This window comes from Atractosteus spatula, assembly GCF_055471065.1.
Source record: "Atractosteus spatula isolate fAtrSpa1 chromosome 10 unlocalized genomic scaffold, fAtrSpa1.hap1 SUPER_10_unloc_2, whole genome shotgun sequence".
NCBI lineage: Eukaryota > Metazoa > Chordata > Actinopteri > Semionotiformes > Lepisosteidae > Atractosteus > Atractosteus spatula.
In genome coordinates, this window is record NW_028296622.1 from 2,099,187 (window position 1) to 2,200,347 (window position 101,161).

General features: G+C 49.7%; 4 protein-coding genes and 1 long non-coding RNA gene across 8 annotated transcripts in view; 2 read left to right on the plus strand and 3 right to left on the minus strand.

Annotated features, from left to right (window-relative positions):
* Nucleotides 1-5,532: 5,532 nt before the first annotated feature.
* LOC148812634 (uncharacterized) lies at nucleotides 5,533-30,943 on the minus strand. The gene is made up of 17 exons (XM_088908529.1): nucleotides 30,303-30,943; nucleotides 29,417-30,217; nucleotides 28,911-29,051; nucleotides 27,636-28,341; nucleotides 27,380-27,502; nucleotides 26,488-26,610; nucleotides 25,616-25,620; nucleotides 24,339-24,421; nucleotides 24,249-24,273; nucleotides 23,877-24,023; nucleotides 20,231-21,010; nucleotides 19,368-19,580; nucleotides 18,414-18,984; nucleotides 9,414-9,499; nucleotides 7,898-8,044; nucleotides 7,057-7,764; nucleotides 5,533-6,948 (listed from the first exon to the last, which is right to left on the minus strand). Exons 1-17 carry the CDS (start codon nucleotides 30,694-30,696, stop codon nucleotides 6,458-6,460), a joined length of 5,544 nt encoding a protein of 1,847 aa, XP_088764655.1. The 5' UTR covers nucleotides 30,697-30,943; the 3' UTR covers nucleotides 5,533-6,457.
* Nucleotides 30,944-33,718: 2,775 nt separating this feature from the next.
* On the minus strand, nucleotides 33,719-48,845 carry LOC148812635 (uncharacterized). The gene is made up of 10 exons (XM_088908601.1): nucleotides 48,778-48,845; nucleotides 47,057-47,603; nucleotides 45,178-45,233; nucleotides 44,372-44,392; nucleotides 43,828-44,100; nucleotides 41,085-41,369; nucleotides 39,489-39,767; nucleotides 38,163-38,341; nucleotides 37,955-38,065; nucleotides 33,719-36,765 (listed from the first exon to the last, which is right to left on the minus strand). Exons 3-10 carry the CDS (start codon nucleotides 45,224-45,226, stop codon nucleotides 36,556-36,558), a joined length of 1,407 nt encoding a protein of 468 aa, XP_088764727.1. The 5' UTR covers nucleotides 45,227-45,233; nucleotides 47,057-47,603; nucleotides 48,778-48,845; the 3' UTR covers nucleotides 33,719-36,555.
* Nucleotides 48,846-57,368: 8,523 nt separating this feature from the next.
* Nucleotides 57,369-62,656, minus strand: LOC148812636 (uncharacterized). Its single transcript, XR_016086322.1, has 5 exons — nucleotides 62,567-62,656; nucleotides 60,600-60,717; nucleotides 58,100-58,151; nucleotides 57,762-57,913; nucleotides 57,369-57,434 (listed from the first exon to the last, which is right to left on the minus strand). It is a non-coding gene; the product is annotated as an uncharacterized LOC148812636 (long non-coding RNA).
* On the plus strand, nucleotides 59,421-81,858 carry LOC148812637 (uncharacterized). 4 transcript variants are annotated; one of them, XM_088908545.1, is made up of 16 exons: nucleotides 59,421-59,654; nucleotides 67,471-68,256; nucleotides 69,099-69,881; nucleotides 72,137-72,886; nucleotides 73,995-74,744; nucleotides 75,827-75,870; nucleotides 76,029-76,104; nucleotides 76,242-76,535; nucleotides 77,627-77,748; nucleotides 77,865-77,929; nucleotides 78,084-78,298; nucleotides 79,220-79,467; nucleotides 79,736-79,858; nucleotides 80,181-80,334; nucleotides 80,757-80,801; nucleotides 80,894-81,858. In XM_088908545.1, exons 2-16 carry the CDS (start codon nucleotides 68,106-68,108, stop codon nucleotides 81,175-81,177), a joined length of 4,104 nt encoding a protein of 1,367 aa, XP_088764671.1. In that variant the 5' UTR covers nucleotides 59,421-59,654; nucleotides 67,471-68,105; the 3' UTR covers nucleotides 81,178-81,858. The 4 variants fall into 4 exon arrangements, with proteins under 4 accessions (XP_088764671.1, XP_088764668.1, XP_088764670.1 ...); XM_088908542.1 differs by lacking the exon at nucleotides 59,421-59,654 and adding an exon at nucleotides 65,186-65,335; XM_088908544.1 differs by lacking the exons at nucleotides 59,421-59,654; nucleotides 80,757-80,801; nucleotides 80,894-81,858 and adding exons at nucleotides 65,186-65,335; nucleotides 80,636-80,677.
* Nucleotides 81,859-101,059: 19,201 nt separating this feature from the next.
* The window catches only part of LOC148812638 (interferon-induced very large GTPase 1-like), a 5,098-nt gene continuing 4,996 nt past the window's right edge, over nucleotides 101,060-101,161 (plus strand). The window contains exon 1 of the mRNA XM_088908548.1: nucleotides 101,060-101,161. This exon is cut by the window's right edge and continues 4,996 nt beyond it. Within this exon, the coding sequence (XP_088764674.1) occupies nucleotides 101,123-101,161 (39 nt within the window). The 5' untranslated portion in view covers nucleotides 101,060-101,122.

The window sequence follows — 101,161 nt, forward strand, 5'->3', positions numbered from 1 at the left end:
TCATTCTGCACCAGTAACCCCTCCTGGGAGACGCACAACAGTCATTCTGCACCAGTAACCCCTTCTGGGAGACGCACAACAGTCATTCTGCACCAGTAACCCCTCCTGGGAGACGCACAGCGATCATTCTGCACCAGTAACCCCTCCTGGGAGACGCACAGCGATCATCCTGCACCAGTCACCCCTCCTGGGAGACGCACAGCGGTCATTCTGCACCAGTCACCCCTCCTGGGAGATGCACAGCGATCATCCTGCACCAGTCACCCCTCCTGGGAGACGCACAGCGATCATTCTGCACCAGTCACCCCTTCTGGGAGACGCACACCGGTCATTCTGCACCAGTTACGCCTCCTGGGAGGCGCACAGTGATCATTCTGCACCAGTAACCCCTCCTGGGAGATGCACAGCGATCATCCTGCACCAGTCACCCCTCCTGGGAGATGCACAGCGATCATCCTGCACCAGTCACCCCTCCTGGGAGACGCACAGCAATCATTCTGCACCAGTAACCCCTCCTGGGAGACGCACAACAGTCATTCTGCACCAGTAACCCCTCCTGGGAGACGCACAACAGTCATTCTGCACCAGTAACCCCTCCTGGGAGACGCACAGCGGTCATTCTGCACCAGTAACCCCTCCTGGGAGACGCACAGCGGGAAAAACGGAGGTGCTTCAGCAAAGCCCGACAGGAGCCAAGCTGGAGAATTCCTGCCGAATTTCCCAAGCAAGGTTTCGGAAATATCTCAGCCCGGGTCGTATCCGTGTTGAGGACGACAGGTTCCACGTTTCCTCCCCCCAGAACTACGTGCTGCGGAAGGCCCCCCTGAAACCCCCAGGTGACAGGAGAGAGTTATGGGTAGGCCTGTAAATCAAGGGGGACATTAAAACTCCGGACACAAGCGACGTGGTTTGATAAAACTTTTACTGAAATCAACTCGCCCAAGAGTCCCGGTTGGGCGCTGAAACAATTCGCCACCAGCCCCCAACGCCAGGGGGGTCTCGCCCCCCCCCAGTGGAGCAGACGTTTTAATTTAAAACAAAATCACTTTCGTCCCCCCCCTCCCCACCCCCCACCAATTAGACTGAAACACCCCAAGGACGCAGGAAGATCCGCGCCGCAGTTTCCACCACCCGAGACCAGCTCAGGGGTCACACAGAGACTCGAGGAGACAGGACGGGGCACCAGAGACACCCCGATAGTCCCTTTATCTGCTCCCCACGCTGCAGGGGTCACACAGAGACTAGAGGTGACAGGACGGGGCACCAGAGACACCCCGATAGTCCCTTTATCTGCTCCCCACGCTGCAGGGGTCACACGGAGACTAGAGGAGACAGGACGGGGCACCAGAGACACCCCGATAGTCCCTTTATCTGCTCCCCACGCTGCAGGGGTCACACGGAGACTAGAGGAGACAGGACGGGGCACCAGAGACACCCCGATAGTCCCTTTATCTGCTCCCCACGCTGCAGGGGTCACACGGAGACTAGAGGAGACAGGACGGGGCACCAGAGACACCCCGATAGTCCCTTTATCTGCTCCCCACGCTGCAGGGGTCACACGGAGACTAGAGGAGACAGGACGGGGCACCAGAGACACCCCGATAGTCCCTTTATCTGCTCCCCACGCTGCAGGGGTCACACAGAGACTAGAGGAGACAGGACGGGGCACCAGAGACACCCCGATAGTCCCTTTATCTGCTCCCCACGCTGCAGGGGTCACACAGAGACTAGAGGAGACAGGACGGGGCACCAGAGACACCCCGATAGTCCCTTTATCTGCTCCCCACGCTGCAGGGGTCACACGGAGACTAGAGGAGACAGGACGGGGCACCAGAGACACCCCGATAGTCCCTTTATCTGCTCCCCACGCTGCAGGGGTCACACGGAGACTAGAGGAGACAGGACGGGGCACCAGAGACACCCCGATAGTCCCTTTATCTGCTCCCCACGCTGCAGGGGTCACACAGAGACTAGAGGAGACAGGACGGGGCACCAGAGACACCCCGATAGTCCCTTTATCTGCTCCCCACGCTGCAGGGGTCACACGGAGACTAGAGGAGACAGGACGGGGCACCAGAGACACCCCGATAGTCCCTTTATCTGCTCCCCACGCTGCAGGGGTCACACGGAGACTAGAGGAGACAGGACGGGGCACCAGAGACACCCCGATAGTCCCTTTATCTGCTCCCCACGCTGCAGGGGTCACACGGAGACTAGAGGAGACAGGACGGGGCACCAGAGACACCCCGATAGTCCCTTTATCTGCTCCCCACGCTGCAGGGGTCACACGGAGACTAGAGGAGACAGGACGGGGCACCAGAGACACCCCGATAGTCCCTTTATCTGCTCCCCACGCTGCAGGGGTCACACGGAGACTAGAGGAGACAGGACGGGGCACCAGAGACACCCCGATAGTCCCTTTATCTGCTCCCCACGCTGCAGGGGTCACACGGAGACTAGAGGAGACAGGACGGGGCACCAGAGACACCCCGATAGTCCCTTTATCTGCTCCCCACGCTGCAGGGGTCACACGGAGACTAGAGGAGACAGGACGGGGCACCAGAGACACCCCGATAGTCCCTTTATCTGCTCCCCACGCTGCAGGGGTCACACGGAGACTAGAGGAGACAGGACGGGGCACCAGAGACACCCCGATAGTCCCTTTATCTGCTCCCCACGCTGCAGGGGTCACACGGAGACTAGAGGAGACAGGACGGGGCACCAGAGACACCCCGATAGTCCCTTTATCTGCTCCCCACGCTGCAGGGGTCACACGGAGACTAGAGGAGACAGGACGGGGCACCAGAGACACCCCGATAGTCCCTTTATCTGCTCCCCACGCTGCAGGGGTCACACGGAGACTAGAGGAGACAGGACGGGGCACCAGAGACACCCCGATAGTCCCTTTATCTGCTCCCCACGCTGCAGGGGTCACACGGAGACTAGAGGAGACAGGACGGGGCACCAGAGACACCCCGATAGTCCCTTTATCTGCTCCCCACGCTGCAGGGGTCACACGGAGACTAGAGGAGACAGGACGGGGCACCAGAGACACCCCGATAGTCCCTTTATCTGCTCCCCACGCTGCAGGGGTCACACGGAGACTAGAGGAGACAGGACGGGGCACCAGAGACACCCCGATAGTCCCTTTATCTGCTCCCCACGCTGCAGGGGTCACACGGAGACTAGAGGAGACAGGACGGGGCACCAGAGACACCCCGATAGTCCCTTTATCTGCTCCCCACGCTGCAGGGGTCACACAGAGACTAGAGGAGACAGGACGGGGCACCAGAGACACCCCGATAGTCCCTTTATCTGCTCCCCACGCTGCAGGGGTCACACGGAGACTAGAGGAGACAGGACGGGGCACCAGAGACACCCCGATAGTCCCTTTATCTGCTCCCCACGCTGCAGGGGTCACACGGAGACTAGAGGAGACAGGACGGGGCACCAGAGACACCCCGATAGTCCCTTTATCTGCTCCCCACGCTGCAGGGGTCACACAGAGACTAGAGGAGACAGGACGGGGCACCAGAGACACCCCGATAGTCCCTTTATCTGCTCCCCACGCTGCAGGGGTCACACGGAGACTAGAGGAGACAGGACGGGGCACCAGAGACACCCCGATAGTCCCTTTATCTGCTCCCCATGCTGCAGGGGTCACACAGAGACTAGAGGAGACAGGACGGGGCACCAGAGGCACCCCGATAGTCCCTTTATCTGCTCCCCACGCTGCAGGGGTCACACGGAGACTAGAGGAGACAGGACGGGGCACCAGAGGCACCCCGATAGTCCCTCTATAGCCCTGCTGGTCCGCAAGGTCGCCACACAGCAGGAGGACGTAGGTCATGCCCTCGGAGTCCCGGCTCTCTCCCGTGTGCGGCGACGCGCTCCTCTGCTCTTCGGTGTGGAACTGAGGCTCCATGTCCTGATCTGACCTCCCGATTGATTTCGAATCTTGGAATTTAAAAAAAAATGAAACCTGGGAACCCTGAATAAGGGGATAACATCGGGCGATACCGTTTGATATCGTGTGATGGCCCCCCTACACATGAATTCGCCCAGTACTCCCCGCTGAAAGGAGAATTAAATTCACACCCGAAGAAGGCTCCCCAGCTGAACGAGGGGTCTCTCGCCTCGTCCTTCAAGCAGGAATAAACCTGTTCCTGTTCCTGTGCAGCCTCCCTGCCTGCACTGTATGACATCTGTACTGGACTCTACCTGTGTTTGCCCCACCTTTTTTCTTACAGCCCAGTGTCCCCCGTCACTATACTGGGGCATCAGGACCCACACAGACCGCAGGGTGAGAGCGCCCCCTGCCGGCCCCACTCACACCTCTTCCAGCAGCAGCCTCAGTGTTTTCCCAGCAGTCTCCCCTCCAGGTACTGGCCAGGCTCACACCTGCTGGGCTCCAGTGGGGGGGCCGGCTGGGAGCTGCAGGGTGACAGGGCTGCAGGCGATGCAGATTTATTCCACACAGGACCAAACCACAACAGTCGATTCTACTCCAGGAATAACCCACTGAAGATTTATTCCACACAGGACCAAACCACAGCAGTCTATTCTACTCCAGGAATAACCCACAGAAGTCCTTTCTATTCCAGGATTAACTTTTAATTTACTATATACCTCCGTGTACTATATACTGTACACCTCTGTGTAATATATACTATATACCCCTGTGAACTATATACTGTATATATATATACACCTCTGTGTACTAGATACCCCTGTGAACTATATACAGTATACACTGTACACCTCTGTGTACTATATACTATATACCCCTGTGAACTATATATATACATACTCCTCTGTTTCCTATATACTATATACCCCTGTGAACTATATATAGTATATACTGTACACCTCTGTGTAATATATACTATATACCCCTGTGAACTATATACAGTATATACTGTACACCTCTGTGTACTATATACTATATACCCCTGTGAACTATATATATACATACTCCTCTGTTTCCTATATACTATATACCCCTGTGAACTATATATAGTATATACTGTACACCTCTGTGTACTATATACTATATACCCCTGTGAACTATATACTGTATATATATATACACCTCTGTGTACTAGATACCCCTGTGAACTATATACATCTCTGTGTATATAGTATATATAGTGTGTCTCTGTATATAGTACAACTACACAGAGGTGTATATGTATAATTCACAGGGGTATATAGTATATAGGACACAGAGGTGTACTTTTCTCAAGAGACACCCTGGGATTGTTAATGACCACAGAGAGTCAGGACCTCGGTTTGACGTCTCATCCGCAGGACGGCGCCTGTTTACAGTCCAGTGTCCCCGTCACTATACTGGGGCATCAGGACCCACACAGAGCACAGGGTGAGAGCGCCCCCTGCTGGCCCCACTCACACCTCTCCCAGCAGCAGCCTCAGTGTTTTCCCAGCAGTCTCCCCTCCAGGTACTGGCCAGGCTCACCCCTGCTGGGCTCCTGTGGGGGGGGCTGGAGACTGGAGAAAGACAGAGGCGTTTGATCTGGGGAAAAAGCAACCTTTTATTCAATCAATCAAGGTTTATTGATCAATGCACAACAATACAGCACTCAGCGGTGGTTGTCAGCTTTTCTCGCCAAGAAGAGACGGGACAGCACATCGAGAGAATCGAAAAAATTAAGATATATTGAAATAGAGTCAAGGTTGCAGAGTAGGATGTGATAAACGCCAATTTCCAAGCTTTAGATCAACCATTAAGCTCCCACGCCCTCTCCCAGAGGACTGCTGGGGTTTCCAGGAGAACTCTCGCCTGACCCCCGACCCCTGACCCTTGACCCAGGCCCCCTCGCCTGCTCCCGCCCTGCAGAGTCGCCGTAGACACATCATTGGCCGCCTCGCAGTCTCCGCAGCAACGCCTTGGACAGGACCGCCCCTCAGCCCCGACATGCAACCAGGTTCCTGCTGGAAGTGTCACTGCTGGGCCAGCAGGCGGCGCTGCTGCACTGTCGATGACCAGCAGGGGCGCTGACCTGCGGATGACCTGTGGACGGCCTCCAGCCTGCCCCCTTGGACAACAGCGGGGATCGCTGGGAGATTGAGTCTGTCAGGAAGACTGCTGGGCCAGTGGGCGGCGCTGTTCTGCCTCTGAGCCTCCGTTTCCCAGCCGGTCCCCCCAGGACGGCGGCCCCCGTGTGAGCCATGTGGGGTATGCGGGTCCGTGACACTCAGGGACCGACCGCTTGGCCACTGACGCTCCAGGACACTGTCCCAGGGGGGCGTGTCTCGTCACAGGAAGGGACAGCGCAGAGACGCACAGACTGGGGCCTGGACGAGCCCCTCGCTGCGGGGCTGGGTGACGTCGTATCGAGGCTGAACGCTGACCTGCACCCCCCCTGCCCCTCGCAGGGCGCAGGTGCCACCACAGGAACGGACGAGGGAGGGTCTCTCACAGCTCTGTCCCCCACAGCTAGAGGATCTCTCTGGAGGGGCCCCATCTCTGGGGCTCCGAAGGACCCCCGTTCCTCGCCGGGAGCAGCCGGAGTTTCTCCACCTCTCGCTCCAGCCTCTCCAGGTCTCGCTCCAGCCCGGCTCGCTGGTCTCTCTCTCTCCTCAGCTGCTCCTCCAGCGCTCTGCTCCTCTTCCTCTCCCTCGCCTCTCCTTCTCTCCTCTCCAGCTCCCTCTCCAGCCCCTGCTTCTCCTCCCTCAGTGTCTCCAGCTCCCTCCCCAGCCCCTGCTTCTCCTCCCTCAGTGTCTCCAGCTCCCTCTCCAGCCCCTGCTTCTCCTCCCTCAGTGTCTCCAGCTCCCTCTCCAGCCTCTCCCTCTCCTCTCTCGGTGTCTCCAGCTCCCTCTCCAGCCTCTCCCTCTCCTCTCTCGGTGCCTCCAGCTCCCTCTCTCTCCTCGGCTCCTCCGGCAGTTCAGACAGTCCCGGGCTGCTCTCTGGAGCTCCTCCTTCGCTCACTGCAAGACAGCACATCGTCACCATCACCGTCACTGGACAGCACTCACCTTCCCCTTGACTGCCACATCAGTGTCTCGGCGATCCATTACTACTGCCTGGCGACTCACTATTAGGAGGGAGTCCCGTCATGCTCTGGCATCTCCTGAATTCCTTGAGGGCCTCCAGCTCCTGTTCCAGCTGCTGGTAGGATTTGGGCGTGAAATGCTGGCCACGATTTCCTCTCACCAGCTGCTCGACCTTCTCCAGCAGCTCTCTGACCTGAGTGCGGTCGCCCCTGTACCTGTTGTTGAGAACATGATACCTGTTCCCACACTTCTCCACCAGCCACTGGAGCTCCTCTCCTCCTCTCTCGATGTGCTGCTCGATGGTCGTGTCTCTCAGAGCATGTGCCTGGGTGAAGAGCACCATCGTGTGTCTCCAGACCCTCTCCGTGAGGAGCTCCAGATGCTCCTCCACGGATCTCCTGTGGTTCTCCGTGAACGGCGAGTCTACAGGGATCACCAGGAGGAAGGCGTGGGGGCCGGGGGGACACAGGGACACGCTGTACACAACCTCCTGTCTGATGTGCTCTGGGGTGGCCTGCGCGGGAGCCCACCACCTCCACGTCCAGCCCGGGGTGTAGACCGCCGTCACCTGCCTCCCGGCCACCTCCCCCTGCCTCCTCACGCAGTACGTTTTCCTGCCCGGCCTGAACTCCTCTCTGCCCAGGATGGTGTTTCCCGATGAGCATTTCCCGATTTTCCTTCCTCCCAGCAGCACGATCCTGATCTCCGAGAGACGCTGTGGTGCCTCATGGGAATCCACCTGTCCCTCCCCTGTCAGAGAGATGGGTTTCGGTTTATAATTCAGAAGTCTTGCTGTCTCACTCTCTCTGTCGGTACACAAGGACAGTGTCTCTGAGGACAGTTTGACTGTAGACAGGGACAGAGAAACAGACCAGAAACTCACCCCCAGCTGTGGCCATTTCTCTCTGTCTCCTCCAGTCCCTCCTCTGTTCCCCTGGAGATCGAGACTCTCTTCCCGTCTCTGTCCCCCTCAGCCTCAGGGGTCTCTCTCCTCTCTCTGGGCTCCAGACCTCCGGAGACTCAGATGTTTCAGATGTTCAGTCCAGCCGCACAATGTCCACTGTGTGTTTCTGTGTTTCTGTGAGAGAAAGCGGATTATTGTGGACCGAGAGGGTGATTAGTTTAATTCTGGGAGCCACAGGACTCAGACAAGCAGTACTGGGTGACCTCAGATACAAACTGTTGCACTGAAGAGGCAATACACCCCCCCACAGCAGTTAAATTGACACCAGGAACAAACCACAACAGTCTACTCTACTCCAGGAATAACCCACTGAAGATTTATTCCACACAGGAACAAACCACAACAGCCTACTCTACTCCAGGAATAACCCACTGAAGGTTTATTCCACACAGGACCAAACCACAACAGCCTATTCTATTCAAGGAATAACCCACTGAAGTCCTTTCTATTCCAGGATTAATGCACTCCAGTTGTCTTCCGGGAGACAGCTAGCAGGCGTACGACTAAGATGGTACCAGGTAGATAAAGAAGGAATGAGGTCGAGCAGGAAACGGAGATTGTTTCGCAACCCGTTTACCTGGTTGAAAACCCCTTACTGGAAAAATGTCTATTAATACACCTTTTACTCACCCGATACTCGGAAAATCACCTGTCCTGAGAGCCTGTGTGTTTTTTCATGAGAAGAAATCGCTACTTTCATCCTTTAACTGCACAACCATGAAGGAGAGAGCTCAACACAAACAGATTTTAGAGAAATTACAACTGGGACTTGAATCGGGGGACATCAGGACATCAGGAATGAACTACCACCCCTGTCTGTGAATGACAGTCCCCGTCAGGGTGGTAGTGATTTCTGTGGAGATACTAGAACCGCACACAGAGGTGAGGAGAGAGGACGTCTTCAGTTCCAGACGCTGTAGTTAATAACCCATTACAGCACCTCTGAGTGTCTGACCATTTTTGACAACTGTGCTCTCTGTGCTGAGAAAATATTCATGTTTCTCTCTCCAGTCCACATCTTTCTGAGGAAATCTCTGGATCTGCACGAGAGGAACTGAGATCAGACTCTGTATTTATATCGATATATTCCTATAGTTATTAACCCATTCCTGTACCTCTGATGATCTGATCTCTTTACTGAGCAGTTAGTCTCCGTGCTGCTGAGGATTTACTGTCTCTCTCTTCAGTCCCCAGTCTCTCTGAGGAAATCTCTAGATCTGCACTAGAGGAACTGAGATCAGACTCTGTATTTATATCGATATATTCCTATAGTTATTTACCCATTCCTGTACCTCTGATGATCTGATCTCTTCACTGAGCAGTTAGTCTCCGTGCTGCTGAGGATTTACTGTCTCTCTCTTCAGTCCCCAGTCTCTCTGAGGAAATCTCTAGATCTGCACTAGAGGAACTGAGATCAGTCTCTGAATTGACTCACCAACTCCAGCAACGCCGAGAGACTCCCATCCCGAGAGCCCCGAGTCTTCAATCACACAAACTGTGACTTTATCGGCTCGTCCCTGACTCGACTCACGGGGACGAACTCAGAGGAGACGCTGTCAGACACAGGCGAAGGCTCGTCCTGCGAGTCTCCTCAGGCACGACGAGGTGAAAGAGGACGCCTGTCACTCGATAACTCCACGGAGCACTGTGAAGCTCTTCGCAAGAGGAACTGGTCGGGCTGCATTCCTCATCAGGAGGCATGTCGTTAAGGTTGAAGTCATGAGGAATAACAGCTTGTCAAAAGACAACACAGCCGAAGGCCTGTGGCACCTCTGGAAAAACTGAACCTTTACTACAACCTTAAAACAACATGGGTATAAGTGATTGATTTCTAAAGACTGTAAACACTAAGGGAAATCTGAATCTGTATACTATATACCTCCGTGTACTATATACTGTACACCTCTGTGTACTATATACTATATACCCCTGTGAACTATATATAGTATATACTGTACACCTCTGTGTACTATATACTATATACCCCTGTGAACTATATATAGTATATACTGTACACCTCTGTGTACTATATTCTATATACCCCTGTGAACTATATACAGTATATACTGTACACCTCTGTGTACTATATTCTATATACCCCTGTGAACTATATACAGTATACACTGTACACCTCTGTGTACTATATACTATATACCCCTGTGAACTATATATATACATACTCCTCTGTTTCCTATATACTATATACCCCTGTGAACTATATACAGTATATACTATACACCTCTGTGAACTATATTCTATATACCCCTGTGAACTATATACAGTATATACTGTACACCTCTGTGAACTATATTCTATATACCCCTGTGAACTATATACAGTATATACTGTACACCTCTGTGTACTAGATACCCCTGTGAACTATATACATCTCTGTGTATATAGTATATATAATGTGTCTGTGTATATAGTACAACTACACACTCCAAGCTCTTGAATTGTTTGCAGTGAACACAGGGTTCAGGAAGAATTGTGAGCAAAAGGTGACATACAGGAGTGGAGGCCATACCCAAATAGACTACATTTCACGAGGAATGACAGCAGCCGAAAGCTTGGGAGAAATTAGAATCGTTTATTGTGATGTGGAGATTTGGCGTAACCCGCTTGGCTGAGGGCCAACCTCCCGGCCGTTGGACGGGGAGGATAGGACCCCCAAAAGAACCAAGCGGGACCCCCAGTCACCAGTGCAGAAAAACAAAAACAAAAGATTATTGGGCCGATTCAGCTGAGGAGAGAAAGTGCCTGCTTGAGGATACCGGGGTTAGTTTTGATGTATGCATGGTAAGCCTCAGAGGATCAACGGCCGAGTTGCTTGATGAGATACTCGGGTATGCCCTGGCGAGCGGCGGAGGATGCGGCCCCTGATCTAAAGGAGTGCCCGGAGAATTGTTTAGGAGGGTATCATGATGCGGCCCGTCTCGTTTGCGAACAGAGGGGCAGTAGGCGAAGCTCCGGCAGAGGTGCGAAGATGTGCGTAATGGGATAGAGGCTCGTAAGGGCTTATGTAGGAACAGAGTTTGGAATAATAGGTGAGAGTGGCGGATCTGAGTTGGTTGGTTTTGCTTTTCTTGAGATAGAAGGTCAGCGTCTCGGAAGGTAAGATGGAGATGTTGGATAAGCAGGGTTGAGGAGAAGGATCGAAGGATGTGGAATTAGAGGTAATTTCGGAGCACCTTAAGAAGATAAAGAAGGCTAACAAGAATAAAGATTCAAGAGGGCGGTCGACCCAGGGTGAGTGGTAACCTGACCTGACAACGTTGAGGCAGGATTCAAGGATGTCTGAGGTAAGTGGTGCGCGTAGGTTCGGAAGTGGTTTTCAAGCCACTGAAAGCCTTTAAGGAGAGTAATTTGAGGGTGGATAAGGGATGGACAGATCGTGCCGAAAAGGAGTGGATGCCGCACAGGTATACTTTGGTGGTGGATGCTCGTAGCTTGAGTGAGTTTCTACGATGGCAAACGAAGGATGATACGGTGAAAATGTCGAAAGAACGGAATTTTATGTTCGTGGAGAGGTGGAAGGATTGGAAGCCCTTCCAGGCAGTGCAGTAAGAATTGAGAGTTCGAGGGGCGATCCCTCAGAGGATAGTTTGCTGGGCCAGCTGGAGATCGCGATGGAAAGGATGATTCAGAGGAACGCGAGTTCCGAATAGGGAGGTACTGTGCACGGGTTCAGTCTCGCATCTGGTGCCAAGTTCCTGAATTGAAAGCGAGAGAGAGAGTCAGCTATCTCATTAAGGTGGCCTGGAATGTGAGCAGCTACGCGGATGAATTGATGTGTGAGAGAAATCCATTTAAGGCAGCAGAGGAATTTCATGATAGATTGGGATGAAGACCTTCCTTTGTTGGTTATATGAACTACTGCATGGATGGCCGAATGGATGAGGACGGTTTTTTGTTTTCAATTGTGGCCCCAAAGAGAAGCAGCAACGACAATCGGAAATATTTCTAACAGGGCCGATGACTGGTTGGCGAGAGGGATTGGAAAGAAATCAGGAGGCCAAGGGGCTGCGAACCATTGGCCTTTGTAATAGCCTCCGAAACCGACTGAGGGGGCTGCGTCTGTGAAAAGCTGGATATCCTCGGTGTCAGAGAGGAGGTCATCGTAGAAAAGAGATATGCTATTCAAGTTGGCCAAGAGAAGCTGCCGAAGCCTGAGCTCGGATTTGCAGTTGGCTGAAGGGCTTACGTGGCGGTAAAGAGAGGGCGCGGAAGAGGCGAGGTCGAGAAGGTAGACCGTCCTTGAGGGATGATACGCATGGCGTAATTGAGGTGGCCGAGCGGAAAGAGAAGTTCCCTCTTTGTGCGAAATTTGGCGGAAGAATAGATAGAGATATACATCTGGATCCTGTCGATTTTGTCGCGAGGCAGGGAAGCGGAGAAATTGATGGGATTGAGGGTGATCCCGAGGAATTGGATTATATGAGAGGAGCCAGTTGTTTTGTCCATGGCAAGGGGTACCCCTAGTTTCCTAAAAACGGAAAGTGTGGAGGAGGCTCTTGCAGGTGGGGTGTGAGGAAGTCTATGGTAAGGAATCGTTGAGAAGGTGGACGAGAAAAGGAAGCTTATAGTTATTCGAGGGGATCCGGCCGAGAGCTTCGGCTAAGGTACCGAAAATGTTTTGGGCTACTCCTACGTCCGAAGGTAAGGCGGACTGCGAAGAACTTGTTCCACCAATGAACTCCGAAGAGGTGCCAGAGGTCTGGGTCAGGAGGCATAACTTTAACGGCGCTGGAGATGTTGGCCTTAGTGAGCCAGGCGCCCAGACGGACCGCTATGCCGATGGGATTGATGTGGTATGCGGGGAATGGGGAAGAGTCAAGTGGGCCAATCATGAAATCATTCTCGACTTTGGATGCTAGCAAGGAATCAATGGACTGGGGATCGGCGGTGGCAGATTGCAAATTTTTGCAAAAGACGAAGGAAGAAGGAAGTGTGCACGGGCCTGGTGAGAATCCGAAGGAAAGGCCGTCGAGTAAGATGTGGGTGGAAGAGGGGTCGGGGTGACGGAGCAGGCCGAAAGCAAGAGCGGGGATGTCGATTGGGGTAGACGGAAAAGCCAGTAGTCTTTTGGGAACGCTGAAGGTGGAGCGAGCATGGAAGGGCCGGCAGGGGCAGGCAGAGTGAGCATGAGCTTTGCCACGGAAGCTGCAAATGTGAAGGAAGCGACGAAGGGGAGAGGTACGTGTAGAGGAATTGAAGATGTTGGAAATTTGTTGGCCTCTGATCGTCATGATGGGGCGACCGCGAACATCTTTGGACCGGGAAGGTTTGAAGAAGACCTGGTGGGAGAATAGATGCTGTGGGGGAGAAGGGGCGGAGTCGGGGTTGGGCTTGCGGATGGTATCTGGGCAAAGATTTGATGAATGTGTCCGAGAGGAACAGAAGTCGAAGGAAATGGCTTGGACATCGGTGAAAGTGCGGCAGTAAAGCTCAATGTCGAGGGCTCCCCAGTAGGTGCGCTGGTTCCGTTGGAGTAGGCGGGCAGCGGCCTCGGCCAAGAACTGCTTATGGTAATCGTAGAACAGGGAGCCCTCGAAAAGGACAGATAGATCGGGGATGCTGTGCATGTAATCGTCGAGTTCCTGACGACGTTGGGGAAAGGCGGAGCACGTGGTGTCGCAGAAAATGCTGAAAGCCAAGCAGAAATCGGAAATTCGAAGGACTGAAGCAGAGTGAGGGTCGGAAGATTTGAGAGTAACGGAAATCGAGCCGCAGTCGACTGTTCTAGAATCAGAGTTGTAAGTGGAGGAAGAGAGAAGGTGAGCTAGATTGACGTCCGCACCTCAGAATTTGCTGCCGGAGTGAAAAGGGAATGGGAGGAGGACTAAACGTTAGTGTGTTAGGAGGAGCTGGGAGAGGAACAGCTGTTCGGAGAGGAAAGTCCTTAGTAAAGGGGAGATTGGAATCCAGGGCCGAAGGCATGGGATGACGGATGCCGTGTTGGACACCGGGGAAGGGAGAAGATGAGGAGAGAAGAAGAGCGGAAAGCAGGTTGTGGTAGGAGGGGTTTGACGGATCTGGGGCCTGAAGCTCAGTGGCTTGGGATATGGAAGCCGAAGACTGCTGACGAATTGAAGCGGGGGCGAAGGCTGCGTTAGGGACTGAGGAGGCTGCCGAGTCGTCTTGGACGCCAGGGGGTGGGGGAGGGTAAGGGCCGCCTGCCGGCTGAGCTGGGGGTCGTTTACTAGCTGGCCTTCGGGCCGTGGAGACAGCAGCGGGGCCGAAAGAAAGGAAACCGGGGCCGAAGGCACCAAGCTGGCGGAGCTTGAGCCGTGTTGGACGCCGGAGGTAGAGACAGAGGAGAGTGCAGAAATTAGATTAAGCGGAGAAGGGGGGGGGGGGGCGTGAGCCTGGGGCCTTAGACTCGGCAGCAAGGGGGCAGGAGGCTGGGTGGAAGAGGCTAGGTGCAGTTGTTCAGCAGAGGAATCGATTGCTTGGAAGAAGAGACAGACACGGATATATCAGGACAAGACAAGACAGAAGATGCGACAGGCAGAGGCGTGGGCGGCCTCGGGGTCCTCACGTTGGGATGAGTGGCGGCGGCGCGGGTGATGTCATCAGAGGGCGCCGGGGGAAGCTGGGGAGTTGATGTTTCCTTGTGTAGACTGCGGTTAAGTACAGGGAAAACGGAGCTTTTTTTTTTTTTGGAACCGTTTCTTTTAAAATGGACGCCATGTTTTCGAAGTATCCTCTGGAGGCTTGCTACGGTCCGGTTGGAAATCGCGAGAGATGATCCAGGAGAAGGGGGGGCCGATGTGCATGAAGCCCGGCAGCAGGGACATCCTCAAGAGAAGCCGGGGTTGTCTGGAGATTTTGCCGTGGAGGAACGGGAAGGCTGGGTTTGTAATGAGAGAGGGACTAAGACGGCGGAACGCAGTCTTCGGCGAGGAGTTGGATCTTGTGAGGACTGGCTGGGAGATGAGCGGCGCTGATGTGGCACGGCGGCTGAAGGAGGCGATGAGACGGAGGTGAGGGGAGCTGTGGGGGGTGGACTGGACGAGAAGGGTAGGAGAGTCTCCTGCGCTGCAGAAAAGGTCTTCATCGGAGCGGCGGATTTGTAGATCCATGAGAAGGGAGCACGGATTTGAGCTAGGCGAAAACAAACCATGCAGAAAACGAACGAGGAAGAGGAGAGGGTGACGTTTGATATTTATGGAGACCGGTTGCTTACGTCAGGATTAGTGAGAATTGCAGCAGCTGTGTCGAATGAGCGCGGCTGCCTTCATTCCTCCCGAACTTTCATTAAAAACTCCATATTAGTGAGAAGAACTGATAGAGCGAAAGTCCAAGATGCTAAAGTCCTGCCCTATGATGAGGCTGTTACCAGACAACACAGGCTACTGGTGATGGACATCACAATATTGAAGGAGCGAAGAATAAGGCAGAGGAAACACCCAGCACGAACTTAAGTGTGGAAACTGAGAGAAAACAAAGTAGATTTCAACAGGCTGGTGAGAGAAATGAAAAACAACACAGAGGAAACAGGGGAGCCTTCAGTTGAAGAAGAATGGACTGAGATGACCCACATCCTAGAAGAGGCTGCTACCAGTGTTTGTGGAAAGACAAGAGGAGGCAGACCGAGGGAAAATGAAGAGTGGTGGTGGGATATGGAAGTTCAGGAAACACTGAAGGAAAAGAAAAAAGCATACAAGGCACTGAAAGATGGCACTGGAGAATTACAAGAATATAAGAGACTAAAGAAGGTAGCAAAAAGAAGTGTAGCAAGAGCAAAGGAAAGAGCCTGGAAAGAATGGTATGAGAAACTTGAAACAAAGGAAGGAGAGGACCAAATCTACAAGACTGCTAAACATAGAGCGAGACAGAAAAAAGATATTATCCGGGTGGCAGTACTCAAGGGTGGAGAAGGCAGAGTCTTGATTAAAGAAGAAAAGATCAAGCAAAGATGGCTGGAGTACTTCAAAAATCTGTTAAATGTAGAAAATGAGAGGGAGAACCTAGTGGAGGCAGACGTAGTGTGTGGACCAATCCAAGAAATTTCAGTAAAGGAAGTGACAGAAGCTATCAAAGAGATGAAAGTGGGCAAAGCAACTGGACCATCAGGAATAGCAGCAGAACACTTTAAGAACCTCGATGAAGAGGGGATTCAGTGGCTGACGAGATTGCTAAACAATATTGCAAAGGAAGAGAGAATTCCAGAAGAATGGACAAAAAGCAGTATGGTTACCATCTACAAAGAGAAAGGAGACCCAATGGAGTGTAAAAACTATAGAGGAATAAAACTTCTGGAACATGGATTGAAAATCCTGGAAAAAATTCTGGACAAGAGACTCAGAAAGATAGTCAGGATCCACAACTCACAATTTGGATTCTCAGCGGGGAAAAGCACAACAGATGCCATTTTTGTGATGAGACAGTTACAGGAGAAGACACTAGAGGAAGGGAAACAGCTGTATGTGGCCTTTCTGGACTTGGAGAAGGCATATGACCGTGTGCCCAGAGAGGTGGTGTATTGGTGCTTGAGGAAGAAAGGAGTACCAGAAAGCATGGTGAAGTTAGTTCAAGCAGCCTATAGAGATGCAACTACGAAGATGAGAACACAACGGGGCGAGACAAAAGAGTTTGAAATCACAGTTGGAGTACACCAAGGATCAGCACTAAGTCCTTTCCTTTTTATAAACATTATTGACACACTGACAGAGGAGGTAAGAACAGAAGTGCCTTGGGAACTCATCTTTGCTGATGATGTGGCACTGATGGCAGATTCAGAAGTAGAACTACAGGAGAAAGTGTTCAAATGGCAGGGGAGTCTGGAAAAGGGTGGACTGAAAATGAATGCAGAAAAATCTGAAATAATGGTAATGGAGAGAAGAGGAGATACTATGACCAATGTTGAGGAGACAAATGGAGGAAAACTGAAACAGGTTGATGGCTTTAAATACCTTGGATCAAAACTGGTAAAGGGAGGAGAAACACTGGAGGCAGTAAAACAAAGAGTGAAAGCTGGATGGAACAAGTGGAGGGAAATAACTGGAATAATCTGTGACAGGAAAATTCCTAGAAAGTTAAAGTGCAAAATGTACAAGACTGTGATTAGACCTGTACTACTATATGGAGCTGAATGCTTGGCAGTTGGAAAGAGGGAAGAGAACTTGATGAGAAGAACTGAAATGAGGACGTTGAGATGGATTCTGCAGATTTCAATGAAGGATAAGATCAGAAATGAAGAAATCCGTAGACGATGTAGGGTGGTGGATGTGGTGGAGAAGATGCGAGAGGCGAGGTTACGGTGGTATGGACATATCATGAGGAGGGACGTTGAGGAAGTAACAAAGAGGGTAATGGAATTTGAGGTGGAAGGTAACAGGGGAAGAGGCAGGCCTAGAAAGAGATGGATAGATAGTGTGAGAAAAGATATGGAGGTATGTGAAGTGAGTGAGGAAGTGGAGTCACCTGGAGTCACACAGAAGGGGTTGGAGCTCAGTCAGCAGTCTTGGCATCAAACCCAACACAAGAAGCAGAAACAAACCTCTAGTTCAACAATCCTTTATTAGACATATTCAGTGTTGATTTGGATATTTTCTTTTCCTCATTATTTAGACCTTTATGTATTTGGATCCTGGAGAGTGTCTGCATGCCTCCCCCCAGTTCTTGCAGGTGTTTCTGGGTAACGTAGTTTCCTCCGCCACGCAGAGGCATGCTGGGTAAATGGTCCACGGATGCCTAAATGGTCAGGAACTGCTCCGCGTGCTCTGCGTGTTTGTGCCGCAGGGCGCTCCAGCTGCTCTACATGCAGGAAGATGGATGTCAGCTGCACGTCTGCCCCAGCCGTGCTCCCCAGTCAAATGTTGTCACGAGTGGGAAGGATAATGACAAAACAACAGAGATCAGGACATGACCGGGTAGGTAAATCAATCCCTAAAGCTAAATCATCCGAACCCCCACCCAGTAAATGATCTCGTCTTCGTTCTCTGGCACAGCTTCGGGGAGAGGAGTAATGATTCAGACACATAACTACCGAGGAAATCCAAAGACTGTTTTACAAAGGATTCAGACTCTTAAATAATGCCGACAGTGGCCCAGAGTAAGAGCTAAGATACGTTCTAAACTAACCCGAATACAACCTGCGGTGAAACCAACCCAGACACCACCAGACGAAAGGGATCCCGTCTCCTCGCTCGAAAACTGCATCGGCCAACAAGTAGAGGCCTGCTTTTAACCAAGGGACGCTTTTCGAGGGAAATCAGTTTCCTAAAACTGACAAAAGAGCAAGGTCTCTTAACGAGGTCCGAATGCGCAGCTGCAGTCTGGCCTCGTTAGGTGATCCGGAATAAAGAGCTCTCCTCCCTTTGTCCCGTGATCTCGACTCCTGCATCTGCCTGTTCCACCCTGTCTGCCTGGACGGTTGATCGAGACACGTAATCACCTACCCTGCACTTCATTAACCAGGGCTGGTTACAGGAGGGCTTCGACCACACTGGGCTGTTTCTCACTGCCCTCTGCCTGCTGTCTCGCCTGTGTCTCGCACCCCTGTCCGAGCTTCACAGTCTCCCTCCGGTACCTCTCCATTGTCTCCCTCAGCTCCTCGATCTCCCTCTTGCAGCTCCTGTGCTCCTGTCCTGCTGGAGTGAACTGTGTTGTCGACACACTGACCTGCTGGAGAGTCTCTCTGTGTCTCTCTGCCTCCTCTCTGGCCTTTTCCTCATAGTGCTGCCTGAGCTCCTCCATCTCCCTCCTGTGTGTCTCCTCCCTCTGTCTCCTCTCCCTCTCTTGCTCCTCTCCCAGTGCCTCCTTTTCCCTCTCCAGCCTCTCTTTCTCCTCTCTCTGTGCCTCCTTCTCCCTCTCCAGCCTCTCTTTCTCCTCTCTCAGTGCCTCCTTCTCCCTCTCCAGCCTCTCTCGCTCCTCTCTCAGTGTCTCCAGGTCTGTGTTCAGTTTCTGCTGCTGCTGCTCCAGGACGCCCCTCAGTTTGGACAGCGTGGAAGGAGGCGGGGTCTCTGCGGGGCTCGTCTCTGGGGCGGCACCTCCGCCCGCTGGAGAACAGGAACACAAGAGCACTGTGAGCCCCCCTGGGCGTGTCTGAGACTAACCCTGAAGCTGCACTGGTGTGGAGTGGAGATACGAGGGGGGAGGGTACCACCCTTATATATCCACCAGTCAACTCTGGGCAAACATCCTTTTGGCCTTAATAAACTGTGGCCTGCTGGGATATGTAGTTTTTTTTGTGTGACTATCTTTGCACGTTAGGGTTGACTTTGTGACTATAAAATCTGAATAGGGCAGTTACAGGGGGGTGGACCTGTACGCGACGCACAGTAGATGATTTTGCCCCCAAATCCGTTTCTGGTCTCAATAATCCACGCTGCTCTCTGCACAGCCTGAGAGGGTACTGTAAGGTGTAGGGGTCCAGACTTACAGCTGGGGGGCTGAACTACGCTCTGCGCTCTGCTCCGGTTCCGAGTGAATTCCTTCATTGCTCTGTGTAGCTCTGCTTCCAACCTCTCCTGGATCTCTCTCTCCTTCCTCTGCAGCCTCTCCTCGTACTCCTGGGTCCTCCTGAGCAGCTTCTCCTCCCACTCCTGCCGCAGCGCCGCGATCTCCGGTCTCTCCTGCCTCCCCCCCGGCGCCACTGAAACAGGAGGCAGGAAGCGGTTCCCCTGGTGTCGCTGGAACAGGCAGAGTCCCAGTCGATGGACCGCTGGGTCCAGCTGCTGACTATTAGCTTAGTTCCCCTGAGTAAAGTTGTGCTTTCAGAACCAGTGGGGATGGACAACTCCCTCCTGAACTGTCACAGCTCACAACTCCCTCCTGAACTCTCCCTGCGCCCTCCTGAACTCTCACAGCTCACACCTCCCTCCTGAACTCTCCCTGCTCCCTCCTGAACTCTCACAGCTCACACCTCCCTCCTGAACTCTCCCTGCTCCCTCCTGAACTGTCACAGCTCACAACTCCCTCCTGAACTCTCCCTGCTTCCTCCTGAACTCTCCCAAGCTGCAGAGTGTGTGTGTGTCTGAGACTGTCACTGTGTGTGTGAGAGTGACTGTCACTATGTGTGCAAGTCTGAGTGTCTGTGTGTGTGTGAGTCTGTGTGACTCTGCTTCCCCGTCGTTGAGCGCCATTTTTGCCGCGGCCCTCTCTCTCTCTATCTCTATCTCTCTCTCTCGTTCTCTCTCTCTTTCTCGCTCTCTCTCTCTCGTTCTCTCTCTCTCTATCTCTCTCTCTCGCTCGCTCTCTCTCCCCCTCTTCGAGACAGGGTGCTGCCGTGTCGATCAGACTCACTGTTGGGAGGGTGGACCAGGCTATTTCTCATGTTGCTCTTGACAAACTGCTGCTTCGCCGTTTCGGCCGTCGGCTCTTTCCTCCTGCTGCCCTTGGGCTCCTTGTCCCTCCAGCCGTGTTTCTCCATCTCATCCGAGAAATAACAGGCACTCGTCCCCGCAGCCATGTCCTCTATCTTCTCCAGCAGCTCTGTGACCTGAGTGCGGTCGCCCCTGTACCTGTTGTTGAGAACATGATACCTGTTCCCACACTTCTCCACCAGCCACTGGAGCTCCTCTCCTCCTCTCTCGATGTGCTGCTCGATGGTCGTGTCTCTCAGAGCGTGTGCCTGGGTGAAGAGCACCATCGTGTGTCTCCAGACCCTCTCCGTGAGGAGCTCCAGATGCTCCTCCACGGATCTCCTGTGGTTCTCCGTGAACGGCGAGCCTACAGGGATCACCAGGAGGAAGGCGTGGGGTCCAGGGGCACACAGGGACACGCTGCAGCGTATGTCCTGTCTGATGTGCTCTGGGGTGGCCTGCGCGGGAGCCCACCACTTCCACCTCCAGCCAGGGGTGTAGACCACCGTCACCTGCCTCCCGGCCACCTCCCCCTGCCTCCTCACGCAGTACGTTTTCCTGCCCGTCTTGAACTCCTCTCTGCCCAGGATGGTGTTTCCCGATGAGCATTTCCCGACCTGCCTTCCTCCCAGCAGGATGATCCTGATCTCTGAGAGACGCTGTGGTGCCCCATGGGAATCAGCCGGTCCCTCCTGTGTTCCTGCAGCTGGGACTCTCACCCCTGTCAGAGAGGAAGAGCACAGTTAGAGCTGGGACACTCCTGACAGCTCAGCTGCACAGATCAATTCCACTCAATCAGAAAGTACCGCCCAGTCCCTCACCTCCACAAGGGGGCAGTATGACTGTATAGAGACTTGAGTCCTTTCACATCCTTGACCCAATCAATTCAATCAAAACACAAAACCATCATTCTTAAAAGTTAAAACAATGAGAAACAGTTTGCAGTGAATTTTAATGTCAATAAAATTGTAACGTGTCTAAAATATCCATATACCACCGCCAGCTTCATTTTCTTAATAATAATAATAATTCCTCACACTTATATAGCTCTTTCCTGGACACTCCACTCTAAGCTCTTTACAGGTCCTGGGGATCCCACTACCGCCACCAGTGTGCAGCTCTTTACAGGTCATGGGGATCCCACTGCCGCCACCAGTGTGCAGCTCTTTACAGGTCATGGGGATCCCACTACCGCCACCAGTGTGCAGCTCTTTACAGGTCATGGGGATCCCACTACCGCCACCAGTGTGCAGCCCCACCTGGATGATGCTCCAGTCCTCTCCCCACACACCAGCTCTCAGTGGGGAGGAGAGCAGAGTGATGGAGCCAGTTCAGAGAGGGGGGTTATTAGGAGGCCATGATGGGTAAAGACCAGGGGGGAAATTTACCTGCTGAGCTTCAGTGGTGAACTGCTTGGTAATATGGCTTCTGGCTTATAAACCTTATTGTACTGGCTTAGACCTTTGTATTAAAGGTCACTGCAGCAAATTCAGGGACACTGAGAGAAGAGGGCTCCTCTTCGGTGAGCTCTTAGGAACAGCTTTTGATTAATAGTCAATACCGACCCCCTCGTCAAATCCATTCCAGGAACCGAGAGTGGGTGTCTCTGTACCTCTGTAGTTGATGGGGACACCCTAACATCTCTCCTACCGGTGGAAAGGGGAGACCCGCGAGATCGAGGTCCAGCCCGGGAGGACGAAACCGGGCTGAAGAGCTGGCAGTGGAGGCGGGCTCAGAGTGTCACAGTGTGAGAGCTCATTGGCCCGTGAGGTTCAATGACGTGCTCGAGGTTCAGAGACTCCGCGACACATCGGGTTACTGAGAACAGGGGAGCGCTCACATAGCGGGCGCCTCGGGCTGGTCCGTTAATAAAGCAGAAGATGGCTTTGGGGCAGGAAAGACCGAAAGTACAGCTGGAGGGCGCTCCTGCTCTGTCCTGTCCCTAGTTTCCCTGTGCTTTGCATGTCCTTCCGGTGTCTCTCTGTCTGGGGGTATATATTTCCGGGTCTCCCTTTCCCCCTTGCTCAGCGTTGAGGGTCCGGATGTCCCGAGTTTGGCCCAGGTTCGGTTTCTCTGTGCAGCGCGTCCACTGTGCGTCTGGGCAGGGGCGCCATTGACAGGGACCTGTTTCTGGACTGAACAGCAAACTGCTACATCTTTTTGTTTTACAACCGTTTTTGTGCAATATATGCCAGGGACCTGTGCAACAAAATACATTTATATTCATATTTATTTATTTAGATTTAGATTTAGATTGTGCAATACAACTTTTTGTGTACTGTTCTGGTTTGTTCTTTGTGTGTTCTGGACTGTGAGTAAGGTACGAAAAGTGTCTCATGGGAGAATTAAGTCGAGCGATTTGTTTCGTTTCAGATTTAATTGGGAAATTGGCCCTGTTGTGCGTCACACCCGTGAGAGCTTAGGGGAGGAGCTCGGGGTCTTCAAAGGGAGGAGAGAGGGAGCAATCAGAAGTAATCAGCTCGCCAGAGAAACCTGGACAGCGGCCTGAGCCACAGCCACGCCTGCCCAGTGGTCCAGTTGGTGTCAGAGCAGGAGAACTGGGAAGGTGACGTCGCTGTTTTTAATTTGCAAAGGGAGGGATTTTCACAAAGGAGGAGGGGGGGATGTCTGAGGCTTCTAAGGGGACCCAGGATTCCCAAGCCCTTCCAGGACAGTCGAAGTATAGTCGGGTTTCGTCTGCTGCAGAGACCGACCTGTTCTCATTGTTCTGGGGGGGGGGGGAGGAGGAAGACGGCTCTTGCCTTACTCGTTTGGATGATGCTGTGCTGCTGTTGTGCCGAATTCATCCTGCCAAAAGTCCCGCATTTAAAGAGGTACTTTTTTATCAACCTGCGTCCCTGCCGAAATCCTTCTGCGCTGTGAGCCGATTTGGGCAGTAGTTATCGGTTATAGATCGGTTACTAGGTATGGATAGAGAGAGACTTTATTGATCCCGTGAGGGAAATTGCAGTGCAGCAGCAGCTTAACACAGACAACACAGCCACAGTGTGACGAATGATACAATAATAATAATACAATACATAGAATACAATCAGTACAGTGAGGGGTGCACTAAGAAGAGTTACTCACAGTCCACACAGAACAAGCCAGAACAGAACAGTACGCAGAAAATCGTATTGTACCTATGAATATAAATATAGATATTAATATAAATATAAATGTATTGCTCATACATAAATGTATTGCACGGGTCCCTGGCATATATTGCACCAAAAACATCAGTAAACAGAAAAAACAGATGAGTCAGTTTACTGCTCAGTCCAGAAACGGGTCCCTGTCAGTGCTGCCTCTGCCCAGACGCAAGGTGGGTGCGTTGTACAGTCTGATGGCAGAAGGGAAGAATGACCTTCATACAGTAAGTTATCAAGTAGGATCGTTGCAGGATCGTAGAACTCTGGCTCTGTAAGTCGTCCCTCGGCCCCAGTTTTAAAGACGTGAGCTGCTCCCTCCTGATTCTGACTGCCTGCGCGGTGAAGGCTTACTTGGGGACAGAAGGAGGGTATTTCCCGGGGCAGAAGAACTGTCTCAGGGCAACAGAAGGACAGAGAAACAGACCAGAAACTCACCCCCAGCTGTGGCCATCTCTCTCTCTCTCTCTCTGTCTCCTCCTGTCCCTCCTCTCTCCCCCCTGGAGAGCAAGAGTCTCTTCCCGTCTCTGTCCCCCTCAGCCTCGGGGGTCTCCCTCCTCTCTCTGGGCTCCAGACCTCCAGGGACTCAGTCACGAACCCCCGCAGAACCCCGGGCAGCTGGGGGTACCGATCCAGATGTGTCACCGGCTCCTCCAGATGTTCAGTCCAGCCGCACGTTGTCCACTGTGTGTTTCTGTGAAAGAAAGCGGATTATTGTGGACGGAGAGGGTGATTCAGTCACATTAGGGAGCCCCGAGACACAGAGTCGCACTGAAGAGGCAGTGGACCCTCCACAGCAGCTTACTGTACTCCAGGAGACCCCCAGTCCTGGCGCCTGTGAGCGGGAGGGGCAGAGGAGAGCGTTAAGCTGGGTGACGCAGGACAGAGAAAGGCACTCACCTGCTGCACACTGGTTCCCTTCGGCCTCAGGGACTGCGTGTTAACTCCCAGCAGGTCAGGATGAGTCCACAGGCGTTGAGGGTCTATTCCACAGCAGGGTTGTTAAACAACAGGCTGATGGAAGGTCAGGGTTCGTCCTCAGTGATCAGTTCTTCTCCAGGAGTAGATCACAACAGTTGATCCTACCCCAGGACTAAACCACAGCAGGGTTATTCCACAGTGGAATTAACCCCCCCAGCCGTGAGATCAAGGTCGGGATCCGTCCAGGACTGCACCACAGCAGGGTCACCCTCTCCGGAGGGCGAGAGCGGCCGTCTGTGTTGGGCGTCCTGAGGTGGAGCGGCTGTTCCTGTCTGCGAGAGGAATGTGGAGAAGCGAGAACATTCTCCTCGCGCTTCTGCTGCGAACTCTTCCTGTAACCCCTTCACGCCGGTGAGTGGAATGGGCTGTAATGGACGCTGTTCTTCCGTATAGTTTTCACCGGGATGTTATTGTGTTCAGTCTTTCTATCTGTTCTCTACCCGTAGAGTCTACAGTTTTAATCGATAATCTACTGTTTATGTCTGTGAAACACAGCGAGAGGGGGTTCCCGCTGCCTTTCCTCATTCGCATGAAAGCCACTGATGAGGAAACAAGGAGCTGATTTTTTAAATCATTTCCCTCTTCAGGGGCGCTACATGAGCAACCACTCAACATGCAGAGGGGCATGTGAAAAGAAAGCTGGATCTCATTAACTCATTTTCTCCTCTTGTGTCTCACGGAAAGACCCGTGGAACAAACTGGCCCGGGAGAGGGAGCTCTTTTCAAGTCAGTGTATTTTTATATAGCGCCTTCCACAACAAGGCTGCCCCAAGGCCCTTAACAATGCAATTGACCAGACATTGTGTCAATACAGAACCGAAGACAACGGAGGAGAGGAACCAAAAACTCCTCAGTAAGGAGAAAAGAAACCTCTGGGGGGGTCCAAGGTCAGCTGGCAGCCCAACCCCTTTGGGCATGCTCACATTCCATAATTTCAAAAGAAGGGAAAGAAATGAATGTTTAACGCAGTGTCGAAGAAAGCTCTTCATGCAGAGTCCCTTCTTCACGCGCATGAGGAGGATACAATCGCGCAGATCTGAGAGCAGCCTCTCCTCAGAGACAGTCACTGCAGTGAGGTCTATACAGCACATTCACTCCGGACAGCTCGTTCGCAATTTCCAGAGGAGGAGCTGTTTTTCCTCTCTGCGAAACACTCCCTTGCGATTGACCGCGTTCTTGTCAAGCAGCGATCTGACCTTGTCTGCAGACAGAAGGGAGTACGTAAACAGAAGGTGGGGAATGACCTAGACGTTCTGTGGTATTTACGTCATATAACGGGCTTGAATGAGCCTTTTATACTGTTGCTAAGCAGAAAAGGCACATGGGCAAAGGCAGATAGTCACTTTATTACTTCATGAAAGGTCAATGCTAAAATCCTTCCTCGGTAGTTAATATGAGACTTCGTACAAATACATAATGAATATACTGAATATATTAATAATATACTGTGTAATATAATAATATAATATAATTCTAATATACACTGTATATAATGAATATATACGTTTATAAGAGATGAAGGACACATTCAAAAGGACTGTACTTTACTCTTCCTATTCTTAAATGTACTCAATCAAAATAAACCCGAACCTCTGTGTAGAATAAGGTAGATTTACACACTTTGCACAGTACAGGACAGGCGGAGCACCACCTATGGGGGAGTTCGCATGTTCTCTCTGCGTCCCAGGACAGGATGGGGGCTGGATTCTCTCCGGGATTATATTTGCCCTCATTTGTCAGCGGCTTTCTGATTCACTAGAACCTCATCCACGCTGGAGCGCCCACTTGAGGTTACAACACCATCCCCCGACTGTTAGTCCCACCCCAGACTGGAAGCCAAGGGCAAGAGAAAACCAGGCCAGCTCAGCAAATCCCATAACTGTTGTCCGAAGTCTTAGACCGGAACGAAAGACTCTAACGCATGACACGACAGACACAGAGAAATGGCATGAGTTTATTTCGCCGGGCGAAGAGACTGTGATTCACAGGGAGACGTGGGGGCCGAGTTACACAAACAGGTTTTACAGGAGAGACGGGCTGATTCGAGCTCCTGGGCCGGAGTCCGGACCGCAGCACGTTCCGCGGGGGAGTTTGCGTGTTTCCTCTGGTCTTGCAATCGTGAAACTCCACCAGCCGGGATCTGACATCCCTCCCCCCTTCCCCCCCAAAACCCTTCTGGGCTGGAGTCCAACTGAAACACAGAGGCCAAAGACGTGAGCTGTTCACCCCTCCCTCTGTGCCCAGAATGCAACACTGCAATCGTGAGTAATAAGCAGAAGGTCACAGGTCACAGGTCACAATGTATAAAGGCAGCAGTTTTCTGCAATAAGTAGACTGCGGACAATTTTAATAAGTCTGTGGCAATTGGTTTTAAGTGAAAAGTATATAACCGAGCGCCTTTGATTAAGCGCATTCCGAACATTTTTAAGAAATCAGCGAATTGTGAGTAACAAGTGTGTGGCGAGAGGTTTTGAGTAGCTTTGAGTCACCTGAAACCTTTAAGCACAACTGTAACACACCACAGACACACACACACACACTGCGAGGGTCCTACACTCCAGATCGGCTCTGTCCCCACAGACAGGTAGACGAGTGGCTCTCGGGGGGCAGACGAGAGTTTTGCTGTTTCGCGTTTTTCCCAAGAGGAGCCGCTTTCCTTCCCAGCATTCCCTGCTCGGCTTCCCTCCTCACATCTGATTGGCCGGTCTCATGGAGGGGGCTGGGGGGGGCTGTCATTCCCCAAGTGCCCAGAGTCCCCCCCCCACCTTAAATCGCCCCATAATCAGAAACAAGCCGGCAGAGAAACTCATTAGCCAATCAGACCCCTCGATCACCATCACACGTCCCGGTTCCAAGAATACTTAAGGGGCTCAGTATTGGGTATCCCAGCGGAGCCCCTAGCCGATGTCCTCACGTCTACCTGATTGCTGTCCGACTCCTGAATCCTCTGGCTTCCTGACCTGGGCTTCCCTTTGACTACGATTCCAAGTCCCTCAGGCCCCGTGCCTGATATCCAACCTGCTACCGCGTAGGGGTCCAGTTTTACAGCAGTTTTCGCCGGTACAGGGGGACAGTGATCCCCACTTCGTGCCCCAAGCAATATCGTTAGCGACTCTAACTGCTAAGCAATTGTCATTGGTTAATTGGTTAATTGGTTAATTGAAGGGGATTCATCCATCGACTGTCTTCCAGCTGTTCTCTCCCCGAGCTGCTCACGGGAGCTCGTCCGCCCTGCTGGGCTGCTCCGCAAGAGCTCGGATCTGCCGGAGGACGTTCCTGTGAGCGGCTTCTTCCGCCCTGGCCCTCTCCTCATAGCGCCGCCTGAGCTCCTCCCTCTCGCTCCTCTCCCTCTCCCGCGCCTCCCTCAGGTCCGCGATCTCCCGCTCCAGCCTCTCTCTCCCCTCCCTCTCGCTCCTCAGCTCCTCCTCCAGTGCCCTCCTCCTCTCCTCTCCCTCGCTCCTCTCCCTCTCCAGCCTCTCTCTCCCCTCCCTCTCGCTCCTCAGCTCCTCCTCCAGTGCCCTCCTCCTCTCCTCTCCCTCGCTCCTCTCCCGCTCCTGCTCCTCTCTCGTTCCCTCCATCTCCCGCTCCAGCCTCTGTCTCTGGTCTCTCTCCTCCCTCAGCGCCTCCCGCTCCCTGCTCCTCTCCTCCCGAAGCGCCTCCAGCTCCCTCTCCAGCCTCTGCCTCTCCTCTCTCTCTCTCTGCAGCTCCTCCTCCAGCCCTCCCCTCCACTCCCGATCCCTCTCCTCCTTCTCCCTCCGCTCCCTCTCCCACTCCTCCCGCAGGGACGCCACGTCTCTCTCCAGCTTCTCGCGCTGCTCCAGGTCTCTCTGCACCATCTCCTCCAGGACGCCCCTCAGCTTGGACAGCATGGAAGGAGGCGGGGTCTCTGCGGGGCTCGTCTCTGGGGCGGCACCTTCGCCCGCTGGAGAACAGGAACACAAGAGCACTGTGAGCCCCCCTGGGCGTGTCTGAGACCAACCCTGAAGATGCACCGGCGCGGAGTGGAGATACAAGGGGGGAGGGTACCACCCTTATGTACCCCCAATGACCACGCCTTGGTCAACTCTGGGCAAACATCCTTTTGGCCTTAGTAAACGGTGGCCTGCTGGGATAGGGTTAGGGTTTGACCCTCGTGGGTCGCCCGAGGGCAGGTCTCCTTCCCCGGCGTCCTGACCCTCTGGGTCCGGGGCTCGGAGCAGCCGGATTTCAACTCCCGTGCTCCTGATTCCTCGGCCCCGGTCTCTGTGCGGGGATGGATCACCCAGGGTATGGAGTTTTGGACCGCTTCCTGGTTTCCCCCAACCGGATCGTTTTGGACCCCCCCCGTCAGTCACCCGGTAGCTCGCGCGGCTGGTTCCCTGTGGCATCACACTGGAGCCCCGCGTTTCACGCCCAGGGGCGTCGCGGGACGAACCGGTAGGGGGGTGGAGCGGCTCGGGCTCGGTCACACACGCGTGGGATCGTACCGGGAGAACCGGGATCTGGACTCACTGAGTGGGGGTGGTGTTTGGCTGTCTCCACCCGGAGTCTGGGAGCGTTCCTTCGGCGTTGCCTGGCTCTCTCGCTCCTGCCGCAGCTCCGCGATCTCCCGTCTCTTCTGCCTCCCCCCCGGGGCCAGGGGGACTCCGCTCACTGAAACGGGAAACGGGATGTCACTGCGGCAGGCAGGGGTCCCGGTCGGAGGGACGACTCGCTGCGGTCTCCAGAGAACCGAGCACGCTGCAGAACATTGAACTGGCATTTTCGGACCGGGCGCAGGGCGGAATACGCCCTGGTGCCGGTCCGGCACACACAGGGGGATGAGGGACACTCGCACTGAGGTCCGACCACTCCAGAAGCCAAATAACCGCCCCCGCACGTCTGTGGACTGTGGGAGGACACGGGGGGGGGGACGTGCAGGCTCCACACAGACAGCATCATAGGAAGAGATCTGATCTCGGTGGGGCCAACTAGATTTATGATAATGTTTTCGCATAAACAGCCGATTTCCGACTCACCGTTGGGTGGCGGGTCGAGACTCTTCCTCAGCCAGCCCCTGACGAAGTGCTGCAGCTCCGCCTGCAGCTCGGGCCCCCTGGGCGCCAGCCCCTCCTCCACCTTCCTCCGCTGCTCCGCGTCCGCGGCCCCGAGCTCCCGCTCCCACTGGCCGCACCGCCCCTCCAGCTCTCTCGTGAAGTAGCGGGCGCTCGTCCCCGCCCCCGCCGCCGCCGCCATGTCCTCGATCTTCGCCAGCAGCCCCTCCACCTGCGCGCGGTCGCCCCGGTTCTTGCCGTCCAGGACGTGGTACCTACGCCCGCACTTCTCCACCAGCCACTGCAGCTCCCTCCCGCCTCTCGCCACGTGCTGCTCGATGGTCGTGTGCCTCAGGGCGTCCCCCCAGGTGAACAGCACCAGCGTGTGCCGCCAGACCCCCTCGGTGAGGGGCTCCAGGTGGTCCAGGACAGACCTCCTGTGCCAGGGAGTGAATGGCGAGTCCACCGGCACCACCAGCAGGAGGGCGTGGAGGCTCGGCAGGCACAGGGACACCCCGAACGCCACCTCCTGCCTGACGTGCTCCGGGCTGAGCGTGCCCGGGGCCCGGCTCCTCCTCCGCCAGCCGGGTGTGTTGACCACGGTGACCCGCCGCCCGGCCTCCTCCCGCTGCCTCTTCACCGCGTAGTGCTTCCTCCCCTTGAGGAACTCCTCGCTGCCCAGGATGGCGTTGGCGGCCGAGCGCTTCCCGCTTCCCGTCTCTCCCATCAGCACCATCCTGATCTCCGGGAGCCGCCGTGGTGCCTTCTGGGAAGGCTTCCTCCACCCTGTGGGAGAGAGAGAGAGAGAGGGGGGTGCAGGGTTTCTACAGGGAGTTTCCTCGGGTCACTGGCCACCCAGAAAGATGCCCACCTGTCGTCATCTCTCCCTCTCTCCTCTCGAGATCGAGCGGCTCTTCTCCCTGTCTGCGATCTTGTCCAGAGCCGCTCAGGGTCAGGTGCTGATGATCGATGATGATCAGCCCACGAGTCTCTGTTAGCGAGAGCAGAGCGCGTTGTTGAGTGAGACTGAAGGGCTTGCTTGATTTGCCTTGAGGGTACAGCTTCTTGGGGTTTTCTGGGGTGTCTCTGAGGATCTCCAAGGATATGAAGGGATGTGACGCTTGGTTGGCCAAATTTTCCCCCTGAATTCCTGTCAAGAGCTCTTGACAGGTCATGGGGATCCCACTACCACCACCAGTGTGCAGCTCTTTACAGGTCCTGGGGATCCCACTACCGCCACCAGTGTGCAGCTCTTTATAGGTCATGGGGATCCCACTACCGCCACCAGTGTGCAGCCCCACCTGGGTGATGCTCCAGTCCTCTCCCCACACACCAGCTCTCAGTGGGGAGGAGAGCAGAGGGATGAAGCCAGTTCAGAGAGGGGGGTTACTAGGAGGCCATGATGGGTAAAGACCAGGGGGGTAATTTGGCCAGGACACCGGGGTAACACCCCTACTCTTTTTGGAGGAACACCCTGTTGATGTTGTTGTTAATTTTGAGGTTATTGATCCTCGATCGTACCGCTCGGGACCGGAGAGCGCGGTTTCTGAGCTCGTAAATATTCAATCTCTGAGTCTGGATCTGCGCCGGAGTCGTTTTCTTACCCGTCTGCTCCTCCTCCTCCTGTGTGAGAGGAAGAATCGGCACATCTCTGGAGCTGCCCAGGAGCAGTTGAATTCATATTTATCCCGACAGTTATTAACCCATTCCTGTACCCCTGACGATCCAATCACTGTACTGAGCAGTTAGTCTCCGTGCTGCTGAGAATTTACTGTGTCTCTCTCCAGTCCCCAGTTTCTCTGAGGAAATCTCTGGATCTGCACGAGAGAGTCTAAAACCGCTGTACTTTCTTCCTTTAACTGCACAAGCATGAAGAGAGAGCTCAACACAAACAGATTTTAGAGAAAATACAACCGGGACTTGAATCGGGGGACATCAGGACATCAGGAATGAACTACCACCCCTGTCTGTGAATGACAGTCCCCGTCAGGGTGGTAGTGATTTCTGTGGAGATATTAGAACCGCACACAGAGGTGAGGAGAGGGGACGTCTTCAGTTCCAGACGCTGTAGTTAATAACCCATTACAGCACCTCTGAGTGTCTGCTCGTTTTTGACAACTGTGCTCTCTGTGCTGAGAAAATATTCACGCATCTCTCTCCAGTCCCCAGTCTCTCTGAGGACTAGAAAAATTGAGATCAGACTCTGTATTTACTCACCTAAGAATCCCGTCCCGAGAGCTCCGAGTCTCAGACTGCAGCTGGATCTCTGTCTCACTGACGCCGCTGAGGACTGTGTGTGTGTGTGAGGACGCACTCTCGTCTCCTGGTGTCTTCGGAAAACCGGTCGTGCTCGTTTTTGTAGATCAAAGGGGAATTTCCTGCAGTTCGACACTGACGGAACAGTGACGTCTGGGTTTTCATCTCCCAGCTGGCAGCCCCCCTCACTGGAACCCAGCAGGTGTGGGGCTGGCCAGTACCTGGAGGGGAGACTGCTGGGAAAACACTGAGGCTGCTGCTGGGAGAGGTGTGAGTGGGGCCAGCAGGGGGCGCTCTCACCCTGCAGTCTGTGTGGGTCCTGATGCCCCAGTATAGTGACGGGGACACTGGACTGTAAACAGGCGCCGTCCTGCGGATGAGACGTCAAACCGAGGTCCTGACTCTCTGTGGTCATGAACAATCCCAGGGTGTCTCTCGAGAAGAGTAGGGGTGTTACCCCAGTGTCCTGGCCAAATCTCCCCCTGGTCTTTACTCTTCACGGCCTCCTAATAACCCCCTCTCTCTGGACTGGCTTCATCACTCTGCTCTCCTCCCCACTGAGAGCTGGTGTATAAATACACCCCTGTGCACTATACTGTACACTATATACTTCTGACAATTGTTTTTTTGTTTGCATTGTGTTATTGCTTGTATTAAAAAAAAAACAGTTTGAAAACAGCCGGGGTTATCTGCTTCAACAACAGGGCTGGGCAGCTTGTTCCCCCCTCCCAGCCCCCTCTGTGTACAGTAGAGCCTCCTGTCCTGACTGGAGGAGCTCACCCAGCTGTGTCTGGAGAGAAGCCAGGGTATCGGCTTGTTCCCCCCTCCCACCCCTCTCTGTGTACAGCAGAGCCTCCTGTCCTGACTGGAGGAGCTCACCCAGCTGTGTCTGGAGAGAAGCCAGGGTCTCAGCTTGTTCCCCTCTCCCACTGCCTTTGGTGAAAAGAAAGTTTAAACCCATTTGTCTACCTTCTATAGTTCTAAATGATCTCTGAGGATCCAGACGTATGTCAACTTCCTTCATTCTTTCTCTGGCAGTTCTCCAAATCTGTGTATTTCATATTTATTTCCTCCTGTGCGACGACTTTGCATTCTCTTACAGTAAGACAGTGGAAAGTCCCATCAAGAAAATATTCATCATCACTGTCTGGAAGCTGTGACTTTGCTGTTTCTTACAGAAAGGAAAAATTCCAGGTAAAGGTGTCACCTGACATTTGTTCACTGATCAGCTGTGACCTTGTTTATACATAAGTCTGTCAGTGTGGGACCCTCCCTTCAGACTGAAGAGACTCAGTTCCTCCAGCCTGTCAGTGTGGGATGCTCCCTTCAGACTGAAGAGACTCAGTTCCTCCAGCCTGTCAGTGCGAGACGCTCCCTTCAGACTGAAGAGACTCGGTTCCTCCAGCCTGTCAGTGTGGGACTCTCCCTTCAGACTGAAGAGACTCAGTTCCTCCAGCCTGTCAGTGTGGGACTCTCTTAAACTGAAGAGACTCAGTTCCTCCAGCCTGTCAGTGTGGGATGCTCCCTTCAGACTGAAGAGACTCAGTTCCTCCAGCCTGTCAGTGTGACACGCTCCCTTCAGACTAAAGAGACTCAGTTCCCTCAGCCTGTCAGTGTGGGACACTCCCTTCAGACTAAAGAGACTCAGTTCCTCAGCCTGTCAGTGCGAGACGCTCCCTTCAGACTGAAGAGACTCAGTTCCTCCAGCCTGTCAGTGCGGGACACTCCCTTCGGACTGAAGAGACTCAGTTCCACCAGCCTGTCAGTGTGGGACACTCCCTTCAGACTAAAGAGACTCAGTTCCTTCAGCCTGTCAGTGCAGGACGCTCCCTTCAGACCAAAGAGACTCAGCTCCCTGTGCTTGTCCGTGAGAGTTTCTGTATCCGTGATGGACTGGCGTCCCATCCGGGACGTATCCCGCCTTGCTCCCGTTGCTTGCTGGGATAGGCTCCGGCTGCCCCCTGTGTGCTGTGGGGTCCAGAGTCCTGGTACCAGTTCACCCCCACCCCAAGACACTGTCGCCAAGTTGGTTTCCTCAGGGTTTTTTTTATTGGAAAACGTTCAGACGTGACAGGCGCGTGTGCGTGTGTGTGTGTGGACTATCGCATTCCTGGGCATTCTCAAAAGTGCACGGTCTCGGGGTACAGGACTAAGGAGGCATGCTGTCCTTCTCTACACGGGTAAAACCCCTTCTTTTCACCCAGTGCTACCGGAGTACTAAGGAATAATATGGGATCTAAATACGTCGGACGCTGCAGTACCGAGACGCCGTCGGCCACGTGCATTGTGGGATACATGCCCCCGGGGGGGGGGGGTGGAGAGGCTGTGCTCTAGCAGAGATGAGTGGAATCAGGCGTTGGGGGTCCCCTCTAGCATCCCCCTGCCCCCCCGATTCCCACCCTACCTCCTCTCGGGCCGTGACCTCGCTCGCTCGCGACCAGAATCGCGGCGGATTATTCTCGCTCTGAAAGGCCCTCATCCTCGGCCCCGCCCCGCCGCCAATCCCTCGCTCAGATTGACTCGGGATCGGGGTCGGGTGTCCCCGGGGGGGGGGGGGGCTGATCCGATCCGCGACGACGCTATGGGCGTTCCCTCTGCCCAGTGACGGACCATCGCTGGAGTCGATCCACGTCGGGGATCACCACTCACGTCGGCTGGAACTCGTCCTGGTCACAGTCACAGTCGGCTCGAACTGGTCCCCGATCACAGTCACAGTCGGCTGGAACTGGTCCCCGGTCACAGTCGGCTGGAACTGGTCCCCGATCACAGTCACAGTCGGCTGGAACTGGTCCCCGGTCACAGTCACAGTCGGCTGGAACTGGTCCCCGGTCACCAGTCACAGTCGGCTGGAACTGGTCCCCGGTCACAGTCACAGTCAGCTGGAACTGGTCCCCGGTCACCAGTCACAGTCGGCTCGAACTGGTCACAGTCACAGTCGGCTCGAACTGGTCCCCGATCACAGTCACAGTCGGCTGGAACTGGTCCTGGTCACAGTCACAGACGGCTGGAACTGGTCCCCGGTCACAGTCACAGTCGGCTGGAACTGGTCCCCGATCACAGTCACAGTCGGCTGGAACTGGTCCTGGTCACAGGGCAGGGCAGACCGAACCACCAAGCGTCGTCATCGTGGTGCGCCACGCTAATCGGTCGCTGCCCGTGAATTAGCGGGTCTTCCTGCGGCGTGGCACAACCTCTCTGCGCTTCCCACTATGCACCTGGCATGACAGTGAATGACCGACCACGAGGGACTACAGCGCCAAAATGGGGGGGCCCCTCCCGCGCACCCCTGGAGGGGGGTACAGGGGAGGTTGGTCAGAGGCATGCAGCGGGCGGACAACAGCGTGGTCACGGCGGGGGGGAGAGATTCCCGGGATTTGCGGTCAACGCGGAGGCCATGTTGGGAAGTCAGGGGGGACCGTGTCTGGGACGTGTCCGGCTGTGTCGGGGTCTCGGGAGACCAGCCCGACAGCCGACGGTAAAAGTGCTCCCCCACCTCTTGGTGACGTTTCTCCGCCACCCCCTTCAAAATCTGTCGTTCTCTGGCGGAGCTGAAAGGGAGAGAACAACGAGAAGGTGCCGTTCCGGACACCTGCCACTCTTAGAGCAACACTCTCTGTGTCTCGTGGCAGACCGCGGTCGGACTGGGACTGTGACTGTGAGGGACTGCAGGTCCGGTCAGACTGTGACTGGGACTGTGACTGTGGGGAGACCGCAGGTCAGACTGTGTCTGTGACTGTGAGGGACTGCAGGTCGGGTCAGACTGTGACTGTGGGGAGACCGCAGGTCAGGCTGTGACTGGGACTGTGGGGAGACCGCGGGTCAGACTGGGACTGTGACTGTGAGGGACTGCAGGTCTGGTCAGACTGTGACTGGGACTGTGGGGAGACCGCAGGTCAGACTGGGACTGTGTCTGTGACTGTGGGGAGACCGCGGGTCAGACTGGGACTGACTGTGACTGTGGGGAGACTGCGGGTCAGACTGTGACTGTGGGGAGACCGCAGGTCAGACTGGGACTGTGTCTGTGACTGTGGGGAGACCGCGGGTCAGACTGGGACTGACTGTGACTGTGGGGAGACTGCGGGTCAGACTGGGACTGTGACTGTGAGGAGACTGCAGGTCGGGTCAGACTGTGTCTGTGACTGTGGGGAGACCGAGGGTCAGACTGGGACTTACTGTGACTGTGGGGAGACTGCAGGTCAGACTGGGACTGTGGGGAGACCGCAGGTCAGACTGGGACTGTGTCTGTGACTGTGGGGAGACCGCGGGTCAGACTGTGACTGACTGTGACTGTGGGGAGACTGCAGGTCAGACTGGGACTGTGACTGTGAGGAGACTGCAGGTCGGGTCAGACTGTGTCTGTGACTGTGGGGAGACTGCGGGTCAGACTGGGACTGTGGGGAGACCGCAGGTCAAGCCGCAGGACAGAGCGCAGTGGGGCTCAGAGAGGAGGTCAGGCCGGTGAGCTCCACAGTAGTGACCAGGCTGCAGCCTGTTTCTTTACACATCATGCAGATAAAAATACACATTCGGCGTCAGTCGCGTGGATGAGCAGGCGAGCAAAGGAGAGGCGCCGGGGGAAGAGCCTTTCTCGCTTGTCCCGGTGAGTGTCCAGGGGATCTGGGGTGAAAAGTGAACCCTTCTGACAGCAAGCGCACCATTCCCAGCCCTCGCGGTGACATTCCCAGCGCGACGCTCGGGGGAGAGCCAGTGGACTCGAAGACTTCCTGTTAGAAAGCGTCCTGGACACAGAGGAATCCTGTCTGTGCTGGAAGGCGTTGGACTACGGTGTGTTAAAATTAGACCCCGCCCCCCTCACCCCACCCCTCGACCCCGCCCCTGGCTCCGCCCCCTGACTCCGCCCCCCAGCCCTAGCAGTCCGCGGGGCCGAAGTTGAGCTTGGCGGAGGTGAAGGTGGCGGATAGGTCGGTGTCGCTCTCCAGGGGCAGCGCGGCGGCGGCGGCGGAGGTGTCGGCGGCGGCGGCGGCGCCGTGGAACTCGCACTCCGGCTCGCTGGACTCCAGGAAGTTCTTCTCGTCGGCCAGCGCGTGGTAACGGGTCGTTTTGGAAGCCTCAGGGCCCTGGGAATGTGAGGACAGGACATCAGCAACATGGCTGGACTGGAGGGGTACAGTGTGACAGACTGGACCAGCGATCTCTGGACTGGAGGGGTACAGTGTGACCCAGACTGGACCAGTGATCTCTGGACTGGAGGGGTACAGTGTGACCCAGACTGAACTGGAGGGGTACAGTGTGACCCAGACTGGACCAGCGATCTCTGGACTGGAGGGGTACAGTGTGACCCAGACTGGACTGGAGGGGTACAGTGTGACCCAGACTGGACCAGTGATCTCTGGACTGGAGGGGTACAGTGTGACCCAGACTGGACTGGAGGGGTACAGTGTGACCCAGACTGGACCAGCGATCTCTGGACTGGAGGGTACAGAGTGACCCAGACTGGACTGGAGGGGTACAGTGTGACCCAGACTGGACCAGCGATCTCTGGACTGGAGGGGTACAGTGTGACCCAGACTGGACTGGAGGGGTACAGTGTGACCCAGACTGGACCAGCGATCTCTGGACTGGAGGGGTACAGTGTGACCCAGACTGGACTGGAGGGGTACAGTGTGACCCAGACTGGACCAGCGATCTCTGGACTGGAGGGGTACAGTGTGACCCAGACTGGACTGGAGGGGTACAGTGTGATCCAGACTGGACCAGTGATCTCTGGACTGGAGGGGTACAGTGTGACCCAGACTGGACTGGAGGGGTACAGTGTGACAGACTGGACCAGTGATCTCTGGACTGGAGGGGTACAGTGTGACCCAGACTGGACTGGAGGGGTACAGTGTGACCCAGACTGGACCAGTGATCTCTGGACTGGAGGGGTACAGTGTGACCCAGACTGGACTGGAGGGGTACAGTGTGACCCAGACTGGACCAGCGATCTCTGGACTGGAGGGGTACAGTGTGACCCAGACTGGACTGGAGGGGTACAGTGTGCCCCAGACTGGACCAGTGATCTCTGGACTGGAGGGGTACAGTGTGACAGACTGGACCAGTGATCTCTGGACTGGAGGGGTACAGTGTGACCCAGACTGGACCAGTGATCTCTGGACTGGAAGGGTACAGAGTGACCCAGACTGGACTGAAGGGGTACAGTGTGACCCAGACTGGACCAGTGATCTCTGGACTGGAGGGGTACAGTGTGACCCAGACTGGACCAGTGATCTCTGGACTGGAGGGGTACAGTGTGACCTGTGGGGGTACCTTCGCTTCCTCTTCGGTCACCTCCCTGTAGCTCGGCTTGTCCTCCCACTGCGACACCGACTGGGACGTGGACTGATCCTCGGAGAACCGGGTGTACACCTCCTGGACGACCTGTGGGGACCGCAGAGCGCACACTGGTCAGCCACAGCTCGGGGGTCAGGGGTCGGGGAGCGGGGACGGGGGTCAGGGGTCACGGGTCGGCCCTCACCTGGCGGAACGCCTCTCCGTCGCCCTTGCCGGCCTCCTGGGCGATCTTGGCGATGGCCTTGGCCTTCAGCTCCCTGCGGCGGATCCTGAAGAGGCAGGACACCAGGCACACGCAGAGCAGGAAGGCCACCACCCCCAGCAGCGACAGGATGGCCACGTACAGAGGAGGGAGCTTATAGGCTGGCGAGAGGGGAGGGGGGCAGGAGAGGAAACGTCAGAGCGGCCAGGAAGGATAGACAGCTGCTCACAGCCCATTGGCTCAAGGAAGAGTCACTCGTCCTTAATGAAAGCCCATTGGCCAGGGGGAGGGCTCAAGGAAGACTCACTCAAAACTGTCCTTTCTAAACCTTGTGGCAATGTGACAGAGGTCAGAAACCTGTCTCTGAGGTTTGGACCAGCTTGGCCAAGACCTACTGGTTGGAATGGGAGAAGCTCATAGGAGTTCCAGTTTTACAGGTGAAACTAGCGATCACCACCCTCAGAAAACCCAAATACAATAAAACATGTTCCTAAGTGCACATACACTGGACTGCACATACACTGGACTGCCTGCCCAGCCGATAGAGAATAAGACTTTAACTGACATTTAGCTGAACTTTAACTGAATTGACAGAGAGGAGAGAGGAGAGAGAGACACAAGGGTCAGAGAGGAGAGAGGACAGAGGAGAGAGAGAGAGACACAGGGGTCAGAGAGAGACAGGAGAGAGAGACACAGGGGTCAGAGAGGGGAGAGAGAGACAGGAGAGAGACACACAAGGGTCAGAGAGGAGAGAGGACAGAGGAGAGAGAGAGAGACACAGGGGTCAGAGAGGAGAGAGAGACAAGAGAGAGGCACGGGGTAGGTGCAGCTCGGGGTGGGGGTATTAAATGAAAAGACTGAGCCATGTGGTTCAGCTGGGCCAGGGCGCTCGCTCTCTCTCTCAGTGGTACAGCGCCCCCTTGTGGCCGGCTTAATGACAGCCCATTGGCTCAAGCAAGAGTCAATCAAGTTTAATGACAGCCCACTGGCTCAAGCAAGAGTCAATCAAGCTTAATGACAGCCCATTGGCTCAAGGAAGAGTCAATCAAGCTTAATGACAGCCCATTGGCCAGGGGGAGGGCTCATTGAAGACTCACTCAACCTTAGGGTGGGATGAGCCGGGCCAGGGCTCTCTCTCGTGTCTGTGCAGCGCCCCCTATTGGCCCGCAGGCAGGCAGTGCTGTCGGTGAGGGAGGCCTCTGCCTGCCCTTCCCCTCCTCTCCCCGTGTGCGCGTGCACAGTCGGCGGGGCTCGTAGCCGCCCTCGGACCCAGAACCGGGAGCCCGGCGCAAGGGGATCGGGCCTGACCTTGCACCCTGGCGTAGATGCTGGCGAAGGCCCGGCCCTGCGGGTCGGCGATCTGGTAGAGCCCGGCGTCGGCCGGCTTTAGCTCGCGCAGGGCCCACAGCCCGCCCTCCAGCAGGAGGCGCCGGCTGTAGCGCAGGTCGGCCACCTCCCCGTCCCGCACCAGCACCCGGGCGGCCCGCTCGCCGTCGGGGGTGAAGAGCAGGCTGGCGGCCGCGCCCCCCGGCGCCAGGTCCATCTTCAGGGTGCCCCCCCAGGGCAGGTCGGCGTAGCGGGTGGGCTCTGGACCGGAGACGGAGAGGCACGGCAGAACGTTACGGGGTTGAAGGGAAAAGGGTAAAGGTCAAAGGTCAGTATAACCAGGTTTGGCTGGAGGTTTTTCTACGGGCTGAGGGACAGCTGCCCAGTCACGTCAGCCTCTGGGCACCGCTACGGCGGTGTGCTCGGACAGCTGGGCTCGATGACGTGGGCACGTTCATGGACTCTACCGTCCCCGAAGGGCTCCCAGAGGCTGGAGGGAAGGGTGGCTGTTTTTTTTTGTGAAATGCGACGGAATGATTCTCCTAGACGAGTCAATGACCGGCATGATCGCGTCGTCCCCGCCCTCGCTCGGAAATATGGAGCAAGTCGGGCCTGGTTCTGGTGTTTTATGATGACGGTGGTGGCAGTGGCGATGATGATGCACACAATAACAATAATAAATTGTGATGATGATGGAGACAGTGATGATGACTAATAGTCACAGTGATGATGATGATGACAGTGACCGTGACTGATAGGGATATGTTGACTAATAATGATGATTATTGAAAGTGACAGTGATGATGATGAGTGAGTGTTGGTGATGATAGTGACTGATAGTGATGATGAGTAATAGTGATGATCATGACAGTGACGATGATGATGACGATGAGAAATAGTGATGAAGATGATAGTGACTGATGATGATTGTGATAGATTTGGTGATGATGATGATAGTGACAGTGATGATGATGAGAGATAGTGACGGTGATGATAGTGATGAAGATGTTAGTGACGATGATTATGATGGTGATGATGATGATGATAGTAATGATGATGGTGATGAAGATGAATGATAGTGACGGTGATGATGACGGTGATGATGAGTGACAGTGACGGTGATGATAGTGATGAAGATGATAGTGACATTGATAATGATGATTGTGACGGTGATGATGATGATAGTGGCAGTGATGATGGTCAGTGATGATGACGGTGATGATGATGAGAGATAGTGACGGCGATGATAGTGATGAAGATGATAGTGACATTGATAATGATGATTGTGACGGTGATGATGATGATAGTGGCAGTGATGATAGTCAGTGATGATGACGGTGATGATGATGAGAGTGACGGCGATGATAGTGATGAAGATGATAGTGACATTGATAATGATGATTGTGACGGTGATGATGATGATAGTGGCAGTGATGATAGTCAGTGATGACGACGGTGATGGTGATGATAGTGATGAAGATGATAGTGACAGTGATGATGATGACAGTGATGGCGATGATAGCGATGAAGATGACGGCGATGATAGCGAAGGCAACGCTGACGGCGGTCTGGTCTCACCTCTCAGCACCAGACAGACCCTGTCCAGCTCTCTGCCCTCCCAGTCGCGCACGATGTAGACCCCCTGGTCCCCGGCCGTCACGGCGTGCAGACTCCAGTGCCGGCTGCCCATGGAGACGCGCGCGCGGTAGCGCGGGTCCGGCGTCTGGCTGCGGTTCAGCAGCACCAGGGTCTCGTTCCCTCCGGACGGCAGGGGCTCGAACTCCAGGAGCAGCCTGGAGACGTCCTCTCTCAGCGCGAGCTCCAGGGAGCCTCCGGTCTGCACCAGGTGCTCGGCGAAGCAGTCTGACACGGCAGAGGGAAGAGAGAGGGGGGGGTCGTCTTGCAGCATTCCTGTCTCTCTCTCTCAGCCTGTCTGTCTCTCCAGGCTCTTACCTCTCACCATCACGGTGATGTTGTGGGTGTGCTGTGCCTGTCTCTCTCTCTCTCAGCCTGTCTGTCTCTCCAGGCTCTTACCTCTCACCATCACGGTGATGTTGTGGGTGTGCTGTGCCTGTCTCTCTCTCTCTCTCTCAGCCTGTCTGTCTCTCCAGGCTCTTACCTCTCACCATCACGGTGATGTTGTGGGTGTGCTGTGCCTGTCTCTCTCTCTCTCTCTCTCTCTCTCAGCCTGTCTGTCTCTCCCGGCTCTTACCTCTCACCATCACGGTGATGTTGTGGGTGTGCTGTGCCTGTCTCTCTCTCTCTCTCTCAGCCTGTCTGTCTCTCCAGGCTCTTACCTCTCACCATCACGGTGATGTTGTGGGTGTGCTGTGCCTGTCTCTCTCTCTCTCTCTCACCTGTCTGTCTCTCCCGGCTCTTACCTCTCACCATCACGGTGATGTTGTGGGTGTGCTGTGCCTGTCTCTCTCTCTCTCTCTCTCTCTCTCAGACTGTCTGTCTCTCCCGGCTCTTACCTCTCACCATCACGGTGATGTTGTGGGTGTGCTGTGCCTGTCTCTCTCTCTCTCAGCCTGTCTGTCTCTCCAGGCTCTTACCTCTCACCATCACGGTGATGTTGTGGGTGTGCTGTGCCTGTCTCTCTCTCTCTCAGCCTGTCTGTCTCTCCCGGCTCTTACCTCTCACCATCACGGTGATGTTGTGGGTGTGCTGTGCCTGTCTCTCTCTCTCTCTCTCAGCCTGTCTGTCTCTCCAGGCTCTTACCTCTCACCATCACGGTGATGTTGTGGGTGTGCTGTGCCTGTCTCTCTCTCTCTCTCTCAGCCTGTCTGTCTCTCCAGGCTCTTACCTCTCACCGTCACGGTGATGTTGTGGGTGTGCTGTGCCTGTCTCTCTCTCTCTCTCTCAGCCTGTCTGTCTCTCCAGGCTCTTACCTCTCACCGTCACGGTGATGTTGTGGGTGTGCTGTGCCTGTCTCTCTCTCTCTCTCTCAGCCTGTCTGTCTCTCCAGGCTCTTACCTCTCACCATCACGGTGATGTTGTGGGTGTGCTGTGCCTGTCTCTCTCTCTCTCTCTCAGCCTGTCTGTCTCTCCAGGCTCTTACCTCTCACTGTCACAGTGATGTTGTGGGTATGCTGTGCCTGTCTCTCTCTCTCAGCCTGTCTGTCTCTCCAGGCTCTTACCTCTCACTGTCACAGTGATGTTGTGGGTGTGCTGTGCCTGTCTCTCTCTCTCTCTCAGCCTGTCTGTCTCTCCAGGCTCTTACCTCTCACCATCACGGTGATGTTGTGGGTGTGCTGTGCCTGTCTCTCTCTCTCTCAGCCTGTCTGTCTCTCCAGGCTCTTACCTCTCACCATCACGGTGATGTTGTGGGTGTGCTGTGCCTGTCTCTCTCTCTCTCTCTCAGCCTGTCTGTCTCTCCAGGCTCTTACCTCTCACCGTCACGGTGATGTTGTGGGTGTGCTGTGCCTGTCTCTCTCTCTCTCTCTCAGCCTGTCTGTCTCTCCAGGCTCTTACCTCTCACCGTCACGGTGATGTTGTGGGTGTGCTGTGCCTGTCTCTCTCTCTCAGCCTGTCTGTCTCTCCAGGCTCTTACCTCTCACCGTCACGGTGATGTTGTGGGTGTGCTGTGCCTGTCTCTCTCTCTCTCAGCCTGTCTGTCTCTCCAGGCTCTTACCTCTCACCATCACGGTGATGTTGTGGGTGTGCTGTGCCTGTCTCTCTCTCTCTCTCTCAGCCTGTCTGTCTCTCCAGGCTCTTACCTCTCACCGTCACGGTGATGTTGTGGGTGTGCTGTGCCTGTCTCTCTCTCTCTCTCTCTCTCTCTCTCAGCCTGTCTGTCTCTCCAGGCTCTTACCTCTCACCGTCACGGTGATGTTGTGGGTGTGCTGTGCCTGTCTCTCTCTCTCTCTCTCACCTGTCTGTCTCTCCAGGCTCTTACCTCTCACCGTCACGGTGATGTTGTGGGTGTGCTGTGCCTGTCTCTCTCTCTCTCTCAGCCTGTCTGTCTCTCCAGGCTCTTACCTCTCACCATCACGGTGATGTTGTGGGTGTGCTGTGCCTGTCTCTCTCTCTCTCAGCCTGTCTGTCTCTCCAGGCTCTTACCTCTCACCATCACGGTGATGTTGTGGGTGTGCTGTGCCTGTCTCTCTCTCTCTCTCTCTCTCAGCCTGTCTGTCTCTCCAGGCTCTTACCTCTCACCATCACGGTGATGTTGTGGGTGTGCTGTGCCTGTCTCTCTCTCTCTCTCTCTCTCAGCCTGTCTGTCTCTCCAGGCTCTTACCTCTCACCATCACGGTGATGTTGTGGGTGTGCTGTGCCTGTCTCTCTCTCTCTCAGCCTGTCTGTCTCTCCAGGCTCTTACCTCTCACCATCACGGTGATGTTGCCGATGTACCAGGACTGCCTCAGCCTCACCAAGTAGACCCCACTGTCGGCCGCGGTGACGTTTCTCAGGACCAGCAGGCCGGACTCGTTGTGGAAGAGACACCTGGGCTCCAGGACGCGCCCCTCCGCCATCAGGACCCTGGAGGAGTCTGGGTTGGTCCCGGGCTGGAACAGCACCTCGGCCGACTGGTTCGTGGGCACTGGGATGTAGAGGTCTTCACCGAGGAGAAGAGTCTTCGTCTCCTCCGTCCCTGGAGAGAGAGTGAGCTGGAGTCGCAGAGAGATCTTCTCACACACTGGTAAAGCCCCCCCTCCCCCTAGTGCCCATTCCTGGGTATTACAAGGGCCCTGACCCCACACACACGGTTCTGACTGAAGAGCACCTCCTAGTGCCCATTCCTGGGTATTACAGGACCCCTCTCTCCGAACACTCAGAAAGACATCGAGGTGGGACCTCATCCCTGCCTTCCTGTGTGCGGGACTGGGAACGCCGGAGCTCGGCCCCCGGTTCGGGACTCTTACCGGACTGCGCCGAGGATGGTCCTGACGAGACAAGAGCAGAGAAGACAGAGGACATGAGCCGATCTGCTGCCTTGGAGCTCGTTCATTCTCTCTCGGAGTCTTAATGCATCCTAACGAGTCTTAACGAGTCCTAACAAGTCTTAACAAGTCTTAATAATAATAATAATAATAATTGCTTACACTTATATAGCGCTTTTCTGGACACTCCACTCAAAGCACTTTACAGGTAATGGGGATCCCTTCCACCACCACCAATGTGCAGCCCCACCTGGATGATGCGACGGCAGCCATAGTGCGCCAGAACGCTCAACCACACATCAGCGATCAGTGGGGAGGAGAGCAGAGTAATGTAGCCAATTCATAGAGGGGGATTATTAGGAGGCCATGACTGGTAAGGGCCAATGGGAAATTTGGCCAGGACACTGGGGTAACACCTCTACTCTTTTCGAGAAACACCCTGGGATTGTTAATGACCACAGAGAGTCAGGACCTCGGTTTGACGTCTCATCCGCAGGACAGCGCCTGTTTACAGTCCACTGTCCACCGTCACTATACTGGGGCATCAGGACCCACACAGACCGCAGGGTGAGAGCGCCCCCTGCTGGCCCCACTAACACCTCTTCCAGCAGCAACCTTAGTTTTTCCCGGGAGGTCTCATTAAGGAGGTTAATGAGTCCTAACGAGTCCAAACGAGTCCAAACGAGTCTTAATGAGTCCAAACGAGTCCTAACGAGTCCGAACATTCTATACACTTCTATATAGAAGTGTAAGCAATGATTGTTAAGAAAGGATTTTAAAACACTCACCAGCCCACAGCAGAGCAGAGAATAGCAGGAACCAGCCCATCATCATCATCAGACCCCTGGGGACAGCAGGAATAGTTCAGTACAGCTCTGGAGAAACACACTTCCTCCCTCAGACACACTTGTCACAACTGAACATGAATGATCGAATATCTTCATGGACAGACCAGAGCAGAATCTACCCCCAGACCCCCTGACTGCAACTGTATACAGAAATCCAGATTGAGTTCATGATTAATGTGGAGCAAACATTAGTACAGCCCAGTGAGATCAGGGTAAAAACACAGGACAGCCCAGTGAGATCAGGGTAAAAGCACAGGACAGCCCAGTGAGATCAGGGTAAAAACACAGTACAGTGCCGTACAGCTCAGTGAGATCAGGGTAAAAACACAGGACAGTGCAGTGAGATCAGGGTAAAAGCACAGGACAGCCCAGTGAGATCAGGGTAAAAACACAGTACAGTGCCGTACAGCCCAGTGAGATCAGGGTAAAAACACAGGACAGTGCAGTGAGATCAGGGTAAAAGCACAGGACAGCCCAGTGAGATCAGGGTAAAAACACAGTACAGCCCAGTGAGATCAGGGTAAAAGCACAGTCCAGCCCAGTGAGATCAGGGTTAAAACACAGGACAGCCCAGTGAGATCAGGGTAAAAACACAGGACAGTGCAGTAGAGCCCAGTGAGATCAGGGTAAAAACACAGGACAGTGCAGTAGAGCCCAGTGAGATCAGGGTAAAAGCACAGGACAGCGCAGTACAGCCCAGTGAGATCGGGGTAAAAACACAGTCCAGCGCAGTGAGATCAGGGTAAAAACACAGGACAGCGCAGTACAGCCCAGTGAGATCAGGGTAAAAACACAGGACAGCGCAATGAGATCAGGGTAAAAACACAGGACAGTGCCGTACAGCCCAGTGAGATCAGGGTAAAAACACAGGACAGCGCAGTACAGCCCAGTGAGATCGGGGTAAAAACACAGTACAGCCCAGTGAGATCAGGGTAAAAACACAGGGCAGCGCAGTGAGATCAGAGTAAAAACACAGGACAGCGCAGTACTGCCCAGTGAGATCAGGGTAAAAACACAGGACAGTGCAGTACAGCCCAGTGAGATCAGGGTAGAAACACAGGACAGTGCAGTACAGCCCAGTGAGATCGGGGTAAAAACAGGACAGCGCAGTACAGCCCAGTGAGATCAGGGTAAAAACACAGGACAGCACAGTACAGCCCAGTGAGATCGGGGTAAAAACACAGTACAGCCCAGTGAGATCGGGGTAAAAACACAGGACAGCCCAGTGAGATCAGGGTAAAAACACAGGACAGCGCAGTCCAGCCCAGTGAGATCAGGGTAAAAACACAGGACAGCGCAGTAGAGCCCAGTGAGATCAGGGTAAAAACACAGTCCAGCGCAGTCCAGCGCAGTGAGATCAGGGTAAAAACACAGTCCAGCGCAGTGAGACGAAGTACTGAACCGTGAAAGCAGGAGAAAGGCGAGTCTGACCGCGTTCCCCTCTCCGGACACGCCGCAGTGTGACAGTCACGCCCACGCCCACACACACTCCCCGCGAAATCACACTTTTCTGTCCCTTAACACCGCCCCTGTAATTAACACGTCAATTTCATTCTCGGTATTACTGTTATTATTAACAATAACTATTATTATTGTCATTGCTATAGCGAGAACAGCGAGGATCTCCGAACTGCAGCGCCAGCGACGGGCTGGGTCGAACTGGGACCCCCGAACTCTGGGCGGTACCGCCCCAGTTTCACAGAAAACACCCCCCGGCCCCCGCCCCGAACCGGACCGAACCGAACCTCTCCCCGCCCGGTCCCTCGAAACCGTTCACAAACCCGCCCGAGAGACAGAAAAGAGCTCGGAGCCCGGTTACCTGTTGGTGGACCGGCGGAGACTCGCAGCCCGGCGCGGAGAGCTGCTGCTGCTGCTGCTGCTGCTGGTGGTGCTGCTGCAGAATTTAACCCGTGCGGTCCCGGTCCGTCCAGGCTGCCGGCACTGCGGAGAAAACCGACCCCGCTCCGCTCACGACACTCAACCCACCGAACAGCGCAGCCTGGCCTCGCTTTCCGGTGACGAGGCGCTTAATTTCTTCCTATCGATTTTTGCGGTTGTAATTAATGCCTTCCTCGTCTCCTGCCCATCCGGCTCAGGCAAAAAAAAATGATATCTTTTCCCCTATTTTTTGTCTCTTCGGGGCGGCGCGTTCGGCCATCTCCGGCGGCGCTCGGCTTTTTCCGGGCGCTGCCTGCGGCTGTGGGCTCGGCTCTCTTCTCGGCGGAGATCGTGCCTCTTCTGAGCCCCGAAACAGAACACGAGGGAGGCTGGATGTGTGGAGGAGCTGTCTCTAGACGCCCAGACGCTGAATTATTCACCACCGGCGCAGAGAGGCTGTGTTTCCGGGAGGGAGTCGGCGCGACACGCTGTCGGTGCAATAATACGATTGATAATAATACCATAAGAAATGAATTTCTACACATAGCAGTCTGCTCTCACACCCTGTGGTGCTTGGGCCATACAAACATGTTTTTGTACAGGGCGATACGTTTTAACTAAATGAATATGCGAACAATATATTGTTAATGTATTTGAGAATATTGGGAATGATGTCTCGTCAAATACATTTAAGACGATCTGTGACAGTATCTTGACCGGCGATCTCTAGACTGGAGGGGTACAGTGTGACCCAGACTGGACTGTAGGGGTACAGAGTGACCCAGACTGGACTGGAGGGGTACTGTGTGACCCAGACTGGACCAGTGATCTCTGGACTGGAGGGGTACAGTGTGACCCAGACTGGACTGGAGGGGTACAGTGTGACCCAGACTGGACCAGTGATCTCTGGACTGGAGGGGTACAGTGTGACCCAGACTGGATTGGAGGGGTACAGTGTGCCCCAGAGTGGACCAGTGATCTCTGGACTGTAGGGGTACAGTGCGACCCAGACTGGACTGGAGGGGTACAGTGTGACAGACTGGACCAGTGATCTTTGGACTGGAGGGGTACAGTGTGACCCAGACTGGACTGGAGGGGTACAGTGTGACAGACTGGACTGGAGGGGTACAGTGTGACCCAGACTGGACCAGTGATCTCTAGACTGGAAGGGTACAGAGTGACCCAGACTGGACTGGAGGGGTACAGTGTGACCCAGACCGGACCAGTGATCTCTGGACTGGAGGGGTACAGTGTGACCCAGACTGGACCAGTGATCTGTGGACTGGAGGGGTACAGTGTGACCCAGACTGGACTGGAAGGGTACAGTGTGACAGACTGGACTGGAGGGGTACAGTGTGACCCAGACTGGACTGGAGGGGTACAGTGAGCTCCGTTAAGTTGGCGCCCCTACAGACAGCACTAACGACGAAACCCCCCTCATTTGTTAGTGCTGCGTTTGTGCCGGTCTCGCTCGCGAGATATAGCGTCTTGTCTCTCGGGTGATCCAGTGACCCCAGTCTGCCCAGTTCAGGTGCTCTGTTACCGGTGCGAGAGGAACAGCTCTGTAGCTGTGGTCCTCTGTGTGCCCGGGTGGGGGGCGGTGGATTCTGTGTTTAATATCGGTGTCTTCTGCGCCTCTGTGTGAGCAGGAAGATCACGTACCCTGATCAGAAGAGCTGCGGGTGTCGTCTCTCGGGTGATCCAGTGACCCCAGTCTGCCCAGTTCAGGCGCTCTGTTACCGGTGCGAGAGGAACAGCTCTGTAGCTGTGGTCCTCTGTGTGCCCGGGTGGGGGGCGGTGGATTCTGTGTTTAATATCGGTGTCTTCTGCGCCTCTGTGTGAGCAGGAAGATCTCGTACCCTGATCAGAAGAGCTGCGGGTGTCGTCTCTCGGGTGATCCAGTGACCCCAGTCTGCCCAGTTCAGGCGCTCTGTTACCGGTGCGAGAGGAACAGCTCTGTAGCTGTGGTCCTCTGTGTGCCCGGGTGGGGGGCGGTGGATTCTGTGTTTAATATCGGTGTCTTCTGCGCCTCTGTGTGAGCAGGAAGATCACGTACCCTGATCAGAAGAGCTGCGGGTGTCGTCTCTCGGGTGATCCAGTGACCCCAGTCTGCCCAGTTCAGGCGCTCTGTTACCGGTGCGAGAGGAACAGCTCTGTAGCTGTGGTCCTCTGTGTGCCCGGGTGGGGGGCGGTGGATTCTGTGTTTAATATCGGTGTCTTCTGCGCCTCTGTGTGAGCAGGAAGATCACGTACCCTGATCAGAAGAGCTGTGGGTGTCGTCTCAAAACACGAGCAAACAACTGCATGTTCTTAGAAAGAGGCTTTAACGAGCACGTCTCCATACTACGTAGCGGTGTGATTTAAAACAACCGCACATCTGTCCAAGGTCTTAAAAGTCCGTCGTTATCCGTGTCTTCGTGTCTGCAGTGCTCGTACATGCAAACACAGCACGATGAGGCGTGTTTCTGTGCGTCTTCCCGGCCTCTCCTTGGTGTAGGGCACAGTGTGAGGGCCGACCTCTGAAATCGTGTCCTTTGCGGTGTGCGGGACCCAGGACGTGGTCTGCTCGTCCAGCTCCGGGGTGACACCCCTCCAGCAAACAGCACAGTCCCCGAAACCCACAATATCTCGCTATATGTGTGTGTATATATATATCGCGCCAGCTCTCGGGAGCGAAAGCAGCAGAAACACCACTTTCAGTGAGGAGGGGAGGGGGGTTCATCGTTTGTGCCGTCTGTGGGGGGGTCGGACAACTTCACGCAGCCTGACTGTCCCGAGTGCAGACTGGCCGGGCTCTGTGCTGTCTGGGGGTCTGAGTGCGGCCGTCTCTTTAAATCTCGCCCGGCCGCCCGGGGCCTCGGTCTCGAGTGAGGAGAGAGGCGGAGAGACAGGGCCTCCGCGCCCGGCTCCCCGGCTCGGAGTGCTCGGCTCCTGACGGACTCGTCGGTAAAGCCCAAGTGAGTCTGAGCAGCTTTTTTGTTGTTGTTGTTGTTGTTGTTGTTGTTTTAAACCGGGAAACTACGCGAGGCCGAGCGAGCGAGTTCGCGTTTCTCCTCCGCGGTGGATCAGCGGCGGAGCCGATCGATCAGTTCGCATCGATCAGCGACCGATTCCGCCGCGCTGCCGAGGCAGAGTCCCCGTTTCTTCTCCCGCAGGACCCGTGCCTGTTCATCTCCAGTTCAGGACGTCTTTCTCTCTCTCTTTGCTCTGTGAAACAGGAACCTCCTGCGGTCTCAGGACACCAACCAGGATATGGACTCTGCTGGAGGTCGGTCCCGCAGAACCGCGGTTCTGGGACGGAAGAGCTCGGAACAGGTACGCGGAGACGAAAACCTTCATATTGTAAGGCTGAGAGGTTGGGTTCTGCCCAGCGCTGAAGCTACTGCAGGTCATTAACGTTGAATCGCTGGGCGAGCTCGGCGGTGCGGCAGAAACACTGGAATTCAAGTCGGGTTTAAACATACAGAGCCGCTGTGTGTATATATATATACACAGTGTCTGGACTCCAGGTGTGTGTGTGTGTATATATATATACACAGTGTCTGGACTCCAGGTGTGTGTGTGTATATATATATAAACAGTGTCTGGACTCCAGGTGTGTGTGTGTGTATATATATATAAACAGTGTCTGGACTCCAGGTGTGTGTGTGTGTATATATATATAAACAGTGTCTGGACTCCAGGTGTGTGTGTATATATATATAAACAGTGTCTGGACTCCAGGTGTGTGTGTATATATATATACAGTGTCTGGACTCCAGGTGTGTGTGTGTGTATATATATATACAGTGTCTGGACTCCAGGTGTGTGTGTGTGTATATATATATACAGTGTCTGGACTCCAGGTGTGTGTGTGTGTATATATATATACAGTGTCTGGACTCCAGGTGTGTGTGTATATATATATAAACAGTGTCTGGACTCCAGGTGTGTGTGTGTATATATATATACAGTGTCTGGACTCCAGGTGTGTGTGTGTGTATATATATATACAGTGTCTGGACTCCAGGTGTGTGTGTGTGTATATATATATACAGTGTCTGGACTCCAGGTGTGTGTGTGTGTGTATATATATACAGTGTCTGGACTCCAGGTGTGTGTGTGTATATATTTATATACAGTGTCTGGACTCCAGGTGTGTGTGTGTGTGTATATACACAGTGTCTGGACTCCAGGTGTGTGTGTGTGTGTGTGTGTGTGTGTGTATATATATACACAGTGTCTGGACTCCAGGTGTGTGTGTGTATATATATACACAGTGTCTGGACTCCAGGTGTGTGTGTGTATATATATATAGAGTGTCTGGACTCCAGGTGTGTGTGTGTATATATATATAGAGTGTCTGGACTCCAGGTGTGTGTGTATATATATATACAGTGTCTGGACTCCAGGTGTGTGTGTATATATATAAACAGTGTCTGGACTCCAGGTGTGTGTGTATATATATAAACAGTGTCTGGACTCCAGGTGTGTGTGTGTATAGATACAGTATATACAGTGTCTGGACTCTAGGTGTGTGTGTGTGTGTGTATATATACAGTGTCTGGACTCCAGGTGTGTGTGTGTGTGTATATATATATACAGTGTCTGGACTCCAGGTGTGTGTGTATATACTGTATATAAACAGTGTCTGGACTCCAGGTGTGTGTGTGTATATATATACAGTGTCTGGACTCCAGGTGTGTGTGTGTGTATATACAGTATATACAGTGTCTGGACTCCAGGTGTGTGTGTGTGTGTATATATATATACAGTGTCTGGACTCCAGGTGTTGTGTGTGTGTGTGTGTATATACAGTGTCTGGACTCCAGGTGTGTGTGTGTATATATACAGTGTCTGGACTCCAGGTGTGTGTGTGTGTGTGTGTGTGTATATATATATACAGTGTTTGGTGTGTGTGTATGACACTGGAAGTGGACACTGGAAGTATTGTTACAATCCAGGGCATGAGTGTGTGTGTGAGTTAGACTGTAGCTCTGCAGTCACGCCCTCAGTGCTGTGTGTGATGTTGTGCTGTACAGATCCCCAGGGGAGTGTGTGTGTGTGTGTGTGTGTGTGTGAGTGAGACTGTAGCTCTGCAGTCGTGCCCTCAGTGCTGTGTGTGATGTTGTGCTGTACAGATCCCCAGGGGAGTGTGTGTGTGAGTCAGACTGTAGCTCTGCAGTAATGTAAACATTCAGTTTCACCATGTCAGACTGATGATTAAAAGACAGTTTTACAGAAGAGCTGAGCTATGAAGCTGATGAGCTGGCTGAGCTGGACTCTGGTTTGTGCTCCACGTGGTGGAGGGGGGCAGAATGACTCCCCTCCTACATCTATCTTTTAGGTCTGTGATGTACCGTGTCAACGCAGTTTCTTGTTATTATGCAGTGTGAGGGTGTGATGAGTTTCCCCACCAGGGCTGGGGGCTGTAATGGCGATGGGTCACCACCAGGGGGAGACAAAGACATGAGTGTAATTTGCACTGGCTGTAAATTCGCTCACTGCAGTGTTCATGCTGGGTGGTTCCTGTCTGCACATGATGTGGTCTCTGTACAAGGAGAAGCAGACTAACTGTCTTCTCTGGATTGCAGTTAAGACAGGAATCTGTTCCTGGACCTATTCCATCACCATGAACGGCTTTACAAACGCTTTCTATTGAGGTTTAGTAATGATGCTTTATTAATAAGGAGTGCAGTATTACTGAGTGTAAATACAGTATCATTGCACCCCAGTAATCATTAAGGAACAGCCAAAGAAAGGTTTTGTATTTGTATGAAACTCTGTAGGGCAAAGCACTTAGAATTAAGTGTTATTAAAGATTTCTTCATCATCTTTTTGTGCCTTGACCAAGACAGCTGAAACCTTCTTAAACGCAGAGGAGTTTGGCTAAATAGGTAAGAGATAGCCAAGCTGAACAGTTTCTATCGTATATTATATATATTATACTAAAGCCAGCAGCCCTATCACTCTGCAACTCACAACTGGCAGCCCCTCTGGAGCCCTCACCCTGCGGTCTGTGTGGGTCCTGATGCCCCAGTATAGTGACGAGGACACTGGGCTGTAAACAGGCGCTGTCCTGCGGATGAGACGTCAAACCGAGGTCCTGACTCTCTGTGGTCATTAACAATCCCAGGGTGTCTCTCGAAAAGAGTAGGGGTGTTACCCCAGTGTCCTGGCCAAATTTCCCATTAGCCCTTACCAATCATGGCCTCCTAATAATCCCCATCTATGAACTGGCTTCATCACTCTGCTCTCCTCCCCACTGGTGTGTGGAGAGCGTTCTGGCGCACTATGGGTGCCATTGCATCATCAGGTGGGGGCTGCTGACTGGTCGTGGTAGTGGGAAGTCCCCATTTCCTGTAAAGCTCTTTGAGTGGAGTGTCCAGAAAAGCGCTATATAAGTGTAAGATTATTTTTATTATTATTATATATAATACTGCATATTGAGCAGATGGGCTCCAGCAAGTCTGTCCCTAAACTACAGTTCAAAGGTCACTATCCATCATCGGATCTGCCAGGTGGTTACCAGAGTCAAACCTGACAGCATCTCACCCAATCACCAGCTTGCGACGTTGTGCCTTAAATGCGAGACCCCAACTCAGTTTGGTCAGGTGGCCTCCTGTCTCCTTGTGTCTCCCCACCACGTGACTGCAGGCAGCCCGTCAGGACTTCAGCCCTTCTCCAAGACGCCAGGCCGAGAGAGTGAGGCAGTAAAGTGCAGATTTCTGCCAAATATGTTCCGTCTCCAATAGAAGACACCTTCATGAACCCACTGTTGTGTTTTACCTGACCTTCTCTCTTTGCTGACATCCAGAATATCTGATCTGTAGCTGGGATGAACATTTGTTTACTTTGTGGTTGGACCCCAAGAAGATATGTCAGAGCCCTTATCTGCAGCCAACAACACATTGCCAGCGGATCTTTGAGTATCAAACTTCTTTATTCACTTTATAATTCTCGAATGTTGAATATTTTTGACGTTTAGTTCAAGTTTAGTTTAGTTCAAGTACTTGCATATTTACTGAGGAAATCAAGAACTTGACTTCAAACTACACAGAAACATTCAGAGCAGACCCTCACAGTATGGGGCCGAGAGGCAGAATCATTTCTAAAATGGTTTAAAACTTGAAGGTTAAAATACTACCCCGATGTATTGCGAATAACAGCCTCAGTGATTTACCTTTTGGGGTTTACAAAGAGGACATCTTGTTTTGAAGAAGAGATGGAGTGTTATAGACACAGCACTGAAGAGCCCAGTCTTGGGTCAGGCGAAGACCCTCAGAGGAAACAGCCCCTCCATCAGGCTGACCAGCAGCACAGCAGGGGCGACAGTGACCCCCCAGAACACCGCGCTGGAGACGGGGTGAGGGAGGGGCGCGGCTCGGGATGTTGTTGTTCTGGATGTCGTTGGGCTGGTGGGCCAGAGGGGGTTGATCACTATCTTCACTGTGAGAGAAAGACAAGGATCCAGGTGAGCTCTCTGAGTGAACACAGATCTCTGCTGCACACACAGCTGCTGATTCAGACTCTCCTAGAAGAACTCGTTCCTCACTCTCAGAGAAACGCTGCCTCTTCCCTCTGTCAGTGGAGCTCTACCTCTCTAACAACAGCTGGACACCTGGGCTGACAAGGAGCTGTGTCCTCCTGGCCTGCCCAGGGACTCGTCTCTCCCTGAGTCTCTCCTCAGTGCTGAGGCTCCGAGCTGGAGAGCAGGGCAGGGCCGGAGCTCACTGTGATACTGGGGCAGCTCTTCCTGCCCAGTGAGAGAACTGTCCCCTCTTTAACAAGCCCCCCCCAGACCTGATGATCTGAGCTGAGGCCTGGGGCTCCAGGGGGGAGGGAACAGACAGTGGGATTTCAATAAGTTTTGTTTTTAACCTCCTGCCCTCAGAGACACACTCTGTATCGCCCCCTGGTGGGCTGGTGAGGTACGGTCCTGCGGTCCTGTCATGTGACTGTGTCTGTGTGCAGGAGCTCCCCCTGGTGGGCTGGTGAGGTACAGTCCTGCGGTCCTGTCATGTGACTGTGTCTGTGTGCAGGAGCTCCCCCTGGTGGGCTGGTGAGGTACAGTCCTGCAGTCCTGTCATGTGACTGTGTCTGTGTGCAGGAGCTCCCCCTGGTGGGCTGGTGTGGTACAGTCCTGTCATGTGACTGTGTCTGTGTGCAGGAGCTCCCCCTGGTGGGCTGGTGAGGTACAGTCCTGCGGTCCTGTCATGTGACTGTGTCTGTGTGCAGGAGCTCCCCCTGGTGGGCTGGTGAGGTACAGTCCTGCAGTCCTGTCATGTGACTGTGTCTGTGTGCAGGAGCTCCCCCTGGTGGACTGGTGAGGTACAGTCCTGCAGTCCTGTCATGTGACTGTGTCTGTGTGCAGGAGCTCCCCTTGGTGGACTGGAGAGGTACAGCAGTACAGTCTTATTATGTGACTGTGTCTGTCTGACCCTCATGTATCCAGTGTGACTGGAAGAGGTCTCCACAGTGTGACTCTTTCCTGAACAACAGCTACTCTAGACTCTTCTTCCGTCCTGACAAGCGAAGGACCAGTCGTCTGTCAAACGGACCCACCTGTTTCTCCACATTCCCTGCCAGTTCCTTGAACGCTGCGGAGGTGCTGTCAAGAAGTTCTCCTGTGAAGTCCTGGTTTAGGCTGCAGTCTAAAGTGAAGGTCACATCTGTCGGACTTGGAGCTCGAGTTGTTGTTGTTGTTGTTGCTGTTGCTGGAGTGGAACCTGCAGGATTCCAGAAAGATCTCAGTATCCTGATGGCTCTGTGTCCTGTCTCTCTCAGAACCACTGTCAGAATCAGACCTCTAGTCTCTGCTGCAGAGTTTGATCATTTCTCTACTCTTGATTGGACTGGCACACATGACTGATCACAGCGTCATCACTGCGAGAGAGATACTCACTGGCGAGCAGGAGAATCAGGACCGATCCTACAATCGTCCTCATGGTGGCGGCCTGCAAGAGATTCAGACAGAACCGTCTCTGTTAGAAATATATTATTATAATACAGTCCAGACAGAACCGTCTCTGTTAGAAATATGTTATTATTATAATACAGTCCAGACAGAACCGTCTGTGTTAGAAATATTATTATAATAGTTCAGGCAGAATTATCTCTGTTGGGAATATGTTTTTACATAGTTTAGACATACTCATCTGTGTTAGAACTATTTTAATAGAATATAGTTCAGACACACTCATCTGTTAGAAATATATTATTATGCAGTTCAGACAGAATAATCTCTGATCTATATTTCAAAGTACAATGCAAATATATCTCTGTTAATCTCTTTTATGTATAACTTTCATTCAGACAGACTAACCTCCGTCAGGCTGACCAACAGCACAGCAGGGGCGACAGTGACCACCCAGAACACCGCGCTGGAGACGGGGTGAGGGAGGGGCGCTGCTCCGGATGTTGTCGTTCTGAATGTTGTTGTTCTGGATGTCGTTGAGCTGAGGGGCCAGATGATCACTATCTTCACTGTGAGAGAGAGAAGGATCCAGGTGAGCTCTCTGAGTGAACACATATCTCTGCTGCACACACAGCTGCTGATTCAGACTCTCATAGAAGAACTCGTTCCTCACTCTCAGAGAAACGCTGCCTCTTCCCTCTGTCAGTGGAGCTATACCTCTCTGACAACAGCTGGACGCCTGGGCTGACAAGGAGCTGTGTCCTCCTGGCCTGCCCACTGACTCGTCCCTCCCTGAGTCTCTCCTCAGTGCTGAGGCTCCGAGCTGGAGAGCAGGGCAGGGCCGGAGCTCACTGTGATACTGGGGCAGCTCTTCCTGCCCAGTGAGAGAACTGCCCCCTCTTTAACAAGCCCCTCCCAGACCTGATGATCTGAGCTGAGGCCTGGGGCTCCAGGGGGAAGGGAACAGACAGTCCTACAGGACGTCCTACGAGACCCCCAGTGCAGGCTGGTTCTTCTCCAGGCACAGAGCCGAATTTGGACACAGGGACTTACCTGCGACCTTGATGCTGTTGGTGTTCACAGGGAGAACCACCTCGTTGTTCTCCACCCCTCTTCTCAGAACCTGAGCGATCTCATCATTAGAGGGAAGGGTGGACGTGTTTGTGAAGGTCAGCTCTCCACTTTGAATGACTGATGCTGGCCTGCAGGGAGAGACGAATACAGACAATTCCAGACAGAGAGAGAGGGGTTAATACAGACACACTGACTGGACACTGCAGGACATTAACACTGCACTGAGAGAGGTTAATATAGACACACTGAATAAATGTATCCAATAAATATTTCACAAAACTCACCGAAAGCTTATGACTTTGTATGCTTTGAATGTATCTGGATACTTATTCCGGTAAAGTGTTGAAAACTGCAAAAGGAAAAAAAAGGCACAGGGTTATAGAAGAGGACTGAGATCCGTTATGACTCTATAATCAGCTCCTGTAGGGGACAGTCTTTTGAGTCATTCAAAGGGGATTTTCAGATCATTTGTTTTTCCTCTCATTGCAAAGAGATGGTCATAGAAACGGGAGCAGCATTGCCCCCTGGGGGGCTGGAGAGGTACAGCAGTACAGTCTTATTATGTGACTGTCTCTGACCCTCATGTATCCAGTGTGACTGGAAGAGGTATCGTGACCCTTTCCTGACTCTTCTGTCCTGACAAGCGAAGGACCAGTCGTCTGTCAAACAGACCCACCTGTGCCTCCACCTTCCCCGCCAGGTCTTTGAACCCTGCAGAGCTGCTGTTAAGAAGTTCGTCCGTGAAGTCCTGATTCAGGGTGCACGTAAAAATCAAGATCACATCTGCTGAACGTGGAGCCTTAGCTGCTGTTGTAGCTGGAGTGGAACCTGTAGAATTCCAGAAAGATCTCAGTATCCTGATGGCTCTGTGTCGTCTCGCTCTCTCTCTCTCTCAGAACCACTGTCAGAATCAGACCTCTAGTCTCTGCTGCAGAGTTTGATCATTTCTCTACTCTTGATTGGACTGGCACACGTGACTGATCACAGCGTCATCACTGCGAGAGAGATACTCACTGGCGAGCAGGAGAATCAGAACCGATCCTACAATTGTCCTCATGGTGGCGGCCTGCAAGAGATTCAGACAGAACCGTCTGTGTTAGAAATATGTTATTATAATATTGTTCAGACAGAACCGTCTGTGTTAGAAATATGTTATTATTATAATACAGTCCAGACAGAACCGTCTCTGTTAGAAATATGTTATTATAATATTGTTCAGACAGAACCGTCTGTGTTAGAAATATGTTATTATAATATTGTTCAGACAGAACCGTCTATGTTAGAAATATGTTATTATTATAATACAGTCCAGACAGAACCGTCTCTGTTAGAAATATGTTATTATAATATTGTTCAGACAGAACCGTCTGTGTTAGAAATATGTTATTATAATATTGTTCAGACAGAACCGTCTGTGTTAGAAATATGTTATTATTATAATACAGTCCAGACAGAACCGTCTGTGTTAGAAATATTATTATAATAGTTCAGGCAGATTTATCTCTGTTGGGAATATGTTTTTACATAGTTTAGACACACTCATTTATGTTAGAACTATTTTATTAGAATATAGTTCAGAAAGAATCATCTCTGTTCAATATTTCATAGTTCAAGCAAATGTATCTCTGTTAATCTCTTTTATGTATAATATGTAAATAAATAAATATTATTATAACAGTCCAGACAAACATTATCATATTGTTCACAGTCAGTCTCTCTTTTAACATATTGTATTACTACAGACGTCTCTCTATTATAAATATATTATTGTATCATAGTATTATAATATATATAATAGTATTATATTATGTTGTATTATAGTCTAGAAATATCATATTATAATTAAATAATAATAATATATTATATAATAAAATATATATAATATATATTATAATATTATTATATTAATGTAATATATAATAATATAAAACAGTCCAGACACATTCATCTGTGTTAGAACTATTTTATTAAGACGGACTCATCTGTTATAAATTTATTAGTATGCAGTTCAGACAGAAACATCTCTGTTCTATATTACAAAGTTCATGCAAATTTATCTCATTAATTATTTCTTCTTCTTTTTCAGACGGATTAATCTCTTTTATGTATAATTTTCATTCAGACAGACTAAGCAGTGTTATTATAAGTGTCTAGTTCAGTCTTTGTATTTATCGATAGTTTGCAGAGAGCGGATAAACAGCTCAGGATTATTATTAATACTTAGAATTTCTGCTTTGGGATTAACTATCGTTTAAAAATAAAAACAATAACAATAGACTCACATTTCACCCGATACTAGAACTCGGGGAAAATTAAGATATCAGACCCTCGAAGATTTAGCCCCTGTAATCGCCCTGCAGGAAAGAGAGACACCGGGGACTCCCACAAGATGGCGGACCCAGCCCGGACTACATTCCCCACAAGGCAGTGCGGTGGAAGACGCCCCCTCTCCCTTCCGCATTCCCCTGTCACCTGACCGTCTGGCGCAAGGCAATTGGTCAGAAGGAAGTTTAAAAACCAGGAAGTGAGGGTCTTCGGAGTGGAGTGTCCAGAAGAGCTCTATAGAAGTGTAAGCTATTTAATTATTAATGATTAATTAATATTACGTGGGGGGGAGGAGACAGGGAATTCTAGATCAAAGAGAGCAGCAGGGTGATCAGAAAGCTCAAGATAAGAACTTTAAGATAAGAAGTGAGAAACAACATTTACAGTGACAGAGTCCGGGCTGTGACCTTTGTTGCGGACTGAGCTAGAAACTCCTTTGCTAAACAGGAAGTGGGGAACCGAGGGGAACTGCAGTCCTAGTTTCTCCCAGACTGGTTATTCAATCTTCGTAGCAAAATTAATTCATTTGCAGAATCGCAACATTTCACAAATTCTGTATTAAGCACAAACTCGTGAGTGAACTCAGTGAAAGGGCTGTAAATCACCATGTTGCTGCAAACCCCTGGGCTCACCGCAGGCGGGAGTGACCCTTCCTGCTCACTAGTCCCTGTCACGACTGATGTCATGACTGATGGGGCGGAGCGGAGGCTCTGTGGCTCAGGATCTGTGCCTGTGGCTGGAAGGTTGCCGGTTCAAATCCCGCGGCCGGCAGAGGAATCCTACTCCACTGGGCCCCTGAGCAAGACCCTGAACCCCAGCTGCTCCAGGGGCGCCGTATAAACGTCTGACCCTGCACTCTGACCCCCAGATTCTCTCTCCCTGTCTGTGTGGCTCATGGAGAGCAAGTTGGGGTCTGCGAAAAGACACATTCCTAATGCAAGAAATTGTATAGGGCCAATAAAGTGATCTTATCTCTTATTTAATATGATGTGATTTCCGAATCTGGGTGACTGGAGACTGAGCTGTTCTGCTTCCTATGGTCATATATATGGGTTTTTCACATGAAACTCTGTTGAGCAGTATTTCTCACGTTGTGAACGTATGTATGTACACAGAGGTCCCCCGGTGTCCCAGATGGTGCGGAATTGCGCATCAATCAAAACCCCGAGTGTCCGGAAAGAATAATTACCTCACTGATACGTTTATGGAGGGGTTGTGAACATTTTCACAAGTCGAGGTCTTTAAAATACGTTTGGTCTGAAGGCGTTCTGTGTTTCCCTTGCGAAGATACGGACACAAGAATATTCCTGCGTGATCAAAAAAATGACATAAAAACAGACATAGTGAAGCCTGTGAAAACATCAAGTGTTCTTGTAACTCTAGGAGGTTTCGTGAAAATGCTACAGGCGGGCCCAAACCGTTCTCGAATTTCAAGCTAACTTTACCGCGGTGTCCCTTGTGCACGTTGACACAGTGCTGTGCACTGCTAGACAGGGAAAAAGTCTCATTCCTGACAAAACAAAAATGTGTGCCTCTCCAAAAGTACCTCTCATCTATTCTACAGACCCTCATCCAATAGTACCTGAGCATGGTTTTGCCAGATAACCTTCTTTGCAGGTGTTGCTGGGCTTTATAAGACCACTCCCTGTTCCCAGACTGGTGGAAACTTCAAAACTACCTCAGATCCACTCTGCAGACCCTCGGCTCATAGAAAATCACTGTGGTTTTGTCGGGAAAACGTGAGACCGCATTGGCAAAGACACTTCTCTGACACACCCATGTGGAGCAACAACAGAGGCGACTCCAGCACAGAACGAAACTGGCCTCGAGCCCAGAGGTCAAGGTCTGTCACAGGTCTATGTCAGGAATCCTGCCCAGCCAATCATGAGCCTCTCGGCAACAGAGCAGATTATTATTGCAGTTTGTTTCCTCAGATGATGGGAATTGATTAATCATTGATCGTCACGTAATTCTGCCCAGGCTATAGCAGAGATAAGATGTCTGAATCAAGGGGAATTCAGACTCCACTGAGTCTCACCCTGCGGTCTGTGTGGGTCCTGATGCCCCAGTACAGTGACGGGGACACTGGACTGTAAACAGGCGCCGTCCTGCGGATGAGACGTCAGACCGAGGTCCTGACTCTCAGTTCAGGAGAATTGTGACCCTTCCTGCTCACTAGTCCCTGTCACGACTGATGTAACGTGATATCCGAGCGAAGAAGTGCAGGTTGTGCAGCAGACGTTTCACTGCAGAAACATCCCAGGAGCCGGAATTGAAATGTCTGCAGCTGCGTGCCGTTTCCACACATAAAGTGTCACCTGTCATGTGAGCAGTTTGACTTTGAGATCAGAAGTGTGATTCTTCTTTCCACGTAGAAAATATGACCGAGACCTGGCGACCACGGACTGAAGGGACGAGTGAGGGTTTATTCCATGCTGTGCGTCTGCTGCTGTTCTAATGATCACAAACTGCAGGAGCTCTGGGTCGGAATATTTCAGTGGATCTGATCAGAACCTTAATAAACTGAGCACAGTAACATCAAATGATCACTTTATCTGTCCCCAACAATTTCATGTTAGATTTCTATTAAAGAACAGCGTTTGTGCTCAAATATACCAGTCAAGCGGATGTGACAACTAATGCGATACTCAATAGCTGCTCCATGAACATGTATCGTATTACAGTGGCTTTTATTCCCATTGATAAAATTGATTCATACGGAGATCCTTTGGACAGATAAGCAAACACATCGCTATTTGGGTTTTCGGTGTAGACTATATTTGTGTCTGCACGAGTCTCGCGCACTTGTAGGCACTACATTGGTCGCACTTCATCTGTGGAAAGACATTTTAACCGAGCTCCGAAAGAGAGAAACAGGGCGACAGTGGCTCAGGAGACAAAAGCCCAGGCTCCTTAGAGGAACGACCATGGATGCAGAGAAATTAAGACCGTTTAGGACCCCTTTCGGCAATGTCGATCACTCGGAGATCTCCAGCTCTGCCCCCGGAGAGACCCATCCAGTAGGTTTCATAGGTCATTAAAATCATCAGAACAGAAAAGTCAGGCATTTTAGAGATGATCTGGAACAAAATCATAACATCCTCCCTCCCACAGTTCAGTTAATTGATTAAATTAACTGAATAATTGATCGCTTACCTAAGTGCCTTTCAGGGTGTTGAAGAAAGAACAGGATTGCGGGTGACCAACAGGACGGGCTGCTCTGTCTCTCTCCAGATTCTTTCAGAAGTGCCTCCTTCCTTCTTTGATATAAAAGTTTTATGGGTGAGCTCAGTGATAAGTCATCTTCACCTGTGAAAACTGTTACTTTCACTTTCTGGAGGCGTTTGTTGAGGTGTAATTGGTCTGTTCCTGGGGTGGAGCTGCTGTCTGAGGGGAGGGGCGCTGTCTGTGCTCTCATCCGGATTATTGTAATTAACCACATGTAGCTCTCTCAGAACTTCTCACCCAGGAGATCCTGTGCTGTATCCTCACAGCCCTTCAGATGCAGAGATTTTAACAGTCTGCAGAGCACAGTGCTCTGTGACAAACTGTAGCAGCTGTATGACTGTTTCAGCTGCGTCTTTGGTGGCCCCTAGTGGCAGCACTGCAGCCCCTTCATGAGACGAGGAGGTCTCCAGTGTTCGGACGCATCATTATTTTTTTACGTGATTTGTTATTTCAGGCTCCAGGTTCGTGAGGTAGTATCTTGACTTTTTATTAAATTGAAGCCAGCAGTTTTGAGTCTGTGTCCAGTCAGATACTGGATAATGTTTATGTTCTCTAACTATACTGTAGAACCGAGGTCCTGACTCTCTGTGGTCATTAACAATCCCAGGGTGACTCTTGAGAAGAGTAGAGGTGTAACCCCGGTTTCTCTGGCCAAATTACCCCCCTGGTCTTTACCCATCATGGCCTCCTAATAACCCCCCTCTCTGAACTGGCTTTATCACTCTGCTCTCCTCCCCACTGAGAGCTGGTGTGTGGGGAGAGGACTGGAGCATCATCCAGGTGGGGCTGCACACTGGTGGCAGAAGTGGGATCCCCATGACCTGTAAAGAGCCGCACACTGGTGGCGGTAGTGGGATCCCCGTGACCTGTAAAGAGCCGCACACTGGTGGCGGTAGTGGGATCCCCATGACCTGTAAAGAGCCGCACACTGGTGGCGATAGTGGGATCCCCATGACCTGTAAAGAGCTGCACACTGGTGGCGGTAGTGGGATCCCCTTGACCTGTAAAGAGCTGCACACTGGTGGGGGTAGTGGGATCCCCATGACCTGTAAAGAGCTGGACACTGGTGGCGGTAGTGGGATCCCCATGACCTGTAAAGAGCTGCACACTGGTGGCGGTAGTGGGATCCCCATGACCTGTAAAGAGCCGCACACTGGTGGCGGTGGTGGGATCCCCCGTTACCTGCAAAAAGCACTTTGATGGTGAGCGTCCAGATAAATAATAATAATAATAATGATAAGAATTATTATTATTAATGTTTACAAGATACTGATGTATGTGTATCTAGTATGCAAGATGACAGAGGAATCTGTTCTGGAAATAAATGAACAAGCACCAGACTGTGGTGATATTTGTTCCATCAGTACTGCCTTTATATACCACTCGACCTACATGAAGCTCTGATAACATTCACAGTGGTGAAAATATGACCGTTGTAGAAACCAAGAAATTCGAGCCTGAAGTGTTCGTTCGTCCAGCCAAGCTTTATTGTATGCATAAAAGGAACTACAATAAGCACCATAATAGTTATAGCACCGATTGCAGCTCCAAGTGGATATGGTCCTACAGAACTTAAATATACGTTCCCCCGCCCCCTCCTCCTCCTCCCTCCTGTCTTGGATGTAACCGAAGGAAATAGAAACCTTCCTTTGTCATCAGGAGTCTAGTGTAAACATTCACCATTTAGGGTAAGTACAGGGGGAGGAAAAGCCTTTGTGATCAAGCAGGCGTGATGATTACAGTTCAGCATGTAAAAGCCATTAGCAGGCTCCATTACCGTCAATGTGTCCATATATGCTTTCTCTCCTGAGGTTCAGCTTCAGCTGTGACTGAATTTAGCCAGAGGAGGATCTCTTAGTCCGTTACCAGGGCAACAGAGCCCGCCACATTCAAACACCGGCAGCAGTGTGCGCTCTGTTTCACCCTGTCATAACCCAATAATAATAATAAGTGTTGTGTGTATTTTTTGTGTTGTGTACAGTATATGTGTGTCTGTGCTGCTTAAAAACATGAATGAAGGGATGTACCCAGTTTAGGCGTGTGTGTCAGATGTGTGTGTGTGCTGAACTGTACGATGTTGGGGTACAGTGTGCCCCAGACTGGACCGCTGATCTCTGGACTGGAGGGGTACAGTGTGACCCAGACTGGACCAGTGATCTCTGGACTGGTGGGGTACAGTGTGACCCAGACTGGACTGGAGGGGTACAGTGTGACACAGACTGGACCAGTGATCTCTGGACTGTAGGGGTACAGTGTGACCCAGACTGGACTGGAGGGGTACAGTGTGACCCAGACTGGACCAGTGATCTCTGGACTGGAGGGGTACAGTGTGACCCAGACTGGACCAGTGATCTCTGGACTCTAGAGTTAAAATCTGACAGGCTTGTTCTCTGCCTGGAAAAGGTTCCTCTGCTCCTTTTCCATTTTTGGTACAGAACACTACTGTGTCCAATAATTCATCTCATAAGCAATGCAGAGCAATTTCCTGGATCTCTGTGGCACGGACTGTTCTCTTATTCAAGCCTACCTGTGTAACTCAAGATGCTCCGTGACTCGCAGTGGTGTTGAGTTTCCTGTAGTGGGTGGAGGGAGGAGTCAGAGAGACTGGAGGGAAACACAGAGACCGCCGAGAGAGAAGCAGGAACGAGAGGACGAGAGAAATCATGTCCTCCTTTTCGCTCTCCTCCCCGAACCTTGGTAAGTGACTCTCACTCCTGAACAGCTCCGCTGTCTCCCTCCTCCCTGTCTCCCTGCTCTGCCTCCAGCCAGCAGGATTACTGATCTCTGTTAATCTCGCGCTGCAGACTAGAGTGTACTTTCACAGTTACTTTCAGTTACTCAGGAAATTGTACCGCAGAGCTGAAATTCAGCGCAAAGCTCTGCTCGAGGTCTGACAGAGAGCCTACAGCCCACACCCAACCCGACAAAACAAATTGCTTTCGGCTACTCTCGGACTTACAGTGCGGTCCGTTAAGTATTTGGACAGTGACACAATTTTTGCTGTTTTGGCTCTGTACTCCAGCACATTTGAGTTGAAATAAAACAACCTACGAGGTTAAAGTGCAGAATGTCAGCTTTCATTCGAGGGTCTATATTGGGTGAACCATACGGGAATCACAGCCCTTTTTATACATCGTCCCCCCATTTCAGGAGACCAAAAGTAATCGGACACATTAACATGATCTTAAATAAAATTTGGCTTGTTTGCAAATCCTTTGCAATCGATGACCCGTAGACATCACCAGACGCTGGGTATCTTTCCTGCTAATGCTCTGCCAGGCCTGTATTGCAGCCATTTTCAGTTCCTGCTTGTTTTGGGGGCTTTGTGCTTTCTGTCTTGTCTTCAGTAAGTGAAACGCAGCCTCAGTGGGATTCAGGTCGGGCGATTGACTTGGCCAGTCCAGAGCATCCCACTTTTTTGCCCTGAAAAACTCCATAGTTGCTTTAGCAGTATGCTTTAGCAGGGGTCACTGTCCTGCTGCAAGGTGAAGAGTTTTGAAGCATTTGGTTGGACCTGAGCAGATAAGCTGCTTCTGTACGCTTCAGAATTCATCTTGCTGCTGCCGTCTGCAGTCACATCATCAATAAAGACAGGTGAGCCAGGTCCACTGGCAGCCACACATGCCCAATCCAGGACACTACCTCCACCATGTTTCACAGATGAGGTGGTCTGCTTTGGATCGTGAGCAGCTCCATTTTTTCTCCACACTTTTGTATTTCCTTCACTCTGGTACAGGTTAATCTTCGTCTCATCTGTCCATAAGACTTTGTCCCAGATCTCTACAGGCGGTATTATACATTTTAACAAACTGTAACCTGGCCTTCCTGTTCTTAAAGCTTAGCAGTGGTTTGCATCTTGTGGTGAACCCTCTGAGGTTATGCTGGTGTATTCTTCTCTTTATGGTCGTCTTGGACACATCCATGCCTACATCCTGGAGAGTGTTCCTGATCTGTTCAGCAGTCGAAAAGGGTTTTTTCTTCACGATGGAAAGTATTCTTCGGTCATCCACTACTGTGGTCTCCCGTGGTCTACCACATCATTTGCTATTGCTGAGCTCACCAGTGCGTTCTTGCTTCTTAACAGTGTACCAAACAGTTGATTTTGACACACTATGGCACACACTGGCTATGTCTCCGGTTGATTGATTCCGATTTTACAGCCTCATGATGGTCCACTTTCCTGGCACTGCCACTTCTGTGGTCCTCATGTTGAGAGACTCCAGATGCAGATGTCTCTTAGATTTTAGATAAAGTTTCTGACAACTGGGAGAGTGAACACTTCTAGCTTCAAAGCAGAGAGGATGTTTGCTGAGGTCTGAGGGGTTCCTTCAGCCAAAAGAATACCCAACAATTGTAAAATTCACCCTAGAATATCTACTGTAGGTTAGTTGTGGGTTGATGATTATCAATGAGCAGTACAGGAACATACAACATAATATCATTGTAAGAGCACAGAGGAAGAAAGAGAAGCCCCCACAGTCCAGTGAGGTCCAGTCTGAATTTCCTTACAAAAAGTATGGACTTTGCATTTTTCCTGCTTTGATGACGTATTAACTGGCCATTTCAACAAAAAATATTATCTGCCTCTAGTATTGCAGTAAATTTAAGTTTTGTTCTCCCACAACTCCACGTTTTGTTTATGTGAATCACAGTATCTCAGCTGAGTAACCAATTCCTTGAGTTTGGAGAGAAACAATTGATTGGATCAAGGATAAGGTCATACTAGTGAGGGACTGGGCGGTACTTTCTGCACACTGATTGAGTGGAATTGATCTGTGCAGCTGAGCTGTCAGGAGTGTCCCAGCCCTAACTGTGCTCTTCCTCTCTGACAGGGGTGAGAGTCCCAGCTGCAGGAACACAGGAGAGGCAGACTGATTCCCATGAGGCACCACAGCGTCTCTCGGAGATCAGGATCGTGTTGCTGGGCGGACAATGGTCTGGGAAGAGCTCAGCAGGAAACACCATCCTGGGCAGAGAGGAGTTTGACACTGAGGGAGGAACTAAGGAGTGTGTGAAGAGAGAGGGAGAAGTAGCTGGGAGGCAGATCACTGTGGTCGACACTCCAGACTGGTGCTCCTCTCTTCAGCTCTACTCTGTACTCTTTGAAGAGGAGTCTCCTGTACAGACCACTCTAGAGTGGATTAAAGAGGTGATCAAACCCGGTGTGTCTCTGTGTTACCCAGGACCCCACACTCTCCTCCTGGTGATTAATCTGGACTCAGTCAATGCCTGGAGATCAGTGAAGATACACCTGGAGCTTCTCAGTGAGAGAGTGTGGAGACACACAATAGTGTTGTTCACCTGGGGGGACACACTGAGACACACAACCATTGAGCAGCTCATTGAGAGAGGAGGGAAGGAGCTCCAGTATCTGGTGGAGAAGTGTGGGAACAGGTATCATGTTCTCAACAACAAGAACAGGGGCGACCGCACTCAGGTCACAGAGCTGCTGGAGAAGATAGAGGACATGGTGGCAGGAAAGAGCCACTGTTGTTATGAGAGTGAGGAAAAGGATTTACAGGAGATGGAAGAGAAGTTCAGGACTGTGGGAATAAGGAGGAGACAGAGGATAGAGAAACTACTGCAGAAGACACTGGGACCCCAACTGCTTCCCAAGAGTGAGTTCATGTTCTCTCTCTGATAGGGGGTCACAGCTCAGTACAGTCAGTTAACTACATAGATATTAAACAGGGTAAAAAACACAGTTCTTACCAGCTCTTGCCTGTAAACAGCGAGTGTGTAAATTTGAACATCCTCACACTCAAACTTTTCTAGATCTTAGAGCAATTTAATTGAATTTCACAGTGGATGTTGCTACAAGTAATGCTTTTAGAAAAACAAAGGTTGTTTGATGTTGATTTATATGGTATAAGCATATCTAACAACTCTTTATACATTCTAATCTAATTATAAGAACTAATTTCTCATAAAAATGAGTGTAAGTAGGGTTTGTGTTATGAGTTCACTCCTTACCAGATGGCTGAACTCCTAAACTTAAAAAGTGACAGATACTCATGGAAGATGTGTGTATAGTTGTATGTGTTTGTCAGTGTGATGTAAAAGATGAGGGGAGGAGTGTTGTCAGTGGTGAACAGTGTGGAAATTTCAGGAGTCACATAACTAGAGACTTATCTGGACAGAGCAACCTGTACCCATACTGTCAGACAGTATCTCAAATTATCATTGAGTCTACAGTCATTCTAGTCATGCTAGTTTTTATTTGCAGTGTCATTACCTGCAAACTGTTTTTCATTGTTTTTAACTTTTAAGAATGATGGTTTTGTGTTTTGATTGAATTGATTGGGTCAAGGATGTGAAAGGACTCAAGTCTCTATACAGTCATACTGCCCCCTTGTGGAGGTGAGGGACTGGGCGGTATTTTCTGATTGAGTGGAATTGATCTGTGCAGCTGAGCTGTCAGGAGTGTCCCAGCCCTAACTGTGCTCTTCCTCTCTGACAGGGGTGAGAGTCCCAGCTGCAGGAACACAGGAGAGGCAGACTGATTCCCATGAGGCACCACAGCATCTCTCGGAGATCAGGATCGTGTTGCTGGGGGGACGATGGTCTGGGAAGAGCTCAGCAGGAAACACCATCCTGGGCAGAGAGGAGTTTGAGACTAAGGGAGGAACTGAGGAGTGTGTGAAGAGACAGGGAGAAGTAGCTGGGAGGCAGATTACTGTGGTTGACACTCCAGACTGGAATCCCTCTCCTTCCCTGTACTTAGATTGCTCTGAAGAGGAGTCACTAACAATCACTCTAGAATGGATTAAGAAAGTAACTGAATCCAGTCTGTCTCTGTGTCCCCCAGGACCCCACGCTCTCCTCCTGGTGATTAATCTGCACTTGTTCACAGACTGGAGATCAGTGAAGATACATCTGGAGCTTCTCAGTGAGAGAGTCTGGAGACACACAATAGTGCTGTTCACCTGGGGGGACAGACTGAGAGACACAACAATTGAGCAGCACATTGAGGGAGGAGGAGAGGAGCTCCATTGTCTGGTGGAGAAGTGTGGGAACAGGTATCATGTTCTCAACAACAAGAACAGGGGTGACCGCACTCAGGTCACAGAGCTGCTGGAGAAGATAGAGGACATGGTGGCAGGAAAGAGTGACTGTTGTTATGAGATTGAGGAAAAGGATTTACAGGAGATGGAAGAGAAGTTCAAGACTTTGGGAATAAGGAAGAGGCAGAGGACAGAGGAGCTACTGCAGAAGACACTGGGACCCCAACTGCTTCCCAAGAGTGAGTTCATGTTCTCTCTCTGATAGGGGGTCACAGCTCAGTACAGTCAGTTAACTACATAGATATTAAACAGGGTCAAAAACACAGTTCTTACCAGCTCTTGCCTGTAAACAGCGAGTGTGTAAATTTGAACATCCTCACACTCAAACTTTTCTAGATCTTAGAGCAATTTAATTGAATTTCACAGTGGATGTTGCTACAAGTAATGCTTTTAGGAAAACAAAGTTTCAAGTAGCTGTTAATGTTTGTGTCACATGTGTAGCTCAAAAAGCTATTTAAATTCTAATGTAATTGTAATAACAAGTTGTTCAAAGGAATGTATGGAAATAGGGTTTCTAATCTGAATTCATTCCTAGCCATAGGGCTGAACTAAACCAAACTAGTGACACACAGATACTCATGGAAGATGTTTGTCTAGTTGTGTTTGTCAATGTGATGCAAAAGATGAGGGGAGGAGTGTTGTCAGTGGTGAAGAGTGTGGAAATTTCAGGAGTCACATGACTAGAGACTCATCTGGACAGAGCAACCTGTACCCATACTGTCAGACAGTATCTCAAATTATCATTGAGTCTACAGTCATTTTAGACACGTTACAATTCTATTTAATTTACCATTAACTGTGTAGCGGCAAAGCTTGTTAATAAGACAGAATTAAGTGTTGCTGTGCTTTCCCAAATGAGGCCCCATCTCTCTCTTCATCTCTGTGGTGCAGCCACAGAGAAGCTATTCATGCAGGCTGATTTAAAGATGTTTTCTTTTGATAAGGGACAGCTCCCAGACGGGGATGCACTTAGCTAAGCCTGGCTATCATGATCAATGGTCATCCATTGGGGCCTAAAGGTCTGCAAGATTCCAAGGGAGAGCCTCATCCAAGTGGTTTACAACCCCAAGGTCAGAGGGCATGGTTACTCATCATTAGCCAATCAGGGACTGGTAGGGCCGAGTAACCCACGTGGGTCTCTGATGCCCATGGAACTTTCAGCCAATGAACGAGCTGAAGTTCCTCCAAGTAAAAACAGGCAACACAGAGGGCCTGAGAGATTCTGTGGACTATTCTAAAGGGAATTCAAAGGAGAATTCCAGGGCAGGACGGCCCAGGAGCCATTCTCAGGACATTCTCTCAGCGCGCCTCCTGACCATCCTGAGACTCAGCCCGGACCACCACGGAACGGCCAGTGTGTCCGAGTGCCAGAACTTTCCTCTGTTCTAAGAGTCTAGAGCGGAGGTTGCCAGAGAGTAACCAGAGGATCCACCCGAGGTTAGCACCAGCAGCAGGCCTCGTGAACAGGTCGGAACTGTGGACAGCTGAATCACTTATCAGAACTAGCACTTCATCAGGAACGAACCGGTCCTCTTCCTGACCTGCTGGGACCCACAGTCATCTTTTCTCCTGTGCACAAACTTTGCTAGTTAATGCCAACACTAACTAGCCGGTCAGTGAGCATCAGCAGCGCACCGTCGCAAGCCGCACAGCACAGCCTGGCACGGAGCCAGAGAGCGCGGATTGGACAGCAACAGGCTGAAACTGTTTCTTTGTGCCCGCAGGAGATCTGAATCCCCAGAGATTGGATGAGTATTCAACTTCACTGCATTACAGCTCGAGAATTCAATTGTTATCCCAACCAGTTGATATCAATTTAATTCCTAAGAGTTATGTACTTGTTTTGAGTATCTAATGTAGAAGTTATAACCAAGTTCATTTACGAAATGGTCTAAATGAATGATATACTGAACGTATGTCCTCTTGATATGTGTAACTCTTCATAACTGACTGAATATATACCTTTTGTATTCTGATAACCCTCTCGATAAGATCTGTTAGGTTTACATGCATATTCTATGTATTAATAAATGTATCCTTGTGTATTAGTACCTGTGTGTGTGCGTTGTTTGAGTTATATCACATGGTTGGATTCTAAAGCCATTAAAAGAATCATTTTGTGATTTACGGTGATTACGGGGGAATTAATAATTGTCCCCGTAAATGCCCAAACCCCTATAGAACTGGTGCCTCGTGAGAGCACACTACAACTGCAAACTGTTTCTCATTGTTTTAACTTTTAAGAATGATGGTTTTGTGTTTTGATTGAATTGATTGGGTCAAGGATGTGAAAGGACTCAAGTCTCTATAAGGTCATACTGCCCCCTTGTGGAGGTGAGGGACTGGGCGGTACTTACTGATTGAGTGGAATTGATCTGTGCAGCTGAGCTGTCAGGAGTGTCCCAGCTCTAACTGTGCTCTTCCTCTCTGACAGGGGTGAGAGTCCCAGCTGCAGGAACACAGGAGAGGCAGACTGATTCCCATGAGGCACCACAGCATCTCTCGGAGATCAGGATCGTGTTGCTGGGGGGACGATGGTCTGGGAAGAGCTCAGCAGGAAACACCATCCTGGGCAGAGAGGAGTTTGAGACTAAGGGAGTAACTAAGGAGTGTGTGAAGAGACAGGGTGAAGTAGCTGGGAGGCAGATCACTGTGGTCGACACTCCAGCCTGGGATGTGTGGCTGATGAGGAATGATCCACAGCAGATCAGACAGGAAATTGTGAAGATTGTATCTCTGTGTCCCCCAGGACCCCACACTCTCCTCCTGGTGATTAATCTGAACTCACAAACAGAATGGAGATCAGTGAAGGAACATCTGGAGCTTCTCAGTGAGAGAGTCTGGAGACACACAATAGTGCTGTGCACTTTGGGGGACGGGATGAGAGACACAACCATGAAGCAGCTAATTGAGGAAGGAGGGAAGGAGCTCCAGTGGCTGGTGGAGAAATGTGGGAACAGGTATCATGTTCTCAACAACAAGAACAGGGGCGACCGCACTCAGGTCACAGAGCTGCTGGAGAAGATAGAGGACATGGTGGCAGGAAAGAGTGACTGTTGTTATGAGATTGAGGAAAAGGATTTACAGGAGATGGAAGAGAAGTTCAGGACTGTGGGAATAAGGAGGAGACAGAGGATAGAGGAGCTACTGCAGAAGACACTGGGACCCCAACTGCTTCCCAAGAGTGAGTTCATGTTCTCTCTCTGATAGGGGTCACAGCTCAGTACAGTCAGTTAACTACAGAGATATTAAACAGGGTCAAAAACACAGTTCTTACCAGCTCTTGCCTGTAAACAGCGAGTGTGTAAATTTGAACATCCTCACACTCAAACTTTTCTAGATCTTAGAGCAATTTAACTGAATTTCACAGTGGATGTTGCTACAAGTAATGCTTTTAGGAAAACAAAGTTTCAAGTAGCTGTTAATGTTTGTGTCACATGTGTAGCTCAAAAAGCTATTTAAATTCTAATGTAATTGTAATAACAAGTTGTTCAAAGGAATGTATGGAAATAGGGTTTCTGATCTGAATTCATTCCTAGCCATAGGGCTGAACTAAACCATACTTGTCACGAATGTCTGAAGGGACAAACCGTGGAATGGCAGGAGAGCAATAAAAGACCTGATACGTAGCAGCGAGACGGGGGTTAGTCCGAGCTCAGCTGCTCAGGAAATGCCTGATAGAAACCTATGCCCTCAGGTAGCGGACGTGGGGAGACCTGGTGCTAGACGGGTTTCAGGACATCCGAACCTCAATGCTGAGTGAGGAGCAGAGCAGACACAGGAACAGGACAGAAGAGCAGCGCCCTCTAGGTGTACTGGGCGTGTTAAAACTAGTGACACACAGATACTCATGGAAGATGTGTGTATAGTTGTAAGTGTTTGTCAATGTGATGTAAAAGATGAGGAGTGTTGTCAGTGGTGAACAGTGTGGAAATTTCAGGAGTCACATGACTAGACTCATCTGGACAGAGCAACCTGTTACCCATATTGTCAGACAGTATCTTAAATTATCATTGAGTCTACAGTCATTCTAGTCATGCTACAGTTTTTATTTGCAGTGTCATTACCTGCAAACTGTTTTTCATTGTTTTTAACTTTTAAGAATGATGGTTTTGTGTTTTGATTGAATTGATTGGGTCAAGGATGTGAAAGGACTCAAGTCTCTATACAGTCATACTGCCCCCTTGTGGAGGTGAGGGACTGGGCGGTACTTACTGATTGAGTGGAATTGATCTGTGCAGCTGAGCTGTCAGGAGTGTCCCAGCCCTAACTGTGCTCTTCCTCTCTGACAGGGGTGAGAGTCCCAGCTGCAGGAACACAGGAGAGGCAGACTGATTCCCATGAGGCACCACAGCATCTCTCGGAGATCAGGATCGTGTTGCTGGGGGGACGATGGTCTGGGAAGAGCTCAGCAGGAAACACCATCCTGGGCAGAGAGGAGTTTGAGACTAAGGGAGTAACTAAGGAGTATGTGAAGAGACAGGGTGAAGTAGCTGGGAGGCAGATCACTGTGGTCGACACTCCAGGCTGGGATGTGTGGCTGATGAGGAATGATCCACAGCAGATCAGACAGGAAATTGTAAAAATCGCGTCTCTGTGTTCCGCAGGACCCCACACTCTCCTCCTGGTGATTAATCTGGACTCATACACAGATTGGGGATCAGTGAAGATACATCTGCAGCTCCTCAGTGAGAGAGTCTGGAGACACACAATAGTGCTGTGCACTTGGGGGGATGGGATGAGAGACACAGCCATTGAGCAGCACATTGAGGGAGGAGGGAAGGAGCTCCAGTGGCTGGTGGAGAAATGTGGGAACAGGTATCATGTTCTCAACAACAAGAACAGGGGCGACCACACTCAGGTCACAGAGCTGCTGGAGAAGATAGAGGACATGGTGGCAGGAAAGAGTGACTGTTGTTATGAGATTGAGGAAAAGGATTTACAGGAGATGGAAGAGAAGTTCAAGACTTTGGGAATAAGGAAGAGGCAGAGGACAGAGGAGCTACTGCAGAAGACACTGGAACCCCAACTGCTTCCCAAGAGTGAGTTCATGTTCTCTCTCTGATAGGGGGTCACAGCTCAGTACAGTCAGTTAACTACAGAGATATTAAACAGGGTCAAAAACACAGTTCTTACCAGCTCTTGCCTGTAAACAGCGAGTGTGTAAATTTGAACATCCTCACACTCAAACTTTTCTAGATCTTAGAGCAATTTAATTGAATTTCACAGTGGATGTTGCTACAAGTAATGCTTTTAGGAAAACAAAGTTTCAAGTAGCTGTTAATGTTTGTGTCACATGTGTAGCTCAAAAAGCTATTTAAATTCTAATGTAATTGTAATAACAAGTTGTTCAAAGGAATGTATGGAAATAGGGTTTCTAATCTGAATTCATTCCTAGCCATAGGGCTGAACTAAACCAAACTAGTGACACACAGATACTCATGGAAGATGTTTGTCTAGTTATGTTTGTTAATGTGATGTAAAAGATGAGGGAAGGAGTGTTGTCAGTGTGGAAATTTAAGGAGTCACATGACTGGAGACTCATCTAGACAGAGCAACCTGTACCCATACTGTCAGACAGTATCTTAAATTATCATTAAGTCTACAGTCATTTTAGACACGTTACAATTCTATTTAATTTACCATTAACTGCAAACTATTTCTCATTGTTTTAACTGTTAAGAATGATGGTTTTGTGTTTTGATTTAACTGATTGTGTCAAGGATGTGAAAGAACTCAAGTCTATATTCGGTCATACTGCCCCCTTGTATAACGAGACACAGAGAGGAGCTCCAGTGTCTGGTGGAGAAGTGTGGGAACAGGTATCATGTTCTCAACAACAAGGACAGGGACGACCGCACTCAGGTCACAGAGCTGCTGGAGAAGATAGAGGAGCTGGTGGCAGGAAAGAGTGATCGTTACTATGAGCTTGATAAGAAGGTTTTAGAGGTGATGGCACAGAGGAGGTGGGCAGATATCTGATGGAATAGTGAGTTTGTATTGGGATCTACGAGATCACTGACCCTCTCTCTGTACGACACACTGACACACTGCTCTCTCTCCTACATCACTGACCCTCTGGTCTTTATGCAGGAGGCTGACTCTCCTTTTGTTTGTTTGGCAGAAGATCTACGTCCTCCCCAAGTGCGCCAAGTATCTTCTCCTGCCGTAAGTTTTACTGGTGTGTCTATTCATTTTGAAAATATATTCATACCTTCATAACTGGGCACAAAATATAAAGCTCCAAAAAGACGTTTGACCAATTCATGTGCCATTAAAGTTAAAGGTTTTCTTCCATTCCATTCACACCTTCTCCTCATATCCAGAGCCTACCATGCATCAGAAAAGAGTGGAAGACAAAGGAGCCGAAGACACTGGGATGGAAGAGCAGGGAGAGAGGCAGTGAGTGAGAATGATGGTGTCAAACAGAGCATGAATTCTCACCTTCTCCACTACAGCACAGCAAATCAGATACTTAAGTCTTCTATTTCACTGTCCAATTTCAAGTTCCATTTAGCAGTGTTGCTCTTGTTTTGCAGAAGAGCTGCTCTCCAACAGAAAAGCAGAAAAGACACCGAGATTGAGAAAGATTAAGAGACAGAGGTTGGAGGAGAAACAGAGAAAGACAAAGGAGCTGAGACAGAAGTATGAAAGAAAGGAGAGAGAGAGAGAAGAGGAGCTCAGACAGAGGTTGGAGGAGGAGTGGAGCAGGAGAGAAGAGGAGCTGAAGGTGAAGATGAGAAAGACACTGAAGGAAGAGGAGCTGGAGAAAGAGACAGAGGAGCCCAGACTGCCTGTCAAGAGGAGCAGTAAAGACTTTGAATATCCCTCCAGTAAGTGTTGGATCAATACTACTGAGATTCAATTCCAGCACCATTGAATGCCTGAAGTAAAACTCAATTAAATCATCAGATTAAATATAAATGTCGAATATTAATTTAAAGTAATAAGTGAAGCACTGCCTGTACCATAGTACTGTGTGAATGAGACACAAACACAGTGGAGATTGAGACAGAGACAGAGAGGTGAATGACGCATCATCAGTGGTACAATTTACTTCTTTAAAATGAAAGAAGGCTTTTCAAAGTAAAGGTATTCTGTGATTGTTATTTTGGCAGAGGGAGAAGAACAATGAATGGAGCTGTTCTCAGTTTCAAATCTTCTGTGTAGTGGAAGATTGTCTAACAGCCTTTTGTTTGTGGGCTGTATTAAGGTACAGTAGGAAGGAAAAAAACGAACACAACAGGTGGAGTCTGAAATATCAGTCTTTGTCAGGTCAAATGCCTGCTTAATAGTCAAAACCATAATTCTGAGTCGGGGCCAAATTAAAACTCCACAGTCCTGTTTCCTTCTAGACTGGAGGGGAGGGGTAACACAAGCGTTTTAAAAGTAACTATTCCGTGTTACTCTTAAGGAAAATGTGAAGACTCAGCTCTCTCTCCTACATTACTAGCCCTCTCAGTAAAGTCAGTAAGGAATAAGTGTCAGTTTTTTATCGCTGCAAACCACAAGACCATCAAGGTCCTGTAGGAATATCAGTGTGAGTCATGAGTTCACAACAGGAAGAGAGTTCTCTCGGATACACTGCCTGTCCCTTCTGATCCAGGATGATCCACACTTTCTCTAGCAGTGTGATAAGACTTCGATATGAAGTAAATATTCTAAAATACAGGAAACAGAGGGATCCTGAACACGCAGCGGAACCCAGATGTCCGCACGGCGCAAGAGTCACAGCGGACTCTAAACACAGTGAGCAGCATCACACCTGATCCATCACGAGCCCATAATCATGACGATGGTGTCAAAACAGCAGCCAGGTCATCTCAGAAGATCAGACGGCTGTATTCAACACTATGTACCACCTGAGATACTGAGACAGACTCACGCCTGTCACTCTGTGATGCCCAGCTCTTTCTTTCAACAGGTCCAGCAGCTGAGGAATATTCACCTGGGGCACCTGAGACTGGGGACTCACTGTCTGGGATACCTGAGACTGGGGACTCACTGTCTGGGGGAGATGAGCCTGATGAAGTTAGCAGAACCAAAGTAAGTGTTTATACCTCCAGGAAAGGTCTTTACCTCCACACCTGTGACATCTCATCTCCCCCACTGGAGACACACCTGAGGTCTTTAACACTTGTGGAATCTTGTCTTGTTCTCAGGTTCCTGGCGACGTGACTAAATTTACACCTGAAATAAAAATCCAGAACAAGAAAGAAACTTACAGGTACCTGGTTCATCAAGCTCATTTTCAGCTTGTCTCCAGTGTCAGTGCTGTGTCTGTGTCACAGTCCTCTCTTTCACTCTATAGAAAGTGTGCTGTCCTGTGGTGTCCTCTGTCTGTGCAGTGTGTTGACAGTGTGCTGTCCTGTTCTGTGCAGGTATCTCTGCCCGTCCGCGGGTCAGTTCTGGTGCCGTGTCACTGGGCTGGTGTTTGTGATGGCGTCGGGGGGCGAACTGGAGTATCAGACCACACACTGGGACATGGGGCTCCTGTCCCCCACTGGCCAGCATCCTGCAGGACCCCTGTTTGACATCTGCTGCCCCCAGCGGGTGCTGACGGAACTGCAGCTACCTCACTGCGAGATCGATGGCCGTGAGTCTCAGACGATGTTAACAGTTTCTGCATCGACAGTGAGTACAGCTTCACTGCAGCTACAGCAGGAGACTCTACCCCTCTACCATGGAGTCTGGTGACAGTTTGCCCTCTGTGTAACAGTGTGAATGAAGATGAGGTTGCTTCTGGGATATGCTGGACTCATCCTTCTCTCCAGCTTCTGGAATCTGTTCCAATCCATTACTGAACCTCAATCCCAGGGCTTCGTTGCTGACCCTTAATTAATCTCAGTTAACTGCTTCATTACTTTAATTCAGTTATTCATGGCCACCGAAGGCCATGTCACTAAATTAGCTTCATCACTGACCCTGAGTTATTCAATGACCAGTGATCTTCTCACTGCTGAGAATGCACAAAGGTAATCGGTTCTGTTGTAGAACCCAGTGTTTCAGTTCTGATCCCGAATTACTGATCCTGATCGCTTGTGATCCATTCCAGCAGGACCGCAATGTCACCGTGATCGATGATTTAATCGCACTGTAGCCCAGACGAGCACTGAGCTGCTGCTCTGAAGCGTTGATCTCGCATTCGCCGCTTCACAAATCCATAATGATGAACTGGTCTCCTGAGGCTGTGAGTCTGGGATAACAAACCACTCGGAACCAAAAATGATCCAAACCCACTTCTCTGACCCGGGAGTATTATAGCTCAGTGGGCTGAATCTCTGGAGCAAGTAGGGAATTTCTGGGGTGGCGTCTGAACCAATCTGGGGTGTCATAGAATCATGGACCAGCAGCACTCAGGATGTGACCTCACTTACAAACAGCTAATAGAATCGTAGCTCTGGAGCCACACGAAACCGATCAGAGTCCCGGAACAGCGAATGAGAAACAGTCTTGCTCAGCTGCTGTAACCCTTGCGGGCAGTAGCGCGTTCTCCTCACTCTGTGTCTTCCTGCAGGCAGGAGTGACTTCCTGACGGTGGCCCATGTGAGCTGTGGTAATCTTGAGGTGGTGTCGCCTCTGGGTGTGACGCAGACCCATGTGAGGGTGTCCGTCACTGGCCTGTCCCTGTGGGGCCTCTTGAAGAGCCTGTGGGACTCCAGCATCCTGGGACAGGTGCTGCTGTTCCTGCAGCCAGGGGATGGCGTGGACCTGCTACCCAAGCTGAACGTGTTTGTGCTCCCTGGGAACGTACTTCTCAGCCAGGTACAAGGGACGTCCTGTCTCTCTGTCTGTCTATCTCCCCAGTACTTCCTCTCTCTATCTGTCTGTCTCTCCTAACACTTCCCGTCTCTCTGCCCGTCTACCTCTCCAGCACTTCCTGTCTCTGCCTGTCTCTCTAGCACTTCCTGTCCCTCTGTCTGTCTCTCCCAACACTTCTTGTCTCTGTCCATCTGTTTCTCCAGCACGACTTCCTTCCGTGTTTGTTCCCCCATTCCCAGCAGTGTCACCTGTCCTCTCCTCTCCTCCACAGGTCACCGAGCAGCAGGACTGCAGCAGCACCCACATTAAGACGAGCTCTTGCTGTAAGCTGACACCGCAGGCGATGTACAGAGTGTCCAGCAGCAGCAAGGAGATTGAGATAATCCAGCCTAAGGTAATGGTTGTCCTGTGACACAGATGGAGATCACTGGCCTTTATGACCCAAACTGTTGAGAGAGCATGAGGGAGAGACTGAAAGATCTAGAGAGAGAGAATCAGGAAAGACTTGGGTCATGAAAGGATGATCTGAGTATCATCACTATCATCAAAACAATGAAACAGGTGGACTCAGGCAGCAGATACACAGAGAAAGGAAGGGGCCCCAGTACTGACCCCTGAGGAACACCAGGGGGACCAGCTGACTTCATGCTCAGAAAAGATTTGCCTGTGTGACAGACTGCTAGCTCTTTAACACAGCATTATTGTTGTTTTTCCAGTCCGAGTGCTTTTACTGCAGTTATGGCCCGAATTTCCACCCCACGTTCGAGGTTTTCCTGGCCCACGGTGCAAAGAGTCTGGTTCTCGAGTTGCTGAAAGACGCCACAAAGGAAGGAGAAAAGAGGGTGTGGAGGCGCTTTGTGCAGCTGCCAGGTAACAGCAGACGAGACTCGCAGGGACCTGAGGTTCTGCTGCAGAGAGCAGGACTGGGATCAGTGGAGTGAAGAGCAGAATGAATGGGATCAGTGGAGTGAAGAGCAGAATGAGAGGTCACTGATGGTATTCCTGATGTCTTTGTGCTCCACTCGGTCTCTCCACAGGCAGTAGACTGTGTAATTCTGTGAGAGAGGTCATAGTCTATGGGTATTGAGCTATACAGAGTGAACGCTGTCTTTACAGGAGACTGTGTGTCCTGTGGGTGTTGTGCTGTTTAGTGTGGCCAATGTCTTTACAGGTGGGTTAATCCTTGTTTATTGATGCCAGTGGAAACCTGATGTCCCGGTTGATCAGTTCAAAAGAAGTTCAGAAGTAACTCGGAGATCACGATTGTAATTCACGTCTCTCTCTCTGTGCAGTCCCTGCTGTTCAGACCAGGACCCCAAAGACTTCTGCCCCTCAGAGTGAGTCCCTCTGTCCTCTTTGAGTATCTAGAGCTGGTTCCTCAGCCCTTGTGTAGTAGCAGCCAGTAGAAGGGTGTCTGTGTTTGTTTCAGGAATCGCGCTCATCAGCAGAGAAGAGTGGGCAGGAGCCTTGAATGAAGTGATCGAGGAGCTGGAAGCAGACGAGTACAAGAAGCTGAAGAACATTCTGCACCAGAAGGGGATGCCCCGGGGTACACTTGGAGACACCGAGAAGCAGGACCTGGCCCACAGGATCGTCTCCCACTTCGGAACGGAGGTGTCTGTTCACGTCGTTCAGGAAGCCATGGCCAGCATTCCTCGGAACGACGCAGCGATACAGGAATTACTGAAGCCCTTTGTGGAGCAGCTGAGATAGAGAAGGAGCATAAGTCCCTTTAGGACTACAGTGTTTCACCATGAGGGAGTCACTCCTGAGGGACACACAGTCGTCCTCTCTCAGCTCACAGCAACGCCCCTGAGCCACACAGAGAGCGTGAGGAAGGTCACACAGGCTCCTCTGAGCCTGCACTGGTCCAGCCCATGAACACAGCGGAGCTGCCACTCTGTAGCCTGATGCCCTCAGAGCTCGGAGCTCAGCAAGGCTGGGACACTGTAAGGAAACCAGGACGCTGCTGCTGTGTGTGGAGGTTGTGGACCAGCAGGTGGCGCTGTTGCCTCTTGAGCCGAAGTATCCCCAGTATTTTTAGCAAAGACAGTGGTTTAGCTCCGGGAGAAGGTGCTGTCCTGCCGATGAGATGCTGAACTGAGGCTGTGACTGTCTGGTCATTAAAGATCCCAGGACACTGGCTGGAAGAGCTGAGCTGGACTGGCTTGTGGTCCACGTGGTGGAGGGGGGGCAGAATGACTCTCCTTCTACATCTGTCTTTTAGGTCTGTGATGTACCGTGTCAACGCAGTTTCTTGTAATTATTCAGTGTGATGGTGATGACTATAAGAATCTCTGTGAAACTGCTGCAATTCGGGGCGCTGTGGGAAATACCCCTTCGGTGTTCTCCAGACGTGGCCATTTTCTTTACAATTAAACTGATCCCAAACCTTCACTGCACTGCACTGTGACTGCTTGCATCCTTCCAGTACTGTACTAACTAGTACTAGGCAGTACCCTGTTAACTACTACTAGACAGTAGCACACCACTGCGTGGTGAATTCCAGATCCTTGCAATTGTCCCCGGAGCTGGATCAGAGCACACCTCAGAAGATCAGCAGGACTCCAGCCCTACACGGCACCAGGTGTGGTGTTAGTTAGCCTGTTAGATCTGAGTCTGTCAGGTGTGCTAACTAGTCTACAACTAGTCAGCTGGCCGTGGAAGCTCCACACCATCACCGCAGGCGAGGGAGCTACGTAAAACCCAAACCAACAAACTCATCCCGTTGTTGTAGCTCAAGTAGGGAGCTGCGTCAGCATGCGCGGGCTGCACAGGAACAAGTAAAGGATTATTGCAGCTGAGAAGAAAATAAACATTTCGGCTGTGGGGACGCACAGCATGGAATAAACCTTTACTCGTTCCTTCGATCCGTGGTCGCCAAGTCTCGGTCATATTTTCTACGCGGGGAAAAAAAAATCACACTCCTGAACTCAAAGTAAAACTGTTCACGGAAAAGGTGACACTTTATGTGCAAAACGCAGACATTTAAATTTCGGCTCCTCCAGGGGAGATGCCCTAAACCTGGAAGGTTCTCAGAAATTCACAACACTCTTCTTCGTGAACGACGGCCGTGGTTTCCTCTAGACATTTTCCCCGCCCGCCTCATAATGAAACCTTGTAAGAGAAGAGTTGTCAGCGAAAGTGAAAGTAAAGCGATTTCCTGGAATCCCTCCCACAGACAAGAGACGTTTCTCCGCTGCTTGCTGGCCAGTGAAAAACAAGTCTAGCAGCCGGCTGTGACCCACAGGGCGATCTCCAGGTTAGAACATCTTCATCTTTTCATGACTTTAATCGTGCGTAAGAGGAGCTAAATCTGTTTCATAAAATCAGTTTCTTTTGTAACCTTCATTTCATTTCTCCTGTTTGTATTGGGGCTGGGTTCACAGTTACACTACTAATAGTACTGTGTAGGCTACTGTTGTAACAATACAGTCTATACACTCTGCTATCACTGCTACGGTTTACAGAACCCAGGCATAAGTGAGTTTGCAGATCTGCTTTCTCTTTCATGCTTCAGATTTAATTAGTTCCTTACTCTTGGTGACTTGAAAGGGGAAGTGCATCTCTCTTTTTATATTTCGGGGTTAGAAAGAATCCGCATTAATGAGCGCATTTCAGACCCCAGTGAAATTAAAATATACACAGAAACTTGTCAAAACCTCCAATTTACATCACAGAATAGACATTTCCAGGTATGCCCAGCGACTCAACTTCTGGCGAGGCGTTGCAGCTGTATGGTATTGTGCGAACAAGCAGGCTCTGGACTTCCAGACTGACTTGTTAACTCTGCATCAGTCCTTGGTTCCAGGCCTCAGGGAAACATCCAGCTGTCATAATGAGATTGAGGAGTTTGAGCAGGGCTTGTTGCAGCTTCGAGCTACTGTGTCTCAGCATCTCGTTGTTGACTCCATCTTGGCCACTGGCTTTGCATGGTCTGAGGGCCTGGAGTTTGTCCAAGAGCTTCTTCTCATTGATCAGGGATTAATAGCCAATTCCTGATTCCTGAAGTCTGATTTATTTGTATTTGGGAGCATTAGGTACTGTCTTGGGATTATCTTCTGGAGCTGAATTGTGATGTAAAACCCCTAGAATAAAAGGATTAATCTGTAGTTTTGCCAAGCACAAACTGAAGGGCTCATGATTCTGAACACTTGAATTACTTGTACTAGTAACCTAAAGTGTGGGGCAACATTTATACTGTCTACTGTAAATACTTAACGGCTAATATAAGTGACTATTGAAGTATGTTTAAGAGTCTGGATACAATGGGAAACTCTTGGCTTGTGTCAACATTACCAGGTCTCAGAGCATCAAAGCAAATAGATATTTGCAGATATTCAGTCATCAAAGTAATCATGGAGTTTTCCTCAGAATGCCTTAGTTAATTGTGTTCTTGGTAAGCCACAGAGTGTCACCAGTAGCACTGCTTAAAAAACAAACAGGTGCAGAGAAAGGGAGAGAGACGAAAGACACAGAGCAGGACAGGAGAGGAAGACTGAAGGTGAGAGCTCCTTCTCCAGATCATCTGGAATGACTGTAAGAGGTGTTAATGGGACCAGTAGGGGGCGCTCATCCTCTGGTTTGTGTGGGCCCTAATGCCCCATTGCAGTAAGGGGACACTATACTGTAAATAAAGTGTTGTCTCATGATCCAAGTGGTTGTGGTGGAGGGGAGTCCCCGTTACCTGCAGAGTGCTTTGAGTGGAGTGTCGAGTGAAGTACAATGTAAGTGTAGGCAATTAGTTTTTATCTGTAATAATAATAAATGCCACAGAAACATACTGAAAGACTGCAGACACTTAAGTGAGCACACTGGTCATGTGCTTTTCTGGATAGGCTGCATTGTATTTGCCTACATTTCAGTTGGCTTCCCTCTCCCGAACATTATCTCAGAACTCTCCATCGTTGACATCAGCCTCTAAAGCATTAGTAGGTGCGATACTGATGACTCATTTCTACAGTATATAATTTAAACATGGGTTAGTGTATTGTTTGTTGGAGTTTGGTTAAATGTTACAATAAGTTTCACAGTGACATAGCCTTAAAATCATTACTGTAATATTAGTCATATGCTGCTATTTCATTCAAAACTTTCTCATGAGATCTAATGTTGGCTTAGTACAGTACTTAATTGCTTAATTGCAAGAGTGGTACTGTACTAATTTAGTCCTGTTCTTTAGGGTCCTCTAGAGGGCAGCAGATAGCACTTTGATTTCTTTGCAGTGGAGAGGATTTTCAGCAAGGAGCTGGGGACTGTCTTCAACCTAGCACAGCTCTTGTTGCTTTATTTGTGAAATATTGAAGCAGTAATTCATTGTTATATACATAATATATTCCACACTTTCAAAGCAAAACCAAGAAAAAGTAAATAATATAAAGAAACATGGAAAGATAAAGCCTTTACTATGGCAAACCTACATTGAATTAGGTAATCAGATTCCTAATAAGTCACTCAATTAGTTGGCTGGAAACTGTCTGGGTGCAATAATAGTGTTTCACATAATTTCAGAATAAATTCATCTGTCTCCGGTCCAGTGGCTGAGATTTGAGAGCATGTCTCTGTGTCCACAATACCCATCGCTCTACTAAGAGGCCTGAAAATAAAATCCCAAGTCACTCATGGGGCTTTTAACTCAGCACAAAGTAAACCTGCAGGCATGTGTCAAAATATCTTGCACTCTCTTACTAGCTGTGCTAAAACTCCCTAATGTTTCTGAGAACTTACAGCCTTTCTCACCATTTGACATGTGTGAGTACATGGACTACAGCCCTAAGTACAGACATAATAACCACAGAGAAACATGCCACACGATGTGCTTCCCTTTCTCTGAGAATGAAAGTGAAACAGGAGAGGTGTGTGACAGTTACAAGCCTACTGTCTACCTTTTAGTATTTTGTAGTTTACAGTCGTATTGAAAACCCTGCACTTGTCAAGTTTGAAATGTAATCTTCCATGTGCTCTCTCGGTTTTGATTTAATCTAAATCTTTTTCCATTTAATATGCTGCCTGTGGAGGATGTGCTAATTCTTATTTGAACTGCACTTAATTTGCTAAGTGTACCAGAGTGCCTGGTAGGAAGACATCCTCTCTCTGATGTTTCAGACAGGATTAACAATGCAGCATTTAACTCCTATCAGCATTTGCTAAACATCCTCAGGATCCTCAACATTTAGAAATACATGATCAGTTATACCACAGCTGCTCTTTCTTAGGTCATCTCCCTGCATCTAAAAGCTTCAGGTCTCCAGCTCATGATCAGAGTCTTACTGTCCTGTCTCTACTAGTTCTCCTCATCGGCTGGGCTGGTGTGGGGTCAACAGATTGTGCTTCTTCTCATCATTGTTTTTATTAGAACTTTTCCTTCACATATTAATATCACTGTTATCAGGTTCAACAAGTGAGGATTGTGGAACTTTTACAGTGCAATTAACAGGGCTGACTGCAATACTAAACTCTGATCTATAGTGAAGGACATGGAGAAGTCAATCAAGTGTCTCAAGGTCACTCACCCATCTAGATGAGCACTCAGTGTCCCCCAGGTGTTTGATACCCTGTCACTCTGAGAGACCTGTGACAGCTTGGAGCTCTCACTGGTGTCTGTGCCAGCATACACACAGTTACACCGAGCTGGGACTGTCCTGCAGGACAGACACACTGCTGGGGTCTCCTGGCTCTTATATACAGTACAGATACATGTGATATAGGAGACAGTCAGTGCAGATTCAGACTGTATTGAGCTCAGTACACCCAGTAACACAGAGCTGGGACTGTCCTGCAGGACAGACACACTGCTGCGGTCTCCCAGCTCTTATATACAGTACAGATACATGTATACAGGAGACAGTCAGTGCAGATTAAGTCTGTATTGAGCTCCATACAGACAGTAACACAGAGCTGGGACTGTCCTGTAGGACATCCAGAGTCCTGTAAGCTTGCAGAATTTGTGACATGGAAGCAGAATGGAGAATGGAGCCTGGCCTTTATTTACCCTTACAGTAGGGCACTTGGGAACAGCAGTCATTTATACAGCAGAGCACTAAACTTACAGGAGAAGGTTTGCAAGAGGTATCTTGTTCAAAGGGTGCAGATATCAGATTATAAAGAGAGTTCCTCACCTGTTCAGAGTACAATTGTGTAGAGCATCATGTAGATATTGCAGAATTACTATCAGGGAAAATCTTGAAATTAAAGTAATTTGTGTCAGTCCACTTCGCATTAATATCTGACATTCCTCAGTAAAACCTGGACATTCTGGTACATTTCAATTTCTGACAACTGTATTCAAATTAGGATGGTTTTGAAATCATGGTCTCAGGGACCTTCTTGACTTTGCCTGTAGCAGACGAGGAAAGGAATTCCAGTATTCACAAGCAACAGGAACATTATTAAAGTGTAGCTCGGGGTGAGGAGTGTCAGTCTGTATTCACATCTTGATCTAGCTGTGGTTTAAAGACAGCACTGTGAAATATTTTGCAGGGCCCTTTTCTATTCAGGGGAACAGACTGTGTTCTGTCTTAGCTAGTGTCCTCCCTGAGCCCTGCTGTGACCTGTGTGGTTATGTCCTTGGTGCGACAGGTACGGACGTTTCTGAGCTGGCATGGCTATGTTTAGTCAGGGTCTCTAGGAGTCAGGGCTCTGATGGGAGTGTTTTTGAATTTTTCTGTGAATAGAGAAGTACGCTGCACAGGGTTAAAACAATGACATCATGTCAGACAGGAGGTCAGAGAAGAGAAGAGGCTGGCTGATGTTGATACAGCTATAGTTAGGCTCTGTCCTCACTCTGTATGGCTAGTTTCTGGAAATGTCCCTATGGCCATGTAGACACTCCTCTGGTCGACCAGTTAAGGCCAAAGTAAACAGCCATTCTTGACATACTGATTGCTTTAAACATCACATCTTCTAACCTGAGTGTGAGGAGGTGTGGGTTTTGACGTTACATCTGAACGGGAAGGCCAGGCGTTTCCCTGTATAAGACCTGTCAGACCACCATGAAGCAGGCTTGCATCCTGAGGTCTGGCTGCTTGTGCTCATAAATGACCAGCTCTGTACACCACACTTGTCCATACTGCCCCTTTGTGCTTGTTTCTCCCTTTCTCTTTTGTTCAGATGTGTTATTTGGTCCTAATGCTCACAGAAGGAAGCAGGAAGATCGTCTGCTGAAGCCTTTTCTTCTTTTCTTCTTTCCTTTCTGCACTGAGAAAGTTTGTTTCTCAGTTAGGTTGGTGTGTTGGACTGCAGTATATTGAGACAGAAAAGAGAAGGTTTTTGTTTTCTTTCTCTTTGAAAAAGGGGCAATAAAGGCCAGTGTTTCTTATATAAAACGTCCTTGTTTTTGTTTTATGTTTCAGCTTGTGTTATACCTGTGACATTATAACAGACCCAGGGCTGAGCCCATAACATGGTGATTTGCAAGAACAGTCAGATATACCCATTCATTTTACTCTGTCAATATAGCATAATTAAAAAATATATATTTTAACACTGAAATGTATTCAAGAAAATTCTACATTTTAGTAGTTATTACTTAAAAGGTAATGGGAATGCCCTATACGAATTTAGAACACAAATTGTGGCAAGCTGTAGTGATCTGTTCTTACTCATTGGCTATTTCTTTAAACTGTATTTAGACATTTTTGCCATTTGTAGAAAATGAGAAAGCCACTTTTAGTGCTTCTTATTGTATATCTGTGTGACAGTTTTCAATCACATGTTCTCAGTCCCCTTGTGTGTAATCAGTTACTTGTGAAAATGAGTCCACAAAAATACACCCTCTCCCCTGGTTAAGTAAGGGTTCTGTCTGGCAAGACAGTTGCAGGTGAACCTTTCTTAGTCACACAGCAGCAGCTGCTATTGCAATCCATTAGGTAGAGAGAGAAAGGAAACTTTGTCCTTTAAACAGGGTGAGCAGTACTTAAGTAGGGTGAGCCGTACTTCAGACACTTGCATGAAAGCAAAGAGAGACTAAAGTGTTAAAGAGCTGGAGATAGCAGATCACTCACTCTGCACTATTCTTTTACAGAAGGACCTACTTGATCTCTGTAATGTGAACTCTCCTCTCCTAGACAATTTCATTATCTGACTCACAGTCAAGTCTTGAGTAACCCAGGAGAGAGAGTATACAGTACATACAAATCATCTCCAATCTTTAACGGTGGCATTAAATTTCATCACAACAGCTAAGAAGAGGTGAGCCAAGCTTGTTTTCCTGGGTGCGATTATCATTTCGCACTTGCAACCATCTTGCAACAACATGGGGACGACATCGACAGCGTGGTGGACTGTGTCGCTGACTACATTAACTTCTGTGTAGCCAACACCATCCCCACCAAAGACGTACACTGCTTTTCCAATAACAAACCCTGGATCACCAGCGACCTGAAGGCTCTTCTGAATGACAAGAAGAGAGCCTTTAGGAGGGGAGATAAGGAAGAGGTCAAGCGTGTACAGAGGGAGCTAAAGCAGAAGTTAAGAGAGAGCAAGGACGCCTACAGGAAGAAGGTAGAGGACAAGCTGTAAAGGAATAGGGTGAGAGATGTATGGAGCAGCATGAGAGAGATCTCTGGCTTCAAACAGGCTGGGGGTGCAACAGAAGGGAACCTGGAGATGGCCAACGAGTTGAACCAGTTCTTTAACAGGTTTGATTCTGGGTCCTCTGTGGCGCAACACCCATCCCCCCACAGCCACACGCTCCCTAACCCTTCACAGCTGCGACTGCCCAATACCTCCTCCATCCCCCCACAAACATGGCCGCCTACAGCCACAACCCCCGACGGCTACTCACCCACCCATCCCCCACAGCTGCCACTCTCCAACACCTGCAGCACTGAAAGCGCTATGAGCACCATCCCCCAGGCCAGGCTGACCATCACGGCTGACCAGGTGAAGAAGGAGCTGAAGAGGCTGCACCAGGGTAAGGCCACAGGACCAGACAACGTCTGTCCCAGAGTTCTGAGGGCCTGTGCTGATCAGCTGAGCGGAGTGCTCCAGCGACTGTTCAACCTGAGCCTGCGCTTGGAGAGAGTCCCAGTGCTCTGGAAGACATCATGCCTGGTCCCGGTACCAAAGAAAGGGAGCCCCCCTGTCTTCAACGACTACAGACCAGTTGCACTGACTTCTCACATCATGAAGACACTGGAGAGGCTGGTCTTATCCCACCTGAGACCCCTGGTCAGCTCATCACTGGACACCCTACAGTACACCCTCACACCTGAAGAAGGCTCCACGGCCGAAACGTTGTGTTCTCTTTCTTCTTTTTTTCAGCATGGAATAAACCTATTACTTGTTCCTTTGCACCCTACAGTTTGCCTACCAGCCCAGTGTTGGTGTGGAGGATGCGATCATCTACATGCTGCAAAGGGCCTACTCACACCTGGACAGGGCTGGCAACACTGTAAGGATCATGTTTTTCGACTTCTCCAGTGCCTTCAATACCATCCAGCCCTTACTTCTAAGGAGGAAGCTGGAGGAGATAATAATAATAATTGCTTATCTGGACAGTCCACTCAAAGCACTTTAAAGGTAACGGGGACTCCCCTCCACCACCACCACTGTGCAGCCCCACCTGGATGATGCGACGGCAGCCATAGTGCGCCAGAACGCTCACCACACACCAGCTCTCAGTGGGGAGGAGAGCAGAGAGATGAAGCCAATTCATAGAGGGGGATTGTTAGGAGGCCATGATTGGTAAGGGCCAATGGGAAATTTGGCCAGGACGCCGGGGTTACGCCCCTACTCTTTTCTAGAAACACCCTGGGATTTTTTAATGACCACAGAGAGTCAGGACCTCGGTTTTACGTCTCATCCGAAGGACGGCGCCTGTTTACAGTATAGTGTCCCCGTCACTACGATGGGGAATTAGGGCCCACGTGGACTGCAGGGTGAGAGTGCCCCCTGCTGGCCCCACTAACACCTCTTCCAGCAGCAACCTTAGTTTTTCCCTGGAGGTCTCCCATCCAGGTACTGACCAGGCTCACACCTGCTTAGCTTCAGTGGGTTGCCAGTTGTGAGCTGCAGGGTGATATGGCTGCTGGCTGAGATGCAAGTCACTGACTACCTGACTGGCAGACCACAGTCTGTGAGACTTCAGAACTGTATCAAGGGTGGGCAGGAGGAGGAGTACAGAGGACTGGTCAGCAGCTTTGTGGAGTGGTGTGGGGAGAACCACTTGGAACTGAATGTAACAAAGACAAAGGAACTGGTGGTAGATTTCAGGAGGAAAAAGGTCAAACCTACTCCTGTCTACATCCATGGGAGTGGCGTGGAGATGGTGGACTCGTACAAGTACCTGGGTGTGCACATCGACGATAGACTGGAATGGTCTAAGAACATCGAGGCCATCTATAAGAAGGGACAGAGCCGACTCTACTTCTTGAGGAGGCTCAGGTCCTTCAATGTGTGTAGTAAGATGCTACACATGTTCTATCAGTCGGTGGTAGCGAGTGCCATTTTCTACGCAGTGGTGTGCTGGGGCTCTGGGATTAGAGCAGTGGATTCCAAAAGGCTGAACAAGCTCATCAGGAGAGCAAGCTCTGTCATTGGGTTTGACCTGGACTCCTTGGAGGTAGTGGCTGAGAGGAGAATGGTGTCCAAACTAGAGGTCATCATGGACAACATCTCCCATCCCCTCTATGACAGGCTTGCAGAAATGAAGAGCACGTTCAGCAATAGACTGATTCATCCACGGTGTGACAGGGAGTGCTACAGGGGGTCATTCTTGCCGTCTGCCATAAGACTGTACAACGCATCCACCTTGCGTCTTGGCAGAGGCAACATCGACAGTGACCTGTTTCTGGACTAAACGCATCTACACATCTACTGCTACATCTGTTCTCTTTCTTTTTCTTTTCCCGTTTACAACCGTATTTTGTGCAATATATGCCAGGGACCTGTGCAATACATTTATATCTATATTTACATCTATATCTATATTTACATCTATATTTATATTCATATGTGTGATACGATTTTTCTGCATACTGTTCTGTTCTAGTTTGTTCTTTGTGCGTCCGGACTGTGAGTAACTCTTGTATTGTATTGTATGTATTGTACTATTATTATTGTATCATTCGTTACACTGTGGCTGTGTTGTCTGTGTAAAGCTGCTGTTGCACTGCAGTTTCCCTCACGGGATCAATAAAGTATCTATCTATCTTCTTTATAAGACTGATTGGCTGTGAACATCCCACCTCATGCCCGATCATAGTGTCATTCTAGTACTGGGATTGTCAGGCTGATGTGACGAGTCTACACTCAAACAGCTCAGACTGCAGGAATATCAGTGGGAGGTGTGTCACAGTGGGCTCTCTGTATATGTAATAATTAGGATTGACTTTAGTGTGTAATATTAGTTTCATATTCCGTTAGTTTTTGCCTTGTGCTTTGAAATCAACGCTCCCTGCAGTGCTGGATATTGCTACAGTTCTCAAGGACTTTAAATGGGACATATTTCTGAAATTCCTCAGTTCTCTTTACTATATGTACACACAGCTTTCTATTATTAAAATTGCAACCTATACTATATATTCTGCTTCTACAGCTAAAAGAGATAGTTATCACAGTGTTAAAATAACTCCAATTGTTTGGCTGACAGCAATGCTGACCTTGTGGGCAATTGTATATGATTGAATGTTACACTGTCCTTCCCAAAACTGTGCATTACTGTTTTCCTGTTTGAGTGATTTGCTAACAGATAACTTTCTTGCTTGTCTTTATCCAGCTGTAAATCAGTGGTAATACTGGCTCCTGCTACTAAAATAAACCACAATTAAAGATGTACCTTCAGACCTGTTGTAATTATTTGGATGTGAACATCCTAGTCGCACCATTCAGTAGTGTTGGGATTGACTTACCCTGATGAGTGAAGACACAGACACAGTACAGACAACATGCCTTTGTTATGGTACAGTTTGTTATTGAGATTAGTAAGATTCAAATTGAGCTCATGAGCCTGGAAAGGTTACCGGCATTAAACTCTTTGATTGGCTTTATGATCAGTGTTGTTTTGAGAAGCGGTCCCTTCACTCACAAGTTATCGGACTGAGATAAGAACTTGATGAAGACAACTAGGATGACCTTCTCACTTCCCAGACATTCTTGTATTTGACCTGATTTTGCTCTGAGAAAACCCAAACCATCACATTGAGGGTTCAGCGGACATGTACAGTAGTTTGGACAATGTAACAAGTAAAAGGTTTATTCCATGCTGAAAAAAAGAAGAAAGAAAACACAACGTTTCGGCCCTGGAGCCTTCTTCAGGTTTGGACAATGTGCTCAGGAAGCATGCTGGCCAAGCTCCCCTCTGGCTGTGTTCAGAGTTTTACTGACCTCTAGTGGTCTGAAGTGGAAACACATTTTCCTCTTTAGGCTTTGACTTGCCTACAGAGCCTTGCAGGCGTATGCCTCAGTCAATCTGGAGATAAAGCTTTTCAGTGTTGATGAATCTCCTTGTTAGTATGAAAGCCCAAGCCAAGAAGGACACAACAGCTCATATTAAAAATTTGTACACGCAGCACAACGTAGTGGACATGCAGGGTACATCACTGTAATGATTACAGTATTATTGAGGTAGGGTATATCATGTTAAATATTTTAAATGGGCAGGGCAGGACAGCTTCATCTCTCACTTCATCCTAATGGCCCAGGTCTCAGCTCAGATTGCTTCAGTGTAGCTCAGCACCTGAGACCCCAGAGTATTCTTTCCATTACAGGTGAGTCTCAGTGCTTCTCAGGCGAGGCTCAGAACAGCACCAGCACCCACCTGAAAAATTCAAACACTGAAGAAAACCTGCAGGCATTAATATGTGGTCTTACACAATTCACAGGATTAGGAGACTCACTCTCATCACCTGAGCAGCGTGCTGAAAGAAAACTGTCTTTCTGACAGGAGCAGAGCAGTTGTAAACGTCTTAAAAGAAACGTCTGCTCACCTGTTGTTTATAAAACTGCTGCTCCTCACAGAAAGGAACAGCATGTTCGCACCCGTCAACAAGACTGGGCCTGCTCAGTCCTGGGAAAGGAGACCAGCAGAGGGTGCTCTTCCCTGTGAAGCAACATGTCCAGTCCAATGCCCCAGGCTGACGCTGTGTCGTCTTATAAATCCAAGAAGATATGAATTTTAAAGGGAACACAGACATTTCACTCGATTGACTTAATAGATACTGACTTTAATATTTGCCAATGAAAAATGAATTTGTTTACTGGCAAGATAGTTGTTAACACCGTTACTCGATACCGATATTAACAAATGTTGCAGTCACTCAATGTGTTCTCTAAATAATAAAAAGACGGTTGTACAAGAAATTTCAACATACCAGGTATGATGGCAGTGTTTTGCTTTAAAGCAAGTTTATTTTTCTCCGGAATTTCTCCCAGTGCTTTATCAAGATGAAAGGTTGAAAGTTAAAGGAGAGATCCAATTACTTATGCTCTGTTCTGGTCATAATGAAACTCGAAAGTGAAAGGAAATGTGTGACTATATAACTCGAGAGCGATCATCTCCTCTGCCACATCCCCAGAGCAGCACGACAGAGGAGGAGCGGAGGATACAGGTAAGATGATCAATTTCAGACTCAGCACAGCTCTTAGACAAGCAGCCATCGTGACGAGCAGATGGCTTTAAATACTTCTGAGTTTCCAGGCCAGGATTTAGCGCGCCCACCGTTAACTGACATCATTCTGACGTGATGTGCAGTAGCTGTACTTATCTCCGTCTTTAAACAGAGGCGCATAAAGCAAAGCGCTGAAAACGATACAGTTAGCAAAAGCATGAACCTGTTGAATGAATACATTGGCACTAACTGTTGAATGCCGTGTCCGATTCAGACTGAAGACCCTCTTGAATCAGCACAGGTCCGGCTGCAAGAAGCACTTTGAAACCGGGCGGACTGTCGAAGTGAGGAGGCGCAGTGATAGTGTTATCTCGATAAGAAGGGGAACATCAGAGCGGCTCAGCCCTCATCTGGACCCGATCAGATGAGGTCAGTTGAGCTAAAGTGAGAAGTGTAAAGAAATAGAAAAACATTTTTTTGCGGAAAAAATACACGTTTCCTGCTTGAAAGTAGCTGTTTCACCGCGAAAAGAGGGGTCTTCTCGGTAAGTAAAGGGTTGCGTCACGCTTTTCTACTGAACTTTTAAACTGCCCAGGAACATCTCTAGCCCTATTCCACCGCTTTTAGGAGTTGGCTGGTAATAATTTTAGGATTAACGGTGAAATTTCCAAATGTATTTTTTTACTGAAGGTACTGTACTGAATGCTTAATGACAAGAAGTCAATTTCTTCGAAATAAAGTACTACGTCATGTTCAAACACTTCGAGCCTAATTAAACTCTACCTATATAAGAAAAGGCCATCTTATGTCATTTTCGAAAGCTTTGAAACTGCAAAAAAAAATTGTCACTTCTCAAATTTCATATTAAAGATTTGAAATCGGACATCAGTTTTATTTCCTTCTCTTTCTTTAAAAGCTTCTCTTTACATTTTTAAACCAAACTTGAATTATTCACAGTGCACGGCTGTGCCGCACTGCAGTTTTTCTTTAGTTAATAAAAGTTAATTGTGTCTCACCCAGGTGGGGCAGTAAAAGGTTAACGTGGCGTGTGAAGCATTTGCGCTTTTCACAAAAATCGTGATCTTTAAAACGCCTGTGGTTAGAAGACTATGTCATTTTTCGCAACCTTATTGACATCTGGAACATCGTGTCTCATAAAGAGACGTTTTAATATGCGAACGTTATGAAAACCCGAGGAAAAAAACGAACCGGAACAAAATAAAAGTTTCAAATTATTACTAAATTAATGATCAGATACATTATTATAGTTTCAGTGGTCTTTTTAATACCACTTTGTTATTCTCGATTATAATGATAATATATACAATTTTAAGACTGGTTGTAAAGGCCTGTCTTGAATTGCCCCATTGGGATACAGTATTTTGAATTGTATTGAATTTATCCGATTTAACAGTTTTTTTTTACCAACACTGTTGACAGTATTCAAATTCGCTCATTCATATTTTCAGTTCATTTATTCAACATGTTGTGATATATAAAAATAATTTTTAAATGAGTCTTTATTTGTTAAAAAACACATTCTTTGACAGGAAATGAAACACCGACTTCTGGGTTAATAGCCAAGCACCCAGTCCACTGTGCCAAAGCGTCATTTAGCAACACTGCTGAAACAGACAGGTTAAACGTATTCACGAGCAAACAAGTCAAAGAAATGAATGCAGATGTTCACAAATAAAGTGGAATACAGTAATACTTCTAAATCTAACTATCTAAATATATTATCTTTAGATCCTTAAATTAATATTATTAAGTTCTTTACATATTATATTCACTATTTCGCAGATTTAAAAAGAACAAGTTTTTTTACTGCAATAACGCGTGCAAGTATTAATAGAAAGGGTTAAAACATTATAGCTTTTTTCTAAAGTATGTAAACTTAATATTGTCAGAACAAGCATGTCCAAACTTTTCCAAAATAACCACAATAAGTGACCGGGTGAAAGACTTTGATACATAAAATGTTTATGAAGAAAGTGGGATACTGTTGTGTATTTTTTATTTAAACTTCCACTACCAGACATATACAGTTTGTATTATATATTTATATTCCTAAATTAATATTGTTTATAGACATTATGCTCCTGTTAGTTTTATGCTCATACCAAATTTACCAATACCAAAATTTCCCTTTAGTTGCAAGATTGCAAATTAAGCGGATTTAAACATGCACAGTACAGAGATTAAATGATGCAATCATTTCACTAACAACTAATGCACCACAAGTGCCAACTGTCGATCTTCATCATTTTGAATAGGTGCATCTGTAGACTGAGGAGGGAGTACTGAGTAAGTCAAGTCCTGGCAGCCGAGTAAACCATCCACTGAGTGTAGTTGTATAATAAACCAATAATACAGCATATCTATCAACAGTAAATGATTTGTGTATATAACAGATACAGTTCACCTGGAACTTGTTTATTATATCACTTATATTTGTATCTGCCCTAGACCCCAGCTTGAGAAACACTGCCTTAACAATTGCATGTTTTGGCTGAACCTGTTGAACCCTACAGTAATTTCTATGTGGAATGGATGTGCCCTAAACGTCTTCAATCACCTCGGAAAGAACAGACGTTCAGGCCTGCTTCAGGGTTTCAATTCAGGATTACTCCTTGCGAATGAAGTCTTAAACTACAGATAATGTCTTACTCTGTACACACACTAGAAAGACATAGGAACAAGTAATAGGTTTATTCCATGCTGAAAAAAAGAAGAAAGGAAACACAATGTTTCAGCTGTGGAGCCTTCTTCAGGTGTTAGCTACCCACCTGAACTACTAGAAAGACATATCCTACAGAGAAATGACAAACACATTTCATTTTCAAAAGACAATTTCTCAAGTTGTTACTTTGAAATACAAAGACTAGTTAATCAGAATTGTCTCATTGATTTAAGTCTACTTTTAAATAATCTCCTGCCAAACCAATACCATTTTTACAAATAAGAACTTAAAGAGAATTTGTAAGGGATTTTGATACACTTTATACTGGTCACTTATGAGTAATTATGACTAAAAATGTACTAATTGTTAAATTACGTAAATCACGGCCACCACATTTCTCAGTAAAGTCACTATGGGCTTGTGAGAAAAGGTGGTCAGACCCTATGCGGTGCTGAGAGAGTAGGTGTCCAAAATCCTAGGAGTGAAAGGCAGTATAGGAGGTCGGGGTAGGCAGACTTGGTCAGGTTTCTGGAGAGTCTGGTCGAGAGTATACAAATCCAAAAGATGCTAGGCGGAGACGAAGTCAAAGCCAGAGACAGAGCAGGGTCAGGTATCCAGAAGCCAGGTCAGAAAGGTATCCAAATCCAATAGCCGCTAGACAGAAACGAAGATGAAGCCGAAGACAAACAGGATCGAAATCCATAAGTCTGATCAGTAAGGTATGCGCACAAGAGAAAGGCTAAAGTCGATCTCAACAGTGAGCGAGGAATGAGAGGGTATAAATAGGTAAAAAGGGCATGAGCTTAACTGGGGCGCAGGTGTTGATGCCAAGAGGTGCACGCAGGAATTAATTATTAAATTATTGTTATTTCGCAATTAAGAATGAAGAATACGTTTAGGGAGTTGTAATTAGTGGTGAAACAAAGGGATCTGTATATGGATCTTTAAGTTCAAACAGGAGTGCTCCTGTTACAGATCCCTGTGGTCCCTCCCTAATTATGTCAACCCAGCTTTGTGTTCGCCCCTTGTCTGTACCCCGTCTCCTGTCCGGTAACAGATTCTTACACATACTGCCTTGAAGGTCTTCCGCCTGCAATCTGAGAATTAACTTCTATGAGGATCTTTATTAAAAGCCTTTTCCAAGTCTAAACGTGTCATATCAGATAATCTCTTTGCACCCATTACAGCTATTGCTTGTTTATTGATCTCCTGGGGCTTTAGTTTATAGTCTATAATTTGCAAGAGGTTCTCACAGTTAAAAGACAGTATGGAGCTTTTCATTAGTGAAAAGAGTGGAAGTGGAAGATGCTCTTGAGAGACTGTAAGCTGAAGATAAAGGATTAGGGGTGATGGCAGTAGACTATTACTAAGATTTTCCTTACAATACAAGAGGAAGTAAGAGGTCCAGAATCAATGTACATAAGAGGAAAGGTTGTGAGAGCAAAATGCTATCTGGAGTTGACCAGTGTACTATGAACAGGATTTTGAGTCAGCTGGAGGTAGTGATGGAAAGGGTGACTCAGGGGAACACAAGATCTGAAAAGGGAGGAACTGGAAAGGGATGGTGTTAGAATCCAGGGCTAAGATCTTTAACACTGGACTTGAGGAGAAGGAGGAAGGATGCAGGACAGACCAGAGACCCAGGAGATGGCAGCAGGGCTGAGATCAGGTTTAATTTGTTCAACAAGAATTATGACGAAATTTCAGCAACCTGTTTTTCATTCACAAGGACAAAATGCTCACAAATGTAATCCACAATAATGACGAGGAAGACTAAATTGCTTTACATTTTTGTTTGAAGTGAATTAAGATGAAACTAAATGAACTGTCTGACTAAAAGTCTTACTGAAATTATTTTCCTCACAAGGGATTCACCATTTGTACATTTATGATTCTGGCAAACATTGGGCTGGTACACGGGTATAATCCCAGGGCTGCAGCTGTCTGTGGGCTGTGTAGTGCCTCAGTGGCATGTATCAGGGTTCACCGCTTTCTCTCCTGTTTCTTCTGTTTGTGGTTCTCCGTGCTTTCTGCTGAAGAAAAAAATCTGGCAGCACTTCATTTGGGGAAAGCAAACAGGAAAAGCTATTGTAAAAAACATTCTTAAGAAACAAAAGCAGAATACAGCTATGTTATGAGTTAAATTAAGCAAAACTGAAGTGCACCCAGGCACATCTGGACTGACTGGAGACGACCATTTATACATTGTAGCTACTCAAGAAATTAACTAGAAAACTAAACAAGAGTTTGCATATTGGAAAATTACTAATCGTCTTGGCTAGAGTTTAACGTGCGAGAAGTAAGTTATTCTTTCAAAACGTGAGTGTTGTTTGAATATGTATATAAGGTATGCTGCATTTCAGCTTTATAGTGGCGCTCTGTCAGAAATGACATTCTTGTTCAGCATGACATTAACATTTGGGCTGCTCTTAGACTACGGTAGTTTCACAACTGAACTATTATGGGAGTGTAAAAGCTAGTGCTGAATAATAGCATACTAGTGAGTTAAAGAATGTATACATACTGTAACTTGTCCTGTCCGGTTTTAATACTTTAAGTAACTCGTGCAGTGACTTTCATACAGTCATTGCAAAAGCAGTATTGGCACAGGCCTCTACTGAATACATTTGTAATATTGCTTTGATTCTTTGAAAAAGTTACTTTAAAATAAAAAAAGTACGGAATTAGTATTAACAGTGCCTTAATAGATGAGGACAGTTTTATAATGTTACGTTCCACATCCCTCTTCTGGAGGGCGCTCCTACCCATTTCGGTTATGATACATTTCCATTATTTCCTGGTGCGTCTCGTCTGGTTTTGGGTTAAAAGCCTAGCGTCTCTGCAGTTCTGGGCTCAGTATTCGAAAGATGGACTATTTTCCAGGTTGTCCGCAGGCCTTTTCCCCGGCGTCCTGACCATCTGAGTCTGGGATTCAGAGCACCTGGGCCCGTTGTTTTTAGTTCTTGTTCCTGTGCCTGTTCCGACCCGGTTCCCTCTTTTTAACCGTTTGTCTTGGATTTCCTTGGACTTGGTTGCTTCCGCATTTCCCCCGTGCACCTGCTCGCTACAGTCACCGCCCCCTGTCTTGTCAGCCCATCCTAACCCCGCTGTACCTTCCTCCCACGTCTTTTATGGATGATACCATTCGCATAGGGTCTTTAATAATGCACTCCTCGGGAGTCAAAACCGGCTCCCGTGACACATAAGATGTCTCTGTACACATCTTCCTAAATGAATAATAAATCTGAAACACAAAATACAGTAAGCGACTGATTGCATAAGTATTCATTACCTTTACTTAGACACACCTAAATAGGCTCTAGTGCCTTTGTTGAATGGAGACTACCTGTGTACAAATAGAGCATGTCACATGAGCTCAGGATAAGTATAAATATATCTGAGAGGTCCCACGGTTGATTAATATATCATGAATACAAACTTTAAAAGTAAATCTGGGATAGGGTTATTAAAAAGCACCAATCAGAGGAAGGGTATAAGAAAACTTTTCAAGGCATTACATATCCCCAAAGTAAAGTCCAGTTTATATACTGTATATATATATCTATCTTCATTCTTTGGCAGTTCAGTAATATTGCTATAATTTAACAGAAACAAACTAAACTTTAGCTTCTTTCTTTGATAATGTTACAATGTTTAAGAATTACAGTACTTAAATGTCTGAACTACAGTCAAATTTTCAGTACAAATTATTTATGTATTATGTCCAGTGTATGTATTACATGTGTATGAGTCTTTCAGTAAAAAAAATAATGGAGAGTGAATAGTGAAGTCTAGTTTCCTTCTGAAACGTGTGTACAGCAGTATAGGAATGTCTGGCCTGGATATAGCCTGGATAGAAAATGGGGACCAGTTATATTTCCTCTTCTTAGCATGCATTTGGTTATTAGCTGTGACCCAAAAACTAATTCATACACCTTACCTTTTTTGTTTTTCAATAACCTAGGTGAGGACAGTTGACCAACAGGAGTATTTTAAGGAGAGAATCAACCGGATCAGACAGGACGTTAAAGAGCTTCAGGAGCTGCACAAGGAAGGCAAAGTTGGAAAGAGTGCTCAGGTGAAGGAACTGGAAGATCAGATTCGCTCGGCCCTTGATGTCCCCCAGGAGTGCTGGGTACCTGCTGGACATCCTCTGAAAGACCTGGTGGGTGATCTGTTCAAACAGCTCTGCCTTCTGGAAGACACCTCCCTGTCGCCCCCTGAGGACTTCTGCCCAGACAGGGAAAGACTTCAGTAAGACCTCAAGTCTATTATTGAAACGGAGGATAGAAAAAAAAGAACAGAAGATATTATTAAAGACCAGAAGACTTTAGCTACCTTTAGGGAGATTATTTTCTCAGAGCAAAATCACTCAGGTTATAATTTGACACAGCCCTCATTAGAGGTTGGCCGTCTCCCAAACACAATGGAAGAACAATACAGTAAGGCCTTTATGAACCTGCTA

Excerpts from the sequence above, each read along its gene's own strand:
- LOC148812634 (XM_088908529.1), bottom strand. The coding sequence starts at position 30,696 with ATGACCTATAAAGAGCTGCACACTGGTGGCGGTAGTGGGATCCCCAGG. Across the intron at positions 30,218-30,302 it reads AGAGGGAGAGATGACGACAG|GGTGGAGGAAGCCTTCCCAG; the intron begins GTGGGCATCTTT and ends TCTCTCCCACAG. Across the intron at positions 24,024-24,248 it reads AGGACTGGGGGTCTCCTGGA|TCCCTGGAGGTCTGGAGCCC; the intron begins GTACAGTAAGCT and ends TTCGTGACTGAG.
- LOC148812635 (XM_088908601.1), bottom strand. The coding sequence starts at position 45,226 with ATGATGATGATGGGCTGGTTCCTGCTATTCTCTGCTCTGCTGTGGGCT. Across the intron at positions 39,768-41,084 it reads GGTCTGTCTGGTGCTGAGAG|AGCCCACCCGCTACGCCGAC; the intron begins GTGAGACCAGAC and ends TCTCCGGTCCAG. Across the intron at positions 38,342-39,488 it reads CATCTACGCCAGGGTGCAAG|CCTATAAGCTCCCTCCTCTG; the intron begins GTCAGGCCCGAT and ends CCCTCTCGCCAG.
- LOC148812637 (XM_088908542.1), top strand. The coding sequence starts at position 65,302 with ATGTCCTCCTTTTCGCTCTCCTCCCCGAACCTTG. Across the intron at positions 65,336-67,470 it reads GCTCTCCTCCCCGAACCTTG|GGGTGAGAGTCCCAGCTGCA; the intron begins GTAAGTGACTCT and ends CCTCTCTGACAG. Across the intron at positions 78,299-79,219 it reads TCACTGCGAGATCGATGGCC|GCAGGAGTGACTTCCTGACG; the intron begins GTGAGTCTCAGA and ends GTCTTCCTGCAG.